Source organism: Manis pentadactyla, chromosome 17 (assembly GCF_030020395.1).
Source record: "Manis pentadactyla isolate mManPen7 chromosome 17, mManPen7.hap1, whole genome shotgun sequence".
In the NCBI taxonomy this organism is placed as follows: domain Eukaryota; kingdom Metazoa; phylum Chordata; class Mammalia; order Pholidota; family Manidae; genus Manis; species Manis pentadactyla.
This window is the reverse complement of record NC_080035.1, coordinates 54293458-54427905: the sequence shown is the minus strand read 5'-3', so window position 1 is coordinate 54427905 and position 134448 is coordinate 54293458. Positions and strand designations below refer to the sequence as shown.

Here is a 134448-nt window from a genome sequence, read left to right as displayed (position 1 = left end):
TCCCCTTGGCCCCCTCCTCTGCCGACTACTCTCTAGTCGCCTGAGCATAAAAGCGTAAGGATGACATTCATGCCCATGTGATCCAATGGCCTATGTTTTATAAAACCCTCTGAACTCCTGTGGGGAAAAGTATGGTTTCAATAGAGCTGAGTCCTCCACAGCACTGTGTCTGACCTTCTTTAGTGAATTCCTGCTCCCCCTCGCCAGTTTTTACTTCCTTTGCTCCACCCCTGCAGACCTGTTTCCCAGTAAACAGGCTCGGAGGAACTGATAAGGCAGCCAGGCTGAGGGGAATGCGTGTTAAGCACAGGGGACAGTGAGCAGAGAGGAAGGCGTGTATTCTGGTTGTCACTGGGGGCACATGACCGGTCAGCTCCGCCGGCTTCTCCTTGCCTCCTCCCTTCGTCCTCTTTCCCACCTCCTGCTCTAGCCATCTTTCCCTCTGTGAAAATAATAGCTCCTAACCTTAGGTAGTGTCACCCAGGCACCCAAGGCTACCAAGCTAGACAGCCGAGGGTAATTGTGAATTTAAAATGAGAAATCTGGGCCTTTTAGGGGTTGGTAGTTGTGGGGTGGTGACCAAATGCTTAACTTAACCTAGTTTCTTCCCCAATAACAAGCAATAAAAATGTTAGTAGTGGCTTAGTCAACTTTTATAATGTGCTTGGACTCATGACTCAAAAGAAAATGCTACTAGCTATTAAAATGTATAGCATACACAGTTTACTCAACATGAACATTTTCTGGTTGAGAGTTCATTTAAGCATGATTATTTCTATTTAAACATTACTTAAAACTGTTGTTTGATTATACTAGTCCTTTAGTCAAAGGAGGTGCAGTTAGAGCTAGGGCTTTCATTTCTATTATTAGAGGAGATGATGTTTATCAGGTACCTAGTGCAGTGACAAGTATATAAAGGTACCCAATAAATGCTTTTTCCATTCCCTTTGTAAAATAAAGAAAATTTTAATTAATCCTTATTCATAAACTCATGTATTTTTCTACTTTTATTCATTAAGCATTTACTGAATACCTACCAGGGATCAATTAAACATTTACCGAATACCTACCAGGGGTCAATCACATGTCATTCTCCTGCTTCAAATCCATCAGTGCTTTCTAGCACCTCCAAGTGCCTTGCTACTCAAACTGTGGTCCGTGGATCAGCAGCAGCCCCTGGGGGCTTATTAGAACCAGAGGGTTTCAGGCCCCAGCCCAGACCTCCTGAATCAGAATCAGATCTCAAAGTAATTTGTATACACACTAAAGTTGGAGAAGCAGTGACTGCCTGGACCAGCTTCCAGTCCTTATCATGGAATAAGACTTGCTCCTGACTCTTACATCAGCTCCTGTCACTCCCTTGGGATTCGAACTGAAACTCCCCAGATGCAAAACTGTTTCCTGTCCCTGGATTTCTCCCATGCTATTCTCTTTGCCTGGAATCCATTTCACCTGGGATCTTTGTATGAACACTTACTCTTTTTGAAAGACATGCAGCATGCATCTGTTCATTCATTCATTTATTCACTCATTCTATATGTACTTATTGAGTGCCTACTATATGCCAAGCGCTAAGCTCAGGCATCTTCTCTAAGAAAGCCCCCCACTGAGATGGGTGGCCTTCCTCTCTGCTCTCTAATGTACCAGGCATAACTTTATCGTTGATGTAAAATGCTTTGTTGACAGTTGATCTTGACATTGACCACAGAGGGCAGGGAGCCAATCATAGTCCTCTTCATCTCTCCAGCACCTCGCATAGTTCCTGGTCCTCAGGATATGCTCAGGCAATGTATTTTTGGATTGAACTGTTGCACTTCTAGAAGCTAGTGATTGGGCCAGGACCATAGCAGGTGGTCTCTGAAATTATTTAAGACCCAAAATGAGCTTGCTCTTTGCCCACAGACCACACCCAGATGCTCTTACAAGCCGTCTGCCCACGGGGGTGCCTCTCTGCTATGCACTCAGAGGCCCTGTACGGGCCCATGGCAGTAATGGCCTAACCCCGTGGTCATGTATGCACTGAACAGACCTGGGAGCTGAGAGTGTACTGGCAAGAAGGACTCAGCACAGCGACCTGGGAAGATGGTCACCGTGGGCGGCACAAGCCGGGGCTGCGGCTGTGGTCTCCCTGCCAAGCCTCTCCCAGCTGTAACTGGGTTCCCATAATCTGAGCTGCACCACATTTTATGAACTGCTGACTCCAGTCAGATTTCCTGCTGGCTCCCCACCCACGGAGGCAGGCCCGCAGGCAGCTGCAGTGGTGGCGACAGATTAGGGACTGCCATCTCTGTCAGATGGTAATGCGAGAGGTAATGACAGCAAGGCCTGTACTGTAATGGGCAGGAACAATGGGAGGCCATTACATGAATGATAAAGAATAAATGAAATAAGTTGGAATAAATAGCAAATGGAAGGTGGAGGGTCCTAGTGAAAACATGGGCTGTGTAGCCAACCCACCTGGGCCCAGAAAGCCACCTCAGTGCACTATGATCTTGGGCAAATTGTTAAATTCTCTATGCTGCAGTCTCCCTGTCTGTAAGGCAGGAATAATACTAGTGCCTACCTTGTGAGGATGAAACAACGTGTTATTCATAAAGACTTGATGTAGTGTAGTGCCTGACACACAATGAGCATTATGTTGCTTAATAAACAGCAAATACTGCATCGCTTAAAATAAAATTCAACACCTCATGCCCTTCCCATCACTGTGAGCCTTCCTGCCAGCAGTGGCACTTGCCTACTCCACAGTATCTCCCCGGGCTTACAACAGGAGGGTGTACTTCTTTAAGCCATTGCACAAGGCTTTAAAAAAAAAATGAACAAAAGGGAAACAGCTGCTTTGTTTTTGAAAAGATTTGCCAAGCTCACATCGTTAAATTTAATGGCTGGGTGTTTCAAACCCTGGAGAACAATGTAATTTGTGTCATCACTGCTATAAAGGATGACTCTTTGGCGAGCATTTCATTTTGGTCGCCCCAAGACCTAACTTGAACAAAAGAAGCAAACACACAAACACAAACGCAATAATGGAAAAACTCTCGTTAGGCTTTGAGCAACGACTGTCCGGCTCTGTCGTGTCTTCACAGAGCAGAATAAAAATAACACTGGAATTTGCAAAGTTATTTTTCTCACCGAATATTTTAATTTTTTTAAGTAATATTTTATGATTCTAGGAAGTGAGACTGTGCAGAGTAGGGGTGGGTCCAGGACGTGCCTCACTTAGTACGTCTCTTAAACATCCCCAGACTCTGGGAAGCAGATAATTTCCTCCATTTTACAAGGGAACACCAAGGCTCAAAGACATTAAGTAACTTAACCTTAAGTTCATACAGCCAGTAAATTACAGAATTTGACTCCGCCTGCCTAACTCTCAAGCCTGTGCCCACTTCAAAATTGGTTTGTTCCTTTTTAGATGGGAACAAGGTATTTCTATTTGAATCTCTTCCATGTTGTCACCAGGAACCAAACACGAAGTGCTTGTGAATCAGCTCTATCTACTGGTTTATTCTTCATGCAAGAGAGAGATTTGGCTTCCCCGCAGTCTCTGCATTCTGCTTGTGCCCGTGGGCGAGGGTGTGGTGACGATGGCCGTGGAAGACAGCGATCCACCGAGGACCTCGTCTTGGGTTGGAAGCCTTGGTTTGGAACATTTGGTACATGTCAATGCCAAAAAATCCCAATGACTTGACACAAATCAGTGTCTGGTGATAACACTCAAAAGAGACAGAGATGATTAAGGCTGTTAGCCATGCAGAAAGGGAGTTGGCTGGAACTGGGAGAGGGAGGATCCTCGAATACGGGAAGGCATAGGGAACCCCGCTGCTTTCCTCCGGGGGGCCCTGCTCACCCCCAGCAGCCCAAGGACAAGGGCAGGGGCTGGGGTAGGATAAGTGACTCACAGCAGCTGATAACTTTCAGAAAAGGGCTTGTTTTATTGGGCATATGCCCTTTGTAACATCTGAGTTTCCTGTTACTATTACTCTTTAGGTGAAGAAATCAGGACAGAGAAGGCAGGAGGTAATTTCATTTCTCTTCTTGACACTGAGTCGAGAAATCAACTGAGCCTCTAAGTCTATTGCAGAACACTTCCCTTTAGTTGTTATTTTTGGATGTAACAATGTGCGTGTGGTGGGGGGAGGGGTAGGTCTGAGGGCGTCTATGAGAAGAGGATCCGGGGGGGCCCCACTGTAGAGTAATCCTGGGGTGAGATGCTGCCTCGGCGCCACCCTGGTGTGGCCGGAAGGGCTCCTGGGGTCCTGAAGACAAGAGCTGCTCTGAGTCCAGGAAAGCTGAGGTGGGTCTCAGCATGGTCCCACCTGCTCAGTGACTGAGGAAATTATTGGGCAAAGGAGTTGAATTAATGTATTTGAACCTTTTCAAATGAAAAAGCACTAGACAATATTTAAGTTTTATTGACAGACTGTGATGTGCTGGACATGTTTCTTTCCCACTTTCTCCTTCTCCCGCTAGTGCTTCTACCGTGCATCTCCAGACATCTCTAAAACAAGGCATAGTTTCCTGGCTAACTGGCATCTTCCTATGGCAAATCCTCCAGCGGTTGCATTTGGGTAGCCTGAATAAATGAGTGAATTTGCTTCAATACACAAGTCTTGGGAGATAAGAATTAAGAAAGATATTTGTATTCTCTGCTGGAGAAAAATTACACAGTTGTGCTTATCAGTGCCATTGTGTGAGCTACCCTGCCTTCTCCTTTGACCCCAGTCAGTCCTCCCAGTGTCCACAGCCACTGCTACATCTTCTCCTCTCCCCTCAGACCTCCTTCCCCACCTTCTCTCACCCACTCTTGGCAGGCGCCTGTCCCGTCTTCTCCCTTCTTGAAAATGGAAGCCATCAGACAAATGGCACCCCACCAACTTGCAAATTCCAAACCTACAAACTACCTCACATCCAACCCATCCCTTCCTTTGTAGAATAAAATTCCAATACAAAGGGGCCCTTTCTCCAGTCTGAGTTTCTGTATCCCATTCCTTCTGCACCTCCCCAAACAATCCTGTTATACGAGTCATGCCTTCTTCATTCTTTATCCTTAACTCTCCACGCTCCTTCATAGATCATTCCCATCAGCGTCCAGTCACCGAATAGTAAGATCTTGCATCTTAGAGAAAAAAAATAAAACTGCTCCACTGACAGCACAGTTTCCTGCACTTGCTGCCTTAGCTCTCCCCCTTTCTCCAGCCAAATTTCTTGAAAGGGTTGCTTTTCTTCTTGTCTCTGCTTCAGGGCCACCCCCATCCCCCACCCCACTCTGCTGTGTAGCTTCTGTTTCCATCGCTCCTCTAAGACTGATTTGGATCACTGATGCTCTTGCTGCTAATTTCCTTAGAATATTTCAAGTTCTTATCCTAGTTTGTCCTCAGCGACTTTTGAAAACATTCACCCACTTCTTAAAATATACTTTTTCCTTGTATTTTGTGACACTACACTCTTTGTCTCCTACTGCTACAGCCACCACATCTCAGTGTCTTTTGAGGATTCCTGTCCCTCTGATTGTCCCTCTCAAGCCCTTTACACCCACCACTCCCCGCTTCTCATATCCACCCCACGCCTCTTAGCCTCAGTTATCATCTGAATACTTGTAATTCCTGAATCCCTGTGTCTAGTCCAGCTCTTTCCTCTGCATCTACCTGCCTGGGGGTCCCTATGCAACATACCTACAACCACACTCATCATCTTCTCCCCTAAATCTGCTCACAATCACTTCCAGTGCTTTCCTGTCCCCCTCAAAATGAAATCAAGTCTCTGCATGCTTTTCAAGAAACTTGAGATCTTACAAACATACCTCTTCCGGCTCTTCAGGACCCTGATGATTGATGCTTCTGCCATTTTGACTAATTATGGTGCCCTGGACACTTTCTTCCCTCCTCCACTTCTGTGCCTTTGCACAGGCCATTCCTTGCACCTAGAACACTGTTCCCTAGCCTGTCCTATTTTGGTGCTAACTCCCTCACATCCCATTGCTTCATCTTCATCATTTTTCCAGGAGTCTGTTGGAAGCTTCTCCTATGTACACAAAACTTCCCTCTAATAAACTATTTCCTGTACTAAGAAAATAGGGTTTTTTTGTTCCCAGCAGTTATAAACAAAGGGTTCCCTAATTCTCCCCCTCAGTTCCTTGAACCTTTTCAACCGAAAAAGCCATTTGCTCCTCCTGGGGTAGTTGAGCCTTCTCTATGCCTTTGTGGCACTTACTACCCTACTTAAATATTTTCTTTTACATTTATCTGTTCACTAGATCATGAGCTGCTAGAGTGGTGCTCAGTATTTAGAACAATCAATAAATGTTTGTTTAATTGAATTGACCTGAAATATAGTTAGATCTGGTTCTATAATATTACATTATGTACATGGATTTATTTTTTTTACTATAATTTACTTCATCATTCTCCTATTTTTAGATATTTAGAGTCTAGTTGTTTACTATTATAATAACACTGTCATGAGAATCGCTGTAATTAAAGCTTGTTTCTATTGTTTCAGATTATTTACATAGGTTTGAGTCCTGAAAGTAGAGTGGATAGTCCATTCCTGGGTAGGCAAAGGTACGATAATTTTAAAGACATCGTCCAGTTGATTTCCAAAGTTACTTCACAACTAAAATTCCCATTTTCATGACTATTTCACAAATTGTATTTTAAGCCATTATATAGCATGAACACACATCTAGAAACAACACCTCATTGGCAGCATTGCAATAGATGCCTGAGTTTATAATTCACCCATTCTAAGAATATTGCCTGAGTGTGGAGGTCTTAAGGAGCTGAAATTTTGCAGGACTTAAAAAGAAAGTAAAAGAAAGAACATTTAAAAGACTGCCTGGATAGTACAAATTACTAGGTAGACAGTTTAAAAGGGCCAATACAGGGCCTGGAGATTTTTAAATTTTCATCTTTGTTCATTTCCTCCTCAGCTACCTCAACATGTAATATTGATTGTTAATAATGGGTGTTAAAGGTTATGATGTGATGTGTAGATAAAGCAAGAAGACTTCTTTTGATTAATTCCATTGCCACTAGAGTGACAGCATTTCATGGACCAATTATAACAAGCTAATATTTCTTTGTTGGGTCATTTGTTACAAGTCATGAACGCCCTCCTCGCTGGCTTTCATGTTGGAATGTCAAGAGACGTAAGGTATAATATTGATGTGGAGAGAAACACATGGGTCCCCAAGTTGTGACTATTGATTTGGTTCTCTGTGTTCATTTGGGACGTCTCTTGTGCTGAACGATTCAGCTGATCCAGCAGCTAGCCATTTACCCTGGCTGCCCTGGCCCGAGCAAGGCCCCACAGGCCTCTCTGTTGTGTGATGGGAGCTGCAATAAGTGTCCCGTTGGCTCATTTGTGAGTTCCAGCCTCCTCATCTGCAGGAAGAAGAGAGGATGGAAATCGTCAAAGGGACAGGATGGAGGCGGGGTTTGGGTGGGTAGAAAATGTTATTTATTTATTTATTTATTTTTATTTATTTATTTTTTTTTAATAATTATTTTTTATTGAAGGGTAGTTGACACACAGTATTACATTACATGAGTTTCAAGTGTACAACACAGTGGTAGAACATTTATATACATAATTCTAGGTTCCAGCTATCACCCTACCAGGCTGTTACAATATCTTGACTATATTCCTTATGCTATACATTACATCCTGGTTACTTATTTATTTTACCATTGGAAGTCTTTCTTTTTTTTTTTTTTTTTTTTGTGAGGGCACAATCATTAATCCACCCCAAGCCTAATTTTTGTCAGTCTCCAATCTTCTGAGGCATAACAAACAAGTTTTTACATGTAGAACAAATTCTTACATAATGAATAAGTTACATAGTGAACAGTACAAGGGCAGTCATCACAGAAACTTTCGGTTTTGCTCATGCATTATGAACTCTAAACAGTCAGTTCAAATATGAATACTCATTTGGTTTTTATACTTGATTTATATGTGGATACCACATTTCTCTCTTTATTATTATTATTTTTAATAAAATGCTGAAGTGGTAGGTAGATACAAGATAAAGGTAGAAAACATAGTTTAGTGTTGTAAGAGAGCAAATGTAGATGATCAGGTGTGTGCCTGTAGACTATGTGTTAATCCAAGCTAGACCAGGGCAATAAAACATCCACGTATGCAGAAGATTTCTCTCAGAACGGGGGGGGTGAGGTTCTAAGCCTCACCTCTGTTGATCCCCAATTTCTCACCTGATGGCCCCCCTGCGACTGTGCCTGTCTTAGGTTGTTCCTCCCTTGAGGAATCTTACCCGTCTCTGGCTAACCAGTCATCTTCCGGGGCCATACAGGGAAATGTGAAGTTGGTAAGTGAGAGAGAAGCCTTATTGTTTGAAAAAGTTAGCTTTTTACTTCTTTGCATATTTATGCCCTGTGGCTTCTATGCCCAGCATTTGTCTTGAGGTATCTTTACCACTTGGAGGAGTTATGATACTCGGTAAATTTGATATGAGGCATGAATTCTATTTAAGGGTTGTAATTAGGAAGGAAGAAGAAAAGCTATAGAAGTAGAAGGTGGAAGAAAACATGGGAAGATTGATTATTTCTTTGATATATCTTCTTGTAGAGTAACTTCAGTATGTATAGGTTTTAAGCTACTACTTAAATTGCACACACACATTAACATAATAGGAGTATAGTTACATAACCAAAGCATATCTGTAATTACCAGCCATCTCCAGTGAAACCAAGAAAACCAGTTAGGCACCTTAGGCATTTGTGAAAACTTATCTATGATATGGTGGATATTGTCCAACTGAACTTCAACAGTCTGAGAGAAATCAGACAAATTAAAACAACCCATTCCTGGGGACTGTTCACATGCCATATGTTCTTTTAACAGTAAATAGTCTGTAGTTGTAAGATTTTGGAGCGCTACAATTTGCACTTCTCCAAATTCTTGGTTGAGTTCCAACAGTATAGATCCAGTCAAATTTGTTGTTTTACTGTATTCACAGGCCAGCTTAGGTATCTCCTTCCTCATTCCCATGGCAAGTCCAGGAACTGGTGGGATGAGTGCATCTACAGCTGTAGCAGTGCGTGGATCTTTGTTGGGGTTTTTTGATGATCATCTTCTGGCATGAGTCTTCCAGAGAGTGCTGATGTTGGAAGTTCTTTTTCATATCGTATCTTAGTTCATTTTCGGGGTAGCCCAATTAGGCTTTGATCCTCTGTATAAACACAAACAGACCCTTTGCCTACACTTTTATATGCCCTTTATACCTGTGTGTAGAACTCGTTGGAGGTTACCACACAGGAACTGCCCTTTTTTTTTTTTTTGCTATCACTAATCTACACTTACATGACGAATATTATGTTTACTAGGCTCTCCCCTATACCAGGTCTCCCCTATAAACCCCTTTACAGTCACTGTCCATCAGCATAGCAAAATGTTGTAGAATCACCACTTGCCTTCTCTGTGTTGTACAGCCCTCCCTTTTCTCCTACCCCCCCATGCATGTTAATCTTAATACCCCCCTACTTCTCCCCCCCTTATCCCTCCCTACCCACCCATCCTCCCCAGTCCCTTTCCCTTTGGTACCTGTTAGTCCATTCTTGAGTTCTGTGATTCTGCTGCTGTTTTGTTCCTTCAGTTTTTCCTTTGTTCTTATATTCCACAGATAAGTGAAATCATTTGCTATTTCTCTTTCTCTGCTTGGCTTGTTTCACTGAGCATAATACCCTCCAGCTCCATCCATGTTGCTGCAAATGATTGGATTTGCCCTTTTCTTATGGCTGAGTAGTATTCCATTGTGTATATGTACCACATCTTCTTTATCCATTCATCTATTGATGGACATTTAGGTTGCTTCCAATTCTTGGCTATTGTAAATAGTGCTGCAATAAACATAGGGGTGCATCTGTCTTTCTCAAACTTGATTGCTGCGTTCTTAGGGTAAATTCCTAGGAGTGGAATTCCTGGGTCAAATGGTAAGTCTGTTTTGAGCATTTTGATGTACCTCCATACTGCTTTCCACAATGGTTGAACTAACTTACATTCCCACCAGCAGTGTAGGAGGGTTCCCCTTTCTCCACAGCCTCGCCAACATTTGTTGTTGTTTGTCTTTTGGATGGCAGCCATCCTTACTGGTGTGAGGTGATACCTCATTGTAGTTTTAATTTGCATTTCTCTGATAATTAGCGATGTGGAGCATTTTTTCATGTGTCTGTTGGCCATCTGTATTTCTTTTTTGGAGAACTGTCTGTTCAGTTCCTCTGCCCATTTTTTAATTGGGTTATTTGTTTTTTGTTTGTTGAGGCGTGTGAGCTCTTTATATATTCTGGACGTCAAGCCTCTATCGGATGTGTCATTTTCAAATATATTCTCCCATACTTTAGGGATCCTTTTTGTTCTTTTGATGGTGTCTTTTGCTGTACAGAAGCTTTTCAGCTTAATATAGTCCCACTTACTCATTTTTGCTGTTGTTTTCCTTGCCCGGGGAGATATGTTCAAGAAGAGGTCACTCATGTTTATGTCTAAGAGGTTTTTGCCTATGTTTTCTTCCAAGAGTTTAATGGTTTCATGGCTTACATTCAGGTCTTTGATCCATTTTGAGTTTACTTTTGTATATGGGGTTAGACGATGGTCCAGTTTCATTCTCCTACATGTAGCTGTCCAGTTTTGCCAGCACCACCTGTTGAAGAGACTGTCATTTCGCCATTGTATGTCCATGGCCCCTTTATCAAATATTAATTGACCATACATGTCTGGGTTAATGTCTGGATTCTCTAGTCTGTTCCATTGGTCTGTGGCTCTGCTCTTGTGCCAGTACCAAATTGTCTTGATTACTATGGCTTTATAGTAGAGCTTGAAGTTGGGGAGTGAGATCCCCCCTACTTTATTCTTCTTTCTCAGGATTGCTTTGGCTATTCGGGGTCTTTGGTGTTTCCATATGAATTTTTGAATTATTTGTTCCAGTTCATTGAAGAATGTTGCTGGTAGTTTCATAGGGATTGCATCAAATCTGTATATTGCTTTGGGCAGGATGGCCATTTTGACGATATTAATTCTTCCTAGCCACGAGCATGGGATGCGTTTCCATCTGTTAGTGTCCCCTTTAATTTCTCTTATGAGTGACTTGTAGTTTTCAGAGTATAAGTCTTTCACTTCTTTGGTTAGGTTTATTCCTAGGTATTTTATTTTTTTTGATGCAATTGTGAATGGAGTTGTTTTCCTGATTTCTCTTTCTGTTGGTTCATTGTTAGTGTATAGGAAAGCCACAGATTTCTGTGTGTTGATTTTGTATCCTGCAACTTTGCTGTATTCCGATATCAGTTCTAGTAGTTTTGGGGTGGAGTCTTTAGGGTTTTTTATGTACAGTATCATGTCATCTGCAAATAGTGACAGTTTAACTTCTTCTTTACCAATCTGGATTCCTTGTATTTCTTTATTTTGTCTGATTGCCGTGGCTAGGACCTCCAGTACTATGTTAAATAACTGTGGAGAGAGTGGGCATCCCTGTCTAGTTCCCGATCTCAGAGGAAATGCTTTCAGCTTCTCGCTGTTCAATATAATGTTGGCTGTGGGTTTATCATAGATGGCCTTTATTATGTTGAGGTACTTGCCCTCTATTCCCATTTAGCTGAGAGTTTTTAACATGAATGGATGTTGAACTTTGTCAAATGCTTTTTCAGCATCTATGGAGATGATCATGTGGTTTTTGTCTTTCTTTTTGTTGATGTGGTGGATGATGTTGATGGACTTTCGAATGTTGTACCATCCTTGCATCCCTGGAATGAATCCCACTTGGTCATGGTGTATGATCCTTTTGATGTATTTTTGAATTCGGTTTGCTAATATTTTGTTGAGTATTTTTGCATCTACGTTCATCAGGGATATTGGTCTGTAGTTTTCTTTTTTGGTGGGGTCTTTGCCTGGTTTTGGTATTAGGGTGATGTTAGCTTCATAGAATGAGTTTGGGAGTATCCCCTCCTCCTCTATTTTTTGGAAAACTCTAAGGAGAATGGGTATTATGTCTTCCCTGTATGTCTGATAAAATTCCGAGGTAAATCCATCTGGCCCGGGGGTTTTGTTCTTTGGTAGTTTTTTGATTACCGCTTCAATTTCGTTGCTGGTAATTGGTCTGTTTAGATTTTCTGTTTCTTCCTGGGTCAATCTTGGAAGGTTATATTTTTCTAGGAAGTTGTCCATTTCTCCTAGGTTTCCCAGCTTGTTAGCATATAGGTTTTCATAGTATTCTCCAATAATTCTTTGCATTTCTGTGGGGTCTGTCGTGATTTTTCCTTTCTCGTTTCTGATACTGTTGATTTATGTTGACTCTCTTTTCTTCTTAATAAGTCTGGCTAGAGGCTTATCTATTTTGTTTATTTTTTCGAAGAACCAGCTCTTGGTTTCATTGATTTTTGCTATTGTTTTATTCTTCTCAATTTTATTTATTTCTTCTCTGATCTTTATTATGTCCCTCCTTCTGCTGACCTTAGGCCTCATCTGTTCTTCTTTTTCCAATTTCGATAATTGTGACATTAGACCATTCATTTGGGATTGCTCTTCCTTTTTTAAATATGCTTGGATTGCTATATACTTTCCTCTTAAGACTGCTTTTGCTGTGTCCCACAGAAGTTGGGGCTTAGTGTTGTTGTTGTCATTTGTTTCCATATATTGCTGGATCTCCATTTTGATTTGGTCATTGATCCATTGATTATTTAGGAGCGTGTTGTTAAGCCTCCATGTGTTTGTGAGCCTCTTTGCTTTCTTTGTACAGTTTATTTCTAGTTTTATGCCTTTGTGGTCTGAAAAGTTGGTTGGTAGGATTTCAATCTTTTGGAATTTTCTGAGGCTCTTTTTGTGGCCTAGTATGTGGTCTATTCTGGAGAATGTTCCATGTGCACTTGAGAAGAATGTATATCCCGCTGCTTTTGGATGTAGAGTTCTATAGATGTCTATTAGGTCCATCTGCTCTACTGTGTTGTTCAGTGCTTCCGTGTCCTTACTTATTTTCTGCCCAGTGGATCTATCCTTTGGGGTGAGTGGTGTGTTGAAGTCTCCTAGAATGAATGCATTGCAGTCTATATCCCCCTTTAGTTCTGTTAGTATTTGTTTCACATATGCTGGTCCTCCTGTGTTGGGTGCATATATATTTAGAATGGTTATATCCTCTTGTTGGACTGAGCCCTTTATCATTATGTAGTGTCCTTCTTTATCTCTTGTTACTTTCTTTGTTTTGAAGTCTATTTTGTCTGATATTAGTACTGCAACCCCTGCTTTCTTCTCACTGTTGTTTGCTTGAAATATGTTTTTCCATCCCTTGACTTTTAGTCTGTACATGTCTTTGGGTTTGAGGTGAGTTTCTTGTAAGCAGCATATAGATGGGTCTTGCTTTTTTATCCATTCTGTTACTTTGTGTCTTTTGATTGGTGCATTCAACCCATTAACATTTAGGGTGACTATTGAAAGATATGTACTTATTGCCATTGCAGGCTTTAAATTCGTGTTTACCAAAGGTTCAAGGTTAGCCTCTTTAGTATCTTACTGCCTAACTTAGCTCGCTTATTGAGCTGTTATATACACTGTCTGGAGATTCTTTTCTTCTCTCCCTTCTTGATCCTCCTCCTCGATTCTTCATATGTTGGGTGTTTTGTGCTGTGCTCCTTCTAGGAGTGCTCCCATCTAGAGCAGTCCCTGTAAGATGTTCTGTAGAGGTGGTTTGTGGAAAGCAAATTCCCTCAGGTTTTGTTTGTCTGGGAATTGTTTAATCCCACCGTCATATTTGAATGATAGTCGTGCTGGATACAGTATCCTTGGTTCAAGGCCCTTCTGTTTCATTGTATTAAATATATCATGCCATTCTCTTCTGGCCTGTAGGGTTTCTGTTGAGAAATCTGACGTTAGCCTGATGGGTTTCCCTTTATAGGTGACCTTTTTCTCTCTAGCTGCCTTTAACACTCTTTCCTTGTCCTTGATCTTTGCCATTTTAATTATTATGTGTCTTGGTGTTGCCCTTCTTGGATCCTTTCTGTTGGGGGTTCTGTGTATTTCCGTGGTCTGTTTGATTACTTCCTCCCCCAGTGTGGGGAAGTTTTCAGCAATTATTTCTTCTAAGATACTTTCCATCTCTTTTCCTCTCTCTTCTTCTTCTGGGACCCCTATAATACGGATATTGTTCCTTTTAGATTGGTCACACAGTTCTCTTAATATTGTTTCATTCCTGGAGATCCTTTTGTCTCTCTCTATGTCAGCTTCTATGCGTTCCTGTTCTCTGATTTCAATTCCATCAATGGCCTCTTGCATCCTATCCATTCTGCTTATAAACCCTTCCAGAGTTTGTTTCATTTCTGCGATCTCCTTTCTGGCATCTGTGATCTCTTTCCGGACTTCATCCCATTTCTCTTGCGTATTTCTCTGCATCTCTGTCAGCATGTTTATGATTCTTATTTTGAATTCTTTGTCAGGAAGACTGGTTAGGTCTGTCTCCTTCTCTGGTGTTGTCTCTGTGATCTTTGTTTGCCTGTAGCTTTGCCTTTTCATGGTGATAGGAATAGTCTGCAGAACTGGGACGAGTGACGGCTGGAAGAACTTCCCTTCTTGTTGGTTTGTGGCCCTCCTCTCCTGGGAGAACAGCGGCCTCTAGTGGCTTGTGCTGGGCAGCTGCGCGCAGACAGGGTTTCTGCTTCCTGCCCGGCTGCTATGGAGTTAATCTCCGCTGTTGCTGTGGGCGTGGCCTGGCTCGGGCAGCTGCTCCAAAGTGGTGGAGTCGCGTTGGAGCAGGAGCTGCTGGGAGGCTATTTTATCTCCGTAAGCGGCCTCCCTGCTCCCTGTAGCCCAGGGGTTAGGGTGCCCAGAGATCCCGGATTCCCTACCTCTGGATTAAGTGACCCGCCCTGCCCCTTTAAGACTTCCAAAAAGCACCCGCCAAAACAAAACAACGACCATAAAAAAAAACAAGAAAAAAAAAATTTTTTTAATTAAAAAAAAAAAATTTTTTTAATTAAAAAAAAAAAAGGTGGTCGTTCGTTTTTCTTTATTCTCCGGTGTCAGCCTCAGGCCTCTGCTCACCGGTCTTTCTGCCCTGTTTCCCTAGTATTGGGGTCCCTCTCCCTTTAAGACTTCCAAAAAGCGCTCGCCAAAACAAAGCAGCAAAAAAGCAAAAAAAAAAAAATGGTCGCACGCTTTTCTTATGCCCTCTGTCACCCAGCCTCCAGTGCCCGCTCACTGTTCTTGCTGCCCTGTTTTCCTAGTATCGAGGGCCCTGCACTCTGGCCCGGATGGCTGGGGCTGGGTGCTCGGCAGTCCTGGGCTCCGTCTCCCTCCCGCTCTGCCTGCTCTTCTCCCGCCGGGAGCTGGGGGGAGGGGCGCTCGGCTCCCGCGGGGCCGGGGCTTGTATCTTACCCCCTTCGCGAGGCGCTGGGTTCTCTCAGGTGCGCATGTGGTCTGGATATTGTCCTGTGTCCTCTGGTCTTTATTCTAGGAAGGGTTGTCTTTGTTATATTTTCATAGATATATGTTGTTTTGGGAGGAGATTTCCGCTGCTCTACTCACGCCGCCATCTTCCGCCCCTCTAGAAAATGTTATTTAAATAGAAATTATGACCAGTGACTAGAAAATCAAGACAGTGAAGATGAGTGTTCTCCAGGGAAAGATGAGCAGGTCCTGAGCTATGCCAGTAGGATAACAAGGCTAGAAATGGCTAATATGAAAACCATCTGAACATAATTTATGTCTACACCACGCCAATTATTTTGAAATAAAATCAATTCAGTTGAATAAATATTTTTTCTGAGTGTTAAGACTGTGCTAATAAAACAATGAGGATACAACCCTTATCCTCAGATTGCTCACAGTTTACTAAGGGAGATAGATGTGTAAGCCAATCAAAATAGAGTGCATTAATGAATAGGCATGGAAGTGGCCCAAAGATGAGAACATTTGCCTGTTACTGAGGGCTGGGGAAGTGACGTAGTAGTAGGGTTTTCTCAACAGTTAGTTATTTTCTAGGTCATAAAATGGAGGAATTTGCAAAGGCATGGAGGAATAAAACACCATTTCTTGTTTGGAAACCATAAGCAGTATGGTATTGTGCAAGAGTAAAATACCAAGGGTGGATTGTCAAGCTATGAGTAAGTTAGGAGGCTGGGAAGTTTCCCCGGACAAATTGATGAAAGGCCTTGTAGGCCTGCAGAAATGCATTTTGACCCGCAGGAAATCAGGAGCTGGTGAAGACCTGTAAGCAGGGGGCCAGCCGCTGGCAGAGGTCAGCAGTACAGGCCCTGAGCAGGCACCTGGCACTAATGCTCTGCCACTGTCAGATCTCAGCTCTGTGCTTTGGTCAAGTTCCCTAGCTTCTCAAAGCTTGTTTTCTTAGTTTTATAAAAAAATGTAATAAACGTATCTGCTTCATCAGGTTTTTTGAGGATTAAGTGAGAAAGTGCCTGAAAACACTGTTTTAGTATTATCATTATCATCATCTCCATTGTTATCGTTTTCCTACTGTCACTTTAGTTTCAGTGCAGAGGATGATCTCAAGGCAGGGAGGGGAAATAGGAAGAATAAGCAGTTAAGAATCTATTGCAACATTGTAGGTGCGAGATGATAAAAGCCTAAAGGGAGAGCCTAGATGACAGGAGGAAGGGTGAGAGGAGGCTGCCTTGAGAAATACACAGGAATTATACCAGCATACTTACTGAATAGAAAGAGAGGAGAGAATGACTCTCATTTCTAGTTTAGAGACCAGGAAAAAGCTGTGTTACCATGGTAAGTGTATCAGAATGAAGAGAAAATAAATTTGTTTTTAAATGCCTTGTCTGAGTTAATGTCATAACAACAGCAACAGCTAGTATTTTACATAGACTTTACCATGTGTCATATACTAGGCTAACAGCTTCACATGTAACAACTCATTTGTTGCATGTAACAACCAGAGTGGGTAATATTATTATTCTAATTTCCTAGATGAGGAAATTGAGGCCCAGAGAGGTTAAGCAATTGTCTAAAGTAAAGGTTAAAATTATCGTTAAGTTCTGCAGAATCTTCGCGACTTTGAGTGTACATTGTGACATGGATCCGCCTGTACCGGTTGGCTGGGCAGGATGTATCTTTACAAAGGAGTATCCCACATACCTGCTTAGGGGCTGAGCTAGCAGTTGCCAGCAGATCTGAAGGGAGGAGAAGGATTGGACTGAGGCCTGCCCTTCCCCACTGTGTCTGGGGGATCTTGAGACAAGGGGGTTTCACATCAGCCCAAAGGTCCCAGCTTATGAATATACTCATTCCTGACCCATTTAAGGAGAAAAGTGGGCTTATCTTTGACTGCCTGTCAATTCTTTATCACTTGAGAGACAGAGTAGCTGGACTTGCATCATTTCTTGCTTAAAAATCCACACTCACTGACCTACATAGGAAAAGAAATGGACAAATCTCTTCATTGACATAATAGCTTGAACAACTACATTACGTAGGTCCTGTTGAAACAGAATGAATGGAAAAACAGGCTACAGATTTATTAAAAATGTGAACAGAAGTCTTAGGGATATAAGGGATATCCAAAAAATTTTCTGGAAAATTTTTTTAAAGTTCTACTCAAAATTTCCACATTTAAAGGTAAGAGATGAACTCAAGCATTTCCCAGTGAAAATCAAACTGGTTATCTGAAAGATCCGGTGGATGGAATAGTCCACAATACAGAGCAAAAATACAAAGAAATGGAAACCAGAGATGAAAATACAGAAGACATGGAAGACACAAATAACAGGAATTACAAAGAAAGAAAAGAAGAGAATTAGACTAGCATCAGACTTATTTACCTCACTGGAAGTTAGGAAACAGTATAGATCATTTATAAAAGTTTTAGAGAAATGGAATTGATGTCATATTTGTTGAGACTCTATAGCTGAAAGTGTCAAATACTGAAATTAGAATCTGCTTATTGTGTCACCAAAATTTCCTAGACCTAGAAAATTTCTTAGACCTAGGAAAATTCTTATGCTGAAAATGGATTCTTCTCAATAGAAGGGGCAGGGTTTTTAGCATAAATGGGCTGGCTTCAGTCCAGTAATCACAAAGAAAGAAATACTAAATGTGACAGTAATAGAAGAAGTTATATCTCTGTTAAGAAATGAATATATTCCCTCCAAAATTCATATGTTGAAGCCCCCCCAATATGATGGTATTGGTTGATGGGGCCTTTCGGAGGCAATTAGGGTTAGATTAGGTCATGAGGGTAGCGTCCTCATGATGGGATTAGTGGCTCTGTAAGAGAAGGAAGAGAATGAGATCTCTCTCTGTCTCTCTCTCTCCAATGACACAAACTGAGAAAAGCCCACGTGAGGGCATAGAGAGACAGTGCCCGTCTGCAACCCAAGGAGAGAGCTGAGTTGGTTGGCACCTTGATGTTGGACTTCCTAGCTTCCAGAACTGTAAGAAATCAATTTTGTTTTTTAAGCCACTCAGAAGTACCATAAGTATATGGTATTTTGTTAGGGTAGCCCCAAGCCAACTAAGATAACCCCTGAGACACAATTTTGGCCATAAGGGGTGAGGGTTCAGTGTATATTGAGCTAATTTTGACCCTTATAATATCCTCCTAAGTGAGTGGGGAAACCAGAGATAAGAATAATAAATACTATAACAATAAAAACATTTAACATAGATGTCAAATGATTTTCCAAAATCAACAGGAAAAAGCAACTTGGAATGCCTTCATTTCCAGTGCATTTCTCATAGAGCACCTTATTTATGTATTAGATTTTTGAAGAAACATATATTTTTAAATTTAAAAACATCTACTAAAATATCTCAAACAACTAGACACAAGGTTGAATAGTTTGCCCGGTTTCTCCCACTGGATCTAGGGACCAGCAAGGCACCAGGGTCCAAATCTAATTATTAATCACCAAACTGAAAGGTTCAGAAGAATTGGTCCCCTGGAAGCCCTGTATCATGGGTCTTAATTTGGGGGAAATTTCAGTTTTAAAGAGAACTGAGATTACTTACTAAGATTGCATTTAACTCATTAGTTACAGTTTGAAGCTGTTACATTTGGTCTGTATAAGAGTGGATATGATCATCATAATCTCCCTATTACAGAAGAGAAAATTGAGGCCCAAAGAAGTTACACGATTTTTCCATGCCCACTTAGCTGGTCTATGATAGTATCCAAACATCAGTCCAAAGCCTTTGATAGTAAAACTAATGCTCTTCCTACCGATTTTAGGAACATCCGCAAGAAGAAATGGTCTCCCTTACTTACAGGGACAGTTATTTGTCATTATTTCTTGACCCTTGAATCAGTGCCAGGCAACTGGTGGTGACTGAGAACCAAGATTCTCTGATTCATAAACACCATGTTGATATAGTGTGAGTGCTTAGTAAGCTTGAGTTGGTAATGATGACAGTTACAATAAGGCAGTCAGCTATGTGCATAATAAACTGTCGGGAAAATCTTAGAATGGGGTCACCAACCTCATGACAGAAGAGATACAAAAATCAGAGGAACCTGTTGTCTGATCAAATAATTGAATATGCTTGAGATTTGAGGGATCAGAGCAAAACAAATGGAGTAGGAAGCTCAGGTAGGTGAGTCCAAGCTGCCGCAGAGTAATGAGACGGACTTAACACGAAATGCAAAGTTAGTTCAGCTAGCTTAAAGGAACCAGCATTTCAGGTGAATGGCAGGCACTAAAACAAAAATGAAAGCTTTAATTGAAGCCCCAGTTGTTACTTAAAATATCATGAAGCCATTTGAAGCTAATCAAAAGTTAATTGATTTCAACTGAAAATGTATGGAAACCTAATGAGAAAATTGGACAGGGAATCTAAACAGTGGGAGCTTGATTTAGGGAAAAACCTCAATGAGAATTGTAGAAATGAAAAGAAAGGCATGGATGGAATTGTTAAACTAAACCAGGCATGGAAATGGAATAAAGAGATCTGAGATGCCACAAGGCCAAGTGGCTATAGATTTAAGCAATATATGGAAGAGGTAAGACAACTTGTTTATTTGCATGAAAGACTTTTCTCCAGCATAAACACTAAAAGAAATTTTTAAAGGAAAAGCAAGAATTTAAAGTATTTCCAAGAAAGAGATATTAGGATTTTCTGAAGGAAAAATCCTACCTGAAGTTGTTGAAGAATGAAAAAAAGATAATTAGTACACGCCTCAGACCTAAAGTTTTCTACTGACATTTCCCTGTGGGAGGAAGGAAGCACATATTGTCAGCATGCAAATCATCACCTCAATATTAAGTCTATTTTGGCTAATGTGTATTAATATAACTGCATTAGCTTTCTTTTGGTTAGTGTCTAGCTGGCATATCTTTTTCCATCTGCTTATGTCAATCTTAATGATTTAAGTATTTCAGAGCACCTCTGTTGAAAGCATATCAGTATGTCTTATAAACCCAGTCTGATCATCTTTTATTTCACAACTGTGGATAAAGTGAATGTTCCTATGGCCAGGGTTCTCACCTGGCCCTGGTCGGCTAGCTCACTGCACACGTGTTGGTAACATGTCCTATTGACTCTATATAAAGAGCCCTGCCCAGTGCTCGGGGCGACACGGTGGCAGGGCTGCAAGGCTGCAGGAGAGGAGAGATGAGACTGGAGTGGTGGCAGCACTGAGGACAGAGACCGGGACAGCTGTGTAGGCAGAGAGGCCCGGAGGCAGAGACCAGCTTGCTGCATGCCCTCTCGCTCTGAGTGGATGGAATTCTAGTGATTGACCTGCCACTGTGGGTATAAAGTTGGGTATCACCCTTTCACGCCAAGAATGTTCTACTGTCATTTCTTTGGTTACATTGAATCCATAGTGAACTTGCCCGGGGCTGAAACCCACTGGCAAGACAATAACTGAAGAATTAGGTCTATTTACATTTGTTATAACTGCTGGATTTACAGATTTACCAGGTCGTTTTGTGCTTGGGTATGCCCTTTAAATTCTATGCTTAATTTCTTCTCTTAACCTTCTTTTAGAATGTTCTCATTTTGTCTTTTTCCTTTTCTACTGTAGAAGTTATATACACTGTATTCTAAAGCAAAGCTGTATTTTTATCCTCCCCCCCAAAACAAGAAACTCAGACAATTATTCACGTCCAACTTAATGTGTTGTTGCCATGCATTTTAGTTCTATTTTTGTTTTCTAATGCCACACGTTATTTTAATTAAATCAATATAACTAAGTCAGTGTTAGCTTTGGTTTACCCACATTTGCCATATCCTTTGTTCTTTAGCTTTTCTTTCATCTCAGACTTTCCGTTTGGGATCATTTTGTTCTGCCTGAAAAATGGCCTCTAGACTTTTCTTTACTGTCTAAATATCTCAGCCTCTCTTGGCTTTTGGTTGTTTGCCCTCATTTTTGAGAACTGTTTTGAGTTTCATCTTCTACATTGGCATTTATTTTCTCTTAGTATGTTGTGTTTATCTGTTGTTTCCAGGTTTCCATTGTTGCCATTAAGAAGTGAGCTGTCAAATTAAAAACCACTCCTTGGAAGTCTTCTTGCTGTGGAGGCTTTTAGTATCTTCTCTTGGTTAATCCGTTTTCATTTTGCTCTCCGACAGTGGATTTCTTTATGTCTATCCATCTCCATATTTATAGCTGAGCTTCTTGAATCTCTAGATGGTTCCCAAACTTTCTCAGCTCTTCTTTCTTCAAATATTGGTTCTTCTTGATTTTTTTCTCTTTCCCCTTCTGGCGCTCACATTAGACCTGTCAGTCTCTTTCATTCTACTTCAATGACTCTTACAATTTATTTCATATTTCTCATCTCTTTATCTCTCTCTGCTTCATTCTGCATCATGTATTCATCTCTATTTTTTAATTTACTTATTTTTTCTTAAGCCATATTTTAACTTCTGTTTTGGGAAATGAAGGTAGTGCTTCTAGAAAAGAACTATGTTTGATTCTGCCAGGGAACTGGTACTGAAAGGAAAGGAGCTACACACAGCAGCAATTCACCGGAGAATTCCGCTTTATTAGGGAAAGGTGCTGGGTTATATAGGAAGGGGCATGGGGTGATTGTGGTGTTACTTCTACAGGGCTGGTGGCTATTGGCTAGGTGCTGGGATTAGGGGGCGAGGGGTGATTGGGATTTAGGTGGTGCTGGCGGGAACCGAGGATCCGGAAGAGAAGCAGGAGGTTTGCCATCTTATGGGTGGGGGCCCTTCATTCCCCCCTTTCTCTACGGGGTTGTGGACGTTGCTTTCTCTCTGACTGCTTCCTGCTGAACCGGGGGGAGAAGGGAGTGAAGGCTTGAGGACCGGGAGGAAAGGGCTGATAGGACTCCCCACAGTAAGGACGAGTAGATGTGGGCTTCTTCAGGTTGGAAATCAGTGAAGGTTCCCTGTAACCATAGGTCGAGGACTTGTTGATTCTAATGGTGCCAAGAGGATACGGGTGCCAGAAGCCAGGCGTCTGTGGCCATTGTTTCCAGGAACAGTTTCCAGCGGAGAGAGGGGTCCATCTCAGCGTGTGGTGAGGAGGTCACGTGAGGGTGAGGGATCTTCTGTGGCTAAAAGCTGGTAGTTCCTGAGTAAAAGCTGGTTGAAAGTTTGATTAGAGATTTTACCAACTTGGGATTTGATAAACTTTATTATGAAAGGCAAGAAGAGACAGGCAAGGAGAATGATTATTATGGGAACTGCAATGGGCCACAGCCAGGTGAGGAAGGGGTTTGTTAGTATTGAAGAGAATGGGTTGGAATTGGAAGCAGAGTGGAGGCTGGAGACAAGGTCGGTGAGTTTGGTAATGTCAGTTTCTACTATGCCGGATTCGTTGATGTAATAGCAGCACTCTTCTCGAAGGAAGATGCAGGTGCTGCCCTTCTCGGCTGTAAGCAGATCTAAGGCCCACCGGTTTTGAAGGGTGACCTTAGCTAGTGAAGTGACCTGTCTTTGGAGAGAGGCCAGGGAATCGGCAGTGGATGTCAGGGCTCCCTCAAGTTTGGCGTTGAGATCTCTAATTGCCCATAGAGAGTGACCCAAGGCTCCTCCCGAAAACCCTGCCCCAATGGCTGAGGTGGTCAATGAGATACCAACCATGATGGGAAGGAAAGCAGCCCTTTTTGTGCACGAGGGCAAGGGAGGTTGGAACTCAAGAAATTCTGCCATGCTGTAAAGTGTAAGCTGTGGGATTAGGGTGACGAGAATGCAGGGTATATTGGAGTTGGGAGGCAGTGAGTTAAAAAGACTGCCATTGCACCAAAAGAAGTGACCTGGTTGCGTAAAAGTCTTAGAGCCGGAGGTAGGGGTGTAGATAGAGAGACAGTGAAGTGTGCTGGAGGGGGGAGGGGTTGGGCCTACACAGTAGTGGATGGTGAGATTACTGCATATTCTGGTTCCCATAGGGGTATGTCTGCCAGGGGACGGAAGGGTTGTCCTTCTGCATGGAAGGAGTAGTTGGAAATATTAAGGGGCACGACGGCCAGCAGTGGGCGCTGTAGTGATGCACACAAGAAACAATTGGCGGTGTTGAGGGTGTGGTTGAGAAAGATGGTGGTGTCTTGGATGAGCTGTAACCAAGAGTAGGAGCGGGGGTAAGAAGATGAAGAGGCGCTGTCAAGAGTTTGGACAATAACTTTTTTGGAATGTCCGATGTCGGATGCAACTTGAGAGATCTGGGAATGAGAGGGAACGTACTCTCGAGAGATATGAAGGGTACCGTGGGGGGTCGAGGACCCCCCCCATAGTAAACTGAGGCTGTGACTCCGGTGGCCCATTGAGAGTTCCAGGGATCTGGGATTAATAAGGAGAATGAGCTGTTGGGATATTTTATGAAATGGTTGGAGGAGTAATACTGTGGGTACCGGGAGTTACCCATGTAGTGAATGATGCAAGACCTGTAGGGACATCCCCCGTAGGTGTCTGGCCATTGCCTGCAATAGGCTTGTTTTTGGTCATAGAGGAAGCAGAGGTAGGGAGAATAAAGGTAGCTGTAGTGAACACTTCGGTGGAGGGAGGAAAGTGGAGGTTATAAAGACTCGGAGCAGCTTTTCAGAGGGCAGTCTGATGTGGCAATGAGGGTAGTAAGTTTTGTTTGATGCTGTGTGTAAGTCTGTCTGACTTTCAATTGCCATTCAAAGGAGGCTGGGGTGGCAGGGAAGGCAATAGGAATGAGGAAAAAAAGCGAGAGAGCAGTAAAGAAGGAAAAAGTCATGATTCGGGTATGGATGGCAAAGGGGGTGAACGGGAGATGCGGAGTTTCAAGGGCTCAGAGGGATGAGGCGTGGTAGAGTAGACAGCGTCTTGGGCTGTATCCAAAGGACTCTGGATTGTGACCGATGGGTCTTGAGTGTCCAGAGAAGGTGGGTCCTGGGTGTTTGGTTTCAACCTGGAGATATGAATCCAAGGGGTGACAGAGTTATCAGGCAGTAAGAGCTTGGCGGCTGATTGGGTGCAGAGAATAACTGGGTGTGGACCTTCCCATTTTGGGGTGAGAGAGGGCTGATCCTCTGGCAGCTTATAAAACACTAGTTGGCCGGGCTGTAAGACAGGAGGATTTTGGGAGGCGGATGGATCAGGAAGGAGCCAATCCTGATATTTCCACAATTCAGTGCGGAGGAGAGAGAGTAGCGGAAGGGCCATATTGGGAGGAATTGGTCCTTTGTGGGAAGGGAGCCCTGGGGGTAGAATTGGGCGGCTGTACATGATCTCAAAGGGTGACAAGAAGGAAGGTTTCTTTGGGAGGGCCCAAATGCGGAGTAGAGCTAAGGGAAGTAGGCGAACCCAGTCAAGGTGTAGTTCTAGAGATAGTTTGGTCAGGATGTCTTTTAGAGTCCTATTGGCTCTTTCTACTTTTCCCGAAGCCTGTGGTCAATAAGGACAGTGTAGATGCCAGGGGAGTGAGAGCGACTTGGAGAGGTTCTGAATAATTTGGGCAGTGAACTCAGGGCCGTTATCTGATTGGAGGGAAGTGGGCATCCCGAACCTAGGAAAGATCTGGGTGAGGAGGATAGAGGCAACTGTGGATGCTCGTTTGTTAGTGGTGGGGAAAGCCTCGACCCATCCTGAAAATGTATCTACTAACACGAGTAGGTATCTGGTGCGCCGTACGGGGGGCATGTTAGTGAAGTCTATTTGCCAATCTGCGGCGGGGACATTACCCCGTGCTTGATGAGCCGGGAAGGGTTGGGCCTTGAGGGGGGTATTAGGGTTAGTGCGTTGGCAAATGGTGCACCTGCGGGTGATTTGGTCAAGTGGGGTTTTGTCTTCAGGAGAGAGAGAAAAAAAGGATTGTAAAAAATGGATTAAGGATTGGGGGCTAGGATGGAACAGATCGTGTAAGAGGCAGAAGAGAGACTCTCTGTCCTGGGAACAGAGGGTGTCTTGTGATAAGGCTAAAACCGCAGGGGTAGACAGATCGCTGTCTGGTGCTTCTTCTGATAGGGCAATCGACCAGGCTACTCTGTCAGCTTTATTGTTACCTCTTGTAATGGGGGAGTCGTCCTTTTGATGTGATTTGCAGTGGACTATGCCCAGTCGGTGTGGGAGTTGTGAAGCCTTTAGAAGTTTAGTAGTCAAGGCTGAATTAGTGATGGAATTCCCGTTTGTGGTGAGGAGGCCTCATTCTTTCCATACTGCCGCATGAGACAAGAGAATGTGGAATACGTATTTGGAGTCAGTGTACAGTGTGAGAGACGTGTCCCGGGCCAGAGTATAAGCGCTGGTGGCTGCAATGAGTTCGGCCTGTTGATTGGTTGTACCGGGGGGTAGGGCTCATGCCTCGATGACGTCTTTGAGGGAGACTACTGTGTATCCTGTGTAATGGGTGCCCTCATGTTTAAAGGAGGACCCATCAGTAAACCAGATGAGGTCGGAGTGTGAGAGGGCTCCTTCAGAGATCGTGGAGTGGCACGGAAGGAAGTTGTGAAGGGCTTCCAGGCAATCATGCGAGGGAGTATGAGGAGAGCAGGGTAGAGGAAGAAGAGTGGCCGGATTCAGGGGCGGGCAGGGGAGGAAAGAAATGTCTGGATTTTGGAGGAAAGAGGACAGTAAGGTCAGGAGTCTGGAGGGAGGGAGAGTCTGTAAACTTTTGTAGGTTAACAGATCCTTTAGGTGATGTGGGGACAGAATGGTAAGGGGCACCCTGAATGTCAGTTTCTGAGCTTCCTTCTGCAAGAGCTGTCCAGCGGCTAATGCCCATAGGCAGGGAGCCCATCCCCGAACTGTGGGGTCTAATTGCTTGGAAAGATAAGCTACTGGGGCAAAGGATGGGCCATAATATTGGCCTAGGACTCCTAGAGCTAGACTGGACCTTTCATGAATGTATAATGAGAAGGGCTTCGACAAATCAGGAAGATGGAGAGCTGGGGCTTCTACAAGGGCTCGACGGAGCTTAATGAAGGAGTGTCGGGGTGAGGAGAATAATGGTTCTTCAGGGGGGCCCTTGCTGAGGTCGTATAAGGGTCTTGCCAACAGGGAGAAGTTAGGGATCCATGCTCTAAAATACCCAGCCAGGCCTAGAAAGGAAAGGATTTCTGTCTTGGTTTTGGGAACGGGCAGGTCAGAGAGGAGCCGTTTTCTGTCTAAGGTAATGGACTTTCTTTGTTGAGATAGAAGAAATCCGAGGTAAGTGACAGAAGGGGAAGAGATTTGAGCTTTGACAGGGGATACTCGGTAACCTTTGGAAGCTAGAAGGTTAAGTAGGGAGGCAGTGTCAAGTTGAGACTGTTCCCACGAGGGACTGCAGAGTAGAAGATCGTCCACGGATTGTAATAAGGTGGACTCAGAGTGATCATGATGAAACTGTTTGAGGTCTTGAGCTAGGACCTGTCCAAAAATATGGGGACTATCTCAGAAGCCTTGTGGCAAAACTGTCCAAGTGAGTTGTTCAGAATGTCTTGTGTATGGGTCCGTCCAGGTAAAGGCGAAAAAATCTTGGGAGGAGGGGTCCAGAGGGATAGAAAAAAATGCATCCTTGAGATCTAGGACTGAGATGTGGGAGGCCGAGGCAGGGATCTGCAATAAAAAGGTGTATGGATTTGGGAGTAAGGGATGGATAGGGACGATGGCCATGTTGACGAGGAGAAGGTCTTGGACAAGGCGGAAAGATCCGTTGGTTTTTTTAACAGCTAATATGGGGGTATTAAACGGGGAGTGAGTGGGTCTGAGGTACTTTTTGTTTAAAAGATCTTGAATGATGGGTTGGAGGCCTATGAGGGCTGAAGTGGTTAGGGGGTATTGGGCCTGACAGATATACTGAGAGGGGTCACGTAATTTGATAGAGGCAGGAGGACATAGAGCCACGGAGGGGCTTGTAATGTCCCAAACTTTGGGATTTACAGGGTGTATGAGGGAGGAACTGGAGCTTTCATTGGGTAGAGGGGGGTCGTCGGCTATGAGGGCCATTAGAAAGGAGTACTGGGGGCTGTGGGAGTGGATATAGTTATGGAAACATGGAGGAGAGAAAGGATGCCCCGTCCTTATAAGGGGATGGGACACTGGGGCATAACCAGGAAGGAGTGGGAGAAAGGTATGGGATTGTCCTGGATTGTGCATAAAAAGGGGGGGTTTTAATGGGAGAATCTGTTTACCTCCTACCCCGACTATAGGAGTAATGGCAGGCGTGGTGGGGCCCCGGTATTCCCGCAAGACTGAGAAGGTGGCTCCTGTGTCTAGGAGGAAGGAGATGGGGCGACCGTCTACTATTAAAGTAACCCTGGGCTCCTGTTTGGTGATGGAAATGGTCGGGCAAGAAGCCCCCGGGCCCCGTCAATCTTCTTCTGCCAGCCCCACTACGGAGGGCTTAGGATGGGGGTTGTTCGTCCAGCCTCCCCTTCGGGTGGCTGGGCAATCAGACCCCCAGTGGCCCTCTTTGTGGCATCTGGGGCATGTGGTGGTAGGAGTTCTGGGGGAGGGGCATGCCCTTGACCAATGTCCTTCTTGTCCACACTTGAAACAAGCTCCTGGGGCGGGGCTTGTTTGTAGAAGGGCGCCCAGGTTGTGGTTTTATCAGCTGGGCCAACATTTGGAAATTGGCCTGATCAGCCTTTTGTTTACGGCGTTCTTTCTCCTCCTCCTGGTTATGGAAGACTTTAAAGGCCACTGTTAGGATCTCAGTCTGTGGGGTAGCGGGGCCCTGTTCTAACTTTTTGAGTTTAGCTTTAATGTCGGGGCAGCTTTGAGCCAGGAAGTATGTCATAAGGACGTGTCTCCCGTCAGGTGTTTCTGGGTCCAGGCTGGTAACTGTAACAGGGCTTGAGATGTGAGTCTGTCTAAGAACTCGGAGGGAGTCTCCTCCCTCCTTTGAATTATGTCTTGGAGCTTTTGAAAATTGACTACTTTACGAGCTGCCTTTTTCAGACCTGTTATTAAGCAGGAGGCAAAAATATCTCGAGAGCGGAGACCCACGGCGGTGTCATAATCCCAGTGTGGGTCTTGTTCGGGGACAGCGGTGGGGCCAGGGGGATAGGTGGGGTCAGTCCTGTGGGTTTCGGTGGCGTGCATTTGGGTGAAGTCCCAAACTCGTCTGTGCTCTTCAGGAAGGAGGGTATTGGCCAGGAGCATGAAAATGTCATGATGTGTGAGGCTGTATGACTGGAGGGTCCATTGAAACTCCTTGATATATGTCGTGGGATCAGTGGAAAAGGAACCTATGCGTTTCTCCAGTTGGGCTAAATCTCCTAAGGAGAAAGGGACGTGAACGCGCACGATGCCTTCAGATCCTGCTACTTCTCGGAGGGGGGCAATAATTTTGGGTGGCCCTCAGGACCGAGTCTGAGGAGGACTGAAGGGTTCTGGCTCAGTCTGTGGGGGAGAAACAGGTGATGGGGGCAAAGACACGATAATTTTGGGAGGCTTTTGGGACCGAGTCTGAGGGGGACTGAAGGGTTCTGGCTCAGTCTGTGGGGGAGAAATAGGTGATGGGGGCAAAGACAGAGGAGGCTCCTGGAAATTAGTTGGAGTGGGGCTTAAAGGCTCAGGCTTGAACTGCAAGGGGGGTGAGGTGGGGGAGGAGATGGTGGTGGAGGAAGGGGGAGTGGCTGTTGTAGGAGAGGAGGGGGAGGCCGCGGCCGCGGCGGAAGAGGGCGGAGGGGTTGTAGGAGGGGAGGGGCTGAAGGGGGAAGCCTGTGTGGCAGAGGTTCATAGGCTGGGTCAAAGGTAATCGAGGAGGGACTGGGAGTGTGTGTGGAGGGGAGGGAGACGGCTTGCAGGCTAGGAGAACTTGGGGCGGGGAACAGGTGGTGCAGAGGCTGGGATTTTAAGCTAGGAGGCGAAAAGCTTTGATATAGGGAATCTCCTTCCATTTTTTCAGGCACTGGCAGTAGTTAAAGAGATCGCGAGTGATGTTAGGATCAAGAGTTTACCCTGCGGGCCATTGGTTGGTAATGTCTAGGGGGCATGTCGGCCAATCTTGGGAGCAGTATTTATGGAGAAGTTTTGGTTTTATATCAGGCGTCAGGGAGAGGGTGGCTAGATGCTTGAGCAGGCATTCAGGAGGTGAGCTTCCAGGGAGGGATGAGGAGGCTCCCGTGGCTAAAGGACAGAGAAGGAGACACACAGGGGAAGACGAACGGAGACCCTCGGACTGGGGACAGACGGCAAGGAGACAAAGGGCGTCCCCGGTGATCCTTGGGGGTCTGCGGAAACTCGTGTACGAGTCGGTTTCTTAGGAAGTGTGGGTCATCACCCAGACTTCTCTAGGAAGGCAGAGTGCAGGAGTCCGAGGAGCCTAGTACTAGGAGTTTTCGGCGGAAGGAATTTTTGGCGGAAGGAGGGGGGGGGGAAGGGAGCGTTTTCATCCGCAAAGGAGTCACCTCGTTTATGGCGGTTGAAGGGGGGCCTGAGGGTCCGCCGCAGCCGTGAAGGCCTGAGGCGGGGAGAGTTCCCTCCTCGTCCCCGAGCGTCAGGGCCTTGCCAGACGATCACGGTCAGTGGCGCTGCGATAGCTCGGGGAAGAGCGGCCCGCTCCGGGGGAAAACTTACCCAAAGGCCAGAGAGGAGTGGTGAGTGTGAGGAGCCAGCGCCAGAAAAAGAGGACGAGGGCAAGCTGCTGCTGGTGTCGGGGGAAGACGGGGCCCCGTTGGGGTGTCCCGTCTCCCGGGTTTCGGCACCAATGAAAGGAAAGGAGCGACACACAGCAGCAATTCACTGGAGAATTCCGCTTTATTAGGGAAAGGTGCTGGGTTATATAGGAAGGGGCATGGGGTGATTGTGGTGTCACTTCTACGGGGCTGGTGGCCATTGGCTAGGTGCTGGGATTGGGAGGGGGGCGAGGGGTGATTGGGCTTCAGGTGGCGCCAGCGGGAACCGAGGACCCGGAAGAGAAGCAGGAGGTTCGCCATCTTATGGGTGGGGGCCCTTCAGGTACTACCACCATTTTAAACTTTAAATCACTTTAAACTACATTTTTGACTTGATATTTTTTGGATAACCTATGTTGTATGTTGTGTGAATTGGGAGTGCAAACTGTGTAAAGGCCAGCATGTCACAAATTTTCAGGGGAGACTTTTCCCTTCTTGGTGACAAGACCCCAGATAGCGCTTGTCCTCAGTGTTCCCTGGAGAGAGAGGCAGGGAGGAAGTTTATTTTTAGCATCTCCCTTTAGAGAATAGCTTTGGGGGTACAGGGTTTATGGAGAGGTTTTCTGTTAAATCAGGTCTTGGATGGAGCCTGATCCTGCCTCTTCTTTCCTAAACCCTGCAAGACCTTGAACACCAAGTCTCAAGTTAATGGCAAATCTACTCAATGCAAAAGCTGCCTCGGTTTTTGTTTCTGATTGTCTGTCTTTATTTATTTTATTTAGTGAGGATTCCTTCCTTTTTTGCAAGCTTGTGGATGTATTTAAAATATTTTTTTGTTTGTTTTCATTCTATCCATCATTTTTAGTTGTTTTAAATGGAAACCAGTCTAACTGGATATCTAACCCACCTTTATTTCTTAAATCCACAGGAACTATAGAGGATAATACAATATGGACATGGGGGTTGCTGCTTAGGAAATTCCAGAAACTCGCCAAAGTTGGCAATGAATGAGGCTAAGGCAGAGCCAAATCCGCCTCTCTCAGGATGACAGCTGTTGCTAGGGAGTCAGCAATTACCAGGGGAAGGCCCTGGGGAGATTACTGACGGTCCATCAATAGATTGTGAAAAGTGCATCTTGCTTTTATAATCCACTAATGTTTATAATACCTGCAAGATCTGCCTTTAAATAAGTGTGGTTTATATTTTTTTCAGCAATCATTTAATAGGTGCCCACATTACTCCCAGCTCTAGACAATTAGTGAACACTCAATGAATTTTCTGAATTAGAGCTATGAAAAAAAAAACAGCTTAGTGTACAGCCTTGATTAATTAATCACCCATGTCATGGATTCCAAGTTCTTAAAAATGCAATACAATTTGACACAATTTTAAATGTTTCCTCAATATGTTAAGAGGGATTAAATTTGCTACAAGATTTCATTCAGTCTTTTGGTTTTCATTTTCCAAAATATGAGAGATTTTCATCATTCTCACAACAGATCACACTCATCCCATTTCCTCTCTGCTTTAGACACAAGCAATATTACAAATGTGTCCCAATAATGGATGTCACTATATTGTTTTTAGCAATGATAACTGAATATATTTGCCCAGATTCAATGTGCTGTTGTATCTAAATTATCATAGAAGTGGAACCTCAGGAAACATTGCAAATTGCCTGTATGCTGCTGTAAGAGTCTCAACTGGATCCTAAATCCAGTTATAGAATACATCAGATTTTAGTGATTTCCAGGTCAAATTTAGCTGCTCTGTAGGAATTGGCATTTTTCTGTTCATGTATCTCCATCCTGACATTTCCTCATGCCGTCCATCCTGGGATTTCTTTTCAAAAGTAGTAACAGTGCTTCAACATTTAAGGATGTCTTGAATGCTTCCTCCAAATACCAATAGCTTTTAATTTATGGATCAGTGTTTGTGTGTTTTCCTTCTTTTGCTTCTTTCTTTCCTTCCTTTCTTTTCCTCATCTCATTAAATTGTTTATTTTTTGTACATAAGAAAAATTATTTCTGTTTAATTTTCCTTTTTAATCCAGTAAGACCATGGCCATTGAGTTTACAAGATCAACTCTTTTGGCTAATTTGAGTAGTGATTAGAGACAGTCTTTTAAAAATTACTACTCAATTCAATTGCCACTTGCTTTATATTGGGTAAACATGATCATAGAAAAGGTAGAGAGATAATTATCTGTTAACTTCATTGTTTAATCTACCTAAACCTATTATCTGTTTATTTTTACTAGGTTTGACTTGAATAGATTTTTGTTTTGTTTCATTTTGAGTCCTCTATTTGGCTTGTTCACTTCTAGTCTCTCCTTACCATGTTGTTTGGATTTTATAGTGCTAATTTTAATTAAACTTAAATTTAAAAAACTTAAAATTCAGCCCCTGGGTCACCCCAGCCTCATTTCACGTGCTCACTAGCTCCGTGCTGGCCATGGCTGCCCTGCTGGGTGGTGCAGCTTATCAGTGCGGGAAGGTCTGTGGGGAAGCCCTGTTCTGTATTCCTCCCGGTTCCTCCTTGCCCCACAGAAGACAAAGTTTTAATGTGAAGTAAACCTTCCTTGTGTAACCATCATGTATTTTCTTCTCGGGTTCAAGGCATAATGTTCTGTCCTATTTCAGTCTTTGTCCAAGACAGCTTCATGGAAACCCCTTGAAGGGTGTGACACAGATGCTACCCCACATGCTGTATTTCAGTATAAAAAGGAAGAAGTCAAAATATCGTGCTGACTTACAAGATCTCGAGAAGAACTTCCATTTCCAAATCAGATCATTGGTGAAAGAGCAGGGGACCAAATAATAGTCACGGTGCTAAGCCTTTCTGGGAGGACTGTTTTGAAATGTGTTTGCTGAAGGGCATATTTCTTGCTGCCTAGAAGTATGGTCAGCAACTTCTATATGATCTATGCTTTAAAGATCCTGGTCAATTTAAAATTTAAGTGTGGAGGACTGTATTAGTTTCCTCGGGCTGCTGTAGCTAGTTGCTGCAAATTACAACAATAGAAATTTACTCTGATAATTCTGGAGGGCAGTAGTCCAAAATCAAGGTGATGGCAGGGCTGGGCTCCTGCTGAAGGCTCTGGGGATGGATCTTTCCACACCTCTTCCAGCCTCTGGTGTCGCCAGCAGTCCTTGGCCTTCCTTGGCTTCTTAAGGCTGCAACACTCCAGCTCTGTCTTGGGCGTCCCGTGGCCATCTCCCCTCTGGGCGTCTCTGCCCATACGGATACCCGCCTACTTCAGCATGATTCATCCTAACTTGATTACTTATGGAAATAAGATCACTTCGTGGGTACTGGGGTTAGGATTCTTTGAGACATATCTTTTTGGAGGATACAATTCAGTCTACAACAGGAGTGGGGAGGTTATGGACTCCAGAAGAATTTTTTTTTCTTTTTAGAAGGAGGCAAATAGCTGCTAAATTTTAACTAATATAGATCTAAAGTAAAAAATAATATGTATATATGTGTGTGTGGATATATATCCACACACACATTACCTACATGCTAGCAACTCAAATAAATGAAAATTGTATTAATATAGGGCTCTACAAGGGAGGCTGTATATGATTTAGCCCACTTTGTGTAATAAAATCGTGAGTGTAATAAGCAGGTAGGTACTATCCTCTCAGTGCCTATGTATACAACATTCAGAAGAGTTTTCTAAACTTAATACCTCATAAAAACATCAAAGTGATTTTTTGAAAATGGTTGGAATGAGAATCACTTTATATTTATCTAGGCATGCATACACATACACAGGTATATATATATATGTATATATGTGTATATATACATATATATATATATAAACATCTACATCTTTGAATGTCATACTCAGTTAGATTCTTATATAAATTTCCAGTTCTTACAGAGAATTTAGGTAGAAGCCTTAACCAGTGTGTACTGGGAAAGGTCTTTGTTCCACTGTAGCCTGGAACCCTTTTCTTCCTGCATTGTCAACGCTCCGCCAAGTCTCTTCCATGTACCCCATGATGTCTTATTTCATGCCATCTTGCACTAGGATGGGAATTTCAAAACATTGTTACTTAGATGATCTTCGGTCACAGCCTATGCAAAACAAAATCCACATTGAATACAGTCTTTCATCTTGGAGTCATTACTTCCCTTCCATATGCTCCAAAACAAGCCGGTGCCTCTTTACATATGAGTTATGGGGATAACATTTAACGCTGTTCTTGACCCTGCAAGTTTCTCTTTCATGTGAGCATGAAGTCCTGCCTGCATTCTCCCCACCAGTTGCTGTCTCTCTGGGATCAGCATCCTGCACTGAGTTCCTGGGAGGGGATATTAAATTTCTTTGGATTGCAAAAGCCACTTCCTGCTTGGAATCTGGGCCAAATCGTATGTACAGCTCACTCTGACCAGTTTGGAATTATAGTGTGACGTTATTAAGTGCTATCAAGTTGAGACGGACTGGCTTCCATCACAGAGGTCGCCTGGAGAATGTTAAGTTCTGCAGAGATATTTTTCTGGAAGGCATTCACATCATCAGATTTATCATTCTGAAGTTCCTCTGTTATGAACTTACTTTCCCATAAAAGAAACCCATTGGAATTGTGTTCCTATAGATAAAGAATCTCTTGGTTAGTCAAAACAGCATTCAATAATACCTTTAATATTAGTAGATTAGAGATATAAGAGACAAATGTAAAGAGAAAATATCACCCATGTGTATTTCTTCTTCCATGTCAGGAGTAATGGCCACCCATCTTCCTAAAAAAAAGGCACTTAACTATTGGGCTTGTTTTCTCTAATGGGTGCTGACACTTAAGCACCAGAATAGGCTTGTTTACAACAGGGAGTCCACAGGGCCTTCCCACATCCCCTATCCCGCTCTGCGTTAATAGCATTCTGTAGGATGTGCTAAGCTGCCTGAATTGACTTCTGAATGAAAAAGAGGAGCCACAATTGTTTTACTGGAAGTCACAGTTAATGTCCAAAGATAAGCTGATCAGAACTTGACCCACATGCAGGACTATTTACAATGCATTCCTCCTTAATAAGCGTTTGCTCTGAATTGATATTTGGTCTGACAGGAGCACTTTCTACTTAAGTGCCAGGTAAGTGAAGGTAGTCTGACTGTAAGTTTACAATCAACACTTCTCAAAATGCCATTTTAGTAGGCTTGAGTATCTTTTCTTGTGCACAACAGTGACTGAAATGAGAATATTATATATATATAATTGAGAATATTATATGTAATTGATATTTACAGTCACCATAAGAATTTCTAAATATTGCTGATCATTTAACATTCTAATTCATGGACAGACTTGGAAAGCCCCTAAGTGGATTGCCTGAAGAAGTGAACCGAGTCAGAGATAAAATGTAGGGTCTTATTACCCGATTCACTGATCTATTTGCTAAATAACCTCCTTGATATAAATAAATAAATTGTCTCATAGAAAGATGGCATAGTCAGTGTAGGGGAAGTAAATATGTATATATTAGCTTCCTTCCTTTCTGAATTGAAGAGGAAACTGGCTTTAAATCTGTTATATAGTAGTTAAAGTTCCTTCTGCCTGAAGATGTCATCAACCTCAAATACCAACAACCCATCTTGGGCTCTTAGTTCAATCTAACTAAGAGCCCTCAATGTGCAATGTTTTATGGTACACACTTTATTCATTCAACAAATATTTACCTAGCACTTTATTTAAGCCAGTAACTAGTGATAAAATGGTGAACAAGGTAGACCCAATTCTTCAACTCATGGAGCCTAGTAACAAAGAGGAACAAAGAAAAAGGGTCAAAAATAAAGAGGGATAAGAGCTAGAGCAAGTGAAGTGTAAGGTATTATGGAGTATCTGGTAAGGCTTCCTGGAGAAAGAAACATTTAGTCTGAGACCTAAAGGATGAGGAAGGATTCATCCAGATAAAGTGGAAGAGGGAAAAGAAGGTGAATGTTTCAGAAAGAACACGAGCAAGACTGAACAGAGAGGAGAGAGAGAGTGGTAAGTTTGCTGAATAAGTGAACAAATAAATATTCAATCATCAAACATTTTTGAACGGGAGAAATAAGTTTTAGGACACCCAGTGGTATTTCTTTGGAGTCTAGTGTGAATTGTTCCTAGGGATGGTGATTGGATGTTTCTGTCTGGGATAAGTTAGGCAGAAAGTGGGGCTCTGAGGTAATTCTTTTTTTTTTTTTTTTGTGAGGGCATCTCTCATATTTATTGATCAAATGGTTGTTAACAACAATAAAATTCTGTATAGGGGGGTCAATGCTCAATGCACAATCATTAATCCACCCCAAGCCTAATTTTCGTCAGTCTCTGAGGCAATTCTTAGGCAGGCAAAGGCCTTGTGGCCTCTCCCTCTTGGGTCTGCAATTTAAGGAGTCTGGATATACCTAAGGACCTTCCTGGATGGTAGTTTAAGAAGACTTCTGTCTATATGCACCCCTGTGTTTATCGCCGCACTAATTGCAATAGCTCAGATATGGAAGCAACCTAGGTGTCCATCAAGGGATGAATGGGTAAAGAAGATGTGGTACAGATACACAATGGAATATTATTCAGCCATAAAAAGAAAAGAAATCCTGCCGTTTGCAACAACATGGATGGAGCTAGAGGGTATTATGCTGAGTGAAATAAACCAGGTGGAGAAAGACAAATACCATATCATTTCAGTAATTTGTGGAATATAAAAACAAAGCAAAACAGAAGGAACCAAACAGCATTAGAATCAAAGACACTGAGAAGTGACTAGTGGTTATGAAGGGGGAGGGGAAGAAAAGGGGGTATGGGGGCGAAGGATAAAAGGGCACAGTAATTTGCCATCAACATATAAGTTGATCCTGGGGACTGTTGAACCACTGTGATGTACAGTTGAAACCAGCAAGATTAATATATTACTGGTATATTAATATATTATACCTTATATTAATGATACCTTAATAAAAAAAAGGGGGGAAGAAGAGAGAATCTCTCCCCCAAAAAAGAAGACCTCTGTCAGTGGGCCTGCAGGTGACCCTAACCTTACAAAGGACTCTTAAACTGTGAGCGCCCATAACTTAAATTATCTACTGCATCTTGCTCTGTTTTCTTTTACTCCTCCCCCAGCCTTGAGTCCATCCTAGTTTAAATGTTCAGGGAAACCCTCAGCTATGATAAAAAGCACAGGACTGTTGGTCTCCATCGAGTGCAGGATGGTAAAGGGGGAACCCTACCCCCCTGAGGCCTGTGTAGTGGTGGCAGGAATAGCTGTGCTGGTAAAGGGGAACCTCGGTGAAGGATGCTCTGCAGAGGACATAGCCCAGCTGCAAATCCAGTTCTCTCTCCCCATTTGCAGATTTTATCACCAGAGTCAAAACTGGAAAATTAGTATTTGGTTTTATCAAAGGTTTGTTTGACATCCTGACTGATAAGACTTTGAAAGAAAGATTTTGGTGAACAAGTGGGATTGACCATCACACCCTTTGTGGTATCAGAACTGATGGAAATGAGAAGCCAGTGTGCTTGGTGAGGAGGTAAAATGAGTAGTTAAAAGCGGGGGTATCAGAGTTAGATTGATTTTCATGCTGTGACTCTATGACTGCTTAGTATGTGTTATTTGTGGAAATAGTAGTATCTACTTAGTTAAAAAAAATGTCCAGGCAATTTGGTTATGAGCATGTGTCAAAATTTTATGAAAATCTTCAACAAGAGAAAAAAATCCTCTTACAGGCAAGGAGGATTCACTTTAGTAAAGATACTTGATGGGAAGAGACAGTAAGTAGATTATCCTTGTTAGACTGGTGATTAAAAGAAAAAATAAGTCATTAGAAATGGTCACTAAACTCTCGACTGAATAATCAGCAATGGGATGGCTAATGATTTCCCTGAACAAATCTTAATCCTATTAAAGTTAATCAGAAACCTGTTTAAACATTTGATCAGTAAAATCCTAATATCTTTTTGGAAGGAGGCTATAAATTACATCACAGAGACCAGGTTTGGGAAATGTTTTTTTTTTGCTATTATAACCTCATAGAGTTGTAGTGAAGACTAAGTGAAATATTATAGGGAAGACGCCTCCATCTAATGCCTGGAAAGTGCCTGATTCATGTTCATTGTGCTGTGGTTGTAGGAGGACTTTCCCTCCCCTGCATCTGCTCCCAACTTTGAATGGGCTCTAATTGGTCTGGTTAGGAGCTCTGCCTAAGAATTTCGGGCTGATTCACTTGATTATTTGTTGTTTGCTTCGGAAAGACACACTGGATACAATGTCCTTTGTTAAGCAGGGTTTCCTTAATACAGTTTTTGATGTTTTTGGACATTTAAAGGTAAATTGAAAGCCTTTAAATTTAACCTAATAAAAGAATAGGAATTTGATGGTTGAAGACTGGTGGCCAGAAAATGGAAGAGGTGTTGGAAGGATCAAGGGCAAGCTTGTGGCAGACCTGAGGGTGTGTGTGGCCAGTGAGAAACATCCTATTCTCCGATATGGCTACTTAGTTTTTAGTGCAATGATGTCTAATATTGCATTTAAAAGATTTGCTGGTCCTATGTTGTTCTTGGGCAACAATCTTTTTCTGTTTACTACAAAACGTAACTGAAAAGCTGCGTCTGCCTCCTTTACCCCAGATTATCACCACGTGAGGCTGTGGAGTGTAGCCTCCTGGGCTAGTTAACGTGGCTGTGTTTGGCCTCAAGAAGATCCTGTAGTATGAGGAACACTTTCTAGTGAAAGCACAAAGGAACATACTTTAGACTTGTCTCATTTTGGAAGTGGGTGTGGTGGGTTCCTGGGACACACCCCCTTTTAGTGCTGATCTTGAGTGAACCACAGTTCTCTGCAATCCAGTATGGGATAACTTTGTATTTTTTTTTGTAATAAAATGATTCTTTTAAAAATGAAATCAAGCCATGAAGAAATGACTTAATAATATTGTGAAAGTCCCTAATCTTTCCATCATCCCCCATTCCATTTCCCAGGAATGGGTATCCCTTCGATGGGCATCCCTTCAAATGTTTTCTATGCCTCTGTAAACATTTGTTATATGTAACTCATATGTATACATTTATATGTAAAGGAAATTATTTGCATACTTCTTCACAATGAGTTTTTGGGGGGTTGTCTCATGCCGCGTATTATCAACATACAACCTTGAAATTTCCTTTCCTTTGTTTTACTGGCCAGCTCAAGAACACACATTTCTGTTCTTACCTTTCTTATTTGAATCTAAGAGTGAAAACCAAATTTAGATTGGTAGACAACTAAACTCAAGACTAAGGAAATAAAATTGAGTGTTTTTTAAGTTCTCAGGGAATGGGCCATTTAGGGTCAGGACTCGAAAGGTGAGTTAATACTCCCGAAGTGTCAAAAACTGGGAATGAGAAAAGAGCTTTCTAGGAAAAGGGACCAGTTGGAACAAAGGCTGAGAAGCACATTAATGTGGCTGAGCGTTTGGAAGTGAAAATGATGGACGTTCTGAATGGAATTCACAGCATTCACTTGGGTAATCATTAACATTTACAAGGTGCCCTACTGACATCCTCATGTAATGGAAGGTTGGCTTAAGATTTTGCTTAACAGGGTTAACTTTTCTCTCTTGGTTCCTAAACTGTGTCTTCACTTTGTATTATGGTGTAGGGAGCATGGGAAGAAAATGGATTCAGGGAAAATTTAATTGGCGGTGTTTTTTATCTTGGCCAATAACTCTGGGACAAATCTTCTGTTAAGAGAACCCCAAAGGAGATGTAGAGGAGGTTATTAATCAAAGTAAGTTACAGTGCCCTTCTTTAATTCCAAAGCAAATATTGGGCTTTCAGTGACCTAATCACTTTTCTGTGAAATTTTGCCTTAGGCCCAAAGCCACAGGAGATTCTTTTCTAAGCAATCTCCTTTAAGAACTATGTCTGTTCTTTGCAACATGTCCTCACCTGTCCCACTGCTAAAATAAATTACTTCCTGCTCTCTTGTATCTGTGGTTAATTTTTATATACTTTTTCTATAGTGGGATATTTGGGGGCACCTATTATCTAGAGTAAGTTTGAATTTCATGAAAGTACTGATAGACAATCATATATTTTACCTACAGAAATGGCAGCTTCATATTGTTCAATGTAAATCTTCATACTGCTGTTTGTATTAAAATTAGGGTTCGTCAGTTCTTCATTTCTTACTAATTTTCTCACTTTTAAGTTTATGGTTAGTCAAAATGAATTTTTTATAAACTTCAAAACATCCCCCAAATCTATTGCCTTTCTTTCATTTGACTGTTAGGTGAGTGAGTTCAGGCCCTCTTATCAACCTTTACTATTTGAAGTGTCTTTTTACCAGGCTTCCAGTCTCCTGAAAAATTTGCCCGTTTTTCTTGTTGTCAGTGTTATCTTCCTTAAGCACAATTCTTGATGACCTGTCAGTTTAAGAGCAGGTGCGAAGGCCTCACAGGGCCCCCCAGCCGCCTCGTCTCCCCTCTGTCTCTCTTCCTTTGTCCTCTCCCTGCATCTTGAGTTAACTCTGGGTGCCTTCTGGTTACTTCCTGTTGCCCCTGAGTTTTGCTGGGTATCGTAGTTGCTTCTGTAGCAACCTTCTCGTCCCCAGATTATAAGGCTTCAGAGGGCAGAGAGAGTTTATCACCAGGCTTTGGCCTGGTTCTGAACCCGTTTGGCTGCTCATTGATGGAAAGGCTAAAACTCAAGAGACAATTGTTGGTGAAAAGGAAACTGCTTTATTCAGGAAGCTGGCAACCTAGGAAGATGGTGACTCGTGTCCTAAGACCATCTCCTAAGTGCTACTCAGAACGAGAGCGTTTTAAAGGGGAACTTGGTAGTGCCAGGAGGGGGCTAGCAGCTAATCAACAGCTCACGGGCAGACTGGCTGGCGTCAGGAGGCTGTGTGCTTCCGAACTGCCTTGGGAATGGAATGTCTTTATCTGTGGCATCCAGGAGGCTCCGGGCAAAATTCTTGAAACTCTGAAAGGTCTGGTCAGAGGGCAACATGGAGGGAACGTCTTAGCTTGTTTAAAAATGGAGTGAGTGAGGCTTTGTTAGAGCCTCTAACAAGTAATCTCCACATTCTGCGATGCCTGCAGTGTCTGGTATGATGGTTGCCATATATGGAGTGCAGGTTTTGGACCATACAATCCTGGGGTGGCCATTTTTAGAGTAGTCGTGGGTGGCTCCCCCAGGGGTCATGCAACGAGATGGCCAGGTGTAGCACAGGGCATACACAGAGTAGATTCTCCCTAAGTACTCACAGAGTTCAGCTGAGTCTCAATTTAGATCCAGCCATGAAAGGTGCTTTTAGAGCACTAACATCTCCCACCTTCTAACCTGGAGTTCCACTCTGATCTTAAATGGAAACAGATAATCATGGGGAGCAGATGCTGGCTACTACACCTCCACCTGGCTCTGCGAGCTCCTGGATCTGCAGCAAAGACTGTTGACAATCCCTCCAAGATGCAAGATGACCCCCAGCCTCCAACTCCTCGTATCAAAGGATGTCCCTGCTGCTGTACCCTGTATGGTTATGTTCTGCACATTCTCTGTACCATTTTCTGCTCATAGGACTGCCTGTGATGACAATGTGAAGCTAAGCATTTCAGCAGAGTTATGTTTTGCTGGCTTATCTGATGGCTTGACAGGGCAGCTTAAATTAGTTGATTAAATTTTCTGACTGTTCCTCTCATCCCTTAAAATGCAGAATAAACCCTGTAAAACGACCCCCTGCAATGTTCTAACTGGAATTTTTTTCTGCAGGTGTCAGCCACTTCTCGTTTATCTTCACTGAGTCCCTATTTCTCTTGGCTGTGGTGCTTCCTGTCTAGCTAGAAAACAAAAGCTGGCAAACCGTTACTGGCTCTCAGAGTTCAGCAGAGACCGAGGTATGCGACCAGTCCCACAGGGAGCCATTGGAGCTATTGTTGAGAGAACGTGATGAGTTTGAACCTAGGAGACATTAAAAAATAACGGGGTCCAACTGGCTTCTGGAACCGCTTCATATGTGTGAAGAGGACTCCTGAACGAGGCGATGGCTGAGATTTACTGAGCGAATACGAACGCTGGCCACCATTGATGAAAGCATGCGGTGTCAAGGAAGCTGTCTCACACCGCTGTGAGGTGTCAAATTAGGAGAACTGTTCATCACGAGCTGCCCAAGGATTTGCTAATGAGGGAAACATGGGAAAAGCAATTGATTTAAGAACGCACACTAACTGTAAAGTTTCCTGTGGGAAAAATTAAGCAAATATTTAAAATGTCAGAAAGCAAATGCCATGGGGAATTTCGGCCCTTCTTAAACACAGAATGTCTTGGCGTTGGTACAAGAAGAGGGCTGGAGTCATCGCAGATCCCAAACAGGGCAACGTGGTCCAAAGACTGACTGAGGCCGAGGGTCACAGGCAGACTGGTTAGTGGAGGACTAAGTGGGTGATTTTACTGATATGCATCTTATAAAATCTGAAGGACAAGTTCAGGTAACTTGTGGTCAAATTTAGGGTGAGGATTAGGGGAAATGAGGAAGGTGAGAAGCAAGGGATGTCTGTGGTGCGGGAAAGGGCAACGGCCCACAGGAAAACCGCAACGACCAGGATGGGTGCCAGAAGGGCTCTGAAGGTGCTTGGTGGGACCAGCTGAGCGTGAGGAGCCCTGAGTGCGGGGGCTGCAGGGAATCCTGAACCTACTGGGATCCACTTCTGGGCTGTCCCAGGCCTGGGAATCTCTAGGTCCTGTCCCCCAACTGTGGGGACTGAGGGACGCCGAGGCACATGGGGGAGGTGGAGAAGAGGCCCATTCATTTCCAGGGAAGCGGCCAAAGGAAACACATTTTCAACTGGCCCCTGTCGAGTTAGGGGAGCCAGTTATCCTCAGTCCTGCTGTCAAGCGCCCCCCGAACACCACGGGGGCTTTGCAGCCCTTCTCCAATCTCAGCCCCTGTGAAGACATCACCTTAGTTCTTGGGTTGGACAGTAGGTCATATAGCTCCTTCCCACCACCCCGAGAAGTGGAAGTTTAGGTGTTTCATCCAGCACTGAAGGCCGCTCTCATTGTTCAGGCAAGAGAGACGCAGATTGGATGTTTGCGCTGTGTCCTCAGACTCTGTGCGGTTCTCCTGGAAGTGGTTTTGAGGATGATTCATTCTACCTGGCTCAACCAATTCAGTTTTTGAGAAGACCATTTTCCAAGGTATCCAGTGTGTTCAGAGCATGCTTCACACTCAGCCCTCTCCCCCTGCCCTGCCTCCTGTAGCGCTTAGCACCACTGGGTGGGCCCTGGAAAGTTCAAAGAAGTATTTTTGTATGTGACCACCTGAGCCCTCTGATCAGGATTTCTGAAGCCCTAGGTCCTTCTGTCTGTCCAGAGAACACCTAAGGGAGTGAAGTGAGTGTGAAAGGATAGGTCTCCAGTGCACACACGTTTCCAGTCCAGTGAGAAAATGTCTTCATCAGTTTGGCTAGCCTGCCTTCAAATAACCAGCATCAGTCAACTTCTACACCCTGTTTCCTGATGTTCTGGGTGGACCAAGGCATCATTTCCACTTGGCCCATTCACTGTGTTATACCAGAGGTGCTCACAGGAAGGTCAAGACGGGACGCAGTGCCTCTGTGACAGCGTTAACAATTTCAAACCTCAACAAAACTGAGTCTTCAATAAAGATATTTTCTCCTTTTCCTCTGTGAAGTGAGGATCAAAGAGTCAACCACTTGAAAATCAGAATTTTCAAATGAAGTGAAGGAGAAACGAAGTGAAGGTGCAACAATGATGTTTCTTCATATAACGCTGAATACTAAAAAGGGAAGAGGTCATTTACCCACCACCATGAGAGTCAGCGGGTGTATCCATTTCAGATTATTAAGAGATTTCAAACACATCCCGAGGCATTCTGCTTGGCATCTGCCCCATTCATTTGCAGCCTAGCACTCTCCGTCACCTTTCCTTTGTTTTTTTTTCCCATAGACATCATCAGCTGACATACTATGTCTTACATGTTGTAAACAAAAGTCGTTGCCTCTCTCCCTGTCTCTTACACACACGCATCATGGGATGTCCATGAGGGCAAGAATTCCATTGTTCTTCTGTCTGTTTTGTTCAGTGCTGGATCTCCTGCACCTAGAAGAATGCTCAGCACAGATTAGGCACTAAATAAATACTTACTGGGTGAGTGAATGAATGCCTCAGAAGGTGGTGTTTTCTCTGAAGTGAATATTTTGACCTTCTTTCCCAGCCTGCACACCTGGAAGCAAGGCCACTTGACCTGCAATGAGACCCCACCCTCCTTTTTACAGCAAAGTTCAAGAAAGACCTGGAGGATGGCTCAGGGGCACAGGCAAGCCTAAGGGTTAGAACCACTGAGAGAACTCTGCACATATCTGGGGCTGGGCTTCGTATACTGAACCCACATTGCAGACATGACCACAGCAGTGCGCCCGGAGCACGAAGCCCGGGCGGGAAATCCCGCCTGCTTCATGCACAGTTTCCGTTGCCTGTTCCTGCTTCTGTTCCTCAGACAGCTCGAATCAGAATTTTCAAATGAAGTGAAGGAGAAAGATATCAGTATCCCAAATGAAGCCAACTGTGGACAAATGCTGTAAAGCCCCACAGTAATAAATGTTTGATTTATTAAAGTAAGTAAATGTTCACATCCCGTTAAGGGGAAGCTCATTTGGAGAATGATGGCGGTGCCTCCAACTTCTTCCGGGAATGTGTGTACTGTCTGCTCGCAGGAGCACCTCCTCCCTCCCCGGCAGACATTCACTGGCATCCATTCTGGCCCAGGCCCCATGCTGTGAACAGGTGCAGCTATGAGCAAGACACACGTATTTGCTGCCTTTTCTAAGTTTGAGTCCAGTGGGAGATATTCACTGGCAATCATCTCAACCCCCCTTGTGATATTACCAGTCGCCACATTCCACTATAAGAATTAAATCTAATTCAAGGGCCAGCAAACTTTATTGTAAGGTGCCAGATAGTAAATAAACATTTTATGCTTTGTGAACCATATGGTCTCTATTAGAACTACTCAACTCTGCCGTTGTAGCAGGAAAGCAGACATTCCGTTAATGAACAACCATGGCAGCATCACAGTAAAGCTTTATGTACAAGAACAGATACAGGCTGGGTTTGACCTCTAGATGCTCAGACCCTTCAGATGTCGCAGCAGACAGAATGACCAAAAGACAAGAAATAACAAGTGCTGGTGAGGATGTGAAGAAAAGGGAACCTTCCTACATTTGCATTGTTGGTGGGAATGCAAACTGATGCAGCCATTATGTAAAGCAGTATGGAGGTCCCTCAAAAAACTAAAAACAGCAACACCATATGACCGAGTAATTCCACTTCTAGGAATTTATCCTAAGAACACAGTATCACTGATTCAAAAGGATATATGTATTCCTATGTTTATTGTAGCATTATTTACAATAGCCAAGATATGGAGGCAACCAAGAGTCTGTCAATAGATGAATGGATAAAGAAGATATGGTATGTATATACAGTGGAATATATTTCAGCTGTAAAAATGAAATCTTGCCACTTACAACAACATGGATGGACCTAGAAGTATTATGCTCAGTGAAATAACCCAGGCAGAGAAAGAAATATATTATTTAATTTATATGTGGAATGAAAACAAAACAAAACAAATGAACAAAATAGAAATAGACTGACAGACACAGTGGAGTGACTGGTGGTTACCATGGGGGAGGGTGGGAGTGGGGTGTGAAACGGGTGAAAGTGGTAAAGATGCAGAAAATCTCCTTCATAATATAAATGGGTCATGGGAATGAAAGCAGAGAGGAGAATATAGTCAGTAGTCTTCTAACGTCATTCTATGTTGACCACACCACTTGGGGTGAGCATTTAATAATGTAGATTATTGCCAAACCACTATATTGTATACTTGAAACCAATATAATATTGCACACCAACTATACTTCAATTTTAAAAAAAAGAACGGCTGCAGGCTGGGTGCACCCTGTCGGCTGGTGTTCGCTGGGCCCTGCTCTCATTGCTTTGTCACATTATAGTCAGGCTCTAGGGATGTGACTCTGATAAAGCTGTTGTTCTTGTCTCAACTTTCCACATAGTTTGTATACAAAAACTTATAAAAATATAGGTTGGTCAAAGAGTACAGACTTCCAGTTTTAAGGTGAATAAATTCTGGGGATCTACTATTCAGCATGTGACTGCAGTTAATAAAACTATTCTGTACCTGAAAGTTGCTAAGAGAGTAGATCTAGAATGTTCTCATCAGAAAAAAAGAAATGGTTATGTGACATGATGGAGGTGTTAGCTAAGGCTGTGGTAGTAATCATTTTGCAATATATAAATATATCAAATCAACATATTGTACACATTAAACTTACACAGTGTTATATGTCAATTATATCTCAATATTGGAAAAATAAAAATTTTTTTATCTCTAGGTTTATGATTGCTGTCTGTGGGAAAGTTAGTTTAATAAAAAGTACTAAAACATTTTTTAAGAAAGAAAAGAAAATATGGGTTTTTAAAACTACTTACTGTTCATTTACAACTTCCCAGCAAGCATTTCTGTCAGGATGGAGGATACAAGTTATACCACAACTTTGCCTCTGTGATCATAGCTGTCAGTCTGTGTGGTTATACGATGGAGATGCTTTGCTGTGTCTCCAGATGTTTCCTACACATCGTTTAGTGCAATAACCAGAGAACACAGTGACCCACTGACCCGTAGCCGCGGGCTGTATTTATACCGGAGACCACAGGGCCATTTTACTACCCCCAGCCTGCAGCGACTGTGGCATAAAGAGAAGGCCATCTTGCCATGTGTTTTTGTTCATGCGTCAGTGTTCAGCCATCCCCATCTCCTGAGCTGGATCTCTGCTCACCTTCTGCAGCTAGTGTGGGCTCCACCTCAGCCTCGGTCTGTTAATAGTCTAGGTGACCCCTGTGTTATGTATTTGTCATTTCCTTCTCCAGATCCACTCTCCTTCTGTTCTCTGCCCTAGAAGGCTGACTTTTATGACCTGGATCAAAGGAATCTCCATCCCCCTTGCTTCCTTTTGGGTCCAGCCAAGGAGTCCTGACAAGAGACCTGTGGAGGGAAGAGAGTGCTGCCCCGGGCTCTCTCCCTGTGAGGTCCCCTCTGGCGGCCCGTCCCTTGGCTGAGGAACAGAGCTCCTCTCAACGCGACCAGCTGCCTAGAGCCTTTTAGATGCTCAGCCACTCCCTGTCTTTGCTCTCCCAGGTCTGGGGGCTGGCACAGCTCCACTGCTACCAGCTCAGATACCTGCACTGTCTCTGCTTCCCCTGCATCCCACCCACACCTTTGTACTTCAGTTACTTTCTAACTAAGCCCTTCTGGATTATCCTAATGTGATGGTGCCTTCTGTTCCCATGGTTACCCTGATTTATGCAGTAGATTGGGACTCTTGGCTGCACTGTTACTGTGCCCTCTGGCAGAGAGCAGGAAGGCTGTGGAGAGACTTCTAGAAGCTTCTTACAAAATCTCCCTCCAATACAGAATCTCTCATTGTTCATATAATTAGACTCCCCTGAATACAGTATTCTCCTGGCAAGAGTAGTCAAGTATAAGCCTCAAATTAGATGTCAGGTTGATCTGCACTGTGTGGCCCACAGCAGCCAGTCTCCAGGGCTGTGAGTATGTCTGTAAACCAACAGCCCCGGGAGCTCCTACTCATGAGGCAGAACTCATGAGCCTTAGCAACTCAACACCGCTTAGTGAAAGCCAAGCACAGTTCTCAAGCAGCTTTGTAGACCCCAGTAAGAAGGTAGACCCCAGAACAGTTTCTGGAAACAACTTGCAGAGCTTAGTTTAGCTGAAAGATCTTAGCATCAAATACCTTTGAAAGTGGTGGTTTGTGTGGTGATTAAGGATAGTTTCTGGAGCCAGATGTGTGTTGCATCCCAGCTCTGTGTGACATGACCTTCAGAACTCAGATGTGACCTTCAGCAAAATGGCTTAACTGCTGTGAGTTTCTGTTTCCTCATTTCTAAAATAGGGCCTGCTGTGAGAATAAATTTGGTTAATATATGTAAAATATTTGGAAGGTACCTGGTATATAGTACCATATGCATTAGCTATTTCTGTTATTGAAGGAGAAAATTTCTTAAGCATGTTTTATATCGGAATCTGCTTAATTATGCTTAGAAGATCCCTCGCTGCAGACACACCCTTTTTTAAGTAAAGGGACCCTTCTCAGGCATAATGACCCAGTATGCTCTGCCAAGGTTTTTATATTGAGCCATTATTTCCTAGTTTTCTCAGTTAGCAAGTGTGGACTATGCGCCTCTTCAGCGCGTGGCTCTCCTCATGCTAGGTGTGAGAGAATGCAGCAGCCAACAGGAAAAGCCCAGGCTCCACCTTCATGAAAGTGCTATGGAAAAATACAGCTCAGGCTGGGAGTCAGATGTCTTTGCAACTACACTTAATTTAAAATCAAGCCACTTGAGAACATTCAGCTGTAAGCGTGGCCTTCCCTCGTCTCCCTGAGCACAGGGCAGCTAGCTGCAATCAAGCCGTGACTTACTCAGACTGTTCTCATCAAGACAGCAACAAAAATCTTTTTGTAGATTCCCTTGACATGAGAGTAAATAGAATATCACAGGTCCTTAGCATTCTGTTCCAGAAAAGTCTTCTGGCAGCACAAAGGATTTAAGATTTACCTGCTTGAAATTAGGGAAAAAAAGGATTCTGACCATTTTATCTACAATGAACAGGTATTGTTTTTGTAGGGAGAACTTAAGATTTTTTAATTTTAAAAAGTTTATAGTAGCAATAGAGTACCTTTTTTAAAGTCTCATGAAACACATCATAAAGGAGACACACTCCAAGTTAACCCTAATCATGTTTGGATGATATGTCTAAAAACAAGTGAAAGAATTCTAAGGGTTCATGCTTCTTTTACAACTTTAAGTTGAGAATTGAGAGCCCCAGGATGAAAGGGTGGATTGTTGAAGGCCATTCAGGCAGGTGCCAATAAATAGTAAAGATATTTCCAAGAGAGTTACATGTGCTGGCAAAAACACTGTTGTCTGTCAGTCAAACCATAAAAGCTGCAGAAAATGCATTTGAAATTGTGCAACATTTCTTGTCACTTGCCTGGCTTGGGAGCCCCTTGTACAATATTGTATAAAATAAATACACAGGTGAAGTTAACACCTGTGATCCAACTAACATTGATTCATTCCCCTTCCATCTTTGTTTCCTAGCAGAAGAGAAAGTTCCTGCTTCTACCAAAAGGAACAATGGTGGGTCATGCTTGATTGGCCTCCTGTCCTGGACCACCCTTTTTCCTCTTGTCCAAGGTCTGGAGAGCAGAGACTACTTAATCTTTATGTCCAAACAGCCAAGCATAGTGTCTTTATGTGGTCAAAGCCAAAATAAATGTTTGACGGAAATATAGGTGGACAGATGGATGGATAGATAGATGAAGATGGTATAATTTGGGGTTAAGGAAAAGAGTTAAGATGACTAAGAGAATGCTTCCACTATTATTTGAAATAGAGGGCATAAGGAAAGGAGCAAATTTTCTGTATCACAATGAGTTCAGTTTGGGATATGACCCATTTGTGGCTATGTGGAACATCTGTGAGTCTTTGGCATTTGTGAGCTTCTGGGCTTTGGTATCCTCATGGATAAAACTGAAGGTTTGATGAGGTGATCTCCACATTACCTTCAAGTTCTATGAGATTAGGTGTAATGATGAAGGATGAAGAAGACCAGAATTTGCCTGGTTTAGTAGTGGTTTTAAAATGTGGAAATACTCTGCATTAGCAAGAAGGCAACTGGGTGTTGGATTGTTAATATGTTTGGTTTTTGGTGCCTTCTTATACTCTTCAAAATGATGTACACCATTTATGTTTAAATTCAAATTTATTAATCTTTAGCAGATAGCTATTGACATACTTGTCCAGCATGTTGCAACAAGTAGGTGGGAAGTTATTCTTTTAATATTTGTAGCTGGTTTCTAAGAGAGGTTGGGAATGGATTTTGAGAAATCCTTTGACCAGGGCAGGCCTAGTGGGTTGATTAATTAGCATTTATTTCTAACAGATAAACAAGATCTCTTAAATCTCTTTCAACCCTTGGATTCTCTTAGTTTCCACCTTCTACCATTGAGCGACTGTTTTCCTTGTCCAGATCCACTATTTTGCAAACTCTACAGCTCTTTCTGCCAAAACCAAATGCTATCTCTTTTCTTCCCCTAGATGATTAACTCACACAACCTTGGACCGAAATACACATCCACATGCCAGCAGTCAATGTTTTAGCTCCTTGTCTATCAACATTGTCCCTCTGCTCAGGTCTAAAAAAAGTCAGAAAGATCAGTGCCAAAGAATGCTGTGCTTTTCATATCGATTCTCCTCAATTTCTTTATAGACTTCTGAATATTTTATTTGTATTAAGTCTTTCTTTTTGTTTTTTATTTCTTTCTCTTGAGTTTTCACTCTGACGGCTTTCTATCTTTCCAAACACTTTAAAGAAATGGGCGTGGATCTAAAATAAAATATGTTCTGCTATGTCCTAGGCTCTGGAGATTTCTGACTTTAAAAAGGGCAGCGTGTACATTTACAACACAAATAACCACAATAACAGTGCCACAGTATTTGATTTTTATTCACTTTTCAAGGCAACTGTCCAAAACACAGTCATTTTAATATCCACATCCTCTGTATAGATCTACATTATCCCTGCAAAATCAGCAAAATCTGCTCCAATCTGTTCCTGATCCAGTACAAGAGATTCCCAAGTATATTGTAATTTATCTTTCTTCAATAGCTGTAATTATAACATTTTTTGGTCACAAACTCTTATTCAAAGAGTACACAGAAATCCATAAAGTGAAGATAACCAGGCTTTTATTTACTGTTTAATGCTAATGATGTTTAAATGGACAACCGGCGGCGCTGTGAGATCGTGAGCTAGCGCTCAAATCTGCAGAGATTCAGATACAGTCTATGAGTCACAATCTGTGATTATGTTCAAAGCAGTTTCAGATGAAATTCATTTTATTAAAAGATTTTAGTCAGTTGGGAATGCGTAAGCTGTCGTTGGTATTTATGTAAGAATAGTGAATCAGAACATTCAATTTACCAGAAAACTCCATTTCTAACTATCTCGAATATAAAAGGGGAAAGGGGTGGAGCAGGATGGGGCCGGGAAGCCCCAGAGAATCTACACTAGCGGATCCTGATTCAAACACACCCTCTTGTCTCTTATTCCCATTTTAGCTATTTGTTTTTGCTAACTCTGTCCAAAACTTAGTTTTTTTCTCTGCTGCTATAAGGGTATGCCCTTCTCTTCTAAATACAACACATTTAGAATTTTGTCCCCTACATTTAGTTCTCTGGGACAAAGCCTGAATTTTCCAATCTTAGCCACTAATGTGTCAGGGATTACCTCAAAATGACTCTTAAAATTGTTCCCATTGTTTAGTTAGGATAACTGAGGTTGGTAGAGGTAAAATAATTTGGGAAGTCAAGACATATAGTAAGCAAGGAAGTAAACTGGAATTTTCACCAAGATTTGACATGTCCCAAGGGCCATGCTCCTTTCCTCAATGACACAAGAAATTATTATTTATAGGTACTCTGTAATTTTCATTATATAGAAGAATCTCCATTAATTAGAAGCCAAATAACTATGACTCTCAGTTATTTTTTTAATTGAATTTTGTCTTTAAGAGAAAGAGAAAATTACATGAATGGTAACTCTATTAATTGCAATTAAAACATAAACATGTGTATATACAATTCCAGGGAATATTTTGTCATTCCCCCAAAACATATTACATTTAATATTCTACTCTTTAATATTATAAATATTATAGATCAACATTTTCAGAAATAACCACCAGACTTTTAAATAGCTCAAATCAATACTAAAATATAATTAACTAATTAAACAATATTGACATAGGGAAGTAGACTTACATATTTTATTTCATTTAAAGAATGTTTAGATCTTATCTTTCCCTTAATTTCTTGATTTACAGCAGCCTAACTATTCTCAGAGATACATTACTTCAAATCATATGTATTTTCTGTTGTAAAACAGTTAATTGCTTATTGTAGAATATTTAGAAAATACAGAAAAACAAAGAAATTTAATAATCCAGAGATAATGTGTTATATTTTCTTTTGTCACTTATAGATACAGCTATTTACATGATTTTAACCTACAAAATTGAGATTATACAATATATATACACATTTATTCTGCTGTGAACATTTATCATACATAAATAGCCTAAAATATTCTCATGTGGATATATCATATTTTAATGGTTCCTTCTTGAATATTTGAGTTGTTATATATAGCATAGCAATTAATATATTTGTCCCATCTTTTTTTTTTTCTTTGTAGCATCAATTCCTAGAAATACAATTATTGGAGCAAAGGGTAGAGATGCTTTTGAGGCTCTTGATAGGTATTTTAAAATTACTCCCCAGGAGTTTTGCACCAGTTTTCACTCTAAGGTCTACCTCACCACACCATTACCAGCAATGGGAATTACTGTAGCTCTTAAAACTCACAGCTTGACTTCATTGTAAATTGTTTTCTTTATGTCAAAAAATGACTCCCTTTTGGTCCATGGAACTTGTCTAATATAATAACAGTGAAAATGTAGAAGGTATTATGTTAATAAAATTATCTTTTAATTCTAACCTCATTTATTTTGTGTATATATGAAATAATAATTTTCCAGATGAAGCTGTTGTCTTGGGAAAGCTTAGCCTCTTGCCCAAGATAACCCAGCTAGGAGTTGATACAGTTTCAACCAAGTCTGACTCCAAAACATATATAAAATTTTATCTATTTTTCATCAGACACTTTAAGATCAGGCATTCAAGATACATACCCCATCTCAACATTTCTCTACATTATTAAGATGTTCTCATCTCTTTGTTTCCATTTATTTTCCAGATGGACTACATGACCATTTTATCCAGTCCTTCAAAATTCACATTTCAACTGCCATCGCATTAAAGCTATCCATTAAAATCAAGGAAAATAATACCTTAATTGTGGGTCTTCCACCACCATCATGTCAGGACCTCTCTTGGGTATCCATAATTTAGTCTCTTCCTTCAACTAAGCTTCTTCATCTCTCTCATTAAGGTGTTTTTAATTGTTTGTTTGCTTTTAAAATTTCTCATTAATAACTAGGGTTTTTTATTTATTATATTTTAATCGGTTATAGTTAGCACTGATTTGTGTGTATTTACTGGTGTTCCTTTTTAGTTATAATAGTTGTCCACTTGATTTTCTAAGGTTTTCCACATAGACAACTGTGTATGTGCAGTATTTTTTTCACTTAATTTCTACTGTTTCTTATTTCTCTTTTTCTTGTTTCAGTGAACTGGGTAAAACTTCTAGAATGGTGTTGAATAGTGATGATACAGTAATTACAAGTAACATCTCTTTTTTGTCCTTTATGGTATTGGGATTACTTCCAGTATTTTGCCTTTAAGTTAATGTATGTATGTGTTTTAAACTGTGGTTAAAATTTAGGGATAATACAGTTAGTAGAAATCTCACCTTCACTTTGGCACTTTATTGACTTTTAGTGTTTAGTATTTTCATGGACAATTTAATGAGGAATTGGAAACAAGTATATGGACCCAAAAGCTTAGTGTTATTGTAACTCTAAAATTGAACATATAAAGTTTAAAAAGATTTTCAACAAATGGTATAATACAGTATTGCCTAGTTAACTTTAAAATTCATTTCCCTAAGCATCTCAGTCTTCTGAAGTAAGATATAATTGGCTTTTCCTAATTAGATTTATCCCACACTATATTGTTTTCCATTATGCATGCTATTTCATCTTCCCTTAGAATGTATAGTTTTTCTAGACTGGGACTTGATGAAGTCAAATTTGGAGTTAGTAAGGAAAAAGCTCTTGAACTGAAAGTCTACCATACCTCCCATCCCAGTGCTCTAGAACTCACTGATTTTTGCTGTTCTCCTATCCTGAGCTCTTGATGATCTCATGGTTAAGTCTAGCCACATTTCTGAAAGGAACTGGGATTCCTGAGGATAAAAAATTATATGGGCTTGTCCATCAGTGGATGAATGGATGAAGAAAATGTAGCATATACATATAATGGAATATTATTCAGCCATAAAAATGAATGAAATTTTATCTTTTGTGACAATATGGATGGACCTTGAGGGCATTATGTTAAGTGAAATATGACAGAGACAAATACTATGTAATCTCACTCATGTTTGGACAGTAAAACCAGAAACAAAAAACAAGGTCATAGATACAGAGAACAGATTGGTGGTTGCCAGAGGCAGGGGTGGGAGTGGGTGAAATGGGTGAATGTGCTTAAAAGGTACAAACTTCTCAGCTGTAAAATAAATAAGTCCTGGGTTATAATGTACAGCATGGTGACTATAGTTAATAACACTGTATTGCTAAGAGTTTGCTATAGTTGCTAAGAAAGTGGATCTTAAAAGTTCTTATCACAAGAAAAACATTTTGTAACTGTGTGGTGATGGTTGTTAGTGAGAGTTGTGTTCATTTTGTAATATATACAAACATCAAGTCATTATGTTGTACTCCTGAAACTAAAATAATGTTTTATGTCAATTACATCCCAATTTTTCTAGAAGTAAGGACTTATAATGGTGGATGCATATCATTATACATTTGTTCAAACCCATAGTAATGCACACCACCAAGACTGAACCCTAATGTGAACTGGGGGCTCTCGGTGATGATGACGTGTCACTGCAGGTTCCTTGATTGTCATAAATGTCCCCCTCTGGTGTGGGAAGCTGATAGTCAGGGAGGTTGTGGATTTGTAGGCAGAAGGGGGCATATGGGAACTCTCTGTATTTCTGCTTATTTTTTCTGTGAACATAAACTGCTCTAAAAAATTAAATCTTAAAAAATCACATGGAACACATATAATGTTATATGCTAAGTATATCTGCATAATAAAAACACACACAGAAATAAATATGGGCTTACTAGCCTCCAAATATTAGCTCAGTGTCATGCCTAGAGAGTCTATGGACTCCCTCTCTGCTTCTGTTGAACGTCTAGCGTCTTCCCAAGGGACATCTTCACTGTGACTCTAGGATTCTCAATCCAGCAGGGCTAATTTCTCAGGACTGCTCTCTGCTCTCTAATCTGTCTTCCTGTCCATCCCTCCCTTTGTTTCTTCTTGTATTCCTGCACCTTCAGCCCACACCATTCTCCTAGTAATGGCAGCTCTGAGGAGGGTCTTTCTGTAAAATTACCCGGACCTCTAAATGCTGAGGCACCTTGCAAGAGTCTTTTCTTCTTTCACCTCATTTAAAAATTTTCTCTTATCATTAGTTGGTATAATCTTTGTGCTTGAAATCTAAAACTAACAAAAACCCTCATCTTTCTTCAATACTCAGAATATTTGAAAACCTGCCCCTTTGCTGAAAATCCAAAAAATTATTCTGTAAACATTAAGCATTGAAAAAAATCAGTGAGTGACAGGGATCACAAGACTAACAGCAGAACAGTTCTTACCATGTAGGTCATGGTATCATTTGCTACATCACATAGTGTGCCCTTTACAGGGATCCATAGAAACATCTGGAGCAAGTCTCCGGAGTTTGTTATGTTTATCTCAGGGGCATTTCAAATCATATAGTATTGTTTTCCTCTTAACCTTGGAATTCTGAATCACGTATGAAGAGCTCAGCTTTCAGAAATGCAGGAACTTCTGCATGCATTGTGAATAATGACTTTATCTGTTTTTTTTTCCTCTAATTTTTCTACTTTATATTCCCTTTGCTCTTATTTCCTATTCAGTTTATGTGGTATGATTTTTTGCAAGCCTCCCAAGATATTGAAAGAAGAGAATTATACTTTTTAAAATGACAGTTCAATTCTGAGCATGAGTGTTTCTGCCTTTACAAATTTTTGTTGGCCAATTTAATTACATAGTGTCTTCCTTCTGCCATTTGGTACATACCTGGCTCATACAAGCTCACAGAGTACACCACCGGTGTAGATGTCGGTTTAATTCAAACATCAGCAATCAGATTTTTCAGAAAAGCTCATCATGCAATAAATTCCCAAAGCAAGTAAAAATGACTTTGGTATTTACTGTATTGTTATTATTATAAACACTATTATTATCTATGCTATTTTTTCTTTTTCTGATAGGGACATATTTTGGGAAAAAAAAACTAACCAAAATTTGGTTTGGAAGCAAACTTTCACCTTTACAACACAGTACAGTAGTCAGTCAGAATTGTTGCTACATTCATCCTGTTTATATTGTTTTTCTTTTAATGTGACCATGGAAACATGGAAAGTAGCTAATAAAGCCTTGATGATACTCAGGTTGAATTTGATTTTACTGCCCTCCTATATCGGTTGTTAATGTTGGGTTAATTACAGCATATAATTTACCAGATGTCAACAGTAGATTTGTGTCATACAGTTTTTCATTCAGATCTATAACGGTGTTTTATATGTGTTGGATGCCTCATATTTGTTGAATAAATGATTATGAGAATAAAGGAATGAATGGATGAATGGAGAATAAAGGAATCAGGATTAAACTTAAACATGAGCGGTGTCAGGGCTGTCTAAGGGAAAGGAATTCCATGGTGGGCAACTCAGAATCCATGTTAGAAAACACCTGTTCAAAAGTGAACCCAACTTTCTCCTAAGTTAGAGGTGCCAGGACAAAGCTTTTGGCTTCCAGCACCCCTGGGATTATTTAAAGCTGCATCCCTGAGAAGGGTCTCTGATGCGACTGCCTTAACATTTGCAGGCACCTGAATTTTATCCATGTGCCAACGCTTCCTCACTCTTTAAAGATTACAGGAGAGGAAGCTGAAAAATGACAAGGAAAAAGAAACAAAGAACTCAACATCCAACTCCATCTCATAGGTGCAGTACTAGCTGCATAATTTGAGGAGCCTAGTATATAAACTCAGATTACCTTGTTCAAAATTATTAAGAATTACAAGGCTGTGACCATGAACATTAGTCAATGATGGGGCCTTCTGAAGTGCAGGGCTGGTCCTGACTGCACAGCTTGCACACCCATAAAACTAGCCGTGCTTATATGTTCTCAATCTCTTATCGTTTCTGAGCAAAGAAAATTTAATCGGTCCTCTTTTAAATTAAATCGACAAGATTTTACTCTTAGTGCCATTCAAAAGAATTTTCCACCATGATGGAAATGGTCTATATCTACATTGTTTAATACAATAGCCACTAAGTACCTACTGCTATTGAGTGCTTAAAATGTGGCTGTGTGACTTGAAGTTCAAGTAGTCCTAGTGAAGAGTTGTATTTTATCTTTATTGATTTTAATTAACATAAATTTAAATAGCTACATTTGGATGTGGCTAGTGGCTGCCATATTGGACACAATTTTAGTGAATCAACCAACCTACAGACAATAAAGAAAACCTCTCCATATGGAAAGAACTTGTAACAATTTTTATAACAATGAGGTCTGTAACAATGAAATTTGTAACAATTTATGACAATAAAAAGCAAACAATGCCTTTTACATTGCCTATTCTAAGCTAAGTGTGCAAGTTATCCCATTGGAAAGTTGCAGCATAGCTTTCAAACTCATAAATAAAACGAGAAATTTCTTCAAGATACAGAACTCTGAATCTTGGAGGAGATCCCTGACTCCAAACTTTCCCAGGGATAATTTCCATGGTAACAGAGAATCCATCCAAGTGCAATTAAAAGTGAGTGACTAGGGTCTGTATATTGTTCAGTTCTGGTAGTTTTACCTTTAATTATACTTCTCTAAGCCACTGAAGTGCTACCATGTGAGATGATATTTGCTCAGGACTGAGGCTGACAAGTCATTGTAGGAAGAAAGAAAAGAGGTCCTAGACTTCATGAAGGAACACTGGGAAGTCTGCAGATAGAATAAAATGAGAAGAAAAGATGTGTTCTTTTGCTACTCTTTGGAATTCTTTTGAGTAGTGATGAGGAAGCCAACCATTATTTTTGGGTTTTCCACTTCTTAGTATCCCATTTCCCCATAGAGAACTCCTGCCAGGCCTTACCCCTGAAACTCTCTCTTGAGTCCCAGGAAGCATCTGCTCTGATTCCCCAGCCAGATTCCAGCATCCCAGTCAATCCTGCCTGTGGGCACTGGGCTTCTTTCTGCTCATCCCACCTGACCCAAGGCCATGGCCACGGGCAGCTCTGGGAACCTCTAACAGAGGAGTTCCGGCAGACTCTGCGACAGACTGTCATCTTGGTTTAAACTTAATGCCCAGAAATCGGTTTTGGTGTGCATGATTTTTGTGAAAAAAAATTGTCATTAAAAAGAATTATACAATGAATACTAGTAGTATGAGTGAACGAGAAGAGTTTTTGCATATTCATTCATTCATTCATTCATTCATTCATTTTTTAGTTGCAAATCATATGTCCTTGAGTGATGAATGAGAACACGGGAGGTCGCTAAGGGAGCTAATTTATTGCCAAAGAAAAAAAAAAAGAGCAACCACCAAACCAAAATCATTCTCAGCAGGAAATGGTGTCCATAACTTAATATAGCGATTGTCTCTATTGAGGATGTGAAGCAAATCTAGCCGCATGGGGCCATGGAAGACACTGGTGGCGACTGAGGCAAAGGAAGGAATAGGAGGAGGAAGAAGGGAGGGAGAGAGTAATGAAACTTGGCGCTGACCCAGGGGGACACGTGATGCCTGTTCACATCTTTCATTCTGGCTTCGCGGGCAAAGTCTGTGATTACCTGTTTGCTTGTGTCTCAGCGCAGGGCAGCAGTACCCCCGGCTAGCCTTGGTCGGTACTGGTCAGCCAGAAGGGTGGCGGAAGTCCAGGTCTTTGAGCAGTAGTATTACGAGTATCGCTCATGTTAATGTAAAAGAAAAGCCCTGACTCACCTGAGTGACTTTAGCCGAGAGGAGTGGAGTACAGTCTGCAGTGGAAGGTGGTTTCCAAATTTTCAGATCAGGGGAAATACTGGCTTTTTTATAGTTTTTGATGCACTTCCTTGAGGGCAGGGCCCCATTTTCCTTCTTTGGAGGCTTTCTATATGCAATAAAATATTGCCGATAGAACTTCTTTGCACATGTGAAGGAGAGGGAGGCAGGAAAAATGTTAAGAGGCATTGTTTCCATTCTTTTCTTAAAAATGTTTCTTTAGTCTCCTTAAATGTAGAAAAGCAACCTACCCCCCACCTCAGTATTTTTGTTTTTTGAGACAAACATTTTTGAAGCATTTAAACCTATTCTTGTGGAACATCCCACAACGTGGATTTCTGGTTGCTTCGCCGTGATTGGATTCAGGTCGGATGATTCTTGCCGAGGATACCACATGGGTGATGTGGGGTGCCTCCCTTTGCCACCCAATGGGGAACCATGATGGGTTTTGGTCCCATGGTTGGTGGTGCTAAGTTTAATCACTTGGCTTGATTGGGGTCAGGCAGATCTTCCCGCCGAAAAGCTCCCTCTTTCCCTTAGCAACTAAGTGATTTGGGGGGTGATGCATTGGGATCACACGAATGCCCCATTCCCCCATAACCTTTCTACCTAATGGTCTTAGCATTCGTTGTTGATCCTTGCCTGATTCTGCTTTTATGTGGAAATTACAAAAGGATGGATGATTTCCTGAATCTGTCAGTCTTTCTATATTTATTAACTAGTATCCCTGTATTACAAAAATAGCTAGTTCCCTCTTATTCTTAAGTACATTTAAAATATCAATGTGGACTCTTGGATTCAGTTTTTTTTAGGCCCTTTCATGTTGGACATCATACCCTTTGTCTTAGATATATTTATTAAACTATAATTTTAATTTATTTTATATTTTAATTTCTAGTCCTATAAAATGCTCTGAGGAAGAAGGCATTCTATAGTCAAAGAATTTGGAGACAGAATTAATCAATCATCTTTCTTAAAATTACATAATGCACATTAAGATATTAAAGACTCCAAGGAGTTCTCTGGTTAAAAAAAAAAACCTGCTTAACTTTGTTTAGGTGTTTCTCAAATGTATTTGATCATGGAATCCTTTTTCCCCATTCAACACAGACTTGGGACTTGGTGAAATACATCTGGGAAAACACTGGCCAAGAGCCAAACTTGTCAATTAAATGTTCCAATATTTCATCCATAATTGGAAACAAAGACTAATTAATGATGACTGCATATCTATTTTTTCAACAAACCCTGTATGATCGAAGTAATTATTCTACAATCATTTTATGCCAAAGATCCACTAAGCACGCCATTGAAGGACTGGAGGTCAAGGACAACCTAAGTAAGGAAGGATTTCTTTAAAAGAATACAAAAATAATCTTAAAAGGAAAGATTGGCACTTGACTTCATTAAAGTGAAGGACTTCTGTTCCACACTCCAACAAGAGTGTGGAAGGTAAGCTTCAGACTGGAATAGTGTATCTACAAATACACACCCAGGAAATACAAAGGACTCACACCAATATGAAAGGAAAAGACAACCAACCTATTTAAACAATGGGTAACTGACACAGACAGGTACTTTTACAAAGGAGAACAATCGATGGCCAATAAGCGTGTGAATATTATTGGCCATGGAGAAATGCAAAGGACAGGCCACAGTGACATACCACGGTGCACTCACCATCATGACAGAAGTGAACAGCCCTGACAGCAGAGGGCATGTGTGTGGGTGGAGCTGGTAGATCCGGTGAGGCACCGCCTGGATCTCCCTTCAACGAAGTGATTGTTGCCCCAGCCCTGAGTGCTGATGGCCGCCACGTGCAGTCCTTCAGACGCCGACGCTGCATCTCACCCAAGGTCACGGTGACTGATGGATGGAAGGCACAGAGGCTTAGCCAACTTGACCCAGCGTGGGACAGTTCTACTCCCACCGCCACTCCGGGTTTTGATGGCTCTGCATTGCAGCTCAGCTTCTTCCTCTGTCTGGCTTCCTTGCTTCCACAGCCGTTGATTCCAGTGGCAGCCTGTGCGGAAGGTCCTGCACCCTGAGCTGTCCCAGAGCCTGTTTCCCAGGGAGCCCATCCAGGGACGTGTGCAGCTGAAGTGCTCACACATTGCTTGTTACTGTGCAAAGTAGTACAAGCACTGGAGACAACTGTTTACCAAAGGCGAGCAGCAACCATACCTGGGACCTAGTAATTCCATTCCTAGCTACTTACGTGGGAGAGCGGAGCACTGCGTCTGTCCACCGGAAGTCCACATGCAAGAATGTTCATAGCAGCTTCATTCATAATAGACCCAGTGTCCATGAGCTGTAGGTTGCATAAATAAATGTCAGTGTGTTCATACAAAGGAATACTACACAATGAGAGGAAAGAACGGACTGCTGCTCCATGTACCAGCACAGGTGAATCTCACAAACATGGTGCTGAGCAAGAGAATCTAGACACAAAAGAATACATACTGTATTATTTAACTCACATGAATTTCAAGAACTGGCATAACTAAACCATGGTGGAAGAACTCAGAACAGTGGTTTACCTCTGGGGTGTAGGGTGTTGACTGAGGAGAAGCCTGTGGGAACCATCTGGAATGACAGAAATGTTCCCTATCTCGATGTGGTTGGTGGTTACATATGCAGCAATTCATTGAGGTATACACTTAAATTTTGGGCATTTTACTATAGATATTTTATGGGTCAGTTAAAAAAAAACCCTCAAACTATGCTAATTCTTAATCCACTATAGGTTAACTAGTTTGTAGACTAAATTTGGGTAAGGTACTACAGTGACCTATGATATTATCATCTGGGGGTAGTGGGGCTGGGAAGGGGTACTTAGGGAGTCCTGATTAGTGCGTTGAATCAAGCCTCTGCAGCAGAAAGAAGCAAGCCTTGGGGCTTTGTGGCTGGGGGAGGATCACCCTACCCCACCCTTGCTTCACTCCTGGTTTCATACTCCTAATTTAATCAAAACAACTCCTCGCATTCAGATATCTACCACTGGATCTTACCATCTGCCTCTTGATTACCAAGGCTCTCTTGAGAGAAAATCTCTCTAGTGAGGAAAATAATCTCATGTCATGGGCCTGTTAGGATAATCCACAAATCAAATCTGTTCATCTGCAACCAGGTAAATGCAGTAAATTGACAATAAATCAGCTGTCACCAGAGATTTGAGCTGTTTGGTTACTGACCATTATGAACCAACTTTACAAAGAAAAAAAGGGAATCACATATTTCCTATTAAATTGATCTTACTGATTTGTCCTAGACTTGACCAAGAGAGGTTAAAATTGTAACAAGTTAAGACTCAACTGTCCCACCACCTCACTGCAAATAACAGAGTAACTTCCAGATTCTGTCAATGGAAAAACACGCTACAGAAATGTTTGTTTATCATTTAATGAAGGCCAATCAATTTCCTTTGAATCCTACACTGGTATGGTAGATGGGTATTATGGAAACTGTTTTGCTTTAATCAGGAAAACTAAATTTAACTTAGGCCCTTTTCCTAGTCAGTACTTAAATATAATTAGTTCCTGCCTTTCTAGTTAGCACTGTGGTTGGTAAGGACTTCCTGCATGCCTGTGATGCACTGAACATTCATTCTAGAAACAGTGGTAAACATGATGGTAGGGGAGGGATCAAGACAAATGGGAAAAGAAAAAGATTACACAGTGAAATCCTTAGGCTGTAGAGCATAATTCTCTAAGCAGGGAGGTCATATGGAATAAAGCTCCCAATAGTGTATAGTAGCAGCCTTCTAAGGTGGCACCCCATGAGGTCTGCTCCCGGTTATTCACGCCTGTATTCGGGTTCTCCAGGGAAACAGACCAATAGGATGTATCCATCGATCTATTTGCCGGCCTATCATCTATCACCTATTTACACAGAGAGAGATTCACTACACAGATTGGCTCATGAGACCACGGGGCTGGCCCGTCCCAAGACCTGCAGGGTCAGTCGGCAGGCGGGAGGCCCTGAGTGGCCCGTCTGTGGGTGAAGGCCGTGGCAGCAGGAGAGCCGACGGTGTGGTCCAGGCTGAAGGCCGGCTGCCTCGGGCCCGGGAGAGCCAGTGCTTCCGTTTGAGCTTAAAGGCAGGAGAAAGCCGGCGTCCTCATCTGAAGGCTGTTAGGCAGAGAGAATTCCCTCTCACTTGGAGGAGGGTCAGCCCTTTTGTGCTATCTAGGCCTTTAATGGATTGGAGGAGGCCCACGCATATTAGGGAGGGCAGTCTTGCTTTACTCAGTCTGCTGGTTTAAGTGTTAATCTCATCCAAAGACACCCTCACAGAAACACCCAGAATGATGTTTGACCACATGTCTGGACACCTCATAGCCCAGTCAAGTCGACACATAAAATTAACCATCAGAAGGCTCTCGTGTAAGCTCCTCCTTTTGAGTGTTTGAGGACGAACTGAGCCTAGCGACTTGCTTTTAACTAGGAGAGAAGTGGGGAGGCGCCACTTCTAATGTAAAGTGCGAGGCGGCGGCTTCTGTCCTGCTCACGCTGCTCTCTTGCTCGCTCAGATGAAGCCAGCTGCCGCCCGGGAGCTGCCCTATGGCCCACGAGGCCCACGTGGGCAGCCTCCGCCCCACAGCCCTAGAGCACTGATCCTGTCAATGACTCTGCAGGCATGGAGGGGATCCACCTTGACCGGAGCCCTAGGAGGACAGAGCCCGGCCCACAGCCTGACTGTAGCCTTGGGAGTGGCCGGCCACACCCGGACTCTCCACCCACAGAAACTGTGAGGTAATAAATGTTGTAGCTCAAAGCCAGTCAGTTTTGGGGTCCTTTGTTACACAGCAATATAGCTAACTAGTGCAGTGTATAAATGAGCTGGAACATAGTGAGTCAGGGTGCAAATAAAATAAGGGAAAATGGGTTCACACTCTGCTGCTGTCCTCCCACTGGTATTCGTCCTCACTTCCATCTCTATTCCACCCCCCTGAGGAGGGGGGCTGCTGGCGGGCACTCAGACGAGCCCCCTTTAGCTGCTCCATCCAGAATGGAAGCCCAGGTCTCCCTGCTCTTCCCTTTTCTCCCTTGTGAAGGGAGAGGGGTCTGGAGGCAGCGCCCCGGAGCATCCTCTGCCTGGGAGCTGCCTCCCAATCTCCCCAGTACGGACCGGGGCAGATGGCCTAGGGCAGCACCTTGCTACACGTGGCATCAGGCTTGCTTTACCCCTTCTTTGGGTTCTTGTCGCTAAAGAGGTGCTCTCTCCTTTCTTTGCACCGCAAGGGCAAGATTGAGGGTCTGGATCCAGGTTTCAGGGTAGAAGTAGATGGAAGCCCATGGGGAGGGTCCCACCTGCATGGCTGAGACCCTCACTGCAGTTTTAAATCAAAAGCTCTGGTGAATAATTGCCTTTCCCTGACCCTGGTGTTTTAGGGTGCATGTGTGTGTGTGTGTGTGTGTCGCTATGTGAGGGTGCGTTCACGTGGGGAGGAGGAAGGATGCAAGTCGGGGATTCCTGGATAATTTTCGCCAGTGTTCCCTTAATGATAACCCAACTCACGGTTTCCTGGCATAGGCCAAAGCCCAGGGTGCTCACGAGTCCCAGTGGTCCAGGGCGGTACTACGGTATCCAGAGCGAGGTCCGGCTGCGGTCTGCGAAGAAGAGCTTCTTTGTTGTGAGTAGGCAAACAGACAGCCAGTACAGGCTGTAAGGAGAAAACTGTAGTTATTTCAAGACTTGACTTTTTTCATGGTTTCTTTCCTTCTCTCTCTTCTTATCTTTCTCACAAAAGTAAGCTCTCAGAGTATGGCTCTGGAGAAGGTGGACAGAGACCATGGTACCTCTTCTCTGTCTCTTTCTCTCAAGATTAGAGTTCGCAGGTTCATGACTGACTGATCCAGTCCCTCTTACCTGGACAGAGTTCCTAAGTTTGGAGGGCAAATACCTAATGGCAACATTTCCCAAATTTTGCTCCAGATCATGCTTCTATGGATTATATGAAGAAAATGTCCTGGGGTCTGGTTAGTTTTGAAGACTTCAGTGGACTTTCTTTGAGCCTTTTCCAAGATGTGATGTGTATTATGCAGGGTTTTCCAAGCTCTGTAGACTCATTTTCTGGAAAACATCTCATGGTATAAGACCTCTTCAGAATACACTTGGGGTAAAACTTATCCAAATAAATAATGTCCCTGTGCTGGAACAGCCAGTTGGCAGATCTCCCTCTGGAATCTGGATGCAAGATTCCAGGCCATTGATTTCGTACTTTCTTCCCACACAGATGTGATGAAGGACTAAATAAACGAAGCCCCAGGTCATTCAGGTTCATGCTTTTTTATTTCCTGTCTTACTCAGATTTAGCAACTCTCACCAAAATTCTATTGTTTTTCCAATAATAGTATATAGTTTCTTGGCATTAGTAGTTCTCCACTAAACAATTACTTATTTAAACTGCTCTAAGTATACATGAATCATTTCACCTCTCATTTTTGGGAGGGTCTTAGAATATACTTTCCAATACTGATGTTTCAAACTAAAACCTTACGAAGACCTAAAAACGTCTAGAATTTAACTTTGGGCATGGACCCAGCATTTATTCTTCAGTGTAGTAGTTAATATATGGATCCCCCTGTCCCACTCAGCCTTGCTGGTGCCCCGGATGAGCTCAAGGTCCCCACTGCCCACCCTGCAGGAGCTGGCCCTGCATAGATACTATTGTTAGCCTGACGTCTTCCTCAGGAAGTAGGCACCCTGTAATGGAGGGGCCCAGGGGCTCACTATGCCACCGTCCACCCCCACCCACCACCCAGGCTCCTCCAAGTTTCCAGGGTGGAAGAGCTCAGGCTGGTCACACGGGCCTTGGGAAGAAAGAACAGAGCCGCCAGCAGTCTCTGTGGGCTGAGCCCAGGACTTCGGCTTGGCCTGGATTACTGGAGTACTGGCATGTAAAGGTAGGGAAAGAACATATGAATGATTTCTTGCTAGGATGCTATTTGTATCTGCCTTGAGGTAAAGGGAAAGGCCAAGGGACAAGGTTAGTGCTGTAGACTGAATGTCTGTGTCCCCTCAAAGTCCCTGTGTTGGAACCCTGGGGTGGTGATAGGAGGAGGCGGGGCCTTCGGCAGATGCGTCAGTCATGAGGGCAGAACCCTGATGAATGGGATTTGTGCCCTTCTGAGGCTTCAGAGCCCTTCCTTCTCCCTTCTGCCATGTGGGGACACAGTGAGAAGTCTTTAGTCTACAACCTGGAACTGTGCCCTCACCAGACCCCACATCTGTCGGATGCTTGATCTTGGATTTCCCAGCCTCGGGAGCTGTGAGAAGTAAATGTTTGTTGCATTAAGGTGCCCAGCCTGTGGTATTTTGTGCTAGCAGCCTGGATGCATGGAGGCAGTTACATTGAGGCCTTTGCTATCAGGGATCATGTGGATGTGCCTCTGTGCGTGCGCTTCACCCTGCCGGCTGTGAGTCACCCCCAACGAGTAACAGCTGAATGAGCCTGGGATGAGTGGGCGCGTTTAAGTAAAATAATTAACAGTGGGGAGATGGTGATCTGAAGTTAGGAGGTTGGCTCTGCACCTCAACTCTGCTACTTTATTAGTGTGTGACCTTGGAGGATTCATTTTCGTCCTTGGAGCTAGTTTCTCATAAGTAACGTGGAGCTGCTTATCCTGCTACCTGTGTGCGTGTGTATCTGCATACATATATATATATACGCACAGACGTGTTTGGAATCACATAACGTGTGAATATGGTTGTTTTGGGGATCTGGAAAACGCCTGGCACTTCCCTTTCTTCTTTGTACTTTTCACTAATACCTTTTTTCGAAGGTAAAAATGTAAATCATACCCAAATTACTGTCAGTGTAATATTGTAACCAGGTGATGAAACACTGAACTCTTTGATGCTTCTGAGTCTTTGAAATGGGGGGATCTCATAAAAAATTCCCACAAATCAAATCAAATATCATTCCTTCAAGGTCTTTTTTTCTAAATTTGTGCATACTATATAGGTCTCTATTATTTAGTCTTTTAAGCAGATAATCTACCTTTTTCTCCTCTAATAGGTGTTGGAGGAATCCTTAGAAGGTAACACAAAGACTATTGTTCTAAGAAAATATAGAAATAACACATCACTACTTGGAAGAGCAGCAAATTTTTAACATCTAGTAATTACTTGAAAATGCAAAACAATAGCAACTCCCCTGCCAAAAAATGTTAGTATTGAAAAATATAAAACCAGTTTAAATTACCCATTTAACAAATGAAGTGCCTCTATGTTTTATTAGTATTTACAAGATGACTTAGATATTTTAAATTAATAAACTTATAAATAAGAGGTCAGCAGCTTTTTAAGGGAGCATGTGACAATTTCCCCTGCTTCATAGGTCCCAGAGATCAGATGGGCCCCAACCTGGGTAGCACTTTATTCTTTCAGCTATTTTTTATTTCCATTCATGGACCTCTATCAATCAATGAACAGTACAACTTGGGAGAATTTCAAAATACTATTTTTCAGCCACAATGAAATTTTCCCATTTGAAATTATAACTTGATGGTTTTAAATACTTTACAAATGCTTCAAATGAGATTATGAAACTAACCAGCAAATGTCTTACTTTACTAAAACATAGGCACATTTTCCTTTAAATATTTGAGATTCTATCTACAGTGCCTCTGTTATATTCATTCAAATTATTCTTATATTCTGAAACAATGAAGCTTCTAAACTGATGGAATGTTGCCAGGGGATTTCAACAGTCTGAAGGCGACATAACCAAAAGGCATAGTTTAAGTTGGCTTAGGGAATGAATGGGCTCCTTATCGGAGCAGCTGAAGGCTGTATATAATTAACAGCATCTGTCAGCACTCACAGGGCCCCCTATAGAACAGGCAGCCCCCCACCCCCGCAGAGCAGCACCCTCCCGCTTCTGGCACCTTAAAATCTAAACAGAAAGACAGCCCCAGGCCGTCACTGCAAGGACACTGGTGCACTTTAGTGATACTGGCAGGACCATAGAGCAACTGCTAATTAATGTTAATTATGTGGAACAGTTCTGTTAACATGAGCATGAAGATGTCAAATTAAAATTAGCCAGCTATCATCACAAATATACTACTTGTGGAGACTTTATATTTGTAATTTCTGATTTTTAAGTCTTTCCCATGTGACGTTTATTTTTAAAAGGTATGAAAATGATCCATTCACCTCCCTTTTTATATGATGAATTCTCAGTTTAATTCAGCTCACATATTTCTGTATCAATAGTATTAAATTCACTCTATGGCAACTTTTAATTGCTTTTGTATATTTTAAGTACATTTCACTCATGAACATGTCCAAAGCAAAACAAAAAGATCCAAAGGAAGTTTCATTAAATAAATTTATTTGTTAAAATAATTTAACTCCAAATACAACTGCTGAATTTTCATTGAGTTATAACTACAATTCATGTTTTAATTGAAATGTCAAGGTTTAACAACTGACATTGTTACAAAACAATAAACTGTTGTTCAATTTTAAATGGTCAGTTGTATTAGAGCTCAACAATTAACTGTGAATTATATATCTCTGGGAAACCCCAAATCAATAATGATAAGTCTGTTTCCAAAACCCACTGCAATCATTCTTGAAACCCTGATCAAGATTAACAGATGCACAATGACAAATTAAAAAAAAAAAGACCCCCATAGTCTTTAACATTTGACTGGCTAAGGAGACATAATTAAAGCTTACCCAGTGGAAACGCAAGATTAGTGAGAGCAAAATACTAAAAAAGAAAACAAGAAAACAACAGCTACAAACAAAATAAACACTTTCATATTCATACATACACAGACACCATTCCCACTGGAAAGCTCGTGAGAACAAATAGCAGACATCCTCAGGCAACACTTCTTTATACAGAAAAGCAAATATTAGCAGTTTGACCACAGAAAAGTGATGGCAACTAAGTGTAGTGATTAGAATAAAAGTTCAGCCCTAATCTACAAACCAAAGAAGAAAATCATCAAAGCACCTTTCAATAGTTTAAGAAAGATTTTATGTAATACTTTTGATCAGATGCTGGCATGTTTCATGTAAGCTGAACAAAATGAAAGGCATTGGTTACCATCACTATCACAGCTTAAAAGCTGCAACATAAAAGGAAAAGACTTTAAAAAATGCTGCTTCTGTATAAAAGTAAACCAAGACAAAATGGAAACAAAAGAAAACCTTATCACAAAGAGCTAAAGAAAAAGTGGGTCTTTGGATCAAACCATAACATTTTTAAGGCATGTTAGAAAAGCTTTCACTCATCTAGTTGCTAGTCTGATCAGGGCATAAAATAAATAGTGACACAAGGTCACCAACTTTTCTCTGTAGGCCCTATTATTTCATGTGCCAACAAATGTAATCTTCCTGTTCTTCAGCTTTTTATTAACATCTCAACAAGCACATTCATTCATGCTGAGTTATGTTCCTACCAGATGAAACACCAACAGTAAGAGCATGCGAGGGTTTCCATGATTCCAGATATTTTTGAAATTTGTTACTAAGCATGTAGGCCTGTGTGGAAACACCCTTCAGGCAGCCAGCTCGGTTACTATTAACAACTTTACGAGAAAAGTTGCTCACCTTACTGTCTGACACAAACATTTCTAACTAAGACCCAAATTTTTAGATAATCTTTTCCACCTTGCATTTCACCATACCTTTCATATTATTTAACTTCTTTTTCTTGTCTGCATAGCAATCCATACTGTAAAGTTGTAGAATGTTTATAGATGTTTCTAATATGTAATTTTAATTGTCATAAATTGCTATTAAATATGGAGTTCTAAAAAAAGTTACTGAGAAGTTAGAGGTTTTAAAACATAACCAATTCACTAACAAATATTTCTATTTCAGTAGATCAGTGATAGAAGTGTTTGGGTCGAATCAACTTTTACATAATGAAATTTATTTCAGTAAAACTGGTCAGAACTTTGTATTCTATAAACAAGGTGCCTCATAATTGGGAGTTATAAAAAAACTAAAGGACGCGAATATTCACAATTCCAAGACTTTTGACAACCATGGCCTGGGTTTACCCACATATCTGTTTTCTCATCTATGAAAAGTACTTATCCACCTTTTTTTCTATCTTCTAAGCTTAATGTCAGTTTACTAAACACTTGGGGGCTACCACTGATTTCAGTCATGTATAAAACACTTAAATAATTTAAAAGAAAAAAATCTTTTTGATACACTATATTCTGCAGTAGAGATTCTCAGCATAGGCAACTACTTCCAACTTGTGCCAAATTCTTAGGAACAATGAACACACATGCACACAAAAACATACACTCTTCTCTCAGTTACACACATAAGACCAGAGGTTACTTGCACAAGAGTGTGAAAAAAAACAAACAAAATGTGGGGCGGCATGTAGATCACAGGCCAAATTTATCTCCAGAGGATCAGCTCAAGATACTCTCTCCAGCGTTTATAACTCTGAAGTTGGTTGAAAACCCTTCTATGCTTGATTGTAAAACTTATGAATAGGTTTTTTCCTGTGCCATTAGTCATGCAAATGATAAATACTTCACGGCTATGGAAACCAAAAATGTCAGAGCTTGAGCACCTTTTCAAAACAAATATTCACTCTAGCTTTATTTGCTACTTCAGTTATCAGGGCAAAATCTTTGTAAGAAAATCTTTATAGAATTCTCCAGGAAAATTAAAGATAAAGGGTTTTTTTTGTCCTTCACCTGCTCTGTTAATTTATGTTCTACTTTTAGGTCCAGATTTTTTTTAACATGGTTTTTCAACTTTTTAAATGCTTGCAATAAAGCTCTGCTACAGCAACCTTGATTTTGAAAGCAGGTTAGCCAAGAATCACACAACCATAGCCCTTAAAAGCAAGAAGGAATCTGCTGCTTTAATCAACATTAAAAATGCAAGATATCTGTACTGTCCTGCGAAGTTTCTGCAAAAGGGAACATGTGGATGCAACATGGCTTCATTTTCCTTCCATGATGGTACTAGTTCATCTACTAGAACGCTTCTCGTTAGTAAGGCTAGGCAATCGCTTCCCATCACAGTTGCTTCCTTCTTGTTCAGCAAAATAATAAAGACCGCCCCTGCTTGGTTAACAGAGGGTGGGTTTGAGGTTTTAATTCGGATCAAACCCACGTGAGAGCCTCCATTTTCTGTGGCAAAACAGGTGATTTAAAACATTCTAAAGCCAGGTTGTATTTTTACACAACCTGTTCTGACTTTTGCTCTATCAAGGATGGATAATGAATTAGTTCTGTATCACAAATTAGGATAACATCTACAATTAAGCATCAATTTTGAAAAACAGAGTATGTAAGCTGAGCAAAGAATCTCTCCCAGGAATGCTGTTGGCAGGTCAGCTGTTAGTATCTTACTAGACGGAATACATTGGTTAGAAGCACTATCTTAGGTCCTGAAATCCAGTACTCTCGTAGGAAAATATTTCTCCTTTACTTTTTTTTTAAAAGAAGATAAAATATTTCAGTTGTAAGTGGCCAGAGGAATTCTTCTGGTTTCTCTCTCATGATTATTTTTAATTTACACAATAGTTGCTTCTGTCAATTCAGCGACAATGCCACCGTAGCTTTCAAAGGAGATCACCCTGTAGTCGATTGGCTATGTCTTCAAAGGTTGCAGGCGTGCAGAGGAGACCGCGGGCAGTGGTGAAAACGGTAGTTACTGAACCCAAATGTTAGAGATGTCAACTAACACCCACTGCTCAATTCTGAATAAGGGCTGCCACTTTCCGCTGAAGATCTCACACCACACATCCGGCTACTCCGCGGGGGGCAGACGAGGTTTGCAGTCGCCTGCAGCCTGGGGCAAGTCCTGCCCAGGACGGCCGCGCTGGATGCTATTGGATGTTACACGCGGAGCAGCACGGGGCGTCCTTGTCAGGCTGGGCGGCATAGTTCATCTGCCTCACAATCTCAGCAAAGAGTTCGTCCACCATTGTTTTACTCTTAGCAGAAGTTTCCATAAAGGGGCAGCCCCACTCTTCAGCAAGGGCTCTGCCTTCGTTGGATGACACTTCTCTCTCACTTTCCAGGTCCACTTTGTTCCCAACCAAGATGACTGGCACTTTCTCATACCTACGCGAGAAGAAACAAAACACATTACATATATTGTAGAAGTTGGCCCAGAGTAAAACAGGTAAAAATATATATTTTCTTTTTTTTTTTTTCACTGTAGGCTACTACAAATATTCTCCTTAGTTGCATGAAAAATTATTTGCTCCACTTGGCTAGACATCTACCCAAGGACATTTAGAAGCTGCTCTCATAGTGGATCATAAATGGGTTTTTCAAAATGATGTTTTTATTAATCGGTTATACATCCTTAAAACCAATTTACTTTTCCAGATATACTTGGGAAGTTACTCTCAGGATCTCTTAGGTGGACTAATTTAAACTTTTTTCATTATAACACACACTCAGTATTTCAGTTGATGAGGTAACAGTGCTAGTGAGTAAACAATTCCTCATTGTCAGTACTTTACTATGTTTGATAAGTAAACAAAACTGACTGTGTTCTAGTAGTTCCTGAAGAAAAGAGCTAGTAGAAATCATTAGGATAGAAGCCATTAAATATAACTGTACTCTATCCCTTTATAAAACTGTTATAGATTAGCCAGTTGAAAGACAATTATGGTTCTTTTCAGCCTCACAAGGATTAAACATTTCATCATTAGCTTAATCTTCTTTTCCTTCCTAACTAGAATAGGTATGATATAGATTAAATATTTGTGTTCCCCCCCAAATTCCTATGTTGAGACTTAATCCTCAGTGTCATGGTATTTAGGAGGTGGGGCCTTTGGGAGGTGCTCAGGTCATGAATGGGATTAGTGCCCTCATAAAAGAGGTCCCAGAGAGCTCCCTTGCCCCTGTGCCATATAAGGACACAGCAAAAAGATGAGTCTATGAGCTAGGGAACTGGGCCTGCACCAGACACTGGATCTGGCCAGAGCCTGAACCTTGGACTTTCCAGGCTCCAGAACTGTGAGAAATAAATTTCTGTTGTCTAAGCCACATAGTCTATGTCGTTTTTGTTATAGAGGTCTGACAGACTAAGATAAGGTGTCTCTGAGTAAACATGTTTGGAAAAAGCTAAGCTAATAAAGACAACAAATGATATGAAAAGAACAAAGAAAAAAGGTCCAAAGTCATTCTGGTACCTAAAGATGATTGGCTCCACAATGGTAACTAACTCACAGTGTAAAAATACATGGCGTGAAATTCAACATCCATTCATGATAAACACTCTCAACAAAATGGCTATAGAGGGCAAGTACCTCAACATAATAAAGGCCATATATAATAAACCCACAGCCAACATCATACTGAACAGCGAGAAGCTGAAAGCTTTTCCTCTAAGATCAGGAACAAGACAAGGATGCCCACTCTCCCTACTTCTCTTCAACATAGTACTGGAGGTCCTGGCAATCAGACAACACAAAGAAATAAAAGGCATCCAGATGGGTAAGGGAGAAGTCGAACTATCACCGTTTGCAGATGACACGATATTGTACATAAAAAACCCTAAAGAATCTACTTCCAAATTACTAGAACTAGTATCTGAATTCAGCAAAGTTGGATGATACAAAATTAATACATAGAAATCTGTTGTGTTCCTATACACTAACGATAAACTAGCAGAAAGAGAAATCAGGAAAACAATTCCATTCACAATTGCATCAAAAAGAGTAAAATACTTAGGAATAAACCGAAACAAGGAAGTGAAAGACCTATACCCTGAAAACTACAAGACACTCTTATGAGAAATTAAAGAGGACACTAATAAATGGAAATTCATCCCAGACTCTTGGCTAGGAAGAATTAATATTGTCAAAATAGCCAACCTGCCTAAAGCAATCTACAGATTCAATGCAATCCCTATCAAAATACCGACAGCATTCTTCAATGTACTGGAACAAATAGTTCTAAAATTCATATGGAACCATGAAAGACCCTGAATAACCAAAGTAATCCTGAGAAGGAAGAATAAAGCAGGGGGGATCTCGCTTCCCAACTTCTAGCTCTACTACAAAGCCACAGTAATCAAGACAATTTGGTACTGACACAAGAACAGACCCATAGACCAGTGGAACAGAATAGAGAGTCCAGATATTAACCCAAGCATTTATGGTCAATTAATATATGATAAAGGAGCCATGGATATACAATGGAGAAATGATAGCCTCTTCAATAGCTGGTGTTGGCAAAACTGGACAGCTACATGTAAGAGAATGAAACTGGATTACTGCCTAACTCCACACACAAAAGTAAACTCGAAATGGATCAAAGACCTGAATGTCAGTCATGAAACCATAAAACTCTTAGAAGAAAATATGGGCAAAATGCTCTTGAACATAAACATGAGCAACTTCTTCATGAACATATCTCTCTGGGCAAAGGAAACAAAAGCAAAAATGAACAAGTGGGTCTTATCAAGCTGAAAAGCTTCTGTACAGCAAAGGATACCATCAACAGAACAAAAGGCATCCTACAGTATGGAAGAATATATTCATAAATGACATATCCGATAAGGGGTTGACATCCAAAATATATAAAGAGCTCACACACCTCAACAAATAAAAAGCAAATAATCTAATTAAAAAATGGGCAGAGGAGCTGAACAGACAGTTCTCTAAAGAAGAAATACAGATGGCCAACAGGCACATGAGAAGATGCTCCACATCGCTAATCATCAGGGAAATGCAAATTAAAACCACAATGAGATATCAGCTCACCCCAGTTAGGATGGCTAACTTCCAAAAGACAAACAACAAATGTTGGCGAGGATGTGGTGAAAGGGGAACTCTCCTACACTGCTGGTGGGAATGTAAATTAGTTCAACCTTTGTGGAAAGCAGTATGGAGTTTCCTCAAAAAAACTAAAAGTAGAAGTACCATTTGACCCAGGAATTCCACTCCTAGGAATTTACCCTAAGGATGCAGGAGCCCAGTTTGAAAAAGACAGATGCACCCCTATGTTTATCACAGCACTATTTACAATAGCCAAGAAATGGAAGCAACCTAAGTGTCCATCAGTAGATGAATGGATAAAGAAGATGTGGTACATACACACAATGGAATATTATTTAGCCATAAGAAGAAAACAAATCCTACCATTTGCAACAACATGGATGGAGCTAGAGGGTATTGTGCTCAGTGAAATAAGCCAGGCAGAGAAAGACAAGTACCAAATTATTTCACTCATATGTGGAGTATAAGAACAAAGCAAAAACTGAAGGAACAAAACAGCAGCAGACTCACGGAACCCAAGAACGGACTAACAGTTACCAAAGGGAAAGGGACTGGGGAGGATAGGTGGGAAGGGATGGGATAAGGGGAATAAGGGGCATTACGATGAGCATGCATAATGTCGGGCGGTGGGGCACAGGGAAGGCAGTATAGCACAGGGAAGACAAGTAGTGACTCTATAGCATCTTACTACTCTGATGGACAGTGACTGTAATGGGGTGTGTGGTGGGGACTTGATAATGGAGGGAATCTAGTAACCACAGTGTTGCTCATGTAATTGCACATTAATGATACCAAAATAAAATAAATAAATAAAATAAAAAAAGATAAACATTATATGTAACTTAAAAAGAAATCCATTACTACCCAGTTTCCTCTGACCTTCTGGATGACTGATCGAGTTGCACCTGGTAGGTGCCAAGGGAGACAGACAAAAAAAAAAAAAAATACATGGCGCTACTCTGAATATTTACTTACTTGGTTTTAGAAGCTTTCTGTAATTTTAGTATAAGTGTATGTGTGTGTTTGTATTTTCCCCTAAGCAGAATGCACCTCTAATTCATAAAGGAAGTAAGGTGCAAAATTGCACACAAGTGATAACAAGTGTGACTGGACACAGCTGATCTGTTAAGAAGAGAAAACTGCAGAGGCAAGACTTTGCTGAGGTAGGACTCCTATGGAGTTTGTGTCTCTCAGGAAACTGCACAATGGGCAGGTAGTTAATGTGAGCGACACTTCCACAATCTCATCATCCTGTCGGAGTGGCTCTCTCCCCTCCCCCTAACTCGTAAAGCAAAGCATATTCCCAGCAGGCTCTCCCTTTTCTCTTCGGCACTAGATCACCCTGAGAACGGTCTCAACAAGAGGGCTCACTCCAAGCAGCGGGCCACTTAGTCTGAGACACAAAAACAACTTACAAATGTGTGAGGGTAAACCTAGACTTTGGATATTAACATTTTGCAGGAAATTATTGGGATCATCTCCAATTTATATCAAAGGACTTTATATGAATTTACTGTATGTCAGCTGTACCTTAGGCTTTCCGTCCCCAGAGCATACTGAGAGCTCTGAACATATGACACTAGGGGTTTTCACATCTTCCAGGGTGCTTACATATAAGCAACTGTGTGTACCCCCTGGCCTCCAGGAGGACAAATGGCAGTGAGACAGCAGCTGCATTACGAACGTTCTATGTCAGCTTCTTTGCTTACCAGCCCTCCTGACCTGCTGTACAGAGCAGCCTGGCAGGGGGCTGACACTCCCGGCACAGTCAGCACAATGTCAGTGCCCAATCCATCTTACTTGCAGAGAGATTACTGCATTTCATTTTTCTTATGAGAGTATATGCATCACAGTGTGCTTTCAAATGTGTTGTCTGGCAGTGAATAACAAACATTAATGTGATTCAGTAATATTTAATTAAGTTAAAATTAATTTCAATCTGTGTATACTTTATAATAAAAAAGAGTAAAGTAATAAAATACCACTTCCTGTTAGTGAGAAATATTTTAAGGATTTCAGTTTATATATCATGTTTATATGCAAATAAGTATTTCTTACACTTTTAATTAAAAACTACAAATACATGGATTTTCAATACTTGTAAAAATATCAAGTCATTAACAGTTGTAGGATACACTTTCAAATCAAGGATCTGAGTAAATCTTGCCAAAAGATTCTCAAAAGGGAACTAGAACACCGCAAACAAGGGCCCACATGTACAGCACTTATTGCTAAGTGAAGATGGCAATGAGGTCAGTATGAGAGAGCCCGTCTATGACATCACCAATTGGCTTTCCTAAAACCAACATGCTCAAGATGCTGGAGAAATCCAGGCTACTCTCAGAAGACTTTAAAAGACTAAATAAGATATTCAGGAGAAAACAGTATTATGTACACTTCTGAATACACCCAACAGTGATACATTTCGTCTCTCTTTCTATTAACATTAAAATATGAGACTAGGGAGACGATTATAAACTAGGATTTGGAGGCTCAGCTTCCAGTCCTGCCACTGAGAAGCTGCCAGACTGAGCAAACTACTCGACTCACTTGTATTTGATTTCTTTTTCCATAAAAAAGGAGTAAAAATATTTGTTCCCACTTAACAAACAAGTTGCTGTAAAGCTGTCTTGAGATAACTGAAAACACCAGGTTCTAGATAAATGCAGGCTGGCCTTTCTTCCCCTCCTGCCTGCTGATATGAGGCCACAGCTTCAGCGCCATGAGGCAGAGGTGAGGTGCCCCTGAGGAAGGTGGGGGTCGGGGAGTAGAGATAGCGGCAACAGGAATGCAGCAGCCCCCTGACTCAGCCTGTCCCTCTGGTCCCCGTGCTGAGGGATGCGAACAGCAGGAAGGCCTTCTCCAAGACTGCACACCTGGGGGGCAGGAACCCTGAGAAAGAGAAAGCCTGGGGATGGGGGTGACAGGTTCAGTCCTATATGTGGAGGTGAGGCTTGGAGAAACCTGCATCCTCTTTAAGGAAGACGGGAGGCAAAGCGAGAGAAGCAAAGCCTCGCGCTGACAGACGAGCAGAGGGTGTGAGGGAGCCAGTCTTGGTCTCTGCTGAACAGCACATTACAAACAAACAAAAAAGCCAGACGGGGCCTCCAGTCTCAGAACTGCCTCTAGCGAGTTCTGTGAATTTAGAAAATTAACTTCATCTCTTGGTTTCTCAGTTCCTTGAACTACAAAATGAGCTGGACTAGATAATTTCAAAGGTGCCCTTAAACCCTGAAGTTAAAAATCGAAACAAGAGCGTGTCACTCCCCAAATCAACACATATCATTACCTGAGTAACTGCTGAGAGCTTAGCACTGTTCTGAGAACAACACCCAACTGGCTGATCTTTCCAAGAGATATGGACCTATAAGTCAGGACTCAGGCCCAAATGGATCCGGAAAGCACATCAGACTTCAATGGGCCAAAACACCCAGCAGTGGAGACTGTCAGCTCCACAGGCGGCGCAGCTGGCCAGCGCCTTCTGACTCAAGGCAGAAGGCCGAGGTGCGCCCAGGACCTGGGCAGTTCTGTCCCACTGACCATACTGTTCCAAAACAAAAATGTGGGATGGTTTCAACTAGGTGAATTCTGAAGACTCTATTAAAAACTGCATGTTGCTGCATAAATAACTAGCAATAAACAACCAATTTATCATACTTTTATCCATCCCATTAACACATTTATTTGATAAGTGCTTACTACATGCTAGTTACTATTCTAGGCATTTAAGATTCTGACAGTGACCCCTGCCCTCACAGGGACGACTGTCTAGCAGAGGAGACAGACAGTGACAATAAACATAAGTAAATAGGTAAACGATAGGATTACTGAAAGGTGTTAAGTGCCATGAGAAAAAGAAAATGTAGATCAGGGAGGGTCTGGGGGCACAGGTGCAATTTTAAATTAGATGATCAGGGTAGGTACCTGGGAAGGTGGCATGTGAGCCAAGAGGTGAAGGGAGCAAGGGAGTTTGTCAAGCAGGTCTGGGGAAGGCAATCCAGGCAGGATGTGGACTAGATGGTGTGAAAGCTGGTGGGAGCATGTGGTGGTTCAAGGAACAGCAAATGGCCCGTGGGGGCCATCTGTGTGACCTCCTGCACCTCCTACAGCCAGCAATCCTGCAGTGTAGGAAACATGTTTACTTGAGGATAACCAGAATTCAAGAGTTTGGGTAGCAAAAGTCGCCTCAGAAGACAAGTATGACATTTATGGCCGGGCCCACTCTATTATTTAGGAAGACAAGGCACTTGCTTAGCATGGGATGGCAGTTACTTTCATTTCATGTTCTCTACTTATTAATAGTTTTGTGAATTGTCTTCATTTTTTCCCTTTTCTAAAATACATCATTTGGAAATGAAGATGAAGATGCAAAATTGCAAAAATATTCAATTTATGTGTTATTGTTGATTTGATCATGAGCAGGGTACCTACCACCTTGTCCACACCTTAATCATCATCTGGTGTCTCATCAGCTTTAGCACATCTTCCTTGGTATTTCCTCTAAGTGCTTGACCAGAGAGCCATACAGTGGCTACTGCAGCTCAAATTGTGTTATTTTTGTTTATAGTTTGTGGATAAACATTTGTTTTATTAACATTAATTTATGAATTATTTGGTGTATTCACCAAAATGTGAATTTATTAATGTATTCATAATAATAAATAAAACTAGTTTTTAAAATCAGCTCTGCTTAATGCATTGAATGAAACATCAGAAATACTGGCTCGAGTTACACTCAGCTGTATACTGTTGATGGGCTTCTCAGTGAGGCAGCTTTGTAAATACGAGTAGTTCTAGAGTATTTGATGTTTACCAATAGTCTTTATGTTGTAAGTGTCCTGATATGTGTATATGTGTATGTGTGTGTGTATGTTTTTCTGATTGTGTCTAAACTTGCCTGATCATCACTATAATTTGAGAATGTAAAACATGATAATTCCCAGGCTGAACTTGAGAGTCACTGAATCTGAATTTGTGGGATGAGGACCCAAGAGCCTACTAAAAATATGTATCTCTATCTATATGCTCTGAAGACTACTCGTGAGGTTCAGGAATCATTGATGTAATCTACTTTGTGATTACAAACAATATTGTATGTATATAGTTCATGGTTTTATATTGTGGAACTTCCACAATCCATTCTCTCTTTCCCTCTTTTATTCACCAGTGATAAGTTGTAGACGGATACTTCTCCGGTCAATTCCTTCAACTTCCTTTTGAGGGTGTTACAGCATATTAAAAGAAGGCCATGCTTCATGTGAATGTTATCATGCTGTGATCTTAATCACTTCTTTGTTAGCAGGTTGAAATACAGTTCTCTTTGAGTTCAGAAGTGAGAATCAGGAAGATTTTTATAGTTCCCCTTTACTCAACCTTATACCCACTGTAATCTCATCTACCAAGAGAGTCTCAAGGCAAAATGTCAAAACACCTGAGGCTTCAATTGCTTCCATGACAGCTTTACCACATGGTCATACTTGAACATCTTTACTGATGTGGAGCTTGTATCTCAGGCAACCCATTTTGTCCCTTCTGTCAGTTCTGCTAAAGTGTTAAAAAGTCATTGTTAAAAAGTTTATCCCTATCTAATGAGCTGTGATCTCTAACATCCTGTCCCTTCTCACAGGTTCCAGTTCTTTTACCATCTTGAATATAGAAATCTTCTTTTCTCCAAAATGAAAATAGGTTTTCTTCCCCCATTCTACTCAAATTAAATAATACATAATAATTTTTTAAATGGCTATTTAAATAGGCAAAGAAGAAAACGAAAAACACTCCTAATCTCTCCTCCATGAGAATAATCACTATAGTTATTAATAAACTATATAAAGGAGATTACACCAATTATACTTAGTAGTTTCAATTTTCACTATCATGGAGATTTCCATTTCAATAAATGATATACATTATATTGATGCCTAAATAATATCCCATTTTATAGAGTCTATTCTATCACTGTACTATTATTTAATTATTCCTTCCCATTTTTGCATAGGAAGGGTTCCATCCCACCATTTTTTAACTTACATAGCAGTCTGATACACTGCACCTAGAAGTATGATTTCTGTTTTGAAGGTAGATGTGTGTGTGTGTGTGTGTGTGTGTGTGTGTGTGTGTGTGTGTACACATGCACAGCATTCTTTTAAAACAGAAAAACAACATTTCTAGGTTAGTTCATCAGATTTCTGTGCATATACACACACACAGTCTCAAATAATATCCAGATACTTATACTACAACCAATAGTGTTAAGAGTACCTATTTCTCCACCCTTGGGATTGATTTTTTTTTTAAATCTTTCAATAAAGTGTTATATGGCAGTTCTGAGAAAGAGGGCTGTTGTTAGCGAGGAGTTGCTCCAACTACAACTTGCGAGCATGACCATCAGTGCTTCTTGTAACGATGCAAAACACGAGCTAAGGAAGGCGGCCTTCTTCCTCTAAACTGACTTCTTTTGAAGTGAATAAATATTTCATCTAAAAAGCGCATTTCTGGTAATATAGTTTGAATAACGAAAGGAAACCACAATCCTCTGCTCTGACTTTCTCTTGGTTTCAGGATGTATACTGAAGTTAAACAGAAACTTGCAAATTTAATGTAAAAAATTAGCTAAGGAGAGCAATGAAATTAAATAGCTATCCAAGGCTATCATGGATTCTCCATACCAATGTGAATAAAAATAACCTGTTTTCATAGAAATGAGGAGCTGGCCATGTTAACAAAAGAACAGATTCCTAACAGTCTGTGAGGGATCAACTGACCATGAGAGTGCAACTCAGGAATTTTAAATGTTGTATTAAAAAGCCATTTGAGGGAGAAAATATTTCCAAAAGGCACATGTGATAAATGATTGTTATCCAAAATATATGAAGTCTTAAAACTCAACAATAAGGAAACAAACAATCCAGCTAAAAAAAAAAAGTGCCAAAGACCTCAACAGATACCTCACCAAAAAAACCATACAGATGGTAAGTAAGCATATGAAAAGGCGCCCCACATCACATGCCATCAGAGAAGTGCAATTAAAATGTGACACCACCACACACCTATTAGAATGGCCTGAATCCAGAACGTTGACAACAAATGCTGGCAAGGCTGTGGAGCAGCGGGAGCTCTCCTTTGTTGCTGGTGGGCATGCACCATGTACAGCAACTCTGGAAGCCTGTAGTGAGTGGTTTCTTACAAGACTACACATACTCTTACCATACAATCTAGCAATCCTTGGTGCTGAAGTATTGAAGGAGTTGAAAATTTATGTCCCTACAAAAACCTGCACATGGATGTTTACAGCAGCTTTATTCAGGATCGTCAAAACTTGGAAGCAGCAAGACATCCCTAAATAGGTGAATAGATAAATAAACTGTGGTACGTCCAGACAATGGAACATTCAGTGTTAAAAAGAAATGAGCTATCAAGCCATGAAAAGATGGGGAGGACCCTACATGCAAATCACTACGTGGAAGAAACTGATCTGAAGTGGCTCCATACTGTGTGACTTCAACTACACGAAACTCTGGAAAAGGCAAGACTATGGAGGCGGGTAAAAGATCAGTGGTTGCCAGTGGGGGTGGGGAGGGGAGGGATGAATAGGTGGAACACAAGATTTTTAAGCAGTGAAAAGATTCTTTATGATACCATAATGATGAGTACATATTATCAAACATTTGTCCAAATCCACAGAGTGCAGGGCACCAGGAGTGAACTCTAATGTAAACTATGGGCTTTGGTGTGGCAATGTGTCAATAAATTAGTTTGATACACAGAAAATCAAAATTAATATAAAATACTTGGGCAGACCAATAATACATGAGGTGATGAGAGTAGGCATCGCTACAGAGATAAAATCAAAGCAGAAGCTTGAAGCTGGAGAGTTGAGTCTGTCGTGGGTCTCAAATTAGGAATGAAACATTTTAGAAAGAAGAAAATGTAAGAGATAGGCAGGAGGAAAGGCATAGGCTTATTCAAGGACCAGAAAGGAGACCAGCATGGCTATAGCACAAAGAGTGAGGGGGACAAAAAGCTTAAGGGGTGACTTTGGAAAGACCTACGACCACCATCCTAAGAGGAGGAGGAAGCCACTGAAAGCCGTTTAGCAGGGAAGTTACGTGGTATATGTGTTAAGAGGTCAGTGTCGCTAATATACAAAAAAAAAATGGATGGTGGAGCACAGCAGTAACAGGAAGACAGTCAGGAGACCACTGCAGTGTTCCAGGCAAGAGGTTATGACGATATGAACTGCAATGACAGCAATGACAGTGGGAAGAAGTAGGATCTTAACACATTTTGGAGGCAGTACCAACAAAGACATAATAATGGACTGGGTTGAAAGAGACAGAGCAGGCAATGGTTTTGACAAGCAAAAGGGGAAATCAGCAATGATTCACAGGTAAATGCCTGTTTTTACTGGTTTTATCTCACCACTAAGAACACAGGTACCAAAGGGAACCACCATAAACCTCCCACCACTGTTTTTGATGCACTTTCACTGTGATCATGTTTTAAAATTACCTTGGTTATCCACATCACTACTTGTTACTAGAAGATTTTAGTATACTGTGGAGTTCTGAGTATATATTAAATATAATCTCCTCTTAGCTTAAAAGTTACAAAGTGATGATTTTCTTGTAGAAGTGGCCACTTCCTTTTCCAGTAAAGTTTAATTTTTAAAATATTCTACTCAGGTTATTCACTTCATGTTTATCTTAATGTTATTCCTGGATATCCACTTTACTGATTATTTAGGAGTCTTTGTAAAGATGTAGATTTCCATATACAAACTTCTCTTTAATCATGTAAGATAAAAAAATCATTTGCCACTCAATTTTACCTTGTTGAAGATCTTTCCACATATTCTTAAATTACTACTACTAGAAAGAGAGTGAGATTTTAGCCTTCAACTTTTACCAAATACTTGGACATTTTATTTCTAAAAGTTTGTGAATGATAATTATCACCATGTAAATGAACTCCTATTTGGTTCTTCCTGAATTATTACTCTAATCAAGTCTTTAAGGGCCTTAGAAAAACATTACATAAACAACAGGAAGCCTCAAAGACTTTTGGACAGGAGGGATGGTAGGTATAAACAAATACAAACTATAACAATGTCTCCTTTTTAGGCCCTCCTAAGAAGGAAAAAATAATACTATTATATTTATTTATATGGCCTGTTCAGCATGTTCTCCTCATGTCAAGAATTCAAATAAAAAAAATAAAGTTTGTTAAATTCTAGTGTTTTAGTGGGCAGGACAGAAGGGAAAAGAAAGGCAAACTGATAAAAGCAGTCATTGCTCTGGCTACATCTAGGGAAAAGGTAAACGGAGCCCAGTTTGTCCAAAGGTAACTAAACAGGATTCAACCAATTCCTTGAAAATTACCAACTGTCACAACTCACTCACCTCATATGAAATAGATCATTTATATAGCCCTGTAACTATTTAAAAATCTCTGGGCCAAAAAGGAAAAAATCTTTTCCCAAAAGGATTTTCCAGACCCAGACAGTTTTGCTAGAGAATTCCATCAAACATTTAAAGAAGAATTAATACCAATTCTGGGCTGTCTTTTCCAGAAAACAGTAGACAGAACATGTCTAAATTCATTTAAAAAAGACAGTATTACCCTGATAGTAAACTAAAGACAGTACATAAAAGGAAACTATAAAACAATATTCCTCATGAATACAGATGCAAAAATCTTTACTAAAACTTTAGCAAATACAGTTCAGTGATGTATAAAAGGAATTATACACTATGACCAAATAGGATTTATTTCAGGGGAGCAAGGCTGGTTCAATATCTGAAAATTAAACAACCTACACTACTAATAGGCTAAAGAAGAAAATCACATGATCTAATCAATATACAAAATACATTTGATAAAACTCAATAACCACTCATAATAAAAACATACTCAAAAAAAAATAGGAATAGAGGAGATTTCCTCAACTTGGCAAAAAACATCTATAGAACTCTATAGCTATCACCCCATTAATGGTGAAAGCCTGAATATTTTCCCCTTAAGACAAGAGGAAGGCAAGGATAGCCACTTTGATCACTCTTACTCAACACAGTACTACAAGTTCTAGTCAATGCAACAGGCAGTAATGCAAGGAAAGGATATAAGAAGCATAGAAATTACAAAGGAAGAAATAAAACTATTTGCAGGTGATATAATTATCCCATAACAAATCCCAAGGGCTCTACAAAAAATGAAACAAAACAAAACAAACCCTCCCAGAACTATTGAGTTCAGCAAGATCACAGGATACAGGATAAACATACAAAATTAAATAAGATTCTATACTAGCAATGAACATGTAAACAATGAAATTAAAAATATGATACATTTACAGTTGCTCCAAAAAATGAAATAGTTGTAAATCTAACAAATTGTGTACAGAACTCATATGTTGAAAACTATACAATGCTGATAAAAGGAAAAAAGATTGAAATAAATGAAGAGACACATTATATTTATAGATTGGAAGACTCAGCACAGTAAAAAGAAGTTTGCTTTCTCCAAATTGCTATACAGGCTTCACACAATTCCCATTAAAATACCAACAAGATTTTTTTGTAGCTACTGATACGATTTTCCTAAATTTATATGGAAAGGTAATTTTGAAAACAAAAAATAAAGTGGGATGCATCAGTCTACCCAATTTCAACACTTACTATATAGCTTAATAATTAAAAACTCTGATGTTGGCTGAAGGATAGACATAGGTGAATTAAAGAAAATAGAGAATCCTGAGACAGATCTATGCAAATATGTTCAACTGATTTTTGACAAAGTTGCAGAAGTAGGTTAATGGAGGAAGGACAGCCTTTTCAACAAAGTGCTAGAGCAATTAGACATGCTTAAACTAAACTAACTTAAAATGGATCATGACTTAAAAGTAAAATGCAAAACTATAAAACTTTTAGAGAAAAACATAAAGGAGAAAATCTTCATGACCTAGGACTAAACAGAATTCTTAACAATGGACACTAAAAGCATGTTGCATAAAATAAAAATTGATAAACTGGACTTCACATAAATGAAAAACTTCTGCTCTGTGAAAGAACTTGTTAAGAGAACAAAAGGATAAGCTACAGAATGGGAGAAACTATTTTGAAACCATATATCTGACAACTAGTATCTAGAATATACAAAGAACTCTAAAAACTCAACAGTAAAAGCAAACAGAATTAGATGATTCAGCAATTAGAAAATTAGCAAAAGCCATGAATAGATATTTCAAAGAAGAGTGTATAGGTGGCAATAAGCACATGAAAAGATGTTCAATGTCATTAGTTATTACAGAACTGTAAAATAAAACCATAATGAGATGTCACTGCATAGCTATCAGAATGTCTAAAAAATAGTGACAGCACCAAAATGCTAACAAGGATGCAGAGAAGCTAGGTCACTTACACAGTGATGGTGGAAAGTAAAATGGAACAGCTACTCTAGAAAACAGTTTGGCAGTTTCTTAAAAAATTAAACATGTAGTTACCATATATATATAACTGAGATATGGATTCCCTGGGCATTTATCCTAGAGAAATGAAACTTACAGTCACACAGAAACCTGTACATAAATATTTAGGTAAGTTTTATTCATGACAACCAAAAACTGGAAACCACCAAGATGTCTTCCATGGTTAATCAAACTGTGGTAATCCATACCACAAATGTACTACCCAGCAATAAAAAGGAATGAATTGCTGACACACACAACACCTGGGATGACTCTCCAGGGAATTAAACTGAGTGAAAAGAGCCAAGCCCAGAAGGTTACATGTATGATTTCACTTATATAAACTTCTTGAAAGTCATAGAAAAAACAGATTGATGGTTAAGAGGTGTTAAGGAGGGTGGCGGGGACAAGGAGATGGTGGACAAGTGGCTGTGCCATGAAAGGGAAACACACGCAGGCCTGTGGTGACGGAAACGCTCTGCATCTTGACTATCAATGCCAATATTCTGTTTGTCACATGGTACCATAGTTTTGCAAGATATTACCAACTGGGGAAAACTGGGTAATGGTTACATGGAATTGATCATTGCTTATAACTGAATGTGAAGCTACAGTGATCTAAAATTTAAGTTTAATTCAAAAAAGGTAAGGTAATTATTTATGTACTTTATGCTTTATAAAAGAAATGTTGAAAAGAATCTTTGAATTAAAAAAAAAGACTTCTTAAGTACGATTAAGTTCTTAGCCAGTGCAAAAAGAAAAAATAACAACATAAACAAAATAATTTGCAGACTGTTTTAAAAAGCAAGGTTGTGGACATAAGACCAATCTATATACAGAAATCAATTGTGTTAGAATTAGAAAACAATTAGAAAATCCACTTAAAACAGACCATTTATAATAGCACCAAATAATATAAAAAACTTTAAGTAAATCTAATCAAAGATGTAAAAGACCTTTACAATGAAAATTACAAAACAGTGTTTACAGAAATTAAAGAAGACCTAAATAAATGGAAAGATGTAGTACATTCACTGATTTTAAGATTCCATGTTATTAACATGTCAATTCTCCACAAATTGACTTATGGATTCCATGCATTCCCCATCAAAATGACAGCAGGTTTCTTGGTGATTTTTGTGTGTGTGGTAAGTGACAGATGATTTTTTTGGAAATGCAAAGGATTCTGTGGAAAAGCAAAATACCCAGAATAGCCAATGCAAATCTGAAGAGCAGAAACAAAGCTGAAGGATTAAGTAATAGATACAAAGACTTGTTATAAGGATGTAATAATTAAGAGAGTATGGTTTAGACCTACAAGAGACACAGAAAATGGAACAGAATAGAGAGCCTAGGAACAGACCCACACATACAGATTTGCTTGATTTATGACAAGGTGCATCTACAATTCCTTGGGGAAATGGTCTTTTAAAAATGGTGCTGGGTCATCTGGATATCCATATGTAAGCAGAAGGAAAAAAAGGAACCCTTGCTTATCTCACACTCCTCATACAAATTAGAGATGTATCACAGAATGGAGGCAGATAATAAACCTTCTAGAAAAAAATATGGAGGATGGCTCTTTTTAAGCTTTAGGGTAGAGAAGGATGTATTAAGAAGAACACAAAATAAGAACTAACCATAAAAGATTAATAAAGTGGCTTCACTGAAATTGGAAATTTGTGCTCATTAAAAGAAACTAGTAAGCAAATGAAAAGCTATGCCAAAGATTTGGAAAAGGTATTTATTTGCAATACATGTCTCTGGCAAAACTCCTACTAGAATGTTCATAGTAGGGTCATTCATAATAGCCCTCATCTAGAAACTGCCCAAATGCCCATCAACAGAATAGACAGTGAAATCACGGTATGTCCCTTCAAGGGACTACTGCACCTCAGTGAGAATTAACTACAGCTACAAGCAACACGGAGGAGTCTCACAAAGAGGACACTGAATGACAGAAGCCAGAAGCTCAACAACAGACCAAACTAATCTGTATAGGCCTTTGAGCATGAGGTGGTAGGGATGGAACATACAGGAAGCTTCTGTGTTGCTTGAAATGTCTGTCCTACATCTTCATCTGGGACTTGGTTACATGCTGTATATACCCAGCTGTATACCTAAAAGTCTGTGCACTTTACTGCATAGAGTTATACATCAATAAAATAATAAATTAAAACAGAAACAAAATAAATTAGATAATTATCTAAATGACTTCCTCATTAAAATCGGGATAGTAAAATAACCTTCAAGACAAACTGAGTGAGCATGCATGCTGATTATGGGGTTTAAGCTGAATAAAGTGTGATTAATTTCATCAATTAGTTTATTACTCAGCTGAATAGTGCTTATCAATTTTAAATTTCTGTCCAAATTATATGCTGTTTAATTTATATTCAAAACTGGCTGAAGATCGAAAACATAAGGAATACCAATATTAAAGCACATGTTATTGGAAATAAAAATGGTAGTAATTCTGAATATTTTCTTCACTGTCAGATCTATAAACTGCATCCATCTGACCACAATTCTTTCCAGGCACATCAATGCCACAGTACTTCAAATATCCATGTTGGAAAGAGAAAATTAAATGACAACACATGTAATCTGTTTTTTTAAATTTATTAAAAATGGAGATTATTCACTCCACTTATGTATTTGTGAGGAAGTGTTTTCAATTAGATGCCTAAAACATCATCATTTAAAGACCAAATGCAAATTTTATCTGTAATAAACTAGTTGATTCTCTCTTTTTTAAAAGCAAATATCTAACATATCCAAAGTAAGGTAGAGGAAAGTAATTACTGGTCTGTGTTTGCTGCTTTAATGTGTAGTTAATTTCAAGGTGAATTTTTATATGTAGTCAGTAACCAAATCAAACTATTATCATTTTAAAAATCTGTCAACAAAGTATGTGTCTTACATAATTCAAATAGCAGGGAGAATTCAAGCTTGGACAAATTTGTGAAGAACACAGCTTTTAGCCGTCAAAAGAACAAAGGTGTTCAGACATAAAACATACATTTTTATCTTTAGTGAGAGGTGAAATCTGAAACCTGTGCATTAAAAAATAGTTCCAACTACTGTACTTGAAAAGACTAAATTGAGTCAGTCCTCAGGAACATGCAAGTTATTTGAACTCTTAGCTACATTTATATTGGGATACATTACAGGGTATTTCTTTTCAGCATCCCTCCAGTTCTTGGCAAAAATGTTTATGAATGAGCGTTTGTATGTATCGGTACATGGTTAAACCTCAGTTTCAAATATTTTTCAAGAGCTGCATAAAGATTTAAAGATGCAGCAAAGCTATGAAGAGCAAGGACTTTTTAGGAACTTTTAAACTATAAACAGAAGAGTACGTGTCTTGGGAGATTTTTCTCCTCTTGTAGTAAGATCTTAAAATATTTATTTCCAAATCACTAAATACAAATAGCACTGAATGCAACTTAAACAAAAAACAAAAAACACTGAATCTCCAGAAAGCTCAGGCTATCAGACCAACAGAATCAGCATTTCTTCTCTACAGCAATAAACAGCTTGGGGGAAGAGCCCAATTAACACAGGACACGTTGTAACAGGTTGATTCAACTCGCATCAGACTGATGGGTCATGGCTATTAAAAAGGTTTTTTCTTTTGAACCAGGAGAAGTAACAGGTGACAGATGGAAAAGGCAAAACAAAGCAAATGCACATGGAAGAGAGGAGCTGGAGAAGGATGAGCTGTAGATCCTCTGACAGGAGTCAAGCCTACACTGAAGTTCAGAAAGTTAGAAACAGTTACGGGAAGCCACTGTGGGAGCAAAGGAGAATGGGTGGTAGGCAAAAAGTCTCCAGTAATCTCTAACATAACCAGGTCTGGGATGAAAGGCTGTCCTAACAGTTCTGGTGCAGTAGTGATTACAGGGGCTGGGCAGAGCAATACTAGTTGGATGTGAGAAAATCTGTCCCTTCGTTTTCATTCCCACTACATAAACCCTTTCATTTCCAAAATAACTCCTACCTGAGCTATGCAGCAGTCTCCTAAGTGGTCACACCTCCACCTTCTCACCTTCTGTGCCACTTCCACCATAATTATCTTAAAACATTGCACACAATCCTCTTCCCATCCCTGCAAATCACCACCTCAGAGAAATATGTGGTGGTTCTACCATGACGAGATGAAGCCTGTTCCTATGTTAATAGTCAAGGTCAACCACAATGTGGTCACTGGCTACAGTCTGAAATGCAGTGCGTTGTCAGGGAGAGAGATCTGGATTTGGATCTAGGGGACCTAGAAAACAGTCCCAGCTTTGTGACCTTTGGTATGTCACCTGACCTCGCTGAGCCTCAGGTTCCTTATCTGTGAAACAGAAATATCAGTGATACTTAGATATTATGTTAAGATGATGCTGATGACTTTACTAGTAATCGTTAGCATCTGTAGAGGGCTTAGTAGGTGCCAGCCACTATGCTAAGCAGTTTACATGAATTAGCCATTAAAGTATTATGGATACTGTAAAATACTACAGAAATGCTAATTGTTCTTTTCTAAATTCTCAAACCATCTGTTACTAAGGCAGTTTAGAATCTTAATTGTGGTAATGTATCTGTAAAAATGTACAAAATTGTTACATAGCATCTTATCTCCTGTCTTTGGCTTCCATTTCCTTGGCAAGGATGGCCAAATCTACTAATTGCCTACTCTGAAGACCATTAATCTTTGTGGAAGCGATTTGAGAAAAACAGAATAGATACTATTCTCTCTAATAGCAGAAGCTGACCACTTAGCATCTTCTCTACTCATAAGTATCTTTCCTTACTCTATTCATCTTCTTGCTCCAAATGCTGCTGAGTCAAGTTACTAGATATGAGCAGTGGCTCTGAAGCCCTAGTAAGACATGTGGGGTAATAGAAAGAAAATAGAGAAGAGACAACATTTTCCATAGAACTAGGAGTTCTGAAAGTGGTGTTTCCAGCTTAAACGAGCTGTGCTACCTTTGAGGTCAAACCTGGGACCTCAGCAAGGCAAAGGCCATCAGTGTTTTATATGTAGCTATCTCTCCAGTGCAGGAATCAGTTTTTGACACTTATAGGCATATAAAATAGAATGAGTTAATGAAGTGATGCTCTTCAAATATAAGTTCTTGCATGGAGCCCATGTGAAAATGTCACAGAAATGAAGCACATGTATCCATGGTCCCCAGGCTGAAGAAACATTTATGGATGCACCCTATCTAGAATGCTTTGTTTGGTATTCTTTATCATGTCTTGCATTAGCTGCTGAAATGCTTAAACTGATTCACAGTTTTAGAAGACTCCAGACACATGTGAGGAAAATGGCCAAAATTCAGAGAGTATGATCTGAAGGGACCTTTATTAAAAATTCAACAAAATTCCTTTGTGCCAGGGGTTGGATATCAAAATTGAAGCAGATAACCACTGAATAAATACATGGAAGAAATTTATTTTATTAACATAAATAAGATGGTATATGTCAACTACTTTTATGAACATTAAGGGCAAGAGGCAGAACAGACTATTATTATAAGCAGTTGCAAAGGGTTTACACATATACTTAGATTTTCTGCTGAAACTAAACTTTAATATTATATTAATAAATTTAAATATGATCTTCAAAGTGCAGTCAGTCGTGTGGGCAGGGAGAGTAAAATGACACAAGACAGATAAATTGTAAAGGCAGATAGTAGTTGCTTGCCTCAATCTGCTACCTAAGAGTTAAGATATATGCATTCATTCACTTATGTTCAAAAAATATTTTTTAAATATCTTAAATACCTTCACAAAAATCCAAAATACCAGTAATATTCTTCTATTCAAATAATTTCTAAAATATCAACATGTTTACCTAAAAATGTCTCCTTTGTTCCAGATAACAATTGCTGCATAAAAAAACGACACCAAAACTTAATGGCTTACAATGAACCACTTTACTGCATTTCATGACGGTACAGGTCAGGACTGCGGGCAGTGCTCAGCTGGGAGATTCTTCTGCTCCATGCGGCACTGACTGGGTTCACTCAGTGGTGTTCAGTTAGGGCTCAGCTGGGCAGAGGGCGAAAGCTGGCTTCACAGCAGGCCTGGCACAGTGGCAGGCATGCGAGAAGGGCAGCTCCTCCTGCTCTCCACTAGTCTCAGCACCTCCTCATGTTCTCCAGCAGGGTAGCTGGAGGAGAACCTCTTACATGACAGCCCAGGGCTCCAAAAGCCCACAGCAAAAGGTGCTTGGTCCTCTAAGAGACTAAGCCCCAGACTTGCCCAGCGTCACTTACACCATATGCTGTTGGCCAAAGGAGTTAAAGGCCAGCCCAGATACAAGGGGAGGGTAAATTGCTCCTGTATTTATGGAAGTTCTGTCAAAGAATCTGAAGTCATCTCTAATCCAGCATGCTTAGTAGATTGATGTTTTTTAAAACTGAACAAACTGTCTAGTTCATGAGGATTTGTTGACCCAAAATAACAAATGCAATTCAAAGGATGTTGGCCATGTCAAAGAAAGAGATCTTGTGTCGACTAGATATCACAAAATATATGTAAAAAGGGATTTAAATTGTCTTAATTCTAACAACAGAATCTGAGGTGAGAGTATAGACTCACTATATGATTTATTGCCCAGAGACACATTTGAGATGGAAAGGGACACTGTAATAAATGTGCCAGGGCAGAATTCAGATGGCCTATTATCAGGGAAATGCAAATAAAAACCACAATGAGATATCACCTCACACCAGTGAGGATGGCCAGTATCGAAAAGACTAAGAACAACAAATGCTGGCGAGGATGCAGAGAAAGGGGAACCCTCCTACACTGTTGGTGGGAATGTAAGCTAGTTCAACCATGTGGAAAGCAATATGGAGGTTCCTCAAAAAACTAAAAATAGAAATACCATTCGATCCGGGAATCCCACTCTGGAATTTACCCAAAGAATACAACTTCTCAGATTCAAAAAGACATATGCACCCCTATGTTTACTGCAGCACTATTTACAAAGGCCAAGATATGAAGCAACCTAAGTGTCCATCAGTAGATGAATAGATAAAGAAGAGGTGGTACATATACAGAATGGAATACTATTCAGCCATAAGAAAGAAACAAATCCTACCATTTACAATAACATGGATAGAGGTGGAGGATATTATGCTCAGTGAAATAAGCCAGGCGGAGAAAGACAAGTACCAAATGATTTCCCTCATTTGTGGAGTATAACAATGAACCAAAACTGAAGGAACAAAATAGTAACAGACTCACAGACTCCAAGAAGGGACTAGCGGTTACCAAAGGGGAGTGGTGGGGGAGGGCAGGATAAGAGGATTGAGGGGTATTATGATTGGCACACATGGCATGGGGGGATCATGGGGAAGACAGTGTAGCACAGAGAAGGCAAATAGTGACTCTGTGGCATCTTACTACACAGATGGTCAGTGACTGCAATGGGGTATGTGGGGGACACAATAATATGGGTGATTGTAATAACCACATTGCTTTTTCATGTGAAACCTTCATAAGAGTGTGTATCAGTAATACCTTAATAAAAAAGTAAGTAAGCAAGCAAATAAATAAATAAATAAATGTGCCAGGGCAACAGGCATACACCTGAACTGCCCCAGGTAGATTGAGACATATGGTCACCCTCAGAGAAAAAGGAATAGATCAAAGCAGTGGTACTTATTCAAAGGAAATTAATAGATGCGATTGTTAGAAGCCAACCATACAAACAAAAGCTTCAGAACTCCTTATTAATAGGATATGCTGATGAGAGCAATAGAACAAATCTCCTTCCCCCAAAGAGTCCCTTCCTCCCTAAAGGTACAAGGATTTTTTTCAGAAGATGTGCTCAGGGTGGCCTTAGGAATAAATATTTTCTGTCATCAGGAGTAGCCTTTTAAAATGTATATACCTCTGGAGCCATCCTACTGCAATACCGCAATGAAGGTATTGACTTGTTAGGCAGGGATGGTAAACACACAGCATGGTGACTGCTTCTGTTGAGGTAATCGCTGCTCATGGGTGGCTGCCTTCTCCGTGCGGAGTCCCCAAGAGCTGGAGGGTCCTTCCCCCACAGCCCTCCCTGCAGCAGCTGCATCTGCTGAGCTGAACACTGTTTCTGTGCTCCCTCACTGAAGGCAGCAGCACACTGAAAACTGGCTAATGACCGCTTGAGAGCAAGAAGAGATAAAGGTTATGCAAACATGGCTGCTCCTTAATGAAGGACCACTGAAGAGAAGTTTTGTGTCATCAATATTATGCAGAAACTGAATTAACTACTGAGAAATCATTTTCTCATCTCCTGCTATGCAAAAATAAACCAAGAATTCGTCATTTCAAGCTAGCTTTCATGGACGTACACATGCATGTATGTATGTAGCCACCTGTCTTACAGGAAGCCCCTGGTACTGCACTGACCCAGCTTTACCGATGGCCACAGTTTGCTTGCAAGGTTGGTTCCCAAAGCAGGAAAAGAAAGTCTGAGTGTATGTGGGTTACCTGGGTGAGCAGGGATACATTTTAGATAGCATAGTTTTACATATACTTTATTTGGATATTTCAGTTTTGCTAAAAGCAAACAAAAAAACTGATATGGAGATACAGCTTACTTTTCATTTCTTAATCTATATTAGACTATCCTTAATAACAAGCTTTGCTCTTTAGCAGTGTCCCACGTTTGTTTCCTGGGCACTAGGTAAACTACTCTGTTTTCTCTCAACTTCCCATAAATCAGTTTACTTTCTAAAGTAACAACTCTGCTCAAGCCATTCTACAACCAAACACAAATAGAAAATAAGATTTCATTTCCAGGGAGAATCAAAATCTACTAAATATGACAAAGCAGATAAATAAATGCTGGCATTAGTATTAACAATTTTGTGATCTTTTATGAGTTAGGATGCATGAAAAAGTCCTAAGAAAAGGTGGCCTTGGTAAAGCAATGTTTTTGGTTGGTGGAAAATTATCTTGAAACTTAGAAGAATCAAATTGTTTTAAAAAAATGTACTGTCTCTCTCTGCATATATAATTAACTCAACACTGCCAAATGTATAATCATTTATAGTACATTTTGGCGTTCCAGAAAGACAAAGATAGTATCTTGTATTTATTTTGCATAACGCCCAGGGCAATGCTATGCAAATGAAGTGGCTTAAACCACAGGATTTGATGTTGACAATGATGACTTTTATATAAAGACAGAAAAAACTTCTGGAATCAATTTATTAAAAAGCTCTGTTAACACATTAGCCACCACCCTCCCCATATAAAACTAGCCATAAAGACTGTTATAATTATCTTCACCCCATGTATAGTTTTGGCATTCATAAAAAGATCTATTATCATTACCAACTTTTAAGTAAAAGTTATCTAACAAATACTTCTTTGCCTGATCACTTTTTATAAAGTATTTTTTATATTTAAAATATATGTACTAAAAACTACCACAGCTCTTCAAGTAACAAAAACATACTGTCACCATTTGTAGCCAGTATAGTGTCTAGTGGAAGACAAGGACACAAAGCGTCAGGGGTCATGCGGTAAATTGCATAACATACTGTACTACCGCTTCATGTATGCAGGCACAAAGATGAGAAAGCAATGGAAAAAATGGAAATGCGATGCTACATCAGCTTTATCATTTACCTACCTATGGTACAGCAGCTGAGTCTAATTCCTAAAAAAATCCCTTGGCAGTATACTGTTATGTTAAGCCAGATCAATGCTTGCATTTCATTCATATTTCTGTGATTTCTGGTGAAACTTTATTATTGATATTTCAGGATTAGTATGTAACACACTAGATACTTTACTTTCATTAGTTATTATATTTTACCCATATTTTTACCATATTACAGATGAGGAAGTTGAGATGCAGATAATAGCTTGCTCCTGATTACGTTAGTACAAGTCAGCTTTAACCACATTGACACTATCTTCACAGATGAGATTAGATCAGTATGTGCAATAAAATAAAATACTGAATCAAAGCAATTATCATATATACAGTATATGTTAGTATTCATTGGGACCTAAGGATGGATGTATTTAGAATTTAGAACAAAACAAAATTCTACTCCATTCAGAAACAAAGAAAAACACTCTAAGATTTTATTTACAGAAAGCTGTAAAGATACCTAGTAAAGAATATTAATATGTACTGAATTATTAATATGATGTAGGATTTCCACATTTGAATTATTAATTTTTAAAGGTTATTCCTATTAAAGTATGAGAAATAACACCCCTAAATGTTTTAAGTAAAGGTTTATAATGTTTCTCTTGGGTAATGTTACTAAGTGATTTTAAGATATCTATAATTATGGTCATCTTTATCTATTTTTACTGTCTTAAAGGGAGAGCTGAATCGATATCATCCTGGACAGCTGCAGCAAACCTCTTAAAAAGATGAGTTTCCCAGACCTCCTCAGCAACCTGCTGTAGTAATGAGTGATCCTTGTAATCACATTCTGGTCTGAATCCTACAACAACACTCCTTGCTCTAAGTTTTCATGAGGCAGGAGCTATCCCGATTTACCAGAATGAACAAAATTATAAATACCTCCTCATAATGTGTGCTTGACAGTACACGCATATATTATTTCTAATATAAATGAGTAATAGCGGTTTCCTCAAAAGATACACTTTATGTATCTTTTTGTTCAGTGACTAAATGTTATCTTTCTCTGTAATAGAGGTAGTACTTATTAACTCATGTTGGGAAGTATTTTATTTTCATAGCATTTACATCATTGTTGGAAATTGGAAAAGCAGGAAGAGAAGATAAAAATGGTTTCAAACTTAGATTAATTTTTCTAAGTTCCATTTATTTTTCTTAGAGTAACATGTTCTAGGATAGTTTTCAAACTGTGTGTGATTTAAATTTAGTGGATAAAGAGGAACATTTAAAAACAATGAAATTAGAAAAGAATAAAATAAAAAATATAATACAAGCAAATATCAAGTGTAATATTGTTTCTTGAAACTTTGGTTTTAGTTAAATGTATTATGCCCATGTCACAATATAAAATATATTTCCTACTGAGGGCCATGATCAACAAGTTGAAAGCCACTGCTGAGTGAACACATAGAAGCAGAGAGAGAGAGATGTGGGTTTTTTCCCAATATTTCATATTTTGATGGATAATAACAAGAAACAAAAATTGTAAGACATTGATTGAAGAAACTGGAAAAGATTAAAATAAATGGAAAGATATTCCTTGCTTGTGGACTGGAAGAAAAATTGTCCATATTACCCAAAGCAATCAACAGATTCAATGCAACCCCTATCAAAATTGCAATGGCATTTTTCACAGAAAGAGAACAAACAATCCTATAATTTGTGTGAAATCACTAAAGACCCTGAACAGCTAATTCAATTTGGAGAAAGAACAAAGAGGGAAGCACCACACATCCTGATTTCAAACTATATTACAAAGCTATAGTAATCAAAGCAGTAATGGTATTGACATAAAAACAGACACACAGATCAATGGAACAGACTAAAGAACCCAGAAATAAACCTATGCATATATGCAACTAATTTACAACAAAGAAATCAAGAATATACAAAGGAAAAAGGATAGTTCCTTCAGTAAATGGTGCTGGGAAAACTGCACCATTTCTTCAGTAAATGGTGCTGAGAAAATTGGCTAGCCATGTGTGAAAGAATGAAGCTGAATCACTATCTTATACTATGCTCAAAAAGCAAGTCAAAACAGATTAAAGACTTGAATATAAGACCTCAAACCATAAAACTCTTAGAATAAAACAGAGGGGGTAAGCTCCTTGACATCAGTCTTGGCAATGATTTTTTTGTATTCAATACGAAAAGCAAAGGCAACAAAAGGAAAAATAACAAATGGGACTACATCAAAGCAAAAAGCTTCTGCACAGCAAAGGACATCATCAACAAAACAGAAAAGCAATCTATGGAGTGGTAGATAATATTTACAAATCCTATGTTTGATAAGAGGCTGATAGTTAAAATATATAAAGAACTTATATAACTCAGCAGAAAAAGGCTAACAATAAACAATACAATTAAAAAATGGGCAGAGGACCTGAAGAGACATTTGTCCAGAGAAGACATACAGATGGCCAAAAAGGACATGAAAAGGTACTCAACATCATTTATCATCAGGGAAACACATATCAAAATCACAATGATACATCACTTTTTACCTGTTAGAATGACTATTATCAAGTGTTAGTGAGTATGTGGTGAAAAGAGAACCCTTGTGCATTGTTAGTGGGAATGTAAATTGATGCAGCCCCCATGAAAAACAGTATGGAGGATCTTCAAAAAACTTAAAAACAGAAGTACCATATGACTTAGCAATTCCACTTCTGGGCATTTTTCCAAAGAAAATGAAACCACTCCCATGTTCACTGCAGTATTATACACATAACCCAAGTCCCAAGAGTCCATTCGTGGATGAAGGGATAAAGAAAATATGGTATATGGCATACAAAGGAATATTATTCAGCCATAAAAAAGAAGGAAGTCCTGACATTTCAGACAATATTGGTGGACCTTGAGGACATTATGCTAAGTGAAATAAATCAGATAAAGACAAATACTGTATGATCTCATTTATATATGGAATCTTAACAACTATAACAAACTCATAAATTTAGAGAACAGATTGGTGGTTGTGTGTGGGTAGATGAAATGGGTGAGGGTGGTCAAAAGATAGAAACTTCCAGTTATAAGTTAAAGTCATGGAATGTAATGTACAACATGGTAACTACAGTTAACAATACTGTACTGTGTATTTCAAAGTTGCTATAAGAGTAAATCATAAAAGTTACCAAAAGGAAAAAATCTGTAACTATTGTGTGATACCTGTTGTCTAAACTTATTGTGGTGATCATTTTGCTATATATATATATATATATATATATATACACACACACACACACACACACACATATATATATATACATATATATATTACATCAAATCATTATGTTTCATGAGAAATAACACTCCTAAATGTTTTAAGTAAAGGTTTCCGGTGTTTCTCTTAGGTAATGTTACTAAGTGAAAAAACCTAAAATGAACACAATGTTGTATGTCAATTATATAAAGATATATATATTTTTAACCTATAAAAATTATAAATCACCATATTTCTCCCTAAAATACCAATTTTGGTATGTTTTCAAATCAAACACATTAAGAAAACATATTTGAGAAAACAAAGCATATTAAGAAAACACATTAGAGACAGCAAAAAACAAAAACAATTTACCCAATTCTGTCAGTGAATACATTTCAGCATTTTGAGTAAAAACAATGTATAATTTACAAGTGCACTTAATTTACACACTGTAATCTATTTTAAATAGCTTATTCAGATAGTTTTCAGCAATGTGTAGTAAGTGCATTTCATACATAAAGGAACAAAATATATCAAACTTCTGAAGACTTCCAAGGTTGCTTTATGAGTAGAGTTCCCAAACCATTACTTCAACACAGTATGCTATTGATATTTGATTCAGATACCCAAAAACCTTATTCTGACTCACAGGCTTAAGAAAATGGTATTTCATAGCAGTGACCTTTGATTTAAACTGAAATTTATTAAAAATCAGGCCAATGTAGGTGTTTTTTATTAGAGCTTTCCTACAAGAATAAAAATTGAAATAGTTGGAAATACTAGGTTCAATATTTCCAGAGGTTTCAATCTTTTAGAAGTATAAAGTTTAAATCTATTTAAGCAGTATTCAGTATATACCATGTTAAAACCTACCAACTAGAGATGTTATTTTTAGATATTTTGAAAACCTTAAACTTTGCCTATTTATATTTTATGTATACACTTTACTACAATTCAGATGTCTAAAATCATAGCATTACCATTACGATATTCTACTAAAAGGCTCAGTGTGATCTGATAAAGCCCAAAGGTATGTTCAAGAGACTTAACTTGTCTCTCAGGCTGAGAATAATTTTTAATAAGATGATCTACAACTGTCAAAGTAACAAAAAGGCAAATATATATAAGGTGTATTTTTACACACCATGAGAAAATCATTACATATTTCCTATGGAAATACTCTCTCTACATTTAGTCTTCTATTTTGTCTCTTACCAGTTTTATCTTGTGTTAAAGTCTACTCATATTCAAACTCAAAACATTTTTCCAAAAAAGCAAAGAGTATTTACAATTCTTTTTATGCCACAGGCCAGGAAAATAGAAGTATATAAGAAAACAGTAGGTAAGGACAGACGGAGAGAAATAGATAACAGGGAAAAGTTGAAATAGAAGCAAAGGAAACCCTAGAGTGGAATCACACATCCTTCCCCAGGGGGTTAGGTTCCAAGACAATGGCTAAGAGAAAACTGTAAAATCAAAGTTGTGCTTGAAACAAGAAATCCTTTAAATTAAGTATAGTGTACATGTTTATGGAAGGCTCACTGCTTAGAACTATGCAGAAATGTATTGATCTGTGTGTTTTAATGTGTTATGTATAATGTCCTAGAAGATGGCACACAGAACTGAAACAGAAATCCGACTTTGGTGACTCTTCCTGTTGGTTGTGTCATCTCGAGACACTTTGTCAGATCTTCCACCTCTTCCTTAATATTTATCTAGTAATTAATTACCAGACATTATCCTGAAGGAAAGCTAGAAAGTCAGTATCATCCCTATTTCTCATTCAGTAGCCAGATTCATCACCTTTCAAACCATCCATCCATTCGTTTTTGTCAGAGGATTTATCAGTACACGGGGCAGCTGATAGCTTCTGTCCATGTGCCGTAGAATGGCTGGCTATTTAAATTATTTTTACCCCCTCTCCCTTTGAAACAAAAAACATTATAATGATGCCTCTGATTGTACATATTATTGATACAATTATCACCAAATCTTAACTAGACAAGATTTGCAGGTCACAGGCTGCTGATTCTTTGAGGTTCATACTAAATCTTACTCATCACTCCAACCTGACAGAGGTGCTCACAGAATGCAAGAGCATCTACTCCATCTGCAAAAGCAACTTAAAAGATTATAATTCTGAAATGACAAAAAGAACAGTACTATATCATAATATTCTAATTCTACAATGCGGCGGAAAAAAGTTTCTCTTTCAGGAAGAAACTTTGGACTTGTAGCTATTAGGCTCCATACCTTGGAGGCCCAGCTTTAATTACAGTTTTGGTTACTGTGGAATCAAACTAGGGAAGGATGTGTCAGAATCTGGAAATTTAACTTACTTGGGACAAAAATCATTTGATGTGTTCCCTGGTTGTGGCTTCATGACACCAATGTGTTGAGGGTCACGATCTGTGTACAGCAACTGGCAATCTGTGTCATTTTAGTATAGGCTTTTATGGCTACTAATTATGAGAAGAAGTGCAAACAGTTGGGTCACTTAAAAGTGATCACTGAAATGATACAGAAATATTAATAATAGTAAACAAAATAGTAACTTATTCACTTTGGGTAGTGCAACTCAGCCACCCTTTTCCAGTTCTTTCCCAGTCTTAAAATACTCTGTGCCTTCTAGTCTATTGCAATGAGTGAAGTCTCCTCTACACATCTTACAGATCAATCCTTGGCTATATTCAATTCTGATTTCTATTCTTTGCCCTATCCATTTGTTTCTCTCTCTCTCTAGTCTACTCAGTAGACTGCACCTACTCTGCAAATCTGAACTACACAGATGACCCTGATTCTTTATCTATAAACTGAACTTTCAGTCTTTATTCAAATACTCTAATTATTTATAAGGTGCACCTATCTGGATGATTTCCATCTCCAAAGACAAACACATCCCTCCAGCAATTTCCCCATAATCCTATTCACTCATGTTAAAGATGTCAAGGTTACCTCTGCACTTTCCCTCTGACTCTCCTACTAAATTTAATCCATTTGTTAACATTATTTGCATCCATTCATTCCTTTCTGTTCCTACAGACACAGGCTAACTCAGAATCTTTATACTTCATATAGAAATTAGATTATCAGTTTCACAGCTGTTCCTGACTCTGGTATATTGTCCCTAAGCCATCTATCATATCACCACTATATTTTGATCATAGTCCTTGACCCCAAGATCAAGTCTGAAGTTTTAACGTTCTATAATATAGCTTTCCAGTTTTTAGACTTAACTCCTCTCACACTTCTTTATAAATTCTTAGTTTAGCCAATCTAGTCTATTGAACAGCCAACATACTCTGTGCACTTCTCATGCTATTTCTCCCATCTGGAGGACACTGCTCCTGATTAAATAAGATTCTTACTAAACTTTACCTCCTCCCTCATTGCCCCCACTACACAGACGTATTCTCAGGGAATGTCAGAGTTGAGTTGAAGGGAGATCATCTACTCCATCTGCAAAATGGGATTTAAAGAATCATCTCCTCTACCTATACAGTTAAAATGTTTGGGGGGAACTGAGGTCAAAGGACAATAAACATACTCTTATTTCTGAATGCTAGTTTTATTCCATATGTTTTTCTTGATTGTTTCCCATGTGCCAGTTGCTGTACCAGCCAATGGGATTAGAGTTGAATCAGCAAGATCGACTGCATGTGTATCATCAAGCAGATGAACTTTGATGAGTGCTACAACAAGAGAGACATTCAGGTTGCCATTGATGTCTGAAGTACACATGGTGAGGACGGGGGGAGGCATGAAGTTAATCTAGTGTGGAGACAGGAAGGCTAATTCAGTTTGGGAAGACAAGGGAGCCTCCCCTGAGGAGGCAATCTTTTAAGCAGGAAGTGAGTAGGAATTAACTGCAAAAGACCTAGGAGGAGAGCCTAGGGACTTTCAAGGAACTAAAAGAAGGTCAGGTCAGGGTGCTGGAATCTAAGGGACAAGGAGGGTTGCAAGAGGTGAGGCCCAGAAAGACAGGGAGGGACCCAGGTATGCTGGGCCTAGGAAGGTCACGTTGAAGATTTTTGGTCTTCTTCCCAAGAACAACAGGCCTTGGATAGTATGTTCCAGGATATTTCAAGTTGGGACCATGGTTTACCCTGGGAGGAATGGGACAAGTAATTATGAAATGAAGAATTCTAGTTTTATTTCAGTTGAAACATTTTCTATATCCCTTTCCTCCTTGTGTGTTATGATCTCATCCAAAGTTAAAAAAAAGCAAGCATATGAATCATTATTTTTTTTTTTTTTACCATTTTTTAATGTATTTTCTTACAGCTTTTTTTCTATGGATAATTTTTAGTTTCTTTGGTTATATAGTTGTGCTCATATAGTATAATAATTTTGTATCTTGTTTTGTCCACTTCAAAAACATTTCCTCAAATTGTTGTAAACTTCCTAAGTCAGTCTTTTATGACTACCTATTTCTGTGGGAGATATAGCAAGTTTACTGGTTGAATATTTAAGTTGTTTTCAAATTTCCATTATTATCTATAATGCAAATGGAATTACTGGACTAAAAGGTATGTTATTTATTTTTTTTAAATTGAAGTATAGTTGATGCACTTCAACTATACTTGAAGTATATAAGAAATATAAGAAATAAAATATAAGAAATTTGTAAGAAACAATCTCGTATTAGTTTCAGTTATACAACACAGTGGTTTACCAGTTACCCACACTATTAAATCCTCACCCCAACTAATGCAGTTACCATCTGTCAAGATAGAAATATGTTACAGAATCATTGGCTGTATTCTCCATGCTGTACTACCATCCCTGTGATCATCTTACATTATGACTGCGAATTTTTGTGTCCTTTTACCCCCTTACCCTCCACACCCACCCACCTCAGCCCCTCCCCCTTGGTAACCACCAGTCACTTCTCAGTGTCTATGAGTCTACTGTTGTTATGTTCATTTTGTTTTTTTTTTAAATTCCATGATTAAGTGAAATCATATGATATTTGTCTTCCTCTTCTTGGCTTATTTAACTTGGCATAATATCCTCTAGGTCCAGCCATGTTGTCACAAATGGCAGCTTTCTTTTTTTATGACTGAATAATATTCCATTGTACATATGTACCACCTCTTCTTTATCCATTCAACTACTGATGGACACTTCGGTTGCTTCTGTATCTTGACTATTGTAAATAATGCAGCAAAAAACATAGGGGTGTATTTATTTTTTTGGATCAGGGATTTTGTTTTCTTTGAGTAAATTCCTCAAACTGTAATTACTGGAAACCTCCATACTGCTTTCCACAGCAGTTGCGCCAATTTGTAGTTCCACCAACAGTGTAGGAGGGTTCCGATTGCTGCGTACCCTCATCAGCATTTGTTATTTCTTGTCTTTTGGATAGTGGCCATTCTAACTGGTGTGAGGTGATATCTCATTGTGGTTTTGATTTGCATTTCCCTGATGATTAGAGATGTGGGGCATCTTTTCAATGTGCCTCTTGCCCATGTGTATGTCTTCTTTGGAAAAATGTATATTGGGTTCCTCTACCCATTTTTTAATTGGGTTATTTATTTTTTTGGTGTTGGGGCATATGAGTTCTTGATATATTTTGGATGTTGATCCATTATTGTATAAATCATTTATGAATACATTCTCCCATACTGTCCATAGGCTACCTTTTTGTTCTGTTGAAGAAAGATTATGAATTGATAAATACAGCCACTTTTAGTTGGTACACTTGGCTTAGACAGGAGGTTGTATATGTATATGAATGTCTGTACACCTGTAAATCCTTAACAGAGTATGGGCAAGTATTACACTTTTAAAAGCAAAGTATTCTGTATAAGAACAATCCAATGAAAAACTCTATTTCACTGTCTGGCCATGCATTGGTGCTATACTTGAAGTTAAATCATTCTCCTGTCCTTTCCCATACGACCATTATAAGGGAAAATATCTTGAAAGAATACTAACATTTTTCCAAGAGCTGTTTTAATCCCAGTTCCCATTTAATCCTAACAAAGACTCTGATAGAAGCATGCTATACTTTTTTATTCTCATCCAGATAATGAATTTCAAAATGCAATCACAAATGTATCTCCTCTAAAATTACATTTTTATCAAGGATAACGTTTTAAAGAAGGTAGAGTGACAAAGTTATTAATAAAAGAACAACTGGAATTTTGGAGCAATTTCTGTGTTCAAGGTACTGTATTGGGGACCTTAAAAATGATTATCTCATTAATCCTAACAAAGACTCTGATAGAAGCATGCTATACTCTGTTTTACAGATAAGGAAACTGAGGCTTAGAAAAGCAAGCATTTCCCCCAAATTATACACCTTAGACTTGTGCTATCCAATATGGTAGCTTGTAGCCATGAGGCTATTGAGCACCAAAAACATGGCTAGTCTATAACTGATGAGTGCTGTAAGTGTAAATTACCTGATATAAAAACTAAGAATGAAAAAGAAAATGTCTCAGTTTTTGAATAGTGATTACATATTGAAATGACAATATTTTAGAGTTATATAAATGCATTATTGAAACTAATTTTACCTGCTCTTTCTTTTTTAAATCAGCTATTAAAAATTTTCAAAGGACATATGTAGCTCACACTATATTTGTAATGAATGGTGCTGCTCTAGACCAAAGGCTGGATATTGAATTTGAGAGTAAATACCAAGTTCAAAGGCAGCCTGGTACAGAAGAGGACAAGGATTCATGCAGCTCTGGGTTTTAATCTGTCAATGACTTCTCTTGGGTGAAATACCAAACCTCTCCACATTTCACTTATGTCATCTGGTGATGCATCACGGTGATGTTATATATCTCCAAACAACTGTTGCATATAATATGTAAAGCAGCTAGCTGGCAGAGGAGGGGGAACAATTATTGAATACCTCCTATAGCAACTGGTTAACTTAAAAATTGATTCCCCAAACAGAGGAGAAAATTCACTTATTTGAAAAAAACAAGTTTTATTCTCTTTAAGTGGGAGCAGTTAAAGAACTAACACATTGAATGCTTGCTTTAGCATAAAATATGCATTATATACTGTATTATATACATAATATATACAGATCCTTTCTTTCTTTCAATGTAAGTTGTTTATAATATGCTATAGGCAGGGAGGTCAGATGAAAAGGTTAGAATGAGGTATAAAATATCAAGACACAGAAGGGCCCAAGTGGTTCTTATGGATACAATGGATGAATTCCAGTGAAAAGAGTGTATGAACTATTTCAGCTGATCCATGGTCTTTTTATATCAAGAACTGAGACTAGTGAATAAAATAACATCTACACAAGCAGGATTTTATTTATTTTTACTTCCTGGGTCACACTGCAGACACATAAATTATACCAGGACATCAAATTTACACTAACCAATTATTAGTGACCTCCACTGTATCATAAGAAACTACAAAATCATGTGGACTATTCAGTGATATTTTGCCAAATTCTGTCCCCTAGGCTGTGTCAAGAAGTTTGTCCTGGGTATGTGACTTAATCAGTGTATGTATTATATGTACATATTTAAATATGAAGGATGGAGCAGTTGGAGCATTTACTTTAATATATGCATATGGCCTAAGATTGACATGTGACAATGTATTAGACTGCCCTGGTGTGTAGTTTGGTGTTTTTTTTTTTTTTAATTGGGTAGTACAGGAAGGGGGGAGTATTAAGGATTTGAATCACTTAAATGTAGCCCCTTAAATGTCATACACCCATTAAGTTCAATACAAAAATTGTTCATTTGTTGACTACAGCAATTAACTGTAAGAAAATGAGACTGGAGATGTCAAAAACAGATCTTTGAACTGCAACAAAGGCCATGAGAATATTCACTTTATTCTAGTTTGAAATTTAACAGAAGAAATAATACACAGAATTTTGGTTTAACTATTAAAGTGCATATTCAGTGAGTTATGGGGGGGAGGGAAGAGGGCCCTACCTTTCATCTCATATGTTACATTAAAACTCTACTTCTTGTAATGAATTGTTGAACACCCTCTGATATATGTTGATTTGGTTTTTGCTCTTTCCAAATGAATAGATTCAAAATGATTTTATAATGTGATTGTGTCTACAGTACACTATCATTAAGTAAATGTCTTCAAATTTAGGACTATAGGTAAAAATGAGGAAAAAGAAAATTACACTAAATCAAAATTATTAGCAATTAATAACTAATAATAAAAATCAGACTAAACAATAATGTGCAACTAAATAGTAATTAGAAAAATTTGCTAAAACTTTGAGCTATGATATTATTACATTTCTGATGCTTAAAATTATAGGAAAAATATGCTTAGTCAATTTAAGAGAAAACAAATACTGTAAACCATTTAAACTACCTGCCATATTTCCAAAATACATACTTTAGGAAAAAAGAGTTTATGTGAGGAAAGAGCTTTTTTACATTTAAATTAGCTAATACTTGAATCACACCCTTAAAACAACTTTATTTCCAGGAATGCCTTTTTTCCTTTTTTCTTTCTTTTTCTGAGGGGGTAAGGCAGCTAGACTTAAAAAAGTTGAGCTGCATTTTTTGTGAATGGCATATCTGTGCCCCTGTATGCTAATACTCTCTCAGTCCCACCGAGCTGTTAACATGCCTTCAAATAATCTGGTCATTTGTGTTTAAAGTTTTGTCTTAATTGAGTTTACCTTTGCAAACCGCTAGGCACCATTCACTTTTTTACGAGATGAGAAAGGTCTCTTTCTCCGGACCTGGCATTTTTACCATGTATGTATGAGCAATTTTGCTGTCAAATATTGCAAACGTAGATTTTTTGAGGGGTTCCATCTGAAAACGTCTCCACTATACTTGCACTACTCCCCTCTTCCTAACACAAACCTACCCTTTTCCCCCAGCAAGTTTTAAACTTTGTTTCCTTTGGGGTTCTGTACAAGCGCTGAGAATAATATCCAAGAGACAAAGAACTGTGCTGTGGGTCCACGGGATGCCAAATTTGAGTTGTGAAACAAAGCACTCAAATTTGAGATTTCAGATGATGATGATGGTGATGCTGGCAAAAATTTTATTATAAAGCGTCAGACCCCAGAGCCATCTCCAGACAGCTCGCCCTGCCCACGGCCGCCCGAGCACTGGGGAGTTCTGGCCCCGGGACGCTGGCTGCCGGCCGCACCGCGAAGCCCCTTCCCGCCCCCGGCCCTCTCACCGCTTTACTCGGATGATCTGGTCCCGCATGGGCTTGATGTCCTGGAAGCTCTGCTGGTTGACGAGGCTGTAGACGAGGATGAAGCCCTGGCCGTTCTTGATGTATAGGTCCCGCATGGACGCGAACTGCTCCGTGCCCGCGGTGTCCAGGATCTCCAGCACCGACGGCGACGAGTCCACCTCGATCTCCTTGCGGTAGAAGTCCTCGATGGTGGGGTCGTATTTCTCAATGAAGGTGCCGGTCACGAACTGCACGGTCAGGGCGGATTTGCCGACCCCGCCCGAGCCCAGCACCACCACTTTGTACTCGCGCATCGTCCCTCCGCGGCCGCCGCCGCCGCCGCCGCCCGCGACATAGACCTACGCCCGCCGCGCTGCGCCCCCGGAACGTGAGCCGGCGGCCAGCCCCGCCGCCTCTCGCGGCCGCCCCCACCTCACGGCCGCCGCGGCCCCCCGGGCGCCGGCGGAGGGAGCAGCAGCCCGGGGCAGGGGCCGAGCCGGGCGGCAGTGCGGCCCGCGGGCGCCGGCAGGCACTGAGGACGAGCGCCGAGCTCTACCGCCGGAGCCGCCCGAGCCGCGGGCCCGCAGTGCCGTCCGCCCCGCCCCTCACGCCTCCACGCCCAGCTCCCCGCCCGCCGCCGCCGCCGCTTCCCCCGGCGCCAGAGCGCGCGCCCGAGCCCAAGCGCAGCGCCGCCGGGGGCGGGGCCTGGTGGGGCGGGGCCTGGAGAGGCAGCCCCGCCCCTGCTCCCCGTTGCCTAGGCGACTTGCCGCGCGCGTTCCCGGGAGACTGCGCCACGCGGACGCCTCAGCCCTTGCTTAGATAAACCACTACCTCTGTCCCTCAGGAACTCCCCATCCGCATGCCCCATCGAACTCGAGGTGCTGCGTACTGAGTCTGCACAGTTCGTCCTACTGAGCCGGGAACCACCTGAGAATCTCTCCCGTGGAATTTGGAGAAGACGTGACGTTAGAGGGGCCAGAGCAGCGCCAGGCTTTAACCTGAGGCGAGGAGGGAGAAGACGACGAGCAAGATCCCAAAGGAGGTCGTGGCGTGCGGGACTTTGCCTGACACCAGCAAGTCTGTCAGCATCCCGGAGAACTTTATTTGTATAAACATAACTAGAAGCTTTGTTTAAGGGGACAAATAAACACAACGAAATGAAGTTTTGTTTTAAGCGTCAAGACACAGAGAGGTGACAGGTCCCTATAGCCCAGTGCCTGAGGCGGCAGAGGCCAGAGACCACGGAAGCCGGACCCACGCCCGCTGACGTCGCCGGGCGTCCCGCCCACTTTCCCCCAGCCCTGCCCCTCTTCAGTGCCAGACTGATGTCGCGCTCTTCCCACGCCCTGTTAGCTACGGGGAGAGCGGAACCCCGAATCGCAGCACCTCACAGCAGAGACCCAGAGACACCTCATAGCAACAGCTCGCTGGGGCACCTACTAGGAAGCTGGGTTTCATCCCAACCAACCAGATCAACGTTTCTGTAGCTCATGGTACCATTCTCGACCAATAGAGAGCCACTTATACCACGTGATGCTCAGCCATCAGCCAATGGGGGAAAGGTCTAGCCGCTGAATCAGCCAACCCACGTTCTAGGACCCGGCCAGGCTGGGCGGTTTGCTCTTGCGCACACTCTGCCAACCAATGGTAGGTGAGCTGACGAATGACGGAAATTTGGACTGAGCCAACCAGAATTCGCGATTCCCTTGCCACCAAGTGCCGGTGGAACGGAGAGAGGGCCGCCGAAGGTTCTTGGGAGGGGTGAGAGATTGAGGGCCCGTTTGGTGTGGCCTATATTGGCAAGAAGCAAGATGTGTTGCAGGCGAGAGGGTTACATTCCGTTTTTAACCTCGTCTCCGTGGCATCTGCCTAAATGATGGGCGTGGAAATGGTGTTAAGGGATGTGGCTTGAATCGTGGGCTGAATAAAGAAAACAGGGACTTTTGTCTTTAGGGTGATAAATTTTTTGGTCCTCAAGGAGACATACTGCAGCAGTTGCATAGGTCCTCCATGCGTGCCCCCTAAAACATTTTTTTTAACTACTCAGTTTTAAAACTTACCATTCTCTCTGTGGCATTGCATCTTAGTTACACACACTCTCTCCTATCCATAATGTCAAATTTAGAAGTTATATTTACAAGTATAACTGGATTATATTTTGTAATAACTGGTTGTTGGGTTTACCTTCCTTCAACTATGCCCTTCGCAGATAGGCTACACCCATCCATTGCTAACTCGCACTACTTGGGAATAATAAGTTCTAACATTTGATTATGACATACTTCCTCACCTTCCTCTTCCCACAAGGTCATCGTTGCTCTGAGTTCCTGGAAAAACCAGGTGTTCTTTTATCATCTTTTCTGTTAGTTATCAAAGTACTACATAAATGTACTTATATTTAGCAGTGTTCTATGCCCTCTCACTATTAGGATTGATAGCTTATATTTACATTACTGTAATATAAAACATACCAGGGTTTTGCTTAAAATAATTGAGGGCAGGTCTATCAAAATGTGTAATAAACACAACTGTCGTTATTTCTTGATTATATATGGTCAAGATAAAACAGGCCATATTTGAGCTGCTGAAATCAGCCGGAGAGGCAGGTTACAAAAGAATTAAGAATAGAGTGTTTTAAGAGAATTGAAACCAAAGGAGATCTGATATCTCATCCTAACCTAGTAATGTGAAAAAGTAAATCAAAATTAAGAGAGTTCACCTGAATGCTTTACATCCCTGCTTTTTTGGCAGAGATGTTTCAAGAAGATGTTGTAGATGAATACAGTTGTTCACCTAGCATTTTAGAAGTCACATCTTTTGTGTAGAACTTGTGTGCTTATTTGTGGTTACTTTAACTTAGCACCACCACTTCTTTTCAGGGGAAAGACAGTCTCTTCTAAGATCCAAATTGTGCATCATGGTGTTTAAGTTGTTCCTAGGCTTGTGGGGGAGTTAAAGAGAGCCAAGAAAAAAGCATCAGACTTTCTCTCTTTGTATAGATCATTACAACCTGTGTAGTACCTTACGTTACTGTGGAACTAAAACACCTCACTTTGTGAGGAATAAATGTCCAGGGACTTATTTTAAAAATAGAAATTAGCATTGGGATTGTGGGTCTAGAACATTACCTTGAGCAACTGTTTTCATTTCCCAGGTCCCCAGAAGTTGAGAAGCTCTGGACTGGGGTGCCTCTGAGAGAAATTGTCACCAAAGAAAATAGTGAGTAGGCTCCCTCGTCACTTCAGTTAGCATAACAGAGAGCAGGAGAGCTTTTTGACATTTTTCAGGCTGTTTTCCCTGGCCTTTCATCAATGCTGACTTTCTTGATAAGAAGAATAGAGACTAAAGCCCTTGGGGGTAGTTTTACCTTATTTGTATTTCTCATTTTGACAGGCCTCAACGTTCACTCTCCATGCTGCCATAAAGGTAGATTTTTAATCACTAAGAGGCAAAAGAAACGTGATAAATAGTATATTTTCTCACTTATTCTATCTTGGATGATGTTACTTACCTAATTTGAGGCTGTATGTGAAATGCTGGTTGAGGGATTAGCTGCTGTAAGAAAGGATGTCAGGACGAGTGCAGAATTTGAAGATTTGGGTGGGAGATGGATGTCTGTCTCCTGATCTGTTAATCATGTTCATTCCTGTGCCAGCATACACTATCCATTATGAGAGTGATTTTAGAAATAAAAACTTATGTCTCCATTCATTTGTTTGTGGGGAAGACAAAATAAAAATGAGATAACTTGAAATTGAATTTTCCTCAGGAGCTGTAAATCTGTATGATAGTGAAAAGTTAACACGGTACACTGACACTTCAGGATCTCTTTAGGTTTGGAAATGCAATGCTGGGGGGAAAAGGAAAGAAGAACTTCATTTCTCCTCTCCCTACTGCACCTGAGAGTTATCTCACCTATGCCTAGATATCCTCAACTGTAACACTTGTGTTACCATGGAAACCTAGCTCCTTTCTTTGCTTCTGTGAAATGTTGGAAAAGGTGAAATGAAGTGGGAAATACACTGTGTTCTGGGGACTTTCTGATGACAGCAAGGAGCAAGTATGCAAAGAATTTAATATAAACAAGTTAGGAGAGAGCATTTTAATGTGAGCAGTGCTTCTTGGCTATAAAACCGTGATTCCTATTGCTTCCTCTTAAAGTCTACTTGTATCTGATTAACCATAAAGGGGAAGGACAAGTCATATACATTTAGCACCTGTGAAATGCTGCTGGCAATTGTAACGATAGCAGAAGACATTTTCTTGGTCTCTGAGGTTCCTAATACAGTTCAGAAACTGAAGTATATATGAAGAATGGAAAGGAGGGGAAAAATAAACTTTCTTTTTTGAAAATACGTCATCTCACTACTTTTGAAAAGGAAAAGAATTGAATGCAGAAATTCAGTGAATCTGTAACCAAATCAATGAAAGAAACCTTTTGGTTGGGAAAGTAAATGTTTCAAACAGCAATTTTAAGCAGAAAAGAATTCATGAAGGAAAAAGCTTAATGATTAAAATATAGGAAGAAAAAGAAGTAGCCTGAAAAAGCTTGAGATCTTTAAGGTTCAGAGGAAAATAGAGCTTTAGTGTGGTTCAGTTCACACAGCCAAACAGTGTGGCTCGCATACCCAGCATTTCCCGTTTCCCCCCCCCCAAAAAAAGAGAGATGAATCAGAATTAATCATTAAAGGCAGTGTTTTCCCTTCTGCTCACGTTTAGTCTAGAAGTAGGCACATGACTCAATTCTCATCTTTGGAACAAGATAAAGTCCTTCAGATTTGGAGGATTTTGGGGTTTCTGACAAGAGTAAGATTTGCCCATAGTTTTGAATTACTCCCCTTGCTTCCTTTCTGCACATTGAAATAAGAGAATTTGGCCACCATCTTTGGGCTGTGATGCCTTATGGCCAAGTTGAAAACCAGCAAGTTTTCAGATTGCTAAGAAGTATGAGAAGAATCTAGGTCCTGGAAGATAAGACTGAGCTGTCAAACCAATACTAGAAATGCCCACCTTTGGACTTATAGCTAAGTAAACAGCTAGTGTCTTTTAATTTAAGTCTGTTAGGTTTTCTGTGTCTTGTAGTCAGATATATCCCAACTGTTGTAGAAAGTATGAGGGATTCAAGACAAAATGGTATTTTAAAAAATTAGCAAGCACATGTGAGCACTTTTATTCTGCTAATATCCTGAGTGGTATTTCAAAGACATTACAGTATTTATTGAGCACTTACTATGTATATTATTCCAGATTCTGGGGATACAATGGACAGTTCACCTGAAGACCTTGCATTCTAACAGGAAATAAACATATACATAAACAGAAGACACAGATGTTAAATAACTGATCGCATGTTTCCATTATGTAATGACAATTATAATTTATGCTTGTAAGAAGGAAAAATCATAGATTACAAGGATGTAATAATAATAAAACATTACAGAATATATAACCAAATAGCTGAATAAAATTACAGAAACACTTTCCAAGTACAAGATAATATGATGTATAGTTTATAAGTGAATTCTTCCAAGTACAAGATAATATGATGTATGGTTTATAGGTGAATTCCTAGGGAAGTTTAAAGAAATAGAAAAAGGAAAAACCAAGAGAGACGGAAACAGAAGAAGAGAAATAGAGTAAACTGGAAAGGGCTTAATCAAGGAAAGCTGTCTGGGAAAATCAACCTCCATTGTCAGGTTTTGAAGGAAGTAGGCAAAAAAATGGAGAACTCCAGATGTAAGGAACTAAAAGAACAAAGGGAGAAAGCAGGCATGAAGAGTGAAATTAGGGAAATAAAGAATCATTTGATTATTTACTTCCCTGTAGCAGTGCCATTCTAAGGACAGCTATCAGGAAAAATTCAGAAACCAGAAGTCTCAAAGCAAGAATGTAAATTGTATAAAAATAATAGAGTGAAAAATAACACAGAAGAAAAAGTAGAGTACAAGTGTACATTTGAAATTAAGACATTATTCCAAATAATGAATAATTTATAATGTGGGCATCATAAAAGAATCATCCTAAGAAGTAATTATGGACTTGAGGCCATCATAAGGTGGGGTTCAAACTTTCACAAATAAAGGTAGAAAGAAAAGGAGTATCAAAAAGTGAGGACAGGTGGAAAGACAATTTTTGCTTATGGTAACTATTTTCATGGTAGCTATTATTGACATGCATTGTGTAAAACTGAATGGAATTTGATTGAAATGAAAAATTTCAATAGACTAGTAATACATAAAGATAGTCTTTTTTGGTAAATAGTTTAATATACAATGTTTTTCCTACAATGCTTTTTTGTACCTTGCCATAGAAAAATACTTTCAATAAAGAAGCTGTAAGGAATAATAAATTACAGATTAGTGACACATTTTAGAGATTTAAAAAACCCATAGATGTGCCATATGTAATGGTATAGCAACAATAATAAGTCTTGTAAAAAAAAACAGAAGTTTGTTAGAAATCATGTGACTTCTGGTCAAATATGGGTGTAGTAATTTTTCTAATGTTATTTTCTGTAAAAATATAAGAATATTTTTTAAAAATTAAGCTACATTAGGCATATGAACACACATTGATCTTGTTCATAATGATATAACCAGTATTTGTCATGCTTTGCCATTTCCAAAGCTCTTTTTCACATATCTAAGAAGCTTTTTGTTTTTTAACAACTACAATAAAATAATCGTCAGGTGCAACTATACAAATACATGATATAAAGGTGCCGAATTAACATTATTACTGTTCCTTCCACCAAGATTGCTGGTGGGATATAATATAATATATAGGGTGAAACACCCTAATATGAAGAAAACAATGAGAAAATCCTGGTAATGATGGGTTTTTGGGGACTGTTAAGGGAACTGGGAGAAGGTAGTGGTGGTTCAGACCTGGGGCAATAAGCAAGTAGCCTCACCATGGGAGAATAAAAAAGAAAAGTAGCTGTTGTGAATCTGCTTGTGCTTCTCACTCACCATTGCCTCAGGAGAATGATTTCCTGGTCCTGGCATGTATGGTGACTCAGTCTGGTCCAAGTAGACTGAAAAGGACAGTCAGGGCCACACATAAGCCCTCTGCTTGTGAGGATTCAAAAAACTCCTTAGGCCCTAAACAACTTAGGACATTTGCCAGCCCACTGCCTGCTGTGATTCCTTGGGCTGGTGAGTTACAGCTTAAGGACTGCTCCTCCTGATGTTGCTTCTCTCTGGGGAAGCAAAAGGTTAATTATAGACCTAGGAGTGACTGGCTTTGGTTTTCTTGAGTTTTGTGTTCTCCAATCTAGAACTCATTTTTTTTCACCCCCTGAGCGAATTAGTGTGACTCAGAATGAGGTCTAGTAAGGTGGTCAACCATCCCGGTTTACCTGAGACTATCCTGGTTTTAGTGCATCATCCCAGAAAACCCCACAGTCCTAGTGGGCCACCCTACATCTATCTTCATACACATTTCCAGAGAAAAATGAATGCACAAATCAAATAACAAGGTATTTTAGAAGTGCAACTATTTAAAAAAATTAGACTATAGATTCCAACAGAATCATAAACATTAGAGTGGAACAACATTTAAAATTAGCCTAAAAACATACTAGAAATGATAAAGGTTAATGTTAGCCATGTAAAAAACAAAGAAACAGATGAAACCAAGTGGACATTACAATGAAATGTATAGTATTTGAAATAAAGAACAAGAAAAATAGGATAACATGGCAAAAGGGATACATATAGTTAAAGGGCACGTAAGTGTATTGGAAGACCGGAATGAGGTAATCTCACAGAAGGAAGAAGGGAAGTTTAAAGAATAGAAAAAGGAAAAACCAAGAAAGGTGGAAACAGAAGAAGTGACAACAATGCAGAGAATAGGAATCCCCAAAAGAAAGAGAAGGAAACATAGATGGATGACTTCTTAGAGAAATGAGAGTGTTAAATTTTCCATGAATGAATGAATGGATAAACAAAAGGCCTCAGATTGAAGGCCCCTGGAGTATTTGTTAAAGGAGAGTGATATGGAAAACCCATGCTTACAGAGATTACAGTGAAATTGGGGATATCCAAGACAGAGAAAACTAAGAGTTTACAGTATGAAAGATTGACATTAGATTAAACATCAGAGTTTTCAATAGCAATCTTTTCAATTAAAAGAACAATTGAGTAAGATTTTCGAAATACTGAAGGGGAGACAACTTAGAAACTGAAGTTTTATATTCAGCCAAAGTATCATTCAAATATGAGAATAAGATACAAATATTCTCAGGCATAGAAGGCTTCAGAATATTGCCACACAGAGACCCACATTGAAAGCAATGGCTGAGTACTTAAGGAAAAGGTGATGTTGCACAGTGTGTGTAAAGAAAAGGTGTTAAAATATTTCAGTAAAATTAATTACTGTCTTTAAAAATGTATAAGACCAAAGAAATAATAGAAAATATATCCATAATTCCTCAGATTTAAAGTCTGGATAATATCAACCTGATGGGAGTACATGAAGAAGTCTGAGAGCATGTCGAAGGTGTTCTTGTCTTATTAAGGGGAGATTTTATATATTAGTATTCACAAAAAGAAAAAAAAGGAATATTATGGAAAAGGAGAAGTACTAAAATTGAATTTTAAAATATTGAAAAAAATAAGATAGTCAAAATAGATTATAAGTAGCAAAAATTATAAAAAACTAAACTCACCAGTTAAGAGAAAAAAATCCATTAAAAAAAATCTTTAAGAAAGGTGCACCTAAAGGATACAAAAATACAAAGGACATAGAAAAATTCAATGAAAAAGTATGTTAGAAGTTCTATCAGGTAAATTATTAGCCAAAGGAAAGCTAGTATAATGATGTTAGTATCATATTAAATTCATGTAAGTCAGAAGTATTCTTAGGCATGGAAAGAATTACTATACAATGATCATAGAGTTATTACCATGTATGCATTAATAGCCTCAAATTATATAAACGAAAAACTAGTAGAACCATAGGGAGAATTGATAAATACATTCATATCATGCATCTTCCCATCTCAGTTAGTGATAACTCAAGCAGACAAAATTGCAGCGATGTTGAAGATTTGAATAACCAATTAACAAAATTGGACTAATGGTTATATGTAGAATTTTGTAACCAGTGGTTAGTAGAGCATACATGTTTTTTTCCCAAAACATAAAGAACCCTTGCAAAAACTGATCCTATTCTAGTTCATAAAGAACATCTCAATGCATTTCAAGGAATAGGTCATTCAGATCCTGAATTCATAATTACATTAGAACTTTATAAAATAACAAAAAGGCAAATGAAGAATCCATATATTTGGAAATTCAAAAATTCATAATGCTAAATAATTGGGTTAAAGAAGAAATTTAAAAACACTTGGAATGGAGCAATAATGAAAATAACTATCAAAATAGAGATACAACAAAGTGGTTTTTTGATGAAAATTTATAGTTTTAATGCTTGTATGAGAAAAGAAGACAATAGCTAAGTGTACTTTTTTAGAAGTTAGAAATAGCTCAAGAGAAATAGAAGGAAAGAAATATAAGAGAGAAAATTAATGAAAGAAAAAAAAAAGAGAAGAACTCAACAAAGCCAAAAAATGGTCCTTTTAAAAATTATTTTTTAAAAAATTGGCAAAATCAATAAAAATAAGAACAAAAGCACAAACAATATTGTGGGGAGAAGAGAATACAGGTAAATTAGAGATGATAAATATAAGAGAATACTAGCGACAACTACACCAAAGATTTTGAAATGTAGACAGAATGGACAAATATATAACTTGTAAACTGATGGAAGAAGAAACAAAAAATTTGAATATGTCCTATATAACTATGAAAGAAACTAAAGTAGTGGTTAAAACCTTTCTACAGAAAGTCTATTGAATATATAATCTTATTTCCTCAATAAATAAGTTGCAAGAAAAATAAAAAGAGATGGAGGCAGAACCTACAGATTAAAAGGGATTTAAGATTCATGTTAACCAATTGCAATATAAAGGGCTTATTTGAATCCTGATTCAAACAAACTGTAAAACAATACTACAAGGCAATTGAACTGGATATTTGATGATATGTTTAAAACTACTTTAGATGCTGTAATAGTGTTGTGTTTATCTAAAATAGATCATCTTTTAGAAATATATACTGAAATGTTACAAACCCATGTATGCAGTATTTAGCAGAGAAAACATCTGAATAGTGAGAAATGACTGTTCAATAAGTCAAGCTAGAAAAAAGTGATTGTGGGAAAAAATAAAATTAAATTCCTATCTTAAATCATACACTTAATGGTTAGTTGAAAATATAGGTGAATACTTTTTAGATTTTGCAGTAGAAAAGAATTTATTTAAAAAGACAGAATCTTCGATGTAAATATGTTGATATGTGTGATTATATCAAGCTTGAAAACCACTGTTCATTAAAAGATAAATATACAAGTACAAACTGGGGGAAGATATTCATAACACACATACAAAATCCAATAAATGATTAATATCAAGAAAAATGAAAGGAACTTCTCCAAATCAACAAGCAAAGTAGAAACAACCCAATATAAAAGTAAAATAAAAAGCATCAATAGACATTTCACTGAAGAGGAAGCACATGTGGCACTGTGGCTAATTTACATATGAAGAAATACTCAATATCATTAGTGATCAAAGAAAGTCAACTAGATACCATTAGTTTGATTGACAAAATCTAATGTTTTACAATATCAAATATTAGAGAAGAGCCTCAGAATCTCTTCAAGGTTGCAGATGGAGTTCAAATAGATGTAATCAATTAAGAAAATCAGATTGGCATTATATGTTATACCTAAATATTCATATTCCCTGTGACTCAGCAATACTAATATTAGGCATATACCCAAAATAAACTCTTACAAGTGTTCAACAATAGACATGTACAACAATCTTCAGCAACTTTATTCACAATAAGAAAAACAAAAAGCAAAATCTTGAAAACAATCCAGATGCCAATCAGTCGGAGAATGAATTGATAAATCATGGCAGGTTCATAGTAGAGAATTTTATTTTCTCTCAAAAGACCCATAACAATATGCAGCAATAAGGATGAAATTGTAATATTTACTAAAAAATGAAGTAAGCCACAAAGGTTGCCCTTTTAATAAATTTAAACAACTAAAATTTTATTAAATGTGTTTTTAAGAAATAGTTAAACTATGTAAAAATAAAAAGTGAAATGATGAACACATCAAAACGATGGATGAATAGAGTGGGGAGAGGCAGGAGGTTGAGAGGAGAGGGACCATGTAGTTGCTTTTGAAGTATGTGGAGCTTTTGTTTGGGGTGTTGAGTTCTCAGGTGCTTATTTCATTATTAAAAATGACTGAATAATGAAAGTGGGCATTATGACTGGATGAGAATGTGACATGGATCAGAGATTATTAATCCATTATGTATGCCTGAGTTACCAGAAGCATTAGATTCTAATACTTTAATGTGTGAGCATTGAGAGCCAATAAAAGAACTGGAAGAATATCCTTGCCTTTAAAGAATTTCCATACAAATCATGGAAATCAAACATCATTCTGAAGAAGACTTAGAACATGAAATACAAAGAGAGTCATGCTTTGCACACACCCACACAATGGTTAAGGAGAAAGGGAAGTTTTTGAGATATGTTTTTTCTCACACAATATGATTATTAACCCTGCTGCTCCCCAACTTGGCATTCTCAAAATGTATATTCCAGGGTGAGTGAAGGTGGAAGGAGTGGGCACAGAAAGAAGAGAGAGGAGGAGATAGATAATACATAATTTATCCAAATACCTGTTGATTTTTCTAAAAACAGTACTGTACATCCATTGTCTCCAATGAATCCTTTTATTCACAAAGCTTCTGATACTGATTCTTGCATTTTCAGCACAATCACATTCATTTTATTACAAACTCTGGTATTTTGGAAGGCAATTCAGAGTAATGCAGTAAACCCTGGAGTTTGATATCATTTAGACCTAGTTTCATATGCTGGCTCCTCCATTTACAGAATAGGTTACTCAACCTCTATGAGACCCAGTTAGCTTATCTGTAAATCATGATAATTGTTTATTATAGTTTGTATGGCATATGATGCAGCTTTCTTAGGCATAAAATGTGAAGGTTTTGTCAAATAATACTTGCCTACATGAGGAAACACAAGGTTCCCATTCCAGTGTGCCATAATTAGTGATTTCTAAGCTGCAGTGTCAGGAGACTTGCCATAACATCACTTGTAATGAGGAACAATAAACAGGGCCCTAGAAATGAGCTTTGAAACTGGTATCTTCAGTACTGTACTTCAGGTGCTAGGATGAAGCATTTCTCCAGGCAGTGGTAGAGTCAAAGTTGTTCGTATTCACTCAACAAATCTTAATTTACAGTATTATTTAGGATACATTTCCATGTATGGTCTATTCTCTAACATCTTTTTTTCTGGTTTATGTTTAGATTGTGAGTTTCAAAATTCTTGTCATACTTTTGTGGTTAACCTGATGACTTTAAGTTAGAATACAATTTTCCAGAATAACCTTTTCCAATTCGAAACAAGGACAACAGCTAGTTTCTTGCTGGGGTTACAATATTCTGTCATTTTATACAGAGGGAGAAGTATTCTTTGTCAGTTCTTATAGATGTGTGTATTAGAAATAGTTTTACCACTCATTTCTTATGACCCCCAGAGTAGTCCTTAGCCAACCTCTGTCTTAACACCAGTAGTACATTATTGCTCTGTCTTCTTTACTGACTGTTGACAAGGACAGTGTTCTGTTTGCTTGGGTTTTAGCAGTACTCAGCATATTGCATAAATCATTATGGTAACTCATAAGATGTTTGCAAATACATGAATGATTGAATGGATTATAACTTTGCTTCTAAAGATCCTTTAACACACAGAGAAAATGGAAAGGGGAAAGAACAGGGATCTTTCTCAACATCAAGGAGAAGGAGATATAAATACCCCTTTAAAACTGGCCTTCTTCCCAAAGAAACTTACAACTCAAAAACAGTAGGTCTGCAGTAGGCAAGATAGATGGCAGTCTTTGGGCCTGGTCTTTAGAAGTGTCAGGAAGAATTTGGAAAATCACCTTTTCTATTAACTGACTGCTGCCTGAAGCACTACACCTGGTCTTTTGATGTAAAAGCTTTTTTTCCAATTAAAATGTAAGTGGGAGATTGGCATATTCAATATGCACTTAAAAATTAAAGTTAAATTGTACTTTTTATCAACTTTGGGGCATTCAGCTCTGTTTACCTGGCAGGAAAAGAAAATAAGGAAAATAAGTCAAGCTATCAGTCATTTGTGTGTCCAGGGTGAACATGAGCAGGCCCTGGGAATCCATTGTACTGTGTCACACACTGATTTTTTTTTTTAATGAAAAGGTTAATCTCTTCACTTGGCATAACATGAACAATACAACCTGCACTATTACTAGATTTTTTTAACTTGATTCAAATAATATCTTATTTTCAAGTGACTATAAGAATTTTCCAAACTTTAGAGCTGCATCCCTCATCTGATTGCATCCGTTTCTCTTCTGAGTCTCACACTGTTGTGTTCAACAGTGGTTAGGAGCACACTGGAGAAGACAGAGCAGAGTCACGGAGGAGGCCCATCCAGTAGTTCTTCTCAGCAGCCAGCCAGTTACTTTGTCAAGGAAGGTTATCGTCCTACTCTCTAGGGTTATCTCCTCAAAACTCAGCTTCCTGTTTTTACAAAACAGTATACCCTCTTTTATTATTATCCTAATTAATGCTTCTCATAGAGCTTCACAAAATATCAGCACTTAATGAACAATTAACCACACTCAAATGGCTGCACTAGTTGAAAAAGAGAAATCTTGTTTACTTAGCCAAAGTGCTACATCTGTGCAATGGCACTGATGGCAAACTCCATTCCAGTTTCCATTTGAATGTAAAAAGCTGAGGGTGACATTTCAGTGATACTAAGCCTTTTAAATTATTTAACCAGATAGTTAAACAAAGTTAAACTATTGCATAATGTAAGTTGCTTTGACTCCATTCTGTCGGAGACCGTTATTTGGTATTTACTGTTTTTTTTTAAATAAAGACTTTGTCTATTTCCCATGCAAACTAATATTATTTCCAATGAAAAGATTCTACAACATATATAAATTACCTCAGAAATATCAGTCTCTCAACAAAATTAGACTATATGAACAATAATCAGCTCCACATATGAAACCAAAGAAGCCAGTTCTACGCTACACGCTGACTAAATCAAAGGAGCTAAAGTGGGCAGTTTGTTGTAAGGTTATGATTACGGTGCTCAAAAGAAAGCAGTCCAAGTAAAAGAACAGAGAAAGGAGACCAGTGAATAGCATATGTTACTAAGATTTTTATACTGAAATTGCAAAGTTTCAAAGGGCTCAATGCTATCTATACATTAGAGCTGTGGATTGCCTTAAACCTGGGGTTTCCTGTCTGGATCTGTGACTGATGGGGTCAGGGTGGGACCAAGGCTCAGTAAGATAGTTAACCATGGCTGCTTGCTGAATGACCTGTGCATGGGAATAGGGCTTTATATAGTATTCTTCAAGCTCTGGCTCTCTAAAAGCAGAAATAGGGGGTACTAAAGCATTCAGGTCACTAGCTATCCATTTATATACCTGTCATCTACCTATTTTGTTTGTTTGTTTGTTTTTACTCTCCTGGGGTCCAGAAAGGACTGAAGTACACCTCATAAATACATATATAATAACCTTAGATAAAAATTACCTATAGTGATACATTTTCTAACTTCAAAATCAAGTGAGATCTTAGCATAAAACCTTAAAATTATCTATCCAAAAAAGTATTTACAAAAACTATGCTTCACGCTCTCTGTCTCTGTCTCTGTCTGTGTCTCTGCTGCCCTCTCTCTGTCTCTCTGTCTCTGTCTCTGCTGCCCTCTCTCTCTGTCTCTGTCTCTCTGTCCCCCTGCTCTCTCTGCTGCTCCCTCCCTCTTTCTCTCTCCCTCTCTCTCTCTCTCTCCCCACCCCCGTCTGGGGCAGCCACTTTCTCTCTTAGATAATAAAATCTCTTGCGTGGGCCCGTGTCTCCTGAGTCGTTCTGGGTAAGGAGGGTCGCAGAGAGATACCCTTTCACTGGTGCCGTTTCTTCGGATGAGGTTCTCCTGTTGGCTTTGCTCTTCCTCCGGGAACCTGAGCTGCTCTGGGAACCCTCACTGCCCGATCCTCCTCCACGGGCTCACCGCCCATTTCCTCCGTCACTCGTCTTCTCGCCCAACACCGGCCTTCAATTTGGATTACCGACCCCTCTCCAAAGACGATGATCCTTATTGAACCTGGAAAATGCCATCGCCACCGCAGACCAAGGGCTCACCTGAGGACCGCCCCCCATCATACAAAACTGAACTTCATCGCCCCTAATCAGCAGGAAGCAGTTACTGAAGACTGACCTTCACCCCTTCCCAAATCCTCTACCACTTATAAAACAGAAAAGGGAGGAATGTAAGAATATATAATTTATCCTCCTTTTGCCCCATGGTCCCAAGCACAGAAGCCGGTGAGAATTATGCCTGGGCCTGCCTGGGGCTTACCCCGCCTTATCTCTAAACATCCCGACCCTCCCCCAAGGCAACAGGCCGAGCGGATCCGCCACAATAAAAGGCACCACGCTGCTGCCCTCCCTCTCTCTGTCTCTGTCTCTGTCTGTGTCTCTGCTGCCCTCTGTCTGTCTCTGTCTGTCTCTCTCTGTCTCTCTGCTGCGCTCTCTCGCCCTCTCTCTCTCTGTCTCTCTCTCTGTCCCCCTGCTCTCTCTCCATCTCTCTCTGCTCTTTCTGTACCACTGCTCTCTCTGCTGCTCCCTCTCTCTCTCCCTCTCTCCCCACCCCCGTCTGGGGCAGCCACTTTCTCTTTTAGATTATAAAATATCTTGCGTGGGAAAAAAAAACAAACAAAAAAAACACTATGCTTCGCATTGGAGCATACCATGTTAAAGCTTGTCTCATGGCATTCACACTTGTCTTGCTTTCTATGTGTGTGTATTTGTGGGGGAGAGGAGGTATACTCAAATCCCACCCATGTTTCACCAATTCACAATTTGGGGGACATAGGGGTAGGTATGTGCTCATTGGGAAGGTATATATTTAACAAAATCCTCTAGATGTTTATGACATGCCTCCATCACTGTATTTGATTTTACAATATTAACTGTATTTTCTGAGGTAAAAATCGTACTTAAAGTAAGTGGTGTTCCTGAAAATTACTACTGGGGATGTTGAATAATTAGAATACCTACCTCTAATCAAGAACAAAGTTCAAACTCCAACTCCCATGTGCCCCTCAAACTAGAATGAATATCTTTCTCTCCGTATTTCTGAAATAATTCCATGCTTTTCTTCTCATATATAATGCAATTTCTGTGGTATTATATTTATTTTATCTCCATTTGTCCTTTTGGCTGGTAAGTATGTAGACTCATGAATGTGTGGGGCAAGGGAGAAGGGTGAAGAAGCCGTAATTTTTTTCTCATCTTTCTAATCCCTTTAATACTTTCACTAGCCAGTAGTATATATCTAACAAATGTTGGTTAAACCAGATTAAATATGAAGTATTAAGTGGTATTAGAGTTATGATCAAGTTCCAAATTACTGAATTGTTCTATTATTCTATTAAAAGATGTTATTTCTCCTTTCATAGTACTTAAAAATCAATGGTGTTTTAAAACTTTGGACTTAAACTCTAAACTAACTGAAATCATGACAGTGGGAATTTTCAAACAATATAATTCAAAGAGCAGTAGGGCCTAATTCAAAAGAACAACAGTGGGTCACATCCTTCAGGTAATTATTTGTTAATTTTCCATTCAAATCCTTACTCTACAACACAAAGAAACAAACACACTCTGGATCTGACAAAATAGTGGAAAATAGAAAAAAGATCCCATTTTCTATCTCATTGTAAATTCATTCTTAGAAGGAATCATGTTCTGTTCCAATAAAAAATAGCCAATGAGACAATTTTAACTAGGTAAAAAATAAACAATTATAAAAGTAATCACCAAGGCAAATGGATTTTCAAAGATGTGAATCATCAAGATTTTTTTAAAAATTGGGATAATTCATAAAAAATTAAAAATTTCGGAGCTTTTCATGTTTAGAAATCAAGGATCTCTGAATGGCACTTATTGGGAAAGCTGCCTAAGGAGATATTTATTATGTCTTTACTCCCTTTTTAAAGACCCTCTCTTTCCAGCTTGAGGTCTGGTGTAGGCAGGAAAGGAAAGCTCAGAGATGGTGGGGGGCACAGAAGCTTCACTGGGGCTCAGGCAAGAAGAGCCGGATGACAGCAGACAAAGTGGAGAATAACAAAGGCCAGCTTTTTTTATTGTGAGTCCACAGGGCTTGCCTTGGTTGGGAGCCCTTGACGTAAGTCTCATGAGTGTCCCAATCTAATTTTCTGTACAGAAGTTTTCAGAAGCACATCTGAGTATGCTAAAATGGTGTAACTACCTTCTCAGAACATGATTTCTATACGTCCATTTATGCCCAACTTACTTCAAATGTATTTAGGAAAAATAGAAAATAGGCTTCCTTGGTACTAGAGAGAATAAAAATGCATGTGACCATTCTATACCCATTTGTAGGCTCCTTTTGGAATGTTGGAATATTTGCTCCAGTCAGGTGCCTGAGGACCCATATTTATAGCACATAAGTTATCTGATTGTAGCTCATTGGCATATCTTGTAGCTGGCCTACAACTCATGCCAGTCAAATTTGCTTTCTCCTGAAAAGTTAGAATGGGAAGCCAGAAAGCTGGGCATCTGAACTGCGAAATAATGGAAACCTACTCTGTGGAGGCCTTTTGGGGGTTCTGTGTATAAGTAAATCAACAGAGATTGCCAGTCTTCTGAGGAAAGCCAAAGAATGAAGCCAATTCCATAAAAAGATAGAGAAAAACAGTGATGGGTCACTTAACTCCAGAAGTAGTAGTTCACTTAGTTCCTGAGAGCTTTCCTCCTTATGAGGGAATCCAATCACATTTTCTGCTATTGATCAGTGAGATCCTTCTCCCATTCCAACCTTATGCTAAGTTTTCCTTTACTCCAAGTTAATATCAGTGTATTTCTATTATTTTCAACCAGGTTATTCCTGACAAAGACAAGGATATTCCATTAAGATGTGTTCCTTTAAGCCTCCATTAGGTTCACATTGGAAATGAACAGCATTATGCTGTCAATTTGTCAACACTAATTATACGTTATGACTTAAGCATTGTTCAGAACCTAAATGCATGTAGCTTATGACAATAACTTTTGGAGTTGCTGCATGGTGGTTAGTGAGAGGGCCATGCTACAATCCCTGGAGGATATAGTGTATTCTTTCTGTAATGATGGAAATATTATCTCTCATGCACGTTATTATTTGCACTAATCACAAAATGCAAGACAGAAGCTCCAGGCAGTAGCAAGGTTGTGCAGTGTGATACCTGGGATACAGCTATTTCACAGACCCAGGCATAGAATCGTCTAAGAAAGAACAGTCCAGGAAGACTTGAGTATTTCATGAAGCTATTCACATAGAAAGAGGTGTTTTGCTGCAACTTACCACTTGTTGTTTTGCAGGTAATGTTCTTGTCTTCTGTAGAAACTAAAACATGATATGACGTCATCTAGTTCCTCTGTAAGACAGCACTTGGCTTAGCCAGAGGACAGTTGGTGTTTCTCCTGTGAATACAGGGAATGCCTTCTTGACTGCCTGCAGTGAAAGGCATGTAGGACTTCTGGATTGTAGCCTAAGTCACATTTGTAAACATTTATAAAGTCACACTGGCAGCATGATGCAGCATCAAGCACCTGGAATAGAACCCAGCCCACTTATTTCCTCTGTAAATTCACAAAACTTACAGTGAATTCAAAAAATTATGTGAACGTATGTACTATGTACCAGATTAATAGATATATACAATAAAAAATGCGGTCCTTTTTCTTATTAGAATGTTAGTGTTAGTATTGTTATTGAATATTTCTGTCATAAATGTGTACCGAATCTTCTTATAATTAAATATTGCCAGTGGACTTCTCTATTCCCAATATTGACTTTTACTGTTAAAGGCAGTAATTACCTTAGATAAAAGTACATCCATAATTATATGCATTATCAGAGTCGCACATACTTGGCCCAAAGGCCTTTCTCAATATATGACCTTGGAAAATTACTCAGTCTGTGTTTACTCATGTACAAACAATGAATTGAGTAACCTATATAAATCATATGGCTGAAAGCCTAGTTTATAGTCAATCATATGCACTATCATTACTATTATTATAGTTAAGATAAGAAAGGAGAAGTCAAGGTCTCCATTTAAAGTGGGGAACAGAGGTGTTTCCATATGAAGAGCTTTATATAGTGTGTGTAGACTACAAAAGTGTCTATTAAATGAAGAACAACAACAATTGAGAAAGCAGACCCATGGGTGCTTCAGCAGCGCTGCGCTATTCCCACCGAGCAGAATCTCTTTCGTGGTCACGTTGAACCACCTTTCATGGACTGGCCATGGTCGTGATTCCTAAGAATCCTAACAACTTCAGATTGATAGTCGGGTTGCAGTGATGTTTCCCCACACAGGATTCCTGACAGTGAAATCAAAGGCTTGGATCAATGAACTCTGCAAAGTGTTATGTTGCTCTTAAACATTTTATTGAGAAGAGGAACAGTTTGATTAGCAAAAATAAACCAATTTTGCCCGAGCCCTTTTTGCTCCTCTTGTAAACATTATTTTGGGGAAACCCATTCCTACAATTTGTTGAGAAATCTAATACGAAGTATTGATGATCTCATTTACAAAATTATAGCTGCAGTATTAATGAAGACAGGAAATGTGGATGATTATGATGATTCATTTAATATGCATCAGAAGCAGCACTGACAACTTGATTTATCTTCATTGTCTCAATTAATCCTATTTTTTTTTAAACACATGACTTAGACAAGGTTTAAAAGTATCATTGCTTAGTAAAGATTCTGAATTTTCTGGTTCCAAGAGACTTTTCCTCAGGCCTTTTCAACTGAGTGTTGTTTACTGACCAATTATTTTTGAGGAGAAGGGTTTAGATTTAGTGTATTTTTGGCCAATTCCTAGTTCCTACATCAGGAATTTGGCAGCACCTTTAGGTCCTTGGCTGAGGTGGGAAATATGGGAATGATGTGGATGTTGGATGTTAAAACCCCAGGCTGCCTCTGTTCTGCAGGACCTGAACTTGTTCCAGGCTGCCTCAATTCTTACTTTCTACTCCAGGCTTGCATTTCTTCTTTGTTTCTATATCCAGTGATTTCCTATTTCATCGTCCAATTTTGGCTTTGATGTAGTTATATTTGATGTATTTTATCCAATATTTATAAGTGTTTGGAATGGGACCAAGGGCCCATCAATTTAGCCTCCACATTTTGGTATGAATGAGGATTTGACTTCTCCTGATATTTAAATCTCCCAGAATGCCATGTCTGATGTTTGTTATGAATAGAATTGGTACAAAATGAACCAGAGCCAGTATCTAAAATCACAGAGTCCATCACAGTATAGCAGGTTGTTTGGGAAAACAAAAGAAAACAAATAGTCTCCCACTCTAAAATATTTAATATCTGGAATAAAAGCGACAAACCTTAAACTCTGATGGCAGTCAGATTGCAAATTTCAAACTTTGGAGTGTTTGGGATTATTTCTTTTACTAGCAATAAGCACAAAAAGTCAGGTAGTTGTGGAATGTTCACTTTTGAGTTGGAGGGTGGTGGTTACCCCAAGAAGATATGCTGCCATCAGTACATCACTCCTGGCATGTGGGTGCAGGCAGGGTAGAGATGTATGCTTACCCTTGTCATGTCAGGGTTCCTACCAGTAAGTCACACTCTTGTCAATTTCTATTGTCTTTAAGCAAGTGTTTTAATTGTTACCTTTAATCAGAGTTCTTGGTACCTTGACTATGTCTTCTAACAAAATGTAAATTTCTACAAAAGCATTCTGTTTCCTTAAACACAAATGCTTGCATTCACACAGGGTTTCCCATTTCTGTGTTTCCCTGCAGGTTTGGTTGGCTGGTTTTCTGAGGCTTGGTGACAGCACTGGGCAGGCTGAGTAGGGCTGAGCTCTGACAGGGACTGATGAGGCCTGGAACAGCAGGGATGTGCATAGACTAACAATATCTTTTCTTTTTTTCTTTCTGGCATTTAAAAAGTGTCAGATTACACTGTGAATAAATCTATAACAAAATGTTATTAAAGTAAGTGAGTACTACTTTGGCAACCTCGTAAGTTCACAGGCTTTCCAAAGGAAAGCTGGCTGAGGATTATTTCAGGATGCCTGGACTTGCATCCTAAGAGTCAGGCTTTTCCCTGTTCTGCTGCCTCTAATAGTACTGAGAGAAGGGCTAAGGTAAACCAGTGTGAGATTTTTCACTTCCGCTGCCCCTTTCACTTTTGACCTCAGCACTACCATGTGAAAAAGGCAAGTTAGGAAACAACCCATATCCATCAACAGATGCAGAAGTGGTACATCCATACAATGGTATATTACTCAGCCATGAAAAGGAAGTAAATTCAGACACATGCAACCATATGGATGGACCTGAAAAATATTAGGCTAAGTGAAATAAGCCAGACACAAAAGGACAATTATGTGTGAATCCAGTTATATGAAATATCTTGAATAGACAAATTCATGGACTTAGAAAGTAGACTAAAGCTTATGAAAGGCTAGGGGAAGGGGAAATGGGGAGTTACTGTTAATGGGCATAGAGATTCTGTTTGGTGTATGACACATTTTGGAGATGGATAGTGATGATAGTTGTACAGTATGGTGCCCCTGAAGTACACATGTAAAAATGGTTAATATGGCAAATGTTATATATATAATTTTTTTGACACACACACCCCCACACACACTGTGGGCAGGGCCAATGGCACAGTTCTTCATTAAAGGCTCTGAAAAACAATCACATCATCCTTTATATATCTCCCTGGGAGAGTCTTAGGATTATCTTGGTTTCCTCAATCTAATTAAACCATGAAACCATCCAATTGAGTGGACTTTTTAATCCTTATTCTGTAAGTTATGAAACTTCAGGGGTTAAGTCAACATTGCATAAGTTAAGTAATTATGTCAAGCTTACTAAATTAAGCATGGGGGAATATAAACAAAGTTCAACACTTATTCCACATTTATCCACTGGGTTCTACTCTCCTGGTACCAAAGAAGAAGAATTTAGTACTTATCTCCTTTATGCTTGTTTTTTTTTTCTTCCCGTTATCTGAGGGGCTTTAATTTCCTAAATCACAGGTAGTAGATAGACTTTAGAATAGCATAAGGAAATTTGTGGTTAGAGAGATCACTTTTTGAGGGGTCTAGATATTTAAGAATACCTCTAGACAAGGACAGATAACAGAATTTCTTTGGTCTGCACACCAGCTTTAATTAGGCAATGGTTAGTTAAAATGCATTTATAGGACATCCTAAGTCAAACATAAATTTGTCATTTATTTTATCTGCTGTAAAAGGATAACCACACAACTTCGTTCTTAGGTATTGTCTCTTGGTTATTTACATGAATTATTTATCTTATGTCTGGAAATTTAATACATGTCATAGAGCTGCAAATTACACAATCCATCTTAGGTTTTGTAGTTTGCTGTCTAAGTGGGCACTCAATCTCAGCTATTAGTTTTATTTATTAAACTCTGCTCAAGACGCAGAGGTTTGACCTCATTTTACATTATGCTAAAAACATAGACATGGTTAGTTTAAGATGTTGGATGCAATGAAAGTGAAAAGAGAACCAATTTAAGTGAAAGTGAAATGCTGTGCCAATCCTGCCTTTCAGGATTGTGGGATGAGACTAATGTACAGCCTCTGCCAGGGCAGAAATCAGAACATGCTGGCCAGTAGGTAAAACCATTGATTTAAATAATGGTTTCAAAAGTCATTCTGAATCAGACTTGGGAAATTTTAAGAAACAAGTTCTTAGATGTCCAAAACCCACCAACTACCACTTATCGGATCATTTAAAAAAATGTAATGTTGTTTTCTAGTACAGGATCCTCAAGCAAAATGTATTGAAATATTATATTAGCTTAGTCAAGTAGGTTCAGTGACCGACTGCCCAGAAAAACTGATAATGAAATCCTCTCAGAATCAGTTTTTGCTTGGTTGTCTTTCCTTTGGAAAGAAACATGCAGAGTAAAGGAAGGGAAGATTTATACCTTGTGGTTCTGCATCTGAGGTCAGCTCAGGAAGAAGGAAGAGGAAGGAGAATGGATTGCAAGAAAAGAAACTAAATTAAAAAAATTTCAGGACACATTCAGGTATTCATATCTTTTTCCCTCTACCTCATATTATGAATTGTGTTTATCACCCATCTTCTTAAAACAGTGTGCAGTTTTGAGCTTTGCAAACTGCTAAATAATTAACTTTTATTAAATAGAATGCTATGTAGAATCTCAGGAACTTGGCCACCAAATAGCGTTGCAGATAGAGAGGGGGTGGTGCGCTATAGTCACAATGGATATTGTGGCATCCTTGTAAAGCTTTTTTCCACAGTGTTCATAGACATCTTTCTCAGGGTGCAAGGCCTTGCGTGCACTGCTTCCTTCTGCTTCGAACATTCTCTTTCCCCACCTCCTGCACCTTGCCCGTTTAACTCAGACTCAATTTTCAAATCTCAGTACACATGCCTTTTCTAGGGAGGCTTTCTAATTCCCCAGACTAGCTTGGATTCCTTTGTTGTAGTCTCATATACTTTGTACAAGATCTTTAATAACAGTAAAATTTACATTTGATCCATGGCATTATTTCATTGGTATCTGTCTTTCCTACAGATGGAAAGTGAGCTGCATAAGGTCAGGGGCCATGCCTGCGTCTTCTCAGTTTGCCTGTACCTTTTAGCACAGTGCTTGGAACATGGCAAGAGCTCAGTATCTGTTGAATAAATGACTGAAAAGCAAGGGAAATTTTGCTTTTGAAATTGGTGAGAAAAAGAACGCAAAACATAACTTTTGTGCCTTTCAAAACCATTATAGAATCAGTATTTTTGAGAACAACTCTTCAGTTTTTTAGCTCAGGGATGACAATGTAAATGAACAGCACATTCACAATAAGAGTTTGGCTAGTTTGGAAATAGTTAGGAAAGGTGTTTGGATGATTGATGCATTACTGTGTGACAAATACATAACTGGCTTTACAACTGATGGCAATTTTCTGTCACTCAGTTGGAAGAAGGGAATAGGAGAAAACTGAGATGGATCCATTGAATACCTTGGCTATTTGTAATTGTATCACTCCTGCTTTTCCCACCATCTTAACATCTGCTGACCTTCCATGGCCTATTTTATTGCTCTAATCCATCAGGAGAGATCAGCCACTGAACCAACCTGCGGAGGTTAGAAAATGGGACTTCTTTTTGTTTCATGACCTCCCCGCTCCACTCCCCCACTGTGTCCTTTGGTTCCTCTTTCCTTTGTCAGGGAAGGTGTCACCTATGGGCTTCCTCTTCAAAGCTGCAAAGGAAATTCATGATTTAGTTTCTTTTCAGTTGCCATTTGGCTTAGTGACAAAAGCCAGCTATTGTTTTAAAGATAAATATAAAGTTGCATAGTACAAATTGAGATCGGAGTCAAGAATTTTGTGTGGTTCCTTCTCATCTTATTGTCAATTAATTCAGTACATGTTTGTTGCTCATCTTTGACACAGAAGGCACTACAGTATGTGTTAGCTAATTAAAAAAGACTCACAGTCTAATGGAAGAAGCAAAGTTGTAGCTAGCAATGTAAGGCAGACAGACAGTGATGAATATTACAATGAAAGTACAAAGAAAATGTTATAGGAATATGGAAGAGGGAGAGATAAATTCCAGTTTAGGGATTTTGGAAGATTTTTTAAAGATTTGGACTTTGAAGGTGGATCTTTAGTAATGGGGAAGAGTTCAGTAAGCTTAAAAAGGAAGAAGAGGGTCTTCTAAGCAGAAAGAACCAGGGAAACTAGACAGGATGGTATGAGAGCACAGGAAATGCTTTAGAAATAGGTAACAATACTGTGTAGCTGGGTTCCCAATGTCCAGAGATAAAACGAGAGTAAGATTATAAAAGTAGATTGAATCTGTAGAGTAGGCCTTGAAACCCACACAAGATGTCTGGGACTTTGTTCTTTAGATAGCATCAGTTCAGAAAGGTCAGTTTCTCAGAGTTTTAGTAAGTTTTAGTTTAGTATGGTTGCATAAGATAGCTGAAATTCTGTTCTGACGACGTAGTAAGAGACAAGCAGGGTAGCTAGCCCGCTTTCTCATGTCCATCTGATGTCTTGTCCCGTTACTCTCTAGAGGTTTTTGGCTTTAATCTACTTGGGTGTGGGTACATGCACTTTGTTGGCTGGAAGCTGGGTAAATGATACTCATTTAATACATCAAAATGTATTATCTGCAGGAGACACTGGTTGCCCAGTGGTTGGTAATGACCCTGGAAGGCAATGAAAGAGGAACAATGCCTCTCTCTGTTGTCTTGTAGGCCTGCCTTGTGCTTTTTTTAAGACTCAAAGCATGACTCAGTGTCACTCTGGATTTTAATGTTCATTTTAGCTTTATAAATTTCGTTGATGGAATTTCCTCCCATAGTCTTACAGTAGGATATAGGATGCATGACTGTCTTTGTTTTCATTTCTTTTTTTTTCCTCCTGAGTGTCATATGTATTTTACAAAGTCGAGAAAGGTTAAATCTTGGGCTCTCTCCTGAACTCAGACAAGAAATAATCACAGTATTTTGAAGTTTTGTGGCTCTCTGTTTCAATGATAAGAGACATAATAAGAAAATCGCATGATATATTTCTTGTCTGTGATTACTTACAAAAACCAGGCAATGCCAATGGAAGGTTGGAAGATCATCTGGGCCACTATTACAGCAATCCAGAGGGTGGGACTCAGGGCCAGAACTCAGGCCACTGTAGTCGAAATGGAGAGGAAAGGAGGGACATGAGAGTTGCCAAACGGGTAGAGTATGTAGGAGTGTATTGTTGGTTAGATGTAGCCTTTGAGAGAAAGGCCAGGTTTGCGGCGTCAGTGACTGAGCAGCAGATGGATGAAAGTGCCACTCAAAAGGATGAGAAATGTGAGAGCACACAGAGCATGAGACCAATCGTGGGTTTGTCTTGGATACGCTGAGATGCAATTGCCTGTGAATTTCTTAGGTGCATACACAAGCGTGGGTGGAAAATGGATGCGATTAGATCACAGGAGCTACATCCGGCCTAGATTTGATGGTCATCAGTATATTGCTATTTATGCCAAGGAATTGGAAGACTTTCCCAAGGGTAAGCATGTAGAATAGGAAGATAAGAGGGCCAAGGTCAGAACCTTTAAGACCCTAATCTGTAGTGTGAACATCAGAGGAGAGTAGCAAACAACAAAAGGAGAGGCC

General features: G+C 39.9%; 1 protein-coding gene and 1 long non-coding RNA gene across 3 annotated transcripts; one reads left to right on the top strand and one right to left on the bottom strand.

Annotated features, from left to right (window-relative positions):
• Nucleotides 1-68156: 68156 nt before the first annotated feature.
• RAP2A (RAP2A, member of RAS oncogene family) lies at nucleotides 68157-108656 on the bottom strand. Of its 2 annotated transcripts, none has more exons than XM_036893729.2 (2): nucleotides 108059-108644; nucleotides 68157-71900 (listed from the first exon to the last, which is right to left on the bottom strand). In XM_036893729.2, exons 1-2 carry the CDS (start codon nucleotides 108370-108372, stop codon nucleotides 71663-71665), a joined length of 552 nt encoding a protein of 183 aa, XP_036749624.1. In that variant the 5' UTR covers nucleotides 108373-108644; the 3' UTR covers nucleotides 68157-71662. The 2 variants fall into 2 exon arrangements, with proteins under 2 accessions (XP_036749624.1, XP_036749625.1); XM_036893730.2 differs by lacking the exon at nucleotides 68157-71900 and adding an exon at nucleotides 101222-103008 and having other exon boundaries at nucleotides 108059-108656.
• A 1061-nt stretch (nucleotides 108657-109717) lies between these two features.
• On the top strand, nucleotides 109718-131801 carry LOC130681400 (uncharacterized). The gene is made up of 3 exons (XR_008994526.1): nucleotides 109718-109819; nucleotides 111213-111277; nucleotides 129078-131801. It is a non-coding gene; the product is annotated as an uncharacterized LOC130681400 (long non-coding RNA).
• The last annotated feature ends 2647 nt before the right edge of the window (nucleotides 131802-134448 follow it).

What these genes read in the sequence shown, in the direction of transcription:
- RAP2A (XM_036893729.2), bottom strand. Translation starts at nt 108,372, where the DNA reads ATGCGCGAGTACAAAGTGGTGGTGCTGGGCTCGGGCGGGGTCGGCAAA. An exon ending in CAGATCATCCGAGTAAAGCG is followed by an intron (nt 71,901 to 108,058) that starts GTGAGAGGGCCG and finishes CTTCTCGCGTAG; the next exon opens with GTATGAGAAAGTGCCAGTCA.